The 121,896-nt window shown below is 41.8% G+C and overlaps 1 protein-coding gene across 2 annotated transcripts; it reads left to right on the top strand.

The window, feature by feature from the left end:
• Window positions 1-24,991: 24,991 nt before the first annotated feature.
• On the top strand, window positions 24,992-120,899 carry PIAS1 (protein inhibitor of activated STAT 1). Of its 2 annotated transcripts, none has more exons than XM_084641775.1 (14): window positions 24,992-25,078; window positions 63,625-64,069; window positions 96,796-96,880; window positions 97,595-97,642; window positions 99,047-99,137; window positions 100,084-100,218; window positions 105,539-105,644; window positions 107,655-107,728; window positions 114,957-115,117; window positions 116,534-116,664; window positions 117,059-117,236; window positions 118,706-118,848; window positions 119,180-119,217; window positions 120,441-120,899. In XM_084641775.1, exons 1-14 carry the CDS (start codon window positions 25,055-25,057, stop codon window positions 120,732-120,734), a joined length of 1,953 nt encoding a protein of 650 aa, XP_084497901.1. In that variant the 5' UTR covers window positions 24,992-25,054; the 3' UTR covers window positions 120,735-120,899. The 2 variants fall into 2 exon arrangements, with proteins under 2 accessions (XP_084497901.1, XP_084497902.1); XM_084641776.1 differs by having other exon boundaries at window positions 25,048-25,078; window positions 63,889-64,069; window positions 120,441-120,896.
• Window positions 120,900-121,896: the final 997 nt, after the last annotated feature.

Consider the following 121,896-nt stretch of genomic DNA (forward strand, 5'->3'; position numbering starts at 1 on the left):
GGATTGCCAGACTTCACCAGACCAGCAGTCCATCTAGTCAGTTATCCTGTCTCTGACAGTGTCCAGTACCTGCTTTGAAGGCGCAATAATATATGTGGAAGGCAGCTGTGGCATAGCCTGCCTACAAGGAAGGTTTCTTCCTGACCTCTATTAGTTAGTGGCTGACTGATGCCTGAAGCATGAGGATTTCTACTCCCAAAACTCTTGGTTACTTTTAATCCTTACTATTATAATTCTGGATATTTTTATTATCCATAGAAATGTCCAATCCTTTCCTCAAGTCTGTTAAGCTCTTGGCCTCAATTACATCATGTGGCAATGAGTTCCACATGTTAATTGTTCTCTGTGAAAAAGTTTCCTCTTATCAGTTTTCAGTTTGCCACCTCTCAATTTCATTTAATGTCCCTTTGTTTTTGCATTATAAAGGAGTGAAAATCTAACTTCATTATTTAGTGTATCTTTATCTTATCCATTCTTATTTGTATCCTCTCTAAGATAAATGACTCATTTTGCAGATAATTAAAAAGATATTAATCAACACTGGTTCTGGAATAGAACCTTGTGGCACTTTGCTGTTAAGTTTTTGCCAAGGAAAAACAGATTGCTTATTCCTACTTTTGTTCTCTGCCTCTTAGCCAGTTTCTGATCTGTGACAGTGCTTTCTCTCACCCCATGACTACTTAGTTTCCTGATTAACCTCTTGTTAAGGACTTTGTCAGAGGCTTTCTGACAATCCAAATCAACCAGTTTTTACCCACTATTTTGATGACCTGTTCAAAGAATGTGACTAGATTAGTGAGGCATGATTTCTTTTTTCACAGAAGCCATGATGTCGGTTAGATCATATCTCATATTATGGCTATCTAGATATTTTATAATTCTGTTTTGTGTGGTCTTTTCAATGAGTTTACTGGGTACAGAAGCAAAGCTCAATAGTCTTACATTCCCCAGATCACTCAAGTGCCCTTTTCAAAAATATAGGTATGACCTTTACTAACCTTCTCCCCTCTGGTAGCACAGCTGATTTTTAAAGAGCAATTGCAGTTAGCAGCTCAGCTGCTTGGTCCTGTGATGCAGGCAGACCAGGTGCCAGCTCATGCCAAGGCCCAGGCCCTCACTGAACACTGAAAAGCGCATAGCTGGAAACCAGTCTGGCCTTAACAACACTAACCCACAGGTAAGATAAATATTAGAGTTGTAAGAATGTGTTTGGTGTCTAGATCTTATGAATAGTGTAGGATGCTGCATATACTGATCTCACTTAAAACTTCTGTAACCATGGTATAAAGTTATATTCAGTGTTTGTATTGTAAACCTCTGTAATTGTGTAAGTCACCAAACAGGAGAAGAAGCATTAATTCAGACAAAGTGCTTGTCCTTCACACAAGATTCTTCATTGAAGGCAAACAAGACATTGTGTAGCATCAAAGGACAGAGACCTTGTTGATTCCTTTTCCCACTCCCTCCAGGAAGGAGCAACCTGCACATAATCTCATCCCATCATCTTGAATTCTGGGGTGGGGGGGTGGGTTAAAATCCATGGCACGGAGAAACTAGGATCTTTTTGCTGTCTGGACTCTGAGGGGCAAAGATTCCTAAACATAATAAAGAGATCCTCATGTTGCTTGGCCTGGGTCAGCCCTAAATGAGGTATAGAGCTGCTTATCATAGAAGCTTATATTATCTTTTTAAATCTAAGACTGTAACTCATTTGTGTGTGTTTCCTGTATTTAACCTTGAAAACAACTTTCATTTCTTTTCTTTAGTTAGCTGATTACAAGGTTGGCTATAACTTTCTTTGGTTTGAGATCTGAGTTCAATTGACCTGGTGTAAGTGACTATCCTTTGGGACTGGGAGTAACCTGAATATTGTTGTGATTTTTGATGTAATGTGACCGTCTATCACATAGTCCACCTTGCCTGGGTGGCAAGATAAACAGATTGCAGCATTCTGGTCTAATAGATTCCATCTAATCTAAAAGGTGAACTTTCATTGCCAAAGGCAACGTACAGTGCATCCCAAACCCTCCATTCTACAGCATGGGTGTACCCGTTGACTGGTCTCCTGTATCATTCTTTGCTTTTCTACACTCATGCTTTGCACTGGAAACTTCACTGAGGAGATCTCTCCATTGCTTCTGTTCTGAGCTCTCCATTCAGGTCCATGTTTTCTACAGACTCTTCCTGCACTCATGTCATTTGTTCCTACATTAGTACAATGAGTGAGAATGCCCAACTTACCCTTTCACCTGGGGCATTGGAGGCAGTGCGCCATCCTGTCTTCTTGATTTGGGCTTTCGATCTCTCAGTCCGTATTACCTAATGTAGTCACAGATTAGGCCCATTTATTGTCTTTGTTTTTGGCTTCCTTTCAGAGTTTGTCCCCTTGATCAGTGGTTGGATTATTGATCACCACCTTTGAGCTCCAAGTCTGGCCCTCTACTCTCTTGCAAAAGGCAGAATGCCTATTTTGGTCATGAAGGCTAAACGGACCACATGCAAATATAGCTCTCTTTGTCTTCATCGTAAACTAGAACATGCGGAACTCTCCACAATCATTCTACAGGGGATTCTTTATAGACGCTGCCACTGATTCTTCAGGATCCCTCCTTACTTGGTCCAGGGGCTCCACTACTCAGATCTAGCCTATTTACCATAGCCTCTTCACTGCTAGGCTTCTAGAAGGATCCATATTCATCAACTTCTTCTGCCAGTCGCTATGTCAGTTCATCAGATTTGGCACCAAACTCCCACTCAGATCAGACAGTCTTGCTCTCTGGACTGCCTCCGACTCATCAAAGCTTGTTTCCCAGATTGTGAATGTATTCTTCCATTTATAAGCAAAACTTTAGATATCTGCAGCTACCTCACAGGGTTGTGTGGATTGATTCGTTAATGTTTGCGCAGCGTTCTGAAGATGAAAAACACTTATTATGAGAATGACCATACAACATGCTGCTACTAGTGAATGCCAACAAGATTGTTACATTTCATTTCTGTAAAACAGGACTTGTTCATTATTTATACCATCCCTTAAATAGATTTTGAGTGCAAATATATTTTTTCTCACAAGATTAATATTTATAATGTTAAAATATTTCTGTAACATGAGCTCATTAGTGTACATAAAAGAGATGGTTCAATCCCATGGATAAATGTCTACTTGTGCCTGCATCGCAAAATGTTTCTTGTTCAACAGTGTGCATGATTCAAGCAATATATGGGTGTTTGTGTTTGTGGGGTTTTTTTAATACAAATGCAAAAGTGATCCATGAGGCACATATCACAGTTGCACTTGGCCATTAGTAAATGACAGTCTAGTTCCTGGGGGAAAACCACAGTCACAGCTCTTCTTTGTATCCCAGGCTGGCTGGGCTAAAAGATGTACAAACCTGGGGCAGGCTCATGCTTGAATGTACATGTGGGCTTCTAATTGTGGAAATATGTTGAATGATGTGACACAATGCGAAGTTACGTAACACCTCTTATAAATTTGTGTGGACTAAAACAATACATAAAAATAACAGATGTGGCAAATCAGAACCACATTCTGAGATGTTTTTGGAGCTCAGTTTTAGAAAAACCAGTGGAGTTGGCTAAAATAATGTCCATAGGCAAAGGCCGCTCTGAGAAACGAGACTGGCTAAAAGCCCAGAGCCTCATAAAGAACTCTGAGCAGCTATTAACTCAAGAGCAGCAGAACAAAGTTCATGAAAAGGAATGTCGGGCCAGACATGTCTCATGTTAATCATACTGATAGTCCCAAGGAAGTTAATGGGACTATTGGACAAGTAGACTGTGGCCCCAAAATTGTAATAAAATCTGAAGGGCCTGGTACAGAGAGAGCATGAAGGATTGTGATTGTGGATGGTGTGTGAAATCTTGTCTCCCTCCGCCCCCCCCCCCGAAGTCCATGAGACTTCACCCTGAATCTCTGAATGTGTCTGCGACGGTGTTGTGAACCCAAGTAATAGCATTTGTCATTTTCTTGTGGGACCATGTGGCCTGCCTGAGCTCAATGGATGCCTTTTGAATCAGTTACACCCAGTTATCATTGCTGCTGGAAGACCTCCTATAAGATAAGCAAAGAGTTACAGTTTCAATGGGATGAAATCGCACGTCATCAACTCGGCAAGATGGAAGAGGTTGCAGCAGAAGGTAAAGGAACTATAAAGATCAAATTTCAGTTTAGTGGCTGTATTTACATGATCCTGCAGTGGGACTGCTTGCTTGCGTGAGTAAAACGTACTCAGTGTGAGGAAGGGTTGTGGAATTATTGAAAATGTAGGTGGGGATATGGACTGGATAACTGCATTGGCCTTTTCTCTTTCTAATTTTATGGATGGTTCTACCTCACTGACCGGGAACCTCCATCATCTTACTAAAACACTAGAAGGAAAGGACTCATCCAAATGATGTGTGGCACAGTGGTGGCAAAAATTGAGAACTGAGTGTTGAAGAGAAGCATGGTCATGTGGCCATAATCTCCATCATTTCATCCTCCACAGATTCTTCTAGGGTACGTGATATGGAGGGAGATTTGTTAATATGCCCTGTACCATGCATGAGTCTCAGGCTTCGGGGTTTGTCTTTTACTGTGCCGTAGTACAGCTCCAGTGCTGGTTACAGACTTTCACTGTTGACTGGCTCTAATAAAAGCAGAATCTGTACATAAATGTAAGTTCTGTAACTGCACAGAACTGATAAAGAACAGACTCTGATTAACCGATAACTCACTTCCATTTGTTGTGGAACATAGTGTGCTGAACACTGTGAGGTTAGGCATAGGGTACTTAAATCAAGACCTAAAGCATTATATCGTGAGACACTATTATATTAGTGTTGAATGTGGCAGGAGTAACAAAGATTTCTTCTTTTTGTTTGTTTCCTGGTCCTTAGCTTTTCACGGTGTCAATTTTACCTAATTGCCTTCTTCCCACAGAGGGGTTCAGTAGGCAAAGGCCCAAATTCTGTCCTCAAATTCACATACCAGGCTCCCATTTATATTAACAGATATGTAATATCTATACTGGTGAGGGCAAAATTTGGTTGATCGTGTTCTCCATAGTGTCACCATTGCCACAAGAATATTTGTGTGTGTTAGAGGGAGCTCAGAGGGGAACACGGGACGGGATGTTCAGGAATCCCAGAGTGCAACCAGCCAAAAAGTGCCAATTGTTTATTGCAGGGATTTTTAATGGTGGCTTTTTTTCCTTTTCTAAACGTGCTGCAAATAGTTTCCTCTGAAAAACAGACATTTGGGGTTTTTGAAATCCATTTTTGATTGGAAAAAATGTTCACTTTTCATTTTAAAATGTTTCTGACTTTTTTCAAACCAGAACACTTCAAACAAAAGAAACCATTTTTCTTTTGATTGAAGAGACATTTTCTGGGAGGAGGGAGGAATTCACCCAACTCTGCTCTTGGGGGGACAAATCCTAATTCTTCCAGTGGCTCCCTTGCTTTGCCACAGGGATGTCGCTTCAGGGATCAGGATTTAGAAGATCCACTGTCATCACACATCTTTTTGAAAACTGTGTATCTACCACAGTTAGAAGCAACACACCAGGGTTATGGTAACAGCTGAAAGAAGGGGTGCATATATAATACTGGCTTCAAAACTGGCTCTACAAAAATTGGAGTCAAGCTGCTATTAGCCTGATCTACACTATAGCTCCAACCAGCCTCTGGGATAGAATTTTGGGGGGGAAATTTGCCCACTGCAAACAGGCTTGTTGATTCTGCAGCATTCATGGAGACTAAAAGACCCCTCTTCCAAAGCAGTGTGTTAGAACACGGACTAGGGGGATTTTAATCAACTTGCCATCCTATAGCCATTCCAGAACTCAAACCCTGTGGAGCTGGTTTGGCATTTGTTGAACTGCCTTCCTCAGGAGCTGAAGCTGCGCATTAAGGACTAAGTTGGTGGAATCGATAAGCTGGCAGACAGGATCCTTTCTGATGGACGCTGGTGACTCAGCAGGGGCAGAAGGGTCTTCCCCATACAATGGTGGATATACCTGTAGAGTGTGAGGGGCACGCCTATTTCTGCCTTTTCAAAGAAACCTGAACGTGGTCCTTCCTGTGTTGGTAGTCAAGCACACCAATGCTTGAGTGTGTTCCAGAGCTCTTTACACAGGTCTGGTCTCATATATTGCCTTCACCACTGAGGACAGGACAAGAAGCAATGGGCTTAAATTGCAGCAAGGGTGGTTTAGGTTGGACAGGAGGAAAAACTTCCTGTCAGGGTGGTTAAGTGCTGGAATAAATTGCCCAGGGAGGTTGTGGACAGTGTTCTCTCTCATGTTTTATGCCCATGTGTGGAATGAATTTTGTTATGTCCACCAATATGGAGGTGATGTGTGATGCATCGCCTTAATTTTGGTGCACATAACACAATTCATATAGTGGGGGTGGGGCCAAAGGGTTTGGAGTGTGGGAGGGGCTGGAGGAGAGGGTTGGGGTGGGCTCTGGAGCAGGGGCCAGGGATGTGGGGTTTAGGGTGCAGGCTGCCCCGAGGCTGCAGTCAGGAGAGAGGACTCTCTCACCACAGCAGCTCGGGGCCTGGGGAGAGGCACCTCACCACGGCAGCTCCGGTGGGACTGGGCCGGGCCAAGGCAGAGGCTTCTCTCCCCTGGCTGCAGCAAGTCGGGCAGGTCCGTGCTGGGCCGGCGGGGAGGGGCTCCTCTCCTCACCGCAGCCCTGAGCCCCTACGCAGGGCTTAATAGGCAGCTGCGCGGCCGTGCAGCTTAGAGGGAACTTAGGTTGTGGAATCCCTGTCACTGGAGATTTTTTAAGAGCTGGTTAGACAAAAACCTGTCAGGAATGGTCTAGAACTTAGTCCTGCCTTGAGTGTAGGGGACTGGACTAGATCTCTCGAGGTCCCTTCCAGTCCTACAATTCTATGAGCAATCCCATTGACTTTAATTGGAAGGCTTATGTGAGACTGCAGGATTGGGCTTGCTTTGACTGTGTCATTTAAAAATAAGGTGATAAATTGTTGGAGTGTCAGGAGTTGCTGGTGACTTTGGATGGAGTGACAATGCTCAGCTTAGACCCTCTTCCCCTCATGCCCATGATCAGTGCAGCTTGTAAACACAGATAACAGCAACATACTGTTTGGAAAGTCCCTTTTCTGCCCATTCTCCTCCTGGAATGCTGTGTCTTCACTTACACTAACATTGTCCATCCCCCAGTCCTCTCTCTGCCAGCACAGCTGGCTGACTTAGATAACATGCTGCCTGGCAGATAAGAAACTCTTTCCCCTCGCATCCCCCCCATCTGGAGCACCACTAAATGCTCAGGTTCAACTTGCAAACTCCCACAGCAACTCCGGGTTCAACAGTTTGGGCAACTGTTGATGGTGAAATGAAATCATTCACAAATGTCTGCAACGTTTTAAAACAAGCATACAAATATTTATGAAAAGAGCCTCCAATAGCAAAGTGAAAATTTAGCGAAGGCTACTGTTTGTATTTTTTTCTCCCTTCCTTCCACTTTGGTAGGTTGGAAGACACCAGCCGTAGATCTATACTGGTTAAACCAATCCCATGCTTTACTTTGAGCCAAGCTGCATTGTGCAGTATGGTGTGGTAAAATGGGGAAAGAAATAATCAAAGATAAGGAAGAATTTGGGCCTGGAGCCATCCCAGAATCCAGCGTCCATTTCTGCTGGAAAACGAAGGGCACTCTGACAAGAGTGAGGAACAAGCTTGACTTCAGTGGAGCACAAATTTTAAGAATTTAAGCTCTGTCCACCATGTTAGTAGGATGCTGAGTTCAAACACTTCAACTGCTAGTTTGATTCAAACAGGGCTTCCCTGACCATTGTGGATATCCCACTATAATCTACCCAGCTAGGTAGTTTGAGACATGATAGGCAATATTATCTGGTGGCTGGAGCACTGGACTCAGGAAGCCAGGGCTCAATTAACTGGCTCTTCCCCTGGCCTGCTGGGTGACCTTGGGCAAACAACTTCCCCTCTGCCTCAGTTTCCCTCTCTGTGAAATGGGGACAATGACACTGCGATCACCATTGTTCAAGTGCTTTGATCTCTAACAATGGGAAGTGCAATACACAAGAGTATTCTTATTTTTACTAGAACTATGTTGATCAAGGAAACCATGCTGGAGTTGTGAGTTAACCACTCTGCGTTTCCTGGGATGCTGCTCGCACGGTTTTAACTGTAGTGTGCACTATTGAGTCAGTTTGAGGAACGACTGTTTTTAAGATGGGTTTCAGAGTAGCAGCCGTGTTAGTCTGTATTCACAAAAAGAAAAGGAGTACTTGTGGCACCTTAGAGACTAACCAATTTATTTGAGCATGAGCTTTCGTGAGCTGCAGCTCACTTCATCGGATGCATACTGTGGAAATATAGCTTGGAATCCCATCAGGCCATCTGAAAGCATATGGCCAAGAACAGACACTACTTATGTGTTTGGGGCACAGTTACAGACAAAGACTCCTTTGTGTTAGGAGCTGAGGATTGCAAACAGAGGAACTGTGGAGCTAGAAGAGAGGCAGAAGATTATTCTAAGAGCACATGATGAGAGAGAGCTCTTGGCTGTTTGTCCTGAGATCCAAGTCTGGTTTGTGCTGTTAAAATGCATTCCGATCTGAAACATTCTGTAGCAATGGCATATTTATTAACAGAAGTTTTGTCTTCAGTCCACACAATGTCTGTCCTACAAGGAATTACCCAAGTTTAAATGTGCCAGCCTTTTGGGGCCATGACAATAATGATATACAATTAATTGGGTCCTTGCCTTCCATCTAGGGATGTTGAGGATTAATTAAAGTTTGTAAAATACTGTCAGTAATATGTAGCATTATATATAGTGACTGCAAGGTTAGTGCAACAGTGACACATGAGTATGTGATGTAAAAAACAAAAACAACCAAAAAACCTCATTCCTGCCTCCCAGTTCAACAAAAGGAGATCAAAAACTATGGGTAACAGAAGCAATAGGAGTATTTCCCAAAGGTAATATGTGATTTCTATCCGAAAACCAAACACACTTGAAGCTTTGCCTGCTTGCCATTGTGCAATTGATTAACTGGGACACTTTAATCCCTGAGTCTTTGTAGAGCCTTCAGCCCATTCTGGAGAAACAACCATATGAAATTAACAAGACTAGACTACAAAATGCATTTTCAGATGACTTTTCTTCACAGAAAGGCAGAAAAGGTTAGAGAGCAGCTTAGGTTTTGTGGGGGACACCTCTGGCAAGTTCATATTACCAATCATTGAGAATACGCTAAAAGGAAGTATTTCTATTGAACACTGATGTGCTGCCTAAAATGACTTGCACAGTATATGGAGTAAAACAGATTTTTATAAAATCTGTTATAGTCCATTACATTCTGGAATGTATGTTAGGGAGCACGGTCATACAGAATGTCATTGACATGTTGTAATCTCTGTAGTAAAGGAGATCTATAGAAATGTGTTAAATTCTGAGCAAAGAAAATAATGACAACAGTTTTTCTGTTTTTATTTAAAGGTGGTAATTGAAATCTATGAGTAAGGAGGCTCAGACAGAGATGAAGGGCACAGCAGGGAAAATATAAGGAAACACCTTCTTTAAGTATTGGTTTAAAATTGCTGAACATACATTTTGACGGTCTAGTTTCCTATGAACTCTTCAGTAAATTGACAGATTTTTGTTCTCCTGCAATGACAGCATATTTCATTTAGTGCCAGCTGGAATATGGAATTTCAGAAGAAAATCCCCCGCAATGTGCAGCTCTTTACAAGAACGGTTTTAATGTTAGTCTTGTGCGTTATGATTTCTTACCTCTTTTGTTCGACACTCAGACTGGGGAATTTTTAAGAATAGTGTCTGAATGTTGGCTCTAGAATGTCTCTCATGCAGTGTTTCCTCAGCTTTCTGATTCGTTATTCCATAGACACAACAAGCATATGTGTTTGTTTACAATTTTGCTCACTGTGTCAGGCTCCTGAGAATAGCTATCTCCTCTTTGGTAGGGTCCCTGATGGAGAGGGCTAGCAGGCAAGCAGCCTTATTCTGGCACACTTCAATATAATGAAACTCTATAGTGCAGGGCACCAACATACCAGACCACTGGGCCAGCCTGATGTTCTTTGACTTCAGGGAGAGCAAGATTAGGCTGTCAGTGAGGAAAACAATTATAAAAACTCCCACTGATCTAGGTGGTTGCAGGATTGGGCCCAGTGTCCAATTATCTTAATTAAAAGTATAAACTAATAATCCTTAGTTCAAAGTAGATTTTCCATGGATGGTGCCACTGAGGATTTACACTTTGATACTAGAGTTGGCATTTAGGTTTTCTTTAAATTATTTTTGCCTTGGAGGCAGATGTAGTTAGTTATGCTTTGGGAGAATAATTTTAATGAGTAAATATGATCTTTATTGATATTTTTCTCTTTGTTAATTCATTAACATTTGTAAAGAACTTTGAAGATGAAGGCACTAGATGCAATACATGTTGTTGCTAATTATTTGAATGTTGCAGGCATTCCAACTCGACCACTTTTCATCCAAGAACCTCAAAGCATTTTTCAGATGTTAATTATTGATCTCAACATCTCAATGAGATAAACATGATTATCCCCATTTTACAAAATAGTAATATGAGGCATGCCTTGTTCAAAGTTGGATAGCGAGTCAGTGGGACAATTAGGAAAGAGTCAAAGATTTGACTCCCACTTCGCTGTTCTTGCCACTGGACAACATTCCCCTCTTGGGAGCGTTGGGCTGACTGTGTTTGCAGTGCTTGCTTTCATTGGTTGGTTGCTTTTACTGGCTGCTACTGAAAAATCACAGACATCAATAACACATACCTAAAATGAGAATGAGCGAGAAAACAACTCTTATAAATCACAATTATTCCTGCTCTTCATGGAGGCAATTTTATCGGAGGTAGGATCAGGGTCATACCAAGCAAGTTTGATCAAGATTCTTATGACTAGATATTCTGCATTGTCTAATCTTGTTTAAAATTCTTTTCTCATTGAAATTACAAGAGGATGGTGAGACCTCTCTATTATCCAGAAAAATGCTGGCAGGAAAGGGGCAATTAACAGAAGAACATAATTGAAGGGTATACAAATGTATCTTCTGACAGACAGGAGTAAATCCCCATTGGGTGCTATTTCTAGAATCTTGTAGCAAAGTTACCATCTTATATAGTCCGGACTAAAATGTTTGTTAGAAATATTTTATTTGCACAAAACATTTTCCAAACGTGAGGTGCTGAGGATATGCTGAAGAGGGAAGTGAAATTAAGCACAAAAGATTTTGAATAAACCAGCAGAATCTGCAACTGAACTTCGTCAGGAATGGCTGTATTTGGGACGCTGCATATTAATGGTGAGATTGGAAGGACATTTGGCGATAGCATGACTCCAACAATCCAGGAGAACAAAGCAAAGTTCAAAAATAGTAGTACTGACTGGTGGAAAAACAACATACATATCCTTTTCAGGTAATTACTACAGTATAATTAGCTCTGCTTTTATATAAGCTGTTTGAAATCAACCCTTCTTGCTACTGTAACTCAGCTTCATTTGCAGTGCTCTTTAGGGTAAAGCAATTCTTTTAAAACAAGAATATCCTAACAATTGAGAATGTCAGTGCTTTTTAAAGATAATTCTGTAGCTGCATCAGATATCTTCCACTGGCTGGCTGCTGGCACTTAAACCAGAGTGTGTCATCTAACTCTATGAGCAGGTCTAGACAACATGGTGGTTAAAATATTGGTGGCTGACAGCGCTGTATCTACCCTCATGCTCCTAACATTGTTTTCAGTGGATCGGTATGGATAATAGCAACAGTGGGGAATTGTAGGGGAAAAGGCTAATATAGACTCTTAAAAGAAGAAAAGACTTGTTACAGGACCTGACTCTCCGTCATCTTGTACAGTTGTTTTTCCCTGTGCAAAGTGAATATAAAATGCTGTCCTGGCAGAATAGTACTGAGTTTGCATTGGTTTAAATGACAGCAAAAGGTGCTGAGCAATGATGAATCAGGACCACAGTATGACCCAGGGATCTCTGGTGCCAGAAGGTACAGAGGTTGTATAGGGATTTTACAGGGATCCCCTTGGTCAGATAGAGTAGTTCATAGTACCTAATACATATATGTGTGTATATAGCAGTTCACAAAAGGGTGGCATGTGAGGTCTCTAGGGAGAGCCAGTAGCCTGCTGGTCATCATAATCATTGCAAAATGGATAATATTTAAGAAGCTCTCTATCTATAATGAAAACTGTGTTAAGGCAGGTCACCAGGAAGTGACATGTCTGGGGCAGGTTTCTTTGAGGCAGGAGCCAACAGACACTTACACATTTAACCAGACACAGAAGTATGGTCTACCTCATCCTGGAGGGCTATTTGGAGATTGAGTCAAGTGCCAGTCAAAATGCTGATATAGCTACAAGAAATAAAAATCTACAGAAAGAAACAAAACAGAATGGGGGAGTGTCCTATTTATGAATAAAGACAATAGATGAGACTTTTGTATATCTTGGGAGGTAAAGGAATGCACTGTGTCCTTCACCTAGGAGATAAGCTGTCAGCATGTCTGTCTCAAGTCTAGCTGCAAAACGCTGCAAGGACTTTGGGTAAGCAATACCCTACAAGCCATGAGAATATCGAGGTAATTAAGTCTAGGCTATAGAATGTTATGATTTTGTTTTATGTGTAACCATTTTGTTTCCAATACTTCTACTTGCTGTTACTTGAATCTCTGCACTTTGATAAATAGCCTTATACTTGATTTCACTATAAACCTATCTAAGTGCTGTGTGTTTTGAAGTGGAACTGATAAGTTGGACTGTGCTGTTTCTTTGGAAGCAGTGAATCTGGGAATACTGTGAGTATCCAGTGGACCAGAGGTTGGATGCTACAGGGAAACTATTGGAATGGGCCTGTTGCTAACCTGTAGAGAAGAAACCGCCTGTGTAGACCTAATGGGGAGCGCTTACGTTTCTCTTGGCTAGTGGAGTTTGAGAGCAGATATCTAGCAGGTACAGACAACCTTCCTCACACTAAGGGCAGGTGGTAGCAAGGTGCCTCACAGACCTGGGTACCCCTGGGAAGCATTACATCATACTTCCCAAACTAAGACAATTCCCTCAATGTTTCAGCTAAAATCAGAGGAAACGTCCTACAGTTTTCCACGCTTTTCCTTGCAACTTCTTGCTTGTTCCAGGACAATTCCAGTCCTCTGAGCCATCCAGTCCCCTAGTTTTGTATTAAGCTTTGAAACTCATACTCCACTGTTCATCTTAAATTTCATTGTAAATTGGTTATGGCCCATTGCAATTGTTTCACATTTATCTTCCCCCTTTTTTTCTTGCATTACATCTGTGGTATGAGACTTGATAATAAAGTAATGAAAAAAATAACATTGAGACATTTGCAGCCCAGTGAAGCTGCATTTTTGTTGACAAAAGCTGGATTCCATCCAGGCAGAGCAGAAAATGCTCTTACATGTATAGCCAAATATCTCAAGAATCAGTGCTTGTCCTTCCTGAAGAAAACATTCCTAAAATTCTTCCTAAAAAGTGACTCTTTCCTTGTCAGGGCTAATAAAAGCCTGTAGCGTTATGAACCCTGTAGAGGGCTAAATCCTTATTATATCCACCCACCAACGGGAGTTTTCTGTAATAAAATCTGAGTAAAACCTATCAAGCCTGCAGGATACAGCCCATTATTTTCTCAGTTAGTGCTGGCAGGAAGTGATTTATTCATCTTCCTTGTCAATGGAGAAGGTAGTTTCCCTGTAGCCTGATGTCCATCTAGTACAAATAGTCTTTGATGAATTGCATGGATTATGGACCTTATACATTAAATAATTAGTCAAGACTTTTGTTTTCCTTTCCATGGAACTCCAGTTACTTGTCTACGAATAATCCTCCAATCTCTTTCCTCTTGTACCTGGGAACCTTCCTTTTATGTGAGCAGAAGTGTGTGTGAACTTTAAAGGAATCAATCATTCAGAAGCCAAACATGAAGATAATCGCTGGGGAAGTAGGTGGTGTAGTTGACAATTATATTGGCTTTTTTTGGGAAGACCTGTCTTCTCAACCTGCTTTTGGTCCTTACTGACCATTAATCTGGGGGCCTTATCCTGGTCTATTTTGTTCAAGACAGGCATAAAATAAAGCTATTCTGGCAGGTCAGGCCTGAGGGACACTGGCAGAGCAATGTGAGTGAGCTTGCAGGGCACAGACTAGGTCAAATCGGTGCTAATAGTCACTTTCATAAGCACTAAATTCACCCATGTGATATTAAGGGGAAAAAGAGGCTAAACAAATAATAGAAAATGGGCTAATTGTGTTTCATGTAACTGTTGTCCTGAAGGTGTAATAACCTTGTACTTGAAGAGCTGGTTGGTTGGAATTGGAATGCCTGTAATTCAGCCAGAGAAAATACAAACACACGCACAGCGTTCAAGTAACATCAAATGTGCAAAAGTTTAAATACAAAAATAGAGCTGAAAGCTTTCTCTTTTCCCATCGCAACTTGATGGAGCTCAGTTTGGAGTCTCTGGCATTACAAAAATATAGCTACTCAAAAAAACTATGTGAAAAGAACATTAAGTTGCAGGAGGAAGGCTCAAAATGAAGGTTGCCCATACGACCTTGTAATACATTCTCACAAGGGGCCTGAGTTACAATAGTCTTTAATTACATGATCAGACGCTACACCCTTCTCAAATAATGCAATATAAAACTTTTTCTACAACCTTAAATACATATATGCAGTGCCTTGTAATATTTTTCACTCTTGTATATTTACATAATTTTCACTGGCAACATGGTCCAATGTATCTTAGGTTTTCTATATAATAAATTCTCTGTCAGGCTTTAATAATTTAGCCAGCAGCCATGGATTGAATATTCATTATTTTTTTTTTGGTTTGTTTTTTTCAACTAGGAACATACCCTTCCTTAGCCCCAGTGCAAGGGATGAGACAATTAACTCATTTAGTAGTGAATTTAGATGGTTTGCATATGCCAGCGAAACTTCACTATTAGTCCTATGTGTTAAACCTAAGCTGTAGCCTATTGTGAAATTCCACATCTACTTTCTATAGAAAAACCAAGTCCATTCAAGTCTATCTGACACAGTGACTGGTTCACAGATCTGCTTGTGTATCAAAGCAATTTTCACCAGAATGCTCTTCTACATACTATTTCTCAATAACCCCTATTTCAATGCCAAATTTTAATGTTCTATATGCCCACACATTCCAGCTGTACCACTGTTAGAAAAAGAAGTTGCAATTGTTTGTTTCGAATGGGAATCAGAGTGAGTAAAACAAAAAATTCTCAGAAGTGGACTAACTGGTTTTTACTTCATCTTTGGGCAAAAATCAAGCCTGGAAAGTGAGAAAGGGGACAGTGTCAGGAACTCCTAAATTGATCCAAACAGAGTGTTAAAACAGACTGTGAGGCAACCTTACCTATAATGGTCATTCCCACTACAATATGCTGCAATTCCAAGGCTTAATATAGGGTAAGTAAAAGAGCAGGAGCTTTGCCTGTGACTTGCTGCTGTTAACGGGGCTAGAGGAGGATGAAACCTGGTATGTTAACTGTCTGCATAATACTCCCATCTCTCACTAGTGTGGGGGAGCAAGACTAGGGAGCTTGATTTTCCCCTCTTATAGGTTTTACCACAGTGGAAGTCTGTTAACTTCAGTGGAGTCACTACTGATTTACACTGGCATGGGTGGGAGGAGAATCAGGCCTCCAGCATAGAACAAACCTGGTGCTCACTGGGGAGAGCCCATTGGTCACCTATGCCAGCCACTGTGGATCTATTATATATACCTCTGCAGTGCTCCCACCTCCCTGAGCAGAGCACAGGGGTAAGTTACCTAGGTCACTCAGCTAGCCCTATTGACCTACTGTATATACCCACAGAGCTTATCTATATTACAAAATGTTGTCTGTATATGATTTTCAACAAATGAGTCCAATGATCCCATGCAGACAACACCTTAGCGGTCAGTGTAGACCAGCACACATTTTCAGCAGCGTGTCAGCTGATTAAACCCAGGATATACTTATGATTATGATGACACGCGCTGAAGTTGTATTGATACTAAAAAACAGCATAACTGGTTTTCAAGAATCAACTGTTTTACTCACAAAAATGTTTACAATTAGAGCTGCTGGGAGTTTTTGTTGTTGGAAACATTCTGATGAAAGTCTTTGTTGGGGTTTTTTTTTTTAATTTAAAAAAAAAACCTTAATTTTCATGAGAAGCTGTTGGACTTTTTTTAAATTTCCCAGTTCATTGAAACTAAACCTAACTTTTCAAAACTTCCTCAATGTTGGGGGGGAAAAGAGTAGAAAAGGAAAAATGAAACTAACGCTGCTACTCAACTTTTACAAAGTTGAGGAAGTTTGGAAAAGTTTCAGAGTAGCAAAATGAAAATGTTTGGGGGGGTGGTGGTAAGGGTGTATTCTGGATATTTTATTGCACTATGGCAATAAAAAAAGGAGGGGAATGAACATTCAAGATTTTTAGTATATGAAATTTCTAAAACCTGATTTTTTTTGGAAAAATTCATTTTTTAAGAAAAACAAGAGAAATTGTTTAATTTCTGAACCCTGAAAAATGGAAACCATTTAAAAATGTTTTTTACTAGCTTGGTTTATGAGCCACTTGCAATGTCAAATGCAGGTCTAAGTGACATGGAGGTAAAAACACCGATGGCTAGTCTACACTAGTGCTCCACCATTCATACTACCAGTGGAGCTGCAGCCATGTTAGAGTACCCATGCAGGACTCTCTGAAAATCCTCAGTGTGTAGACAAAGCCTTTTCTCGCCCACTAATCCCAACCCCTAAATCTGAGGGGGAAAGAGGAGCCCAAATTAGTTGCATATAAACAGCCCTTACCCATATGTTAAAGTTTTTCATTTATACTCAAGAATATATGGTATTTGTAAAACTAAAATGTAGTTCTATTAAGGCCAAACTGAGAAATAATGGATCTGTATCAGCTTTGTCTGCAGGAGGACGCAGAAGGTGTCAAGAAAGCTAAATACTTTGGTGTAAGTAGCAATTTATGTTAATGGTTCAGCTGCTTGTCATTTCAGAAAGGGTTGTGCTTTCATTTAACACTGGGTATAACACAATCTCCTTCCCCCCCACCAACCTCCATTGGTCAGGATGAAGTGATTGTTGCAAATTCTTTTACTGGGTATTACAAGAAGCTCTGGTTTATAAGGATTGTGTGTGGTGGTTTTTTTTTTTTTTTTTAAGGTCAATTGCCTTTTCTTTGACAAGAGATCAACACCTAGATCTAAAAAGGTACAAAGTACACATGAATACACTGTATTCAGAGATAATCCAGTGTCTGGCATTTGAACTTTCTTTACTCTTCCATTTATACTTGCTTCCTTTCTTTCCTACAATTGAGGAAGCTCCTCATAGAGGCTATAGTCAATACACTAATATTAAAAGCAAGGTTGCATGTCTTGAGAGGACAATAGGCAGGTTTTGGCTCCATCTCAAGCTTGATGGCATTACGCCCTGATTCAGCAAAGCACTTAAAGCACCTGCTTAAAATCCAGGGAGTTCAGTGGGAAGCTAAGTGTGCATGTGGGAAAGGGAGGGACAAGCCTCTAAGACACAAGCCTTGAAAGAGGGATTTGCATGTTGATGTTGGACTTGGCAAATGTCTTTTGAAAGAAATAAGTGACTGGATTATATATAATTCCTATGTTTAATGATTTAATTATATAATATCCCTTAAAATACGGTACTGCAAATGGGGCTGGTTTAGTCCACTGAAATAGCTAACTATGGAGAGGGGACAATGGTACATCTGGATGGACAGGACATCTCTTGAATTTGTTTTAGGGCCTTGTCTTCTGATTTTCTTCAGGGAACCACTGTTGAGTGATTTCTAATTGAGCAGGGCAGGCTGTATTTGGCTAGATAAGCTGCCTTAGGGTCTGGCTACACAGCAACTGACCCGTGTGTGGGGCTCACGCTGCTGAGCTAAAAATAGCAGGTTAGTTGCACAGGCTCAGGCGGGCTCTGAAACCTGGCAAGGGGGGATGGGCTTAGGGCATGGGCTGGAGCCTGGGCTCCAGCATCTACATGCTATTTTTAGTCCTGCTGCACCAGCCCCACCAGCCTGAGTCAGTTGACCTGTGCTCTGTGACTCACTGCTGCAGGGTGTGGGTGTGTGTTTTTTTTTTTTTTGTTTCTTTTCTGTGTAGATATACCCATGGAGCCTAAAGTGTAAGGCCAGAAGGGCCCTCCAGATCATGTAGTCTGACCTCCTGTATACCCCAGGCCACCGGTTAGCACCCACCCACTAAACCCAACAACGGAAATAAGACTAAAATATCATAGCCTACAGGAGACGCAACTGTTGTGTGCCTCATTTGCTCTAGAAGTCAGAAGGTGTGCAGAGAACAAGGCAGGAGCTGCAGCAGGAAGAGAACAGATGCTTTTGTGGCTGGCACACAGGATTCAGTTCTATCTCAGCCTCTACCACAATCTTCCAATGTGATGCTGAGCAAGTAATTTATCCCAAAATGTTGTCAAATGACCACTAATTGTTCCTTATTTTTCTGGGAGTCTGACTCAAGACACCTGGGGGCTTGATGTGGCAAAAAGCCAATGAGAGCTGTGGATGCTCAGAACCTCTGCAATAAGACAGTGAGGTCAGGAGAAATGCACATTGTTGAGAAAAACCTCTTTGAAGCGGTGAGTGTATAACTGCCTTCCATTCAGTCTAAATGAGGGAAAAATTAAAGGCCCCTTTTTAAGATGTCTGGAACAATAGGAGTCACCACCCCAAACACAGGCCATGTGTAAGGCCACTGTGAAATCTGCACTATTTGGGCAGAGGGACTTCACTGTGGGCTGAACTTAAACACAAGGGCTGGGAACTGATTTTGATTGCATGCCGTTGTGTGTCAGAAGGAAAAAAAGAGAAATAAGAGGAATACACAGAGAAGGCGTAAAGAAGCATGAGACATAGTCAGGTAGTGTGACCCTAAGAAAAACCTGAGCACGCTTTTGGGTAAAGTGCTGGCTGGAAAGAAGCTTGGGACTGTGAGCAAAGAAACCTGTCTTCTGCCATTTGACTTCTACTGCATTCAGGAAAACAAGGCTTTTTATGTACATTGTTGGTAAATTAACAGGATTGCATTAAAGATATACCTGACTCAGTCATCTAATTTCTCCTCCTAATGTAAACAAACTGCTAGACTTCAAATTTTGGCTAATGGCACAGATGAAAAGGGTTAATACAGGAGTGGAATCCAGGAGGTACTGAATAATAAACCTGGCTCTGCCCCTGATTCCTTGTATGACCTCAGACAAGTTTTCTCATGGTTTCCGCATATACAGAACAGGGATATTAATGGTCTGCTATCTTGCAGTGGAGATAGTCATGAACGTTTGTGAGGTTCTCATACTATGGAGACAAGTGTCCTGGAAAAGACCATGAAGAAATTAGTAAGTCTGTATTAATTGCAGGCTTTGAAGTAGGCAGGGGGCACTACCTGAATTTAAAAAATAAAATCTCAAACAGCTGCTTTATTCCCTTCCATGAGCATGTCCATCTTGTGCACTGAACGAGGGAGAGGTCATATATGGAAAAAAATAGAATGTGATCATGTAACCAAAGTTTATTATAATGCATAGGCATAAGGGAACCAAGCTGAGGTTGCACATGCAACCTACATTCAGCACTTAAGTTGCTTGATTTTGCAACCACCTATGTAACTTCCTTAAGTTTTCATAAGTAATAATTTACTTGCCCTCTAAAAGGCATTATGTTATCATGCCTCCTGTTAAAGGAACCCAGCTTATTCATAAGTGCTATGGAAAATTCTGGATCCTCCTGAGTCCCTGAGCCATCCTTTTGTCTCTGGAAGGGATCATCAGACGAAATGATGCAATGGTCCCTTCTGGCCTGAACATGTATGAAAAGGCATCTCCCATTGTTCTCCTTGCTCTTTGTAGAGACGAAATAAACAGCAGTCATTGATCTTGTATATGCTAGGAAAATGCAGGGCTTTCCCCACTCCCCCTTTTCTTGCACAGGTGCAAAAAAGTTACAAAATTTTTCCTAGTGCAAGTGCACATTGTATGTATCTCACTGCATGTACAACAATGCCTATAGGAGAGAACACTGTGGTGGCAGCCTGCTAGCTGATGCTGCAGTTGTGGTAATAGCCTGGCACGGGCAGCACTCAGAAGCAGTCTAGTCCACACAGACTCCAAGAGGCAAAAAGGAGGTTATGCTTTTCCCAAGAGCAGTATGTTACACTCTGACGGGGGAGGGAGCCATTCTCTAACACCAAGCTATAAACTGTACAATCAGTAGTATAGTATTGTACACTAATAGTCTAAAATGCTACAGCTTCCAATAATTTCAGAAGTATCAGGGATTATGGGTGCAGGATGTTTTGTTTTCATAAAGCCAAGCTTTTCAGGTCAAGTGGGGAGGGGGAATGGGTAATTTATACCCATATTTTCCATTTACAATGAAAATCCTTCTCTGGCAGTCCCTGCAGTGAAAGAGCACCTCCTGTTACCATGAGCTCCTCACTGTGACCTCCATGCATGAGAGGGGCCTCTACTTCCCAGGGACTCCTATGATATATACATGCCCTGGCAGGTAGATTACATCCATGTGTGATCATTTTCTCAATATCACATAGAAGGGGGCCATATGTGGTCTCTACTGAAAGCTAAGAACTAGCTCATTGTCATGGTTATTGCTATGTGTTTGTAAAGGAACCAATTTTAGGACGTTGTGTTCCAGCTCTGTTTTGGAGTGAAACATCACCTGAAGAGGGGGAGTCTGGAAGCCCAATCAACATGAGAACAATGGCCAGGGGCCAGTTTGTATTTACTGTCTGGGGAAGAGGCAGCCTTACCCTTAAGCATATTCAAAGACACAGGAGAGTTCTTGGAAGAGATGGTCCATAGGGCAATGAGCCATAGCCTGTTACTACCTAGAGAAAAAAGAAAAGGAGTACTTGTGGCACCTTAGAGACTAACCAATTTATTTGAGCATGAGCTTTCGTGAGCTACAGCTCACTTCATCGGATGCATACCGTGGAAACTGCAGAAGACATTATATACACACAGAGACCATGAAACAATACCTCCTCACACCTCACTGCCCTGATGGTAATAGCTTATCTAAAGTGATCATCAAGTTGCGCCATTTCCAGCACAAATCCAGGTTTTCTCACCCTCCACCCGCCCCCACACAAACTCACTCTCCTGCTGGTAATAGCCCATCCAAAGTGACCACTCTCTTCACAATGAGTATGATAATCAAGGTGGGCCATTTCCTGCACAAATCCAGGTTTTCTCACCCCCCCACCCCCATACACACACAAACTCACTCTCCTGCTGGTAATAGCTCATCCAAAGTGACCACTCTCCCTACTGTGTGCATGGTAATCAAGGTGGGCCATTTCCAGCACAAATCCAGGCTCTCTCACCCCCCCCCCCACCACTTTCCGGGGACACACACACACACACAAACTCACTCTCCTGCTGGCAATAGCTCATCCAAACTGACCACTCTCCAAGTTTAAATCCAAGTTTAACCAGAACGTCTGGGGGTGGGGACAGGCCAGTCCTTGCCTACAGACAGCCCCGCAACCTGAAGCAAATACTCACCAACAACGACATACCACACAACAGAACCACTAACCCAGGAACTTATCCTTGCAACAAAGCCCGTTGCCAACTGTGCCCACATATCTATTCAGGGGACACCATCACAGGGCCTAATAACATCAGCCACACTATCAGAGGCTTGTTCACCTGCACATCCACCAATGTGATATATGCCATCATGTGCCAGCAATGCCCCTCTGCCATTTACATTGGTCAAACTGGACAGTCTCTACGTCAAAGAATAAATGGACACAAATCAGATGTCAAGAATTATAACATTCATAAACCAGTCGGAGAACTCTTCAATCTCTCTGGTCACGCAATCACAGACATGAAGGTTGCTATCTTAAAACAAAAAAACTTCAAATCCAGACTCCAGCGAGAAACTGCTGAATTGGAATTCATTTGCAAATTGGATACTATTAATTTAGGCTTAAATAGAGACTGGGAGTGGCTAAGTCATTATGCAAGGTAGCCTATTTCCCCTTGTTTTTTCCTATCCCCCCCCCCAGACATTCTGGTTAAACTTGGATTTAAACTTGGAGAGTGGTCAGTTTGGATGCACTATTGCCAGCAGGAGAGTGAGTTTGTGTGTGTGTGTGTCCCCGGAAAGGGGTGGGGGTGAGAAAGCCTGGATTTGTGCTGGATATGGCCCACCTTGATTACCATGCACACTGTAGGGAGAGTAGTCACTTTGGATGAGCTATTACCAGCAGGAGAGTGAGTTTGTGTGTGTATGGGGGTGGGGGTGAGAAAACCTGGATTTGTGCTGGAAATGGCCCACCTTGATTACCATGCACATTGTAGGGAGAGTGGTAACTTTGGATGAGCTATTACCAGCAGGAGAGTGAGTTTGTGTGTGTGGTTTTTGGAGGGGGGTGAGAGAACCTGGATTTGTGCAGGAAATAGCCCACCTTGATTATCACACACATTGTGAAGAGAGTGGTCACTTTGGATGGGCTATTACCAGCAGGAGAGTGAGTTTGTGTGTGGTGGGGGTGGAGGGTGAGAAAACCTGGATTTGTGCTGGAAATGGCGCAACTTGATGATCACTTTAGATAAGCTATTACCATCAGGACAGTGGGGTGTGAGGAGGTATTGTTTCATGGTCTCTGTGTGTATATAATGTCTTCTGCAGTTTCCACGGTATGCATCCGATGAAGTGAGCTGTAGCTCACGAAAGCTCATGCTCAAATAAATTGGTTAGTCTCTAAGGTGCCACAAGTACTCCTTTTCTTTTTGCGAATACAGACTAACACGGCTGTTACTCTGAAACCTACCTAGAGAAAATAAATGACTGATTATCCATTATAGAGGAGTGGCATGGGACTGGCTCATGAAAATTGAATCCCAGTTTTTGGGACTGGACAAGTGCTGCAAGGAATGACCTTTGGGTGAGAGAGACACTCCTGTCTAATAAGGTAACTTAATAAGTAGATGCTATAGATTACATGTTTTGTTTTACTAGTAACTTTACGGTTCCAAATCATTTTACTTGGCTTAATTTTGAATCTTTATCTCAAGCTGTTAAAGAAACTTCTGTTTGATTTTAGCATAAGCCTATGAAAGCGCATTGTGCTGGGAAGGGTGTTGAACTGAGGTGAAACCAGTGAACTGGGGTGCACTGCTTTATTGGAAGCCGTGGATTGATGTGCATTGTGGGATGTAAATTGCTCGCCTGCATTGGAAAAGAGCGAGGCTTGCGGAGCCCGAGCGGAGTGCTCGTGTTGCCCAATAGCCGATAATTGTAATGTGGTTTCCCCTGGTGGGCACACACAGGGCTGGCTCCAGGCACCAGCTTTCCAAGCAGGAGCGTGAGGCGGCATTCCAAATGGGGCAGCAATCCATGTCCTGCGGTGGCAATTCGGCGGCAGCCCCACTACTCTCCCCGTGGCAGCGGGCTTTGGGTGGCAGCTCTGCCGCTCTTCTGGGCACTGTGGCAATTCGGCGACTGCTGGGGGTGGCAAAATTGGTGGAGTCGCCCCCTGGGCGCACACAAGATTCCCTCTTATTGTAAGCAGGCCACAGTGATTTACCACAGACACCTTAGGTAACCCTAAAAATCATCACGACTCAATAGTAGCAGAACTTAAAATGGGGTTAGCTTTCACTTTCACATAGAAACTCTGCGTACCCTGTTTGGGTGTATGCAAGAGTCTCCTAGGGGTGTCAGGGCTTCTGATTCAGCAGTCACAGGCAAAGTTTGTCGTATTGGTGACACCTTCCATGAGCCAGATGGCAGCTCATGCCAAAGGCCCAGGACAATTCACTTGTGTATTAGTATAGAGCAGGGTTGGACAAACTTTTTGGCCGGAGGGCCACATCTGGGAATGGAAATTGTACGACAGGCCATGAATGCTCATAAAATGGGGGTTGGGGTGCAGGCTCTGGTTGAGGGTGGGGCCAGAAATGAGGAGATCAGGGTGCGGGAGGGTGCTCCGGTGTGGGTAGGGGGGGCGAGGGCTCCGGCTGGGGGTGCAGGCGCTGGGCTGGGACTGAGGGTTTTGGAGGGCAGGAGGGGGAATCAGGACTGGGGCAGCAGGTTAGGGTTCAGGCTCTGGGCAGCACTTACCTCAGGTGGCTTCCAGAAGCAGTGGCATGTCCCTTCTCCGGCTCATACATGGTGGCGCAGCCAGGCGGCTCTGCGCACCGCCCTGTCTGCAGGCACCACCTCTGCAGCTCCCACTGGCTGTGGCTCCCGGCCCATGGGAGCTGCAGGGGCGGCACTGGGGGTGGGGGCAGCGTGCGGAGCGGAGACCCCTGGCTGCCCCTAGGTGTAGGGACCAGAGCGGCAGGCTATGCTGCGACAATGACAACACCCTGGAATTTCAGATTTAAATGGCTGAAATCATTAATTTTTTTTTTTTTAAATCCTCTGGCCATGCAATTGACCAAAATGGAGTGTGAATTTGGTAGGGCCCCAGTCCTACCATAGACTGACGGGAGAGGCAACCTGCGGCAGGCGGCCCCCCAGGGTAATGCGCTGATGGGCCCCGGGACCTTGACTGCCCCGCAGGCACGGCCCCCCGCCGCTCCCAGTGGGGCTTCCCTCCTGAGGGCTGTTCAGGATTGAGCCCTGTCCTCCTCCCCCAATATCCCTCCCCATCAACTACCCCCCCCGTGTCCTCTGCCCCCCAGGTCTGACATGCGTTGCCCCCCCCGGCTCGGGATGCGGGGCTGTTGCACTGCGGTGTAAGGGGCCGGAGCCAGGCCCCGACTCCAGGCCGGCCGCGGGGGTCCCCTACAGGGCAGACAGGCGGCGCCCCGCCGCGCCCGGGGGAGGCGGGGCGGGGACAAAATGGCGCCGTGCGATTCAAACGCAGCGCGCTGCGCGCGGGGCGGGGTCCCGGCGGGGTTCATTGCGCCTGCGCCCGGAGTTACAAGATGGCGGACAGTGCGGAACTAAAGGTACAGCGCAGCTTCAATTCCCTGCGCGATCCCCCCTCCCCGCGCCGCTCGGGTCGCCCGCGCCGCCGGGGTCGGTCCCCTCTGCAGCGCCGGGCTCGGCGGGGGGCGAGCGGCCCCCGGGCCCTGCCTGCTACTGGGGAGGCTGCTGCCACCGCACCCCCCCCCCACACTCAGCAGCAGGGGATTGAGGGGCCAAGTCTGCGGGGGGGACCGGTCCTTCGACCCCGCCTGGCTAGAGCTGCTCCCCGCCCCCCTCAGCAGCTAGGGGGGGGCTGCCCTTCCCCTCCCCCATCTGCACCCCGTCCCCCGCCTGTCCCCACAGCCCACTTCTCTCAGGGGGTGGGGGGTTGCCCCTCCTCAGCAGGGGCTGAGCCAGATTGGGAGGGGGGGGTGTGTTTGTCCTTCGCCCCTGGCCAGCTCAGAGCTTCTCCCCTCCCCTCCTCTCCCCCCGCAGCTGCACTCGGCCTCCCCATGCCCCTCTCTCCTCATCGCCCGGGAGGGGTGGCGGGAACCTGCCCTGCTCCTCCCCTCAGCGCAGTAGCAGGGGCTGAGGGGGCCAGGACAGATGGGGGGGACGGGACGGACACGGGACCTGTCTTTGACCCCTCCCCCCCAGCCCTCTCAGCAGCTGCCCTCCCCCGCAGCGGCCGGGGGTGGGGGGAGACCCGAGCCCCAGAGACCGTGCTCCCTGCTGTGCTGCACAGCCAGTTCTGCCCCCTAAGCCTTCCCGGGGTGGGGGTCTCGAAGGACTGGGATGAGCAGGAAGCTGAGGCTCCCCTCACCTAGGATTAGTATGTCCGTCCCCTCGGCCCCCAGGGTTCATGCTCACAGCGTGGGGGGCCGGGGGTGGATTGTGTTGTCGTAGGTTCGATGATCCTGCTGGGACTCCCCCCCAGATACATAGAGTGTTTGAAGGAGGTAGCTTATCCCTGCACCCCAAATATCCAGCTCCCAATGGGGAGGAGAGGGAGACCATTTAGTGTTGTACGAAGGGCTATTGACATGGGGCTCTGCCTCAGGAAGTAAACACAAGTGGTGGTGGCGGCGTGTAGTACCGTTGGTTGTATTTTCTTGGAGGGTTTGCTCAGCTAGAATGCAAATAAAAAGGCTAAAGAGAAGAAATGAGTGATTTAGTGGTGATTACAGGAGGAGGATGCCTCTCTCTTTTTCAAGTATCAGAGGGGTAGCTGTGTTAGTCTGTATCCACAAAAGCAATGAGGAGTCCGGTGGCACCTTAAAGATTAACAGATTTATTTGGGCATAAGCTTTTGTGGGTAAAAAAAAACCATTTCTTCAGATGTATGAAGTGAAAATTACAGATACAAGCATAAATACTCTTTCCGTGTCTCACTGGGGAGGGAGGAGGATTGCTAGTGCCACAGATCCTCCTCTCCGTGCTCACCCTTCCCCCCCTCTCTGAGCACTCAGCAAAGTTTTTAAATGGACCCCTATGGAGAGATGCTTTAGTTAGTACAAGAGGGGGAGGGAATCTGCTGGATCGGGTTGCTATGTATGTTACGAGTCTGGAAGAGGAACTGTCCTTTAATTTCCCTGAATTGACAGCCTCCCTTGCTTTATAATTAAAGCCCCCAATTACTCTCAGAAAAGGGGGGATAGAAGGAAATCAAGGTGGTGGGTGTTACCCCTCTTTGAGAGGAAAGAACTTGGAGAAAGTGAATGAGGTGGTGTTTACTCCTCATAACCCAAGAACTAGGGGTCACCAAATGAAATTAATAGGCAGCAGGTTTAAAACGCAGAAAAGGAAGTATTTCTTCATACAACATACAGTCAACCTGTGGAACTCTTTGCCAGAGAATGTTGTGAAGGCTAATACTCTAACAGAGTTTAAAAAAAAACCACCCTAGATAAATTCAAGGAGGGATAGGTCAATCAATGGCTATTAGCCAGGATGGACGGGGATCCAAAACCATGCTCTGAAACATCCCTAGCCTTGGTTTGCCAGAAGCTAGGAATGGGCAACAGGGGATGAATCACTTGATGATTACCTGTTCTGTTCATTCCTTCTGGGGCACTTGGCATTGGCCGCTGTTGGAACGCTCAGCTAGATGGACCATTGGTCTGATCCAGTGTGGCCATTCTTATGAGAGAACCTTTCCTCTGTCCCCTCACTTAATGTGTCTGTCTCTGGGTTTGATAAGTTGAATAAAGGAGATTATTTAAATGAGAGTTTTAAAGTCTCATTAGAATGCATATTTGCAACTAATCCTTCAAGAGAGATTTCTGAAAAATCTGCTTCAAAACAAATCCTAAAATGAGATACTTGATGTCTGAATGAACAAACTTGGTATGGGTGGATCCTCTCAGACAGAGATCATCATAGATTTGAGGAGACAGTATAACTTTATTTGTACAACACATCCAACCTGATATTTGTAGTAGTAACAAAAGAGAGAAACCAAACACATTGCTCACAACTTGATATAATACAAAAAATGAACTAAGTTTATCTCAAAAGCTGCTGTTCACGCTGACTCTTTAAAATAAAAGTAAAGTGCAATTAACTTTGAGGATCAAAATGGAAATCTTATATGTTACGGTATGTGTTTTCCCCTTTTCTTTCCTCCAACCCCTATATATTTCTGATCAGCATGAATCATCATGAGGTCCACAGTAAGAGGTTTTAGAGTATATAATGTGTAATGTTTATTATGTGTCTGAGGGAATTCCCTTTCCTTAAAATGTCTGTCTGTCTTTTCCCTCTTAGTGTCCATCTAAGGTTTATGTCACTTGTTTTTGGGTGCATGAGCCAAATACATATACTATATGTATAAAGTTATTGTGAAAAAAGAAAAGGAGTACTTGTGGCACCTTAGAGTCTAACAAATTTATTTGAGCATAAGCTTTCATGAGCTACAGCTCACTTCATCGGATGCATTCAGTGGAAAATACAGTGGGGAGGGAAGTTATTGTGGGTATTGTGTGCATAGTCAGGTTGTGAAGAGGTGTTTTTTTAACATTCCGTGCCTGTTCAGGAAGGTCATTAGCTCCTTTGGGGTCTGTGTATGCGATGATGGTGATTCTCTGTGCCAGCTGAAGATGAATGAATCCTGTTAATATCCTCCACTGCTTCTTGTTTTCAGGGAGATCTTGCTGGTGATATTGCATGAGACCTTAGGAAGCCCTTCCTCCTCCCCCAGCCTTCTAAAAATTTTGCTGTCTATATAATGTTAAAGATAAAATGTTGAAGTTTGTTTTCCCTGCTTAACTACTTAATTCATCTTAGTATAGAAAATACAGGAGAGCATGTTGCTGACTGACTCTAACCTAACAGCAATGGGCTTAGTTGATATGTTTAGTAGTGAATGTTTTTGAGATTGGTTGGTTTCGATGGATTGTAAAATTTGCCAGCCAGCCAGCTACCAGGCAGAAACTGATACGCAAGATTTTTTTTGGATGGGTGAGAGGTGGAATTAGTTTGGTGGAAGAAAGTGGGGGAGAGGACTGGGATTCCTACTAGAATAGTCACTTGTATCAGTACCTCAAAGGTCTGATAAATTTGACGCTCCCATCCTTTGCCATCTCAGAGCCTCCTGAGACTGTGTTTGTGGAGAGATGGGAGGGGTGTTTTAGCTGCTGAAAGAAAGGATAGGAGGACTTTCTTACTCTTTCTTCCCTAGCTTCCCCGTTGCTCTCAGCATAGGGCTGTATTTGTATCCATTATTCTTCTCCATCTCTTGTCTTCTGTGTCTATTTTTGCCTTTTTCTCTCTCCTGTTTGTTGGCCTTTTCCTATGCCAGCCTGTGCTGCTGCAGTTCATTGCTTTCCCAACCAGCAGCAGAAAGAAATTGAGATGATTCTTTTCAGTTTCACTGCTGCCTTCAGGGTTCTGAATGATAGCTCTGAAACTGACTAGTGGCTTGTTAATTTCACCCTGATGCTGCTTAGGAAGGCCAGACCTGAGGGGGCAACACTGCATAGATGTACATTTGGAAGATTATATTTGTAGCCATAAGGGTTAATGTTGTAATTTATAACCAACACAATCTTATAGTCTTTACAAATTGATGGACTAGGGGCTCCCTACTTTGCCATGGAAAGCTTTCCACTTGCCAAGGTCAAATACGTTTTTTTCAGACTCTATTCTTCCCTTTTCATCTTTTTCTTTGCATGTTGTGAAACAAGAAACATCAGGTGATATCAGATCTGTTTACTGAATTATGGGTGGCATTAGTTTGGTGGAGGGAAGTGGGGAGACACCTTGTGTTGTAAGCCTCCTGAGAAATCCTATTATTTAAAATGCTAGATGGAGCAAATCTTTACAGGAAGTGTGTTAACAGTAAGGTGTCATATGTTATGTTGGAAGTTGGGTGAAATAAATATATTAAGTAAGAATATACCCCAATAAATCAGTTTTCCTCATCCTAGGTTTGAAGTTAAAAGGGGATTTACTTGAATGAAAACTCTCAATCAGAATTTAAGACACAGTAAAATTTCTGTTTACAAAGTGAACAATTGAGCATTTTATTTTTCTCAGGCAAAATTGTTGTCCTCTTCTCTTATCCACAGACCAATTAAAGGACTATCATCAACTTGAAATCTAGTAAACTTAAACAAAACAAAACTCCAACCAAGTAGTTGCAAGGTATATGCCTCTGAGCGTCTAGTGCCAGTTTTTGTCTTTAGATAACATTTTCCTGTCTTGTTTGTGTGAAGGATCTACAGAATTATACAGAGAAAACAGTGACCTCGATTATACATATAGTGTTGTGAAATATTTAAAGTAAAATTGGAAAAAAAAATTAGAACTGTTTTTCTCAGTCACTGTTACTTGTAATAGTAACAATTAGGTACAATTTTTAGACAAAAGTGTAAAGCCTACATTCATGTCCTGTTTCCTAAGATGAAAAGGACTGAAATATTCTACATGACTTGATCATTTTTGTGCTGTTAGAAAACATTCATATAACATCAAATGTCTTTTGCAGATCTTGGGCATAAGATTACTATATTTCTTGGTGTATTAAAAGTTCTGAATAAATTGAACCAATATTTTGTTTTCATCCCTTTTCTATGAAACGTGGCGGCTTTTGAAAGTCTATTTTAGTCTGTTTTACTTCCCTAACTCTAAGAAGAGATGTGTGTTAATTTTCTTAAACACCCCCCACCCCCCCATATCCCATACAACTGCATGCAGATTCTAATTTATCTCAAGGTATGCTATTTAAAGCTCTTTCTAATTGGAGTTTGTATACTTGGGTGATTAAACCTTTCCTTCAGTATTAACCAATTTCAAGAATGGAAGAATTAGATTATTCTGATCTTTGCCTGGTACTAGAGTCTTTTGGTAACCATTACACAGTTTTGGATAATCAATTGTTATACAGGGATCAAAGAATAAAAAAGAAAAGCTTGTGCTTTAGTATTGTCTGTCTTGATGTGGTCCTAAGAAGCTGGTTTGGAAAGTGCATGCTGGGAGGTTTCCTCCTTTGTTCTCTCTCATTTTGAGAAAGTGGCTTTGGGTATTGAACAGATCCCTGGTGTGTTTCTTGTTGGATACAATTTCTGTTTTTTAAAAAAGTGAACCAAGAGGTGGAATGAAATACATAATAGCATTAACACACAAAATTGGGTACAAACTGATTTAAAAAAATTCAAATAGGAAATACTCTTTTGCTACATGTAGGGAAGCTGTTATAATGGGGACACATTAGTAGCATAGTTTTCAGGTCGTAATAATAATGATATATGGGTTTCCTAGTAGGGGACGTGCTGTATGGCCGTTAAGTTAAATTGTATTGCCAGTGCTAAAAAACAAAAGCTACCTATTTCAATGTTGGATGAGCATTTTATGTACAGAATTTTTTTAATGACAGGCATCTTTACGTAATCCTTTTATATTTTGCCTTGCACACTTCTGTGCTTTTAAGTTTCTTTCTCACTTGTGAGTCAGTAGAGCACGTTATTTTCATACTTACTTTTGCCAGCATTGGTCATGGTTTCCAATGTATTTTGAACTGGGTGTCTTTCTTTAAGCTTTTGCTCACGCTGGAACTGCAAAGATCAAATGAATAAAATGGGCTGCTGTGCATCGTCCTTCTGCTGTAAAAGTCCACCCACCGCATTTCATTCTGTTGCACGCACACATAGGGTGCACACACTTGTGAAGGGCTCATGCTTCAGTAGAGGCCATTCTAAAGTATTTGCAGAGAGGTGTATTATTAGATTCCAAGGGCAGAAGGGACTGTTGTGATCATATAGCTTCACTTCCTGTATAACAGAGACCAAAGAAGCTGCCCAAAATAGTTCCTAACGCATACCTTTCAAAAAAAATTCCCTGTGATGGAGAATCCGCCACAACCCTTGGTAAATTGTTCAAGGGGTTAGGAGTGGAATTTTTATTCATGGACCTCTGAGAGAAAGAGGAGGAAAGGTGTAGGAGCCAATAATTATTTATAGTAGTTTAATAAATGCTGATGAGTTATTTTTTCCATGAAACTTCTCGTTAATTTCCCTTTTGATTGTACAATCAAGATATCAGGTGCTATGGTAATACAAATCATATGATTATCAAAAGATTGGAAGTTTGTTTTTGTTTGCTTTGAAAAGTATAGGTAAAGGATATCTGTTAGCCTTACCCTATAGGTCGGGGTAATCAATTATTTTTTGTCAAGGTCCAAATTTCTTGGTCAAGATATTGTCAAGGTCCAGACTCTGGAGAAAATAATACAAAACCAATAACAAATAAAAAGATGTTGCAGTCTGTTCAAAAGCGTCTGGCAGTCTGGGTTTGGCCCATGGTCTGCCTATTGATGACCCCTGCTCTAGGTTGATTTCCCCCTTCCCTGGCATTTTTAGAGGCCAGAGAGAGGTTTCAGCTTATTTGGCCATTTGTGGGAAAAGGTTGTGGGCAGACACGTAAGGGAATCTCTTTAAAGGGTGTCCCATACAGCAGGATGTATACACAACAAATAGATACTGTGCCTCTTCATTCTTAGCAAAAATGGGTATTTGTGAGTCTCTTAATTTGATTTGTGTGACATGAACTCTGACCTACCTTTATGTGAAGCATAAAGATAGGTGAAAACTTGTCACAACTGTGTTTAGCATAGTTGTTTTAGTCCCTGTAACCTGTTCCTATAGAACCTGACATTTTGATAACTATTTTCCTTAGCACCAAACCCCCAAACTTTTCAACAATTGAGGTTTAATTATTTTGAAATACTCTCATCCCTTCCATTCCCTCTGAGTTGTTGGTCTCTCCATTTCCTTAAGTATCTCTTGTAATCTCTGTTGATTGCAATAATGCTTATGAGGCCATAGCAGAAACTACTTTTCATGCTGCGAACCAAGGACTTTAAAAGAGTTATTTTGTGGGGGAGGAGAAAGCACTCTGGACGTTGAGATCACCTAAGATCCCAGAGCGTTTGTGACTGAAGTAGGTTCAGCGCTCTTCTTTCCTTTCACCTCAAAATATTGGTGGTCAGCCCTTTTGGTTCTGTTTGTAGGCAGAATTTTTTTCTGCACTTAAGCTTGTATCAGAAATGCCTTTCTCTCTCTTCCGGCTGTTACTGCTGTGCTTCGGGTGCTGTGGCTCCAATGAAGACATTAAGGTGCCTTTCTGATTCAAGGCTCCTTTATATCTTGGTGTGTAGAAGGAAATCAAGACCTTAGGAGAACTACAAGGCTGATGCAGAGTGTAAATGTGGCTTTGTCTCATAAGGGTGCTACTGCGTACCTGCTACACCTTTTATACCTCAAATGCCTGAACTACTGCTGTTCGTTGTGAGTAGGAACCTTGATTCTGATTTTTGTAGATACATCTGAATTTTAACCAAAGAGAAACTTTGCTTTTGGGGAAGTGCGTTGTTTGGCTGGCTACTTTGACATGTGCTTGCACAGCTGAACTCTAAAGAATCCTCTTGATAAAACTCAGGATTTGCCTCTGTTGATTCTCTCATGGATTGTACTGTTTATTGCTCTGTCACTATTGCAACACTATATCATCTAAATAATACTGAGAACATTTTCAGAGGGAAAATGTTTACTTATGTACAAATTTCACATGGTAAAACTAATTCTTCTCAGTGTAAATGGTTCCTGAAAAGGAAAAATTTAAAAATCGTATCTTTAAAAAGTAGATTTTCTTTGTTAACTTCTTTGGTTGTTAAAAGTGAAAGAATTTTTTAAAAATACAACTCTCAACAATTGTCTACTTTTGGAATTTGTTGTCTTCATCAGGCAACAAAAATTAGTCTTTTTTGGCTCTCGTGCTTAAATATAATGACTGCCAAAAAACTTGATTAATGCAGAGTTAAGGTTGTCTAGTGCTTTCTCAGAACACACAGAATGTTAAACTTAAACCTTTGAAAACAAAAAATACAGTTTAAGGCAATATATTCCATGGCATGTCTCCACAGAACTTTCACTCTGTCCCCCTTGACCTGGCAATAAGAACTTGGACCAATCAAACCTGCCCTATTCCTAGCAAAATCAGCCATGTTCTATGTTGTGACTGACTCATTTCTAGGTCTGTGTTCCTCTTCATATGCTCTTGCTAATCCTCGTTGTGTTAGATGTAGCTCTGTTGATTCAAGAATTGTTGTGGCAGGGCAAGATACAGCAGCTTGCTAAGTGAGAAGAGCCGATAGAGGAAGCCGGGTTACCTGTTTTCTGGGCTGCTATGCAAGAGCTCTGATTAGATGATTGGCTCTAAAACCTAAGCCTCTTAGCATTAAAATCTAAGAATGCATGAAAGAGTCCTGTAAATGTCTGAAGAGTTTCAAGGCTGCTAGAATGGGTCCACTGTCTCCTCCAGAAGCTGACGTTCCTCTAGGTATGGGACTGTAAAGAGTTTCATTCTGTTCTAATACTTGCATATTCTGTGCCCACCCCAGCTCGACATTTGCACTAACATTCAGGTACAGCTGTGCATCTTCTGTTCTGCATTGTTTACTCCTGGGGGAATTTTGCACCATTACACGTATGCAGAATTCATATCACCCACAGATTTCTTTGCTTCCCCGCAGAAAAATGGCTTTCTTACAGGGAATCAAAGGGAAGCTGCAAGAGCAGTCATGCATCATTCTCTAGTGGTGCAGGTACATCATTTCAGGCACCTGGAACAGCCGGCGGAGAGGTATATCACCTCAGGGCTTGGGACACCCCAGCCACTGGCTCCTGCCCTGCACCGGGATCAGCTGCTAGTGCTGGATCGGCTTGTAGCAGGAGAGGATGGGACTGTGCGCAGAATTTTAAGTTTTTGGTGCAGAATTTTTAATACTTTGGCATAGAATGCCCTCAGGAGTAATTATTTATCTGGGGGGAGGTTCTACCAGTCTGCTTGAATACATCAGAGGGTACCACAAGGTTCAGTTAGGGAGCCAAAGGTGATGTCTCAGGGAACCCTTAGGCCACGGATGAACAGGTATTAACTTCTGGCAAGTCTTCGGGGGTTTGTTTGGAGTGAGTGAAGTGATTGAGTGGAGATTGGGCTTAGCTAGCTTGTGTTCACTTGGCCCATCCTAAATGTGACTTTCATCCTAGGCCTTTACGTGCTCTGAAAGGACACAGTTCTGTTATCTCTGACAGATGATTTGGGGCAGAGTAAAGATTGCGTCGGGGTGTGGTGTGGGAGACGTTACCTTAATTCTCCTTCCTGGTTTTCAGAGGTTTAAGTTTAGCCACCTTCCATGTTCTTAACACATATGAGACAAGGCTAAACAACCTTAACTCTGCATTAATGAAGCTTTTTTTTGCAGTAAATTTCCCTTGTTTTCTGAGGCAGTGGTGGTAGTGAAGGGAGCATGACTGAGGTACACAAGGGGAATTTCTGGACACATCACTTATCTGTCAGGTATGCCTTCCTCCTGGTCCCACCATGCTCCTACTAAGGTTGCAGGGGCCACTAATAGGAAGGAACATGATACACAATGGGATGTGAGGAGTTTATCCGCCAGGTGGAGACAGCGAGGGAGAGGGGAAATGACTCATAGCTAGGCTTGGCAGAACTTGGTTTTTATATTTTTAAAAATAATTTTGATAGTATCTGTTTATTTTTAAGCATTTTTCTATTTATTTAAATTTTCACAGTTGCAGAAACTTGGGGGGGCAGACAATTATTTGATGACAGTAGATGTTCAGATTCAAAAGGTTACTTTGTGTTTTAAGTTTTAAAGCTATCAACATAATGTTAAAATATACAAAGTAAATAACTAATAAGTTTGATTTAAGGATATCAAGTGATATCTTTCTTACTTTTCCTAGCTGTGAATTTCAGTTATCAATGGAAATATCCGTTTGGGGTGGGTGTGTGTGGTGACCTACTCCTATTACTTACTCCCAACTGTTCCCAGCTCCCAACACAGACCTGATCCCTCATGCCTAGCAGGAGAACTGATCCATGCATAGCAGGAGTTCAGTGAGCTTCTCCTGTCACTGAACTGATTTGTCCTTTCTGGGTCCTCTGTGTTGGCTTCTCTGGTGTCATTTTCAATGTGGTAGATAGTCATACTCAGGACACTGCCCCCACACCACCATGTCATGCATAAAGAGTTTTTGAAGAAACAATAGGTTGTAGAGGGCCAAACATGATAAGCAGGGATAGTAAGAGTTTTGTAATGTATTATAGAAATATTTCCAAACTGGTACCATTGAATAGCTGAACTCAGGGTCAGTCTACTGATATAAGAAGGTCAGCCATGCAAAAAAGTTGATAAATCTGAATTTTAGAAGCAGTTTGCTTTTTCTGGGTGGGGAGGGAGCCTGTATCTCAGGAACAATGAGGAGTCCGGTGGCACCTTAAAGACAAACCGATTTATTTGGGCATAGGATTTCATGGGTAAAAAACCACTTCTTTAGATGCATGGAGTGAAAATTACAGATACAGACATAGATATACTGGCAAATGAAGAGGAGGGAGTTACTTTACAAGTGGAGAACCAGTGATGATAAGGCCAATTCAGTCAGGGTGGATGTGCTCCACTCCCAATAATTGATGAGAAGGCGTCAATACCAAGAGAGGGAAAATTGCTTTTGTAGTGAGCCAGCCTCTCCCAGTCCCTATTCAGGCCCAAATTAATGGTGTTACGTTTTTACCCACGAAAGCTTATGCCTAAATAAATCTTAGTCTTTAAGGTGCCACCAGACTCCTGGTTGTTTTTGTGGATACAGACTTACACAGCTACCCCTCTGATACTTGTATCTCTTGAATTTCTTGGCCACGTGACTCTGAATTTTATACTACAGAGTCTATCCTTGTTGTGGCATACCAGTTTTCAAAACAGTCATCTTACTTGTGTAGATTATAGAGCACTTCGAGCAAACCTTTCTGTTTAAGAGAAGTTTTCAGTCTTAATTTGGGGAGTTACACCTGCTGCTCCATAACATAGCCTGCACTTCGGGCAATATTTCCTGAAGAAGCTCTTTTACCGTCCCAGCAGAAATGAGACTGAGTTGTACTCTGCATACCAGACATTCTCAGAAATCAGCTGAGGGCAGATTTGTATTCAGTCTTTGGATAGGGCTCAGGTTCAAGGGCTAGTGTTCGCTTCCTGGGGTGTGGGGGGGAGGAGGTGGGGAAGGTGGTGTCTGTCTTTTTCTTCTTCTTCTTTTTTTTTTTTTTAACCGTGAGTTCGCCAACACATTAAAATCCTAGTGTAGGTAGGGCAACTTGTAGTTTTACCTCACTGTAGCTAATCGAGGTGATACTTCAACTCAACCAATATTACCGCGGTAAAACTACAGCCTGTCCTGTCATGGCTAGGGCTTTAACTTGTTAGCTATCCCGTTGAAGAATGTGTGTATTCACCTAATATAGACCTGGCCCACATACGTGTGTTATGAATTGGGCTCCTTTACATGGTTGATACAGTGCACTGCACCTGGTTCAGGATGCTCCAGCCTCATAATGCATTTGTGATGGGCCATGGGTGAGTTGTCAGCAGTGGGGAGCAAAGCTAGAACCTCTGGGTCTAAAACCATGCGACTCTGCTGCTGGAGTTAAAGACCCATGTTTGTTAGGCCTCCAGTAGGCCCGGCCACCATTAGAGTGGGGCAGAGCGCTGTAGTCCTGAGCCGTGTCTCTTTCTTCATCCCAACCCCTTAATCTGATCTCTCCCCCTGAGAGTCTAAGGTCTGGTCAGCATTGCAGGTCCCTTCCTGCTCTCTTTTCTTTCAGCCCCATCTTCTGAGGTGGTGAATGGGCCCTCTTCTCAAAAAGCATACCCCTCCTTAAAAAAAAAACAGTCTCTTATCCCCTTTAGTCACGTACGTACAGTGGGTAATTCCAATCCCAGCCAAGAGAGTCCCGTGTCAAGAAATCCATTGTCCCCTGAGATGGGCCAATGTAGAATCAGTTGCTGGCTCTTGAGGATACTCTCATTGGTGATCCTCATTGGGGTGTCCAACATTCTTCTGTGGTAGGGCAGTGTCTGGAATAGACTGACCTTGACTTTTGAACACTGAATGCAAAATGGCAGTTAGCACACAAAATGGGAGATCGTACAAAAGTGGAAATCACAAAACAAAATGGAGTTCCCAGTTTGATGGAGACCTATCCCATTCTGTCACACAAGGTACTGAGATCAAATTCAGTTGGGTAATCTCAATTTTGTCCAGATCAGTACCATAGTCTGTGCCACAGAAATGTGCAAAAATGTTATATGGATGGGAAAAGTTTACTGACTGGTCCTCCCTATGCACTGTATTTCAGGAATCCTTTGGTGAAATGACCCCAAATTTGTACCAGCAGCTCTATCCCAGCCTCTAATGAGAAATAGCGGTTTTCAGGACTACTTGAGTATGCATGTAGATTCTTGAGCACTTTGAAAAATGGGCTGAACCTGAATCTCTGCTTGCCCTCTAACTGTGCTTTTGTAGCACTCCATGATTCTGTTATTTTTTTGGAAGTGCTGCAGAGGAAAGTTTAATTCTAGAACTTTGAATTGGAATAAAAACAAAACACTCTTTATCCTAGATTTTGTAAAACCTTGGAACCTAGGTTGGCCTGGCAGCATCTCTTCAATTAATCTGCTGGAGCATCTTGCTGATAGCTTTTTGTGAGCTATCAGAAGAGGCTACAATTTCAGTTTTTGTTGCAGGCATTTCGGATAGGGACCGCTATAGTTGACATTGCATAAGTGTTTTCATTCTAAGGGGTTATTTTCAATTGCTTGTAACATCATTCCTTTTTTTAAAGCATTTTCTGGATGAAATTTGAGAGACTTTTCTCAGTTTAGAGTCAATTGTTCAGCAGTTTTGGAGAAATGGGTGAAAGAAAAAAATACTTTTTATTTTAAACAGCTCAAGCACATTGGTAATGGTAGAAACTTTGAAATTTGGCAGTTAGGCACATCTGATTTGGGGACTTCTGGTGCTCTAGTTAAAACTAGTGATTTATCAAAACTATAAGAGTATGTACTTTATGCATGCACACTGGCTTTTGTAATCTTTTAGTGGCATGCTAACTTTCTATTTTTGTACATGCGTGTGTATCTTAGGAAAGTTTAATAGGCAGTGCTGTGTCTTACAGGTTAGTGAAGGTGTTTGGGAATGAGGCAGGACTCAAAAGGAACTAATTGAATATAAAAAAGTTCATGGTATTTATTTAATACAAAATGCATTATAAAAATGGTCAAGTCACGAAGTGAAGGACTCGAGCAGGAAATGACAATGTGAAGATTTCTTGTGCTATCTTTATTTGTCCCCGTGTGCCTATGATGGTATGCTTTTTATCTTCTTCAGGACTGTCACTTTGTGATTGCACCTGAGTAGTGTAGTGTGGTGAATTGGTTTAAGTCCAGAGCATCATTGTCTTAATCACAGTGTAAGGTGAATGTGACAGGAGCTTACTGTAAGAGGATGAATGGACTTGTGGCAACAGAAACCCAGGAGGTCTGAGTTCTGTTCCTCTCTCTGCCACAGTCTTCCTGTGTGATCTTGCGCTAGTCACTTCATTTCTCTGTGCCTCAGTTCTGTATATGTGTAATAGGGATGTTGTGAGGATAAATCATTAATGTGAGAGAGTCAAACAGCTAATACGTTGATGATCACTCTGGAAAGATTTATTAAATAAGAAATCCTTATTCAGTGCAGGATTTGGATGTGTACGATAAATGAAGTCGGGCCATACGCTTAACAATAAATATGAGAAGAAATACCAACCAGCTGTTTCATTCACTGAGCACCATCCATCTTGTGCTCTGAATGAGGCAGGGATCTGGGATGTTAAAAATAGCATGTGATGATAGAAAAAGGTTTACTTACAAGGGGCTGAGTTAAAGTTGCACAAGCCATCATAACTTTCTAATTTCCCGAGTGCCTTACTTTGCACCCTTCATGTTTTTGTAATGTACTTTCTCTTTTCTGTGGAAAGCTTGACCGAATAGCTTTGATGTTGAACTATGATCTTCTTAGACTGCTATTTTAGTAGCAGTTATTAGTGTGGCTAAAGCTGAGCTAAATGCAATATCTATTCCAGGGGTAGGAAAACTGTGGCCTACAGGCAGGATCCGTCCCACCAACCGTTTTAATCCAGCCATCGAGCTCACACTGGGGAGCGGGGTCTGGGGCTTTCCCCGCTTCGGTGCTCCAGCCGGGGAGCAGAGTCAGGAGCCACTCCATGCGGCTCCTGGGAGCAGGGTTGGGGGCCACACCACGGCCCACTGTGACGTTCCCCTCTGGTGTTATCTGGACTGGTGATCTGCTACGTCACTCCAATCCTCGACTCTGGGAGCTAGCCTTACCCTGATCTGCTGTGAGAACCCCCACTCCTGGGCTGTTCACGCACAGCCTCTGGCATGTAAGCTGCTCCTTGGATTGTGCAACTGAATGACACTAGCCAATATCTCCGGTTCCAGACACAACCCTGGGAACCTCCATCTTGCAGTGTCCAGTTATGCCCGCTGGACGCTGCAAGCTTATATGAGTTTGCCAATTTAACAAAGAAATTTAACAAAGCGAGTCTCTGCCACGCTTCAAACCAAATGCACTGCTTCAGGTAGAATAAACAAATACATTTATTAATGACGGAGATCGATTTTAAGTGATTATAAGTCAAAGCACAATAAGTCAGATTTGGTTAAATGAAATAAAAGCAAAACGCATTCTAAGCTGAGCTTAACGCTTTCAGTGCCCTTGCAAACTTAGGTGCTTCTCACCACAGGCTGGCTGGTTGCCCTTCAGCCAGGCTCTCCCCTTTGATCAGCACTTCAGTCGCTTGGTGGTAATGTCTGTAGATGGAGGTGGAAGAGAGAGGAAGAGCAAGGCAAACGTTTCTCCCTTTATCATGTTCTTTCTTCCCTCTTGGCTTCCCCCCCCTTCAGTGTCAGGTGAGCATTACCTCATCACAGTTCCAAACTGACCAAAGGAAGAAAGGGTCACTCACTTGAGAGTCCAACAGATCCATTGTTACTTAGGCCAGTGTCCTTTATTCCTGTGAGGCTGGGCTGGGTTTGTCCCATACATGCTCTCATGAGGTGTGAACTGCCCCTCTGTTCTTGGTGAGTTTTTGCCTGGGCTTGCTTTAAGCCATAAGGACACATTTTCAGCCTTATAACTATATACATGAAATTACAACCTAAACATTACTATAATGAAGATTACTATAACATTACCATAACAACAATGCTCAGTACATCATGAGCCTTCCAAAGACATCCGGCATGACAAACTTTGCATTAGATACCACAGAATCATATTATAAGGATGAACATGGGAGTGCAGGGTGTTTCCATGAGGTACAGAACAACCCCCCCACCCCCAGCTCCTATGTGTAGGGCAGCCAAGGGCCTCCACTCTGTATGCTGCCCCTGTTCCAAGCACTACCCGTGCAGCTCCCATTGGCTGGGAACCTTGCAGCCAGGGAGCTGCAGGGGTGGTGCCTGTGGACGGGGCAGTGTGCAGAGCCACCTGGGTGTGCCTCTGTGTAGGAGCCAGAGAAGGGACATGCTGCTGCTTCCAGGAGCCACTTGAGGTAAGTGCCGCCCGGAGCCTGCACCCCACATCTCCAGCCACACCCCACAGCCCACACCCCTGCCCCAGACCAGAGCCCCCTCCCACACCCATCGCTCCTCATTTCTGGCCCCACTCCGGAGCCCTCACCCCCAACCAGAGCCCTCACCACCTCCCACACCCCATCCCCAATTTTGTGAGCATTCATGGCCTGCCATACAGTTTCTATTCCCAGATGTGGCCCTTGGGGCAAAAAGTTTGCCCATCCCTGATTTATTCTGTAGTCTGTTTAGTGATTTTTTTAACTTGTGTATTTTTAATTTGGCATATACATTTTTAGCTAGAATGCAGGGTTTATTTCCATTGGGTGGAAAATAAGTTAAATTAAGGCAATCTTTTATTAAGAAATAAATGTAGTGTTTGAAGGAGGGAATGGGGGAGTGCCAGATTAATGGTGCTGAGAAGTGAAATACTCCCTCTTCCTGCAGAACAGCTTCCTATCTGCCTCATTCATGTGCTTCAACCCTAACTTAGAACAACTGTCTCTATGGGCATTGTCTATAGTCGGGGTGGGGTGGGGAATGCAGGAACATGTACACAACATTAATGTGATTTTTTGCCTTGGGATTAACCATGACCAGTTAATGTTTCTTTTTGTTTGTTTTTTTGTTTTTTTAAATATAACACAACTGTCTTTGTTCACTCTAAGGCAAAATCATATTTAAAGCTGTTACAGCCGTTAACATTTTTCTAATTATGGGTTAATACACTGCACTTTCCTCGTATAGACAAGGCCTAAGGATGAGAGGATGATTCAGTCCTTGCCCCTACTGAGGCAGCCAGTGAATGAGACAAGAGACAATGTAAAGATATGAATTAAATGTCTGGTATATTTTCAAGTCCTTGTAGGCACCAAGTACTTGAAAAATATTCTAGACACTTGCTACTCAGAGAGGCTGATATATAAGATGTCAAAGGCATCCACAAGGCCCAGGGGGGAAAAACGCTCTTTGGTCAGAAGCCCATCGCCCACAGCTGAAATTCTTACCAAGCTGCTATCTAGGGACCTTGCTCAGGGAAGGGAATACATCTTCTGTTCCATTCAATGGCTGATTGGAAGGGTGAAACCAAGACTTATGACTAGTGATTTTTGAGTGCCTGAATTTTAGAGGATTGGTGCTTTGTGAAAATCAAGGCCTTTTAAGGTATATCAAGTTGGTCATTCAAAGTCACCAGTCACTTTTTAAAATCTTGGCTTAAAATTGTCATTGAAGAAAGAGCATAAACTCTGAATCAATTGATGGCTCAGTCCTTTTTCTCTCTTTCACCAAGAACATTTTTTCCTCCCAACAGTTGTGGTAGTGTAACCGTGCCTCAGTGGGCCACAACTGAGGATGCCAAATTCAGGACAAACTGCTGAGAAATAGGGCAGATACGCCCCAAGACTCGTGGCTAATTCCCCATAGGATATACCAAACCAGCAACAAAAGTAAACTTCTGCTTCACCCCACTGGTTAAAAAGAAGTCATAAAAGCAGTTTCTTCAGGCATTCCAGTCCTTGTATTACCACCAAAAACACTAGACTTAGAGATGAGTGGTTCTTTAAAACCAATCTCTTCAAATAAAAGGTTCTTCTGATCCCAAAGGACCAGCCACACGCCCAAGTCAGTATATAACTTAGATCTTACCCAAAAATCACGCTGATGCCCATCCTTTAGTATCTAAAATATAAAGGTTTATTCATAAAAAGAAAGTAAGTTGAGAGTTAAAATTGGTTAAAGGAATCAAGTACATACAATAATTGCAAAGTTCTTGGTTCAGGCTTGTAGCAGTAATGGAATAAACTGCTGGGTTAAGTCAAGTCTCTGGCTGCTTCCAAATCATTGCAAGATCCTCAATTCCTTGGTTAGAATGCTTCCATTAATATAAGTTCATAGTCCAGAGGCTGGAGCAGAAAAGAGGCAAAATGAAGGGTTTTCCAGGGCCTTTTATCTCTTCTGCCATGTGGAGGGAACCCATTGTTTCAAACAAAGCCCTCAGCTCAGCTAGTGGAAAATTACATGCTCAAATAAATTGGTTAGTCTCTAAGGTGCCACAAGTACTCCTTTTCTTTTTGCGAATACAGACTAACACCGCTGTTACTCTGAAAGGTGACAAGATAGTGTTTGGAGTCACATGGGCAAGTCACATGTCCATGCATGAAGATTTGGACACAATAAAAGCCATTACCTGTACTTCAAACAGCATGTTTGCAGGACAGTCCATTCAGTGTAGATGAGCATCTCCCATTGTCCGTTAAGTGTTTCTTAATGAGCCACTTAATTTGAATAGTCCCTCGAAGATGTGCTGGCTAACTACCTTGTGGGCGTTACCCCAGGAGCAAGCATTTGAAATCCAGGCATAGAGCCAATATTCGTAACTTTGAATACAAAAAATGATATATGCATACAGATAGTGTAATCATAACCAGCCAATCATAACCTTTTCATAGACATCTTACATACTACATTTTGAACAAGATTTGTTGCAAATGTATAACAGTGGTTGCAATGATGATCTATAGATAGGTGGCACCCTCACCCCAAGCCCACTGGGAACTGTACTGATTACCAACAGATCTTATAAACACTGAAATAGCTGATAGTGCCCAGAAGTCTATCACTTTTTTAACTAGGTTTGAACAAGTGACCTAGAAGCGAAAGGGGCTTGCATGCACTTACCAAATCTATTTTATGCTAATGTTTAAAATACTGGAATATTTAAATACATTTCCTTATTTGGCTCAAAATCAGACATGAGGAGTTGTGATTTTTTTTTTTGAGAATTGTGTTACATGTTGACATAGTAAAAACAGTAGCATTTGGAAAACTGGATGGTTTGGCTATGGTATTTGGGACCTTAATATTATGGATATTGGGTAAAATGCAGTGTATTATGCTAACAACATGGAAATGTGTACATATGAATAATGTTAAACATTGAAAGGGCTGGGTGATGATGGCAGCGAGGTTGGAGGACATGGAATGACAGGGAGGTGTGAGTGGCTGTTATTTTCACTCTGAAAATGTAATAGATGACTGGGAAACAACTTGGTCTCAGTGCCTGGACACTGTTTTCAGCAGTTAGTGAGGGAGTGGTGTTGAGAGAGGGTAGAGACCACAACAGTATGTTACTGAATGAGGACCATGCTGGTGTCCTGTCCTCCCACTGTCCCCCATGATCTCTGGGCTAAAACCTGAAATCAGATTTGAGACAAACAGTGGAAATTGACATTTCTCAACAACCTTGGGGTTAGTCTGATTATATTCTTATATTCTGGCACTTTTTTGCTCTCTTTAGAACTGTGATCTTTCCAAATAATAATACATCTGACTGAGACACCTGCCTATGAGGGTCTGGATCCACGTACATAGAATCATAGGGTTGGAAGGGACCTCAGGAGGTCATCTAGTCCAACCCCCTGCTCAAAGCAGGACCAATCCCCAATTTCTGCCCCAGGTCCCTAAATGGCCCCGTCAAAGATTGAACTCACAACCCTGGGTTTAGCAGGCCAATGCTCAAACCACTGAGCTATCCCTCCTCCTTGGTAACAGTCATTACAAAGTCAGTAAGAGGGTTTTTGTTTTAGGTTTGTTTCCTGATAGTTACATTTTCAAAGGACCAATTCTAATATACCATATTTTATTTAAAACATTGGTAAGGGTACATAGTTCATTAGGGTTTCCCGCCCCTCCCCCCGGTTCTCTTTCCAATAGTAAGTCTAATTTAAACTTGCACTGTGCAAACTTTAATATGTACTTAGGAAAAAGAGAATAGCTAGACTGGATCAGACCCATAATCCATCTGTCCCAGTATCCTCTCTCTGATGGCAGTGGGCAGATATGGGATAATCTGCCAATCTAATAGTTCTTGTCTCCCTTCTCTGAACCCCTCTGTAAAGTGGGGGTAATAATACTTCTGCATCTCTCAGGGTTGCTCTGAAAACTATGAAGCATTGATACTGTACTGAAAACCATATGAGAAAATTAATTCAGTCTTCATAGAAGTAAATAAGGCATGGGTCCACATGTCGAAAAACAAAATATTGATTACCTGCTCACTTAGTAAGCACTGTCCAGCATGGGTTCTGTTTAAAAAAAAAAAGGGGGTGGGGGTGGGCGAGGGCGAGGTATGTCATCCTGTAATTAAAGACTGTATCATAATGCAAGGGCGAATAGATAACAAATACCTATTTAAGACTTCCAATAGGTCTTGCATTTATCTTTTTTGAAATGACTCTTTGTCTGGATAACCTTTGATTTAAAGGGATACTGACAACTTAAAATATAGTCAATTTTAATAAAGAAGTTTGAAAGTGGTTACTGGTACTACACCTGTTCTGCCCCCTGAGTCTCCTTGCTAATTTTTATACATTTTAAAGAAAATCTTAAACAGTTTTTTTCCCCTCTCCTTGTTGTGTGAAAAACCCAAGGGAAATTGACTATACAGATGAAACAGAAACTAACCCGACCCAGACAGTGCTGGCAAGTGACTAATTATAGTAAAGTTAGGGGTTCCTTGTGACAAAAGTAGTCAAACTTACTTATTTTTAAGCTTAGGGTGAGGTTGTACCTAGGGAGTATTTTGCCTACTGGAGGCTCCACAATCATGCAGTGGAAACACTGAGAATGGTATAAGCAGTAATGTACTAAAGGGCTGTAATATTAAAGTAAAATGCTTCTCTGTCTCATACCAAGATATACATGCATATTCAATGCACTGTCTCCCCTCCCCCCAAAAAGCTTAATTTACCCAAAGCTGTGTGGATACTGTAGTAATGTTCCTTTCTAAGTTGGCTTTGTCACTGCTGTGAACACACTGTCAAACTGTCTCCTACATCAGGCAGGGTGGGTGAAAGGTCTTGTAGTATCAAATGTGTATTTCTATCCTATAGTACTTGGTTCTGCCGTAACAAAGCACTTGGGTATGTCTATACTTGGCGCAATCCCAATTAACTCCAGGTGTGGGCACTCTTATTCTGTCTATACTTGGCGCAATCCCAATTAACTCCAGGTGTGGGCACTCTTATTCTGGAATAGTTAATCAGAAAGAACTCCATGTGTAGACAAGCCTTTGACAATTTAGAATCACTCCCTTTTGTATGCCCATTGGTGTAATTCACAGGGGGAGGGAATTCATATTTCAGAGGGAGATCTTGTGAACAGGGATGCCACAAAGCCAGAAAACAATTTTGCCACTTATTTTCTTCTTGGGCTGATAGCAAGGAAGGAAATGGAATATCTGAGCTGTAGCTCACGAAAGCTTATGCTCAAATAATTTTGTTAGTCTCTAAGGTGCCACAGGTACTCCTTTTCTTTTTGCGAATACAGACTAACACAGCTGCTACTCTGAAACCTTACTCTTGTTGGTCGCCCACCAGGGTATAGGCATGGTTACTTTGTTGGGGGGTGTACACTGGCTTCAGAATGCAGTTCAGTATCTAGCATTGACATGAACTTTAGATACTGAGCTGTAAACTGAAACTTGTATAGATATCTCAAGTAATGAATGACGGTGCAGTCTGCTGCTATCTCCTATGGTGCTGCCTGGGAATTTGTGACCATGGAGTGCAAAGTCTACTGTTGCAAACTTTAGGTGCCTTTTGGTGTGTCTTATCCTCTTTCTAGCTGTTTGAACAATTTACACTTTTATTAAAATTAATGTACTCTTTTGTTCCATTTCATGTTAAGTAAACAGTAAAAAAATTCAATATCATTCTCTGATTTGTAAAGGATAGAAAGGAGTATACTCTTTTTAGGGCATGAAGAACTGATCACTTTGCAGCTCTCTAAAGTAAAAGAAAATATTAAAAAAAGGAGGATGAATTTTTCTTTAACTTGAAGGGGTATAAACATCTGTGTTTTGAGTAAACAAGTTTGATATGAGAACAAACACTTACTTTAGCTGACAAGACTGAAGAGAGGGACATGTCTATTGGAGTTTGAAGAGGTTTAAATGACTGCTACCAAAACCAAGTAGCAACAAAACCAAGTGCAAAAATAGTCTTTACCGTGAGTTGCTTTAATTCTTGCACTTAAGATATTCCACAAACAACTTCCGGCCGTCATCTTTCCCTCTCCCAATACTGTATGAGTACATTTGTTAAATTCCACTTGCATTCTATTTCAGTATAAGAAATCTTAGTCCATCTTTTCTTTTAAAAATTGACTTCTAAAAGCTACTTGGGTATATATCTTCTGCGCTGGATGATATTCACGAAATAAAAACACAGTTTCCATCTCTACTCAATGCTGTAGTCAAGAGTTCTGGCTAAAGTGGCACCTCTGTTTCATATATGAGATTTCTTGTTCTGCAAATCACAATTTAATACTTATAGCTGTATATTTGGGCATTGATTTTTCAAGTGTGCAGAAGCTTAAATCTGGACATCAAAAGGTAGAAAAATGGATGCACTTTCATAATTTTTGTTGGTTTTACTAGAAGGGAAAATGGGATAGACAAAAGTATGAATTTTGAATGCTTCATAGATGACTGGACTACTAGTTGGCTTGATTTCACAGATACCATGGAATAGTTTCCCCATGTTATCCTTAGACATGCTGTAACTGGGCCAGGTCCAACCATTTTGTTTCTGGGGCCCTTAACACAGTTGTGTTTGTAGCTCTAGGCGGGCTCTAGTGAGGCTTGTTACACAGGAATTAAAACCGTTCAGTCAACCAGCTGGATGGCTTAGTCAAGGGTAAGAGCATTTTTAATAAAAAGCAAATTTGTCTGACAATAACCCTATCCCAAATCCTTGAAAGCATGTCTTATTTATGACCTTCCTCATTTGTCTTTACCCATAAAAGCTATATTATTCTTTACACAGACACACCATTGCATATAAAAAACCTGTTAAATTAGTTTTTGTAATTACTTGTCTTTAACATTATATTAATGAATAGCACTGTAAAACAAGTCCCATCTGCAAGACTAAATATACGGGGAAAATGAAGCTTGAATGTCCTGGGAAGAAAATTTGAGTTTCCTAGAAATAAAATAAAGGTTACTACCATATTGTACAACCTCTTAATGCCAGTAGTAATAACTTAGTATACTAGTGAATAAAATCTCTTGAAGATAAAGCTTCTGGAGTGGATTAAAATCAAATGTGACTTGTATTAAATGAAGGGCAGCTTAAATATGGCTAAGTGGTGATTTTATGGTTGTATGGCATAGCAAATTCCACAGCTATCTCTGAAAATCATGGAACACCTTTAAAGATGTTGGGAGAATGGCATTCAGAGTCCTAAACTTTTGGCAGATAGTAATGGCAGTCATTCACTGGAAAGAAAATGTATTTTATCATATCACCATCGTGTCTGTCTTGCTATCATGTGAATGTTGATATTTGTTCTCAGAGTGGGCTTTCCTGGACAGGGCTTTCCACTAGTTTTGTCTCCAGCAGGTGGTAGGTGTCCCTAAAGATCTCTAAGTCAAGTTATTGATATAGGATTAGATATGGTCTCCTGGGCCTGGGAAAACAGCCCTGTGTGATCTCAAGTGCCGCTCTTCTCTTCAAAATTCTCCCTTTTGTGAACTTGGGAAAAACTGGAATTGCTTTAGGCTGAGACTTGTAGTACTACATGTGAGTATTCCTTACTGTAAGCTTGATCTTAATTATTTTTCTCTGTCTCCAATGCAATATATAGACTTGTGCCTGCTTCCAAGCACAGCATGTTTATTCCTTGTATGCTGTTGGCTCTAGTTGTTCCACAGATGTCAGTTGAGAGCTGATGGAACTTGCTACTTCCTGGTTATGGTGTGTTCTGTGAAGCCATGAAACAAATTGGATACCAAAGCATGATAGTATTAATGGCAAGGTTTAGGGCCTCCTGTGCATACTCACTTTTGGAGTAAAATGCTGCTGCTCAGAGGTTCTGTTTCAGTGTCCAAGGCCTTCTGTTAAGTGTGGTTAGAAACCATTCATCAACTTATTTCCTCACTTTTGGATAGGTTGATTCAAGGATCATAACATCTTAGAAATAGTTTTCTTCAGTAAAGGAAGCTTTTAAAAAGGTTCTGGCTTCAAACAACTGACCACAACAGAGATGATCTTTGAATAGCATCGAGCATATCTATCAGTGAGAAGACACTCCAGACATGATGTCAGAGCACCTTTTGCTTACAGCACAGTTCAGATGGAAATAGAAACAGTCATTCCCACATATATCCATATAGGTAGCTATTTGCCCCTATACTGAAGATCGTTTAGGTACAGGTGAGTGTGTCCCACCTTAGTCCAAACAGATTTGAGGCCAAGATTTTCAAAAGTGACTAGTGATTTTTGTGTGACCTACTTGAGGCACTGTAAAGGGGCCTGGTTTTCAAAATATGGATGCTTGGTGCTTTCTGAAAACCAAGCCCTTTTGTGGTGTTCCGACTGGGTGTACCAGGCCTTTGGGGCCACCTTCTGGAGGCCCTGTGGTGCTACTAAACCCTGCCCCAGTGGAGGAAAGAGGCCTTGAGGAAGCAGTCAACTAGAGCCCAGCAGGCTTAGCTAAAAGGAGCTGCAGGGCCTTGCAGATTTGTTCCTGGCTGGAACAAGAGAGGTAAGGAAGGGGGCTCCGCTCGGACCAAAGGAGCTTGACTGGTTACATTTGCTAAACCTGGGAGTGAGAGGACCTGAGAGCCCTAACCCAAAGGTAAAGGGACCAAGTGGGAAGAGGCCAAGGGACTACAGCAGCAACTAATTAAAGGGAGCAGCATGTAGCTGCTGTTTATGGGGTTCCTGGCTTAGAATCTAGAGTAGTGGGTGGGCCTAGGTTCCCCCACTGGCGAGGTGGCCTAAGCCCTGAGAAGGGGACAAAGCTGCTTTAGAAGCCCAAGCACAGAGCTGGATGTAAAGGACCCAGAGGTGAGGCTAAAGACCCTTGTGAGGGCTGATACACGGTTGAACTATTTGCTACCCCAGAAGTGGTCCATTGTTCACTGTGTGATTTGACTGGAGGGCTGAGCCACTGAAGATCCACCTAACAAGGCTGGCAACTTGCAGAGAGTGCCAGGAGCAGGAAAACGATTGCAGTACCACACCCAGCCACTGGCAGGCACTCAGGAGGTGAGTGCCTCTGTTTCATGTTTCTTAAGCTGGGCATTTGGATAACTAGAAATTGTTAGTGACGCTTGAACAATCTTGGCTTTAAACCACCTACACAGATAAACTGGGTATTTTCATTTGTTTATTTTGGTTTATTTTGTTGTTTTTAAGTTTGTGGGCCAAACTGCCCAAAAAAAAAAAAAAAAAAGGAGGTTTAGAGGCTATTCTGTTGTTATCCACACTCCAGTAATATATTGACACTGATGTACTTCCATGACATCTTGGAATTTTCATTAGCTGCTGGGTCCGTTATAAACCAGACCACAGGTTCTAGACATCAAATACAGCTAATTTCTGAGACCTTAAAACAAAATGAGGGGAGTTAATCTATAATAAATCAGTAAGCCTCTGTGCAAGAAAGATGTTTTTTCTATTCTTAGATGTCCAAACAGAATTTTTAATAACTCTGAAGTGCTAAAACTGTTTTTTGAACTGATATATATTAAAAGGCTTTCAATGGTTTTATTAGTAAGAAAACTGACAGATGTTGTGTGAGATCATTATGCAGTAAATGGTATCTGACTTTTGAAGCTGTATATCATACTTTTGCCACTGGAGTGAGAAGCCTAGTGTTAGCAAATCAGAACCATGAACTAGGTGGTGTTACATGTGAGCTGCTTAAGGTGACTGACTTAGAAGAGAGGGAACTAGCACATTGGATCAATTCTAGTTTATTTTTTTCCTTGCAGTTGCAGTATGTTGAAATCACTTGGATAGCAAATTATTCTTAACAATAAAATAAGGTTACCTGAAACTTTTTATTTGTAAATTGGACCAGTGAATGAAAGCATTTGTTCAAAACGAACAATTATGAACTGTTCTTCTCAGGGAATAAATACATAAAATAAGGTTTTCCTCAGGTAAGGACACTACATCATCACCTGTGTATTATAGGGACACGTAATTGGCACCTATTATTTTTAGGGCTGTCAATCGATTTAAAAAAATTAATCACGATTAATTGTGTGTTTAAAAAAAGGTAATCGTACGATTAATTGTGCTGTTAAACAATAATAGAATATTTATGTGCCAGATGTGCTAAAGGTTCATATGTCCCATAATGCTTCAACCACCATTCCAGAGGACATGCGTCCATGCCAATGATGGGTTCTGCTCAATAACGATCCAAAGCAGTGCGGACCAATGCATGTTCATTTTCATCATCTGAGTCAGATGCCAACAGCAGAAGGTTGATTTTCTTTTTTGGTGGTTTGGGTTCTGTAGTTTCCACATCAGAGTGTTGCTCTTTTAAGACTTCTGAAAGCATGCGCCACACCTTGTCCCTCTCAGATTTTGGAAGGCACTTTAGATTCTTAAATCTTGGGTCGAGTGCTGTAGCTCTCTTTAGAAATTTCACATTGGTATCTTTGCATTTTGTCAAATTTGCAGCGAAAGTGTTCTTAAAATGAACAACGTGCTGGGTCATCAAGACTGGTATAACATGAAATATATGGCAGAATCCTGGTAAAACAGAGCAGGAGCCATATAATTCTCCCCCAAGGAGTTCAGTCACAAATTTAATTAATGCATTATTTTTTTAACAAGCATTATCAGCATGGACACATGTCCTCTGGAGCGATGGCCGAAGCATGAAGAGGCACATGGATTTTTAGCACATCTGGCATGTAAATATCTTGCAACGCCAGCTACAAGAGTGCCATGTGAACGCCTGTTCTCACTTTCAGGTGACGTTGTAATTAAGAAGAGGGCAGCATCCCCTGTAAATGTAAACAAACTTGTTTCTCTTAGCAGTTGGCTGGACAAGAAGTGGGACTGAGTGGACTTGTAGGCTCTAAAGTTTTGCATTACTTTGTTTTTGAGTATAATTATGTAACAAACTACATTTGTACGTTGCACTTTGATGCTAAAGAGATTGCATTACAGTACTTGTATGAGGTGAGGATTTTTACAGTGCTGATATTTGTAATAAAAAATAATCATAAAGTGAGCACCGTACACTTTGTATTCTATATTGCAATTGAAATTGATATAATTGAAAATGTAGAACATCCAAAAATATTTAATAACTTTCAATTGGTATTCAACGTTTAATGGTGCGATTAATCGTGATTAATTTTTTTGAGTTAATTGTGTGAGTTAACTGTGATTGATCGACAGCCCTAATTATTTTGTACATTTTTTTTTTTTTTACACCACCTTGGGAAAACATTGCTTGGGTAACACCAGAAAGGAGCTGAGTTTTTCATTATGAAAAGCAATATCCTCCATAAAGGTCATAGTGTGTTGTATATTTATTACTGTACTTTTCTGCTTTTGCCTCCCTTCCATATTGAATTACTGTAACTTCATCCTTTTAGTGTTCTGTATGCATTAGATAGATGCAGAAAGTTACAACCTGTCATGGAGGGGCTTGAGGTTTCCATGAATTTTTTTTGGTCTTACTCTCTTGCAATTTTTCAATTGGCTGTTTACAATTTTTATAGTTCTATCTTAACAGAATGCTAGTCTTACAAATGGGATTTAAGATTAGGGAATGTGACTTCATACAGAGAAGGAATATGTTATTCTTCCTGACATCCTTGCTAATATTTTCATAAATCTTACTGTGATCCTGGAATTCCAGTTGTTTAGTTTGTAAAATCCCTGAAGGGATGAACAAATCTTAGCCATACGTGATGTAAAGTCTCATCACCAGCAATTGTAAGATTTTACCACAACATCCAGAGAGACTCTTGTTCCTAGTGTCAAAGAGCTATCTGGCAGGAAAACAATGTATTAATACTGCTGGATGCTGTAGGTATAGTGCAGGGGTTGCCAACCTGAGCCCGAGAAGGAGCCAGAATTTACCAATGTACATTGCCGAAGAGCCACAGTAATATGTCAGCAGCCCCCCATCAGCTCCCCACCCTGCTCCCAGCTCCTCCCACCTACCGACAGCCCTTGCCAGTCAGTGCTTCTCCCTCCCAGCACCTCCCAATCAGCTGTTTTGTGGCATGCAGGAGGCTCTGGGGAGGAGGAGCGAGGGCATGGCAGGCTTGGGAAGGGGTGGAGTGAGGGCAGGGCCTGTGGCAGAGCCAGGGGTTGAGCAGTGAGCATCCCCTGGCACAATGGAAAGTTGGTGCCTGTAGCTCCAGCCCCAGAGTCAGTCGGTGCCTCTACAAGGAGCCGCATATTAACTCTGAAGAGCTGCATGTGGCTCTGGAGCGACTGGTTGGCCACCCCGGTATATTGAGAGTAATGGAGACCCTTTCTGTAGCATCATTTAATCCTTTAGTATGGTTTTCACTGTGAACAAGAATTAATTTTTGAGGACCTCATTTAGAACCATATTTTAGAACCATGCTATAAACTTCTTAGAATAGTTCTATACCTTGGTGGAGCGTGCCTCCTTCCTCATTTTCATATAATAGTGATCTTACATATAAAGCGTGTCTTGTAAGGTATCGGGGGAAAGGTTATGATCTGCTGAAAGTCATTTCTCTATCCATATATGTATATCATTAATGCATATGAAGTTCTGAGAATTGTATTGTATTGTGGTCACTAAAATATGCTGTAATTTGGGGGAATCGGCCAGATATTAGCTCACCAGAGGCAACAGCAAGGAAAGTAACCAATGCCTGGGCGGGATGTCAAACAATCCATCAACAGCCATTGTCTATCAAGGGAGCTACAATGCAATGACTCACCTGCATGGGGCCACACCAGGGGAATTGCTCAATCTTGCTTGGAGAGACTCAGTAATGCTAACTTGATTATGAAGGGGCGGGGACAAAGCCAAGAGGCAATAAAGGCTATGATAAAAGGAAGAGACATTTGCCATACTCTTCCTCTCTCTTCCACCTCCATCTACAGACATCACCACCAAATGACTGAAGCCCTGATCAAAGGGGAGAGCCTGGCTGAAGGGCAACCAGCCAGCCTATGGTGAGAGCATCTAAGTTTGTAAGGGCATTGAAAGTGTTAAGATCAGCTTAGAATGCGTTTTGCTTTTATTTCATTTGACCAAATCTGACCTGTTATGCTTAGATTTTAAGTGATTATAAGTCAATCTTTATAGTTAATACATTTGTTTGTTTATTCCTCCTGAAGCAGTGTGTTTGGTTTGAAGTGTGTTAGAGTCTCCCCCTGGGGTAACAAGCTTGATACATATCAATTTCTTTGTTAAACTGACACATTCATATAAGCTTGCAGCGTCCAGCGGGCATAACTGGACACTGCAAGACGGAGGTTCCCAGGATTGTGTTTGGGACCGGAGATATTGGTTAGTGTCATTCGGTTGCAAGTAGCTGGGAGCAGCTTATGTGCCAGAGGCTGTGCATGAACAGCCCAGGAGTGGGGTTCTCACAGAAGAGCAGGGTAAGGCTAGCTCCCAGAGTCAAGGATTGGAGAGGCCTAGCAGATCACCAGTCTGGGTGACCCCAGAGGGGAACGTCACAAAGCTGCGTCATCAGCAATCGTAAGATTTTACCAGAACATCCAGAGAGACTCTTGTTTCTAGTGTCAAAGAGCTATCTGGCAGTGAAACAATGTGTTAGTGCTGCTGGATGCTGTAGGTACATGAGATTAATGGAGACCCTTTCTGTACTATGATTTAATCCTTTGGTATGGTTTTCATTGTGAACAAGGATTAATTTTTTGAGGACCTCATTTAGAACCATATTTTAGAACCATGCTATAAACTTCTTAGAGTAGTAGTTTATAGCTTGAATCACAGAAGAAGAAAAAATGTCTGTCTGTATTTGTCTGGGAAACAATTGTAGAACTCTGCTAACACTAAATGTGTCTGAATCCTTAAGGCTCACCTAAACAATAACTGCTGCCAGTTCTCCTTATCTATTCAGGCCTCATCTATATCTAAAACTTAAAGATTGATCTAGCTACAGGAGTGTGAAAAATGTACACCGCTGTGAGACATAGTTAAGCCGACCTGAGCCCTGGTGTAGATGTTGGAGGGCAATGGAAGAATTCTTCCTATAATCTATCTACTGCCTCTCGAGGAGGTCAATTTACTGTAGACAGAAAAACCCCTTCCATTGCTGAAGCAAGTGCTTATACCACAGCAACAGTAAGGATTGTAGTGTAGACATACCCTCAATACCTCTGTGATAGAAGCCCTTACAAAATCTTAGTGTAGACTGGCCCGTGCCTTACACTGTGCGCAGAGTAGAGCAAAGTGTGGTCATTAATCAGCTTTCCTTTTTTATTTTTGTTTTTGTAACTCATTAATTATTTAAATAAATATACTGATAATGTCCGAGGTTCCTGCTTACAGCTAGCATAACTTGGACTTTTATAAATCAGGCTCAGGTTCTCCAAACATTTAAGCACATGAGTAGTCCCAGGTAAGTCAGTGGAGCTACCCAAGTGAGTAAAATTATATATGTGCATAAGTGTTTGCAGGATCAGGTAGTAATACAATGAAAGTCTTTAACTTTGTCTATACAGGTGTCCCACATTTCTGAAGTCTTGTTTCTCAGCTTCTAGTTCTTATTAGTGGCATATTCTGAGACTTGTAAAATCCATTTATGTGCCGTTGGGACTTTGTCTGACTTCCATCAGTTATATATTTTAAAAGAAAAACTTTGCATTTCCTTGGAATCAGCACCAGGGCTGTTAGCTCTGATAATTTTCTGTTATTAACTGTGTATTTCCTGTTGGAAACTCAATAGAAATTCTACAGCGACTATGATTTATAGTTTTTGGAGAGGCTTTTGTTGGCGGCGGGGAGGGGGTGAGACAGAATAAGTTAACATTTTAAAAAAAAATAACTCTGGGAAAGAAGATTCCCCAGGACTCAAATGTGTATTCTCACTCTTCTTCTCTCTCTATTCCCCCCCCCCCCCCCGTCCTTGGTTTGGAGATATTTTATAACTATTGCCACTTGTTACTGGCAATTTAAAAAATTCTTTGGTATTTTAATCTTTGATTTTAGGTGAGAAAGTTCTTTTAGTGATGGTAACTTTTCCCTCTTCCATTTTTTTTTCATTCTGTTGTTTTTTCCGCTACTTCCCTGTCACTTCTAGCTCATCTTTAAGGTTCTAGTCCCCCCCCTGTCCCCGCTTCCACTCTACCCTTAGTCTTTATCTACCTTCCCCCTCCTTTCTGTTTTTTAAAAAAATATTTACTTCCTTTAAAAGATGAAGAAGGTATTCAGCTTCCTCGGTACTGAGTAAGACCTTTTAGAATAATGGGTGGAATGTCATAAAGGTTGTTGTGTGGCTTTAGGCAAAATGTGCCCATCCAAATACATATTTAAAAGTGTCTGCCAATGCAGTAACATTCCTGAGTAGGGTCACAACTTTTTAGTCAGCATCCTAGACTAATGTGTCCTTCCTGACTTTTGTAAGTATGCCACTTGACCAACTACTGTGGATGTAGAAATACTCGTTTCCTGGGTTGTCTTTCCCATACTGAAATGAGAAAGTGTGGGCCAATGTGGGAGCTTTAGGCAAAAATCACCTTCCTTTGGTCCTGCCCTTAAATGCACCTAGGTGTTATCTTTTTGCCTTTGGTGCTTGTACAACCTTTACTTCCAGTGTTTGCTAAAACTCTGGCTTAATTTAAAAGGAGTTACTTGTTTGGAAAGGATTGGGGAAGACAGAGAGCTGGAGGCAGCACAAATGGAAGTAAATCTTTCCTGTTAGGAGGGAAATAAATGTGTGCAGCCATGTCAGAGATGGGGTGGAACAAGTCCATGAGCGTCATAAAACCAAGAGGGCAATTTTGAATAATACTTGTGGGGTGTTCTTTTGGAAGTGTTTTAGTCTGCACATCGCTCACATTGAGATACAGAAATTAAATGACTCGCCCAAGGCCATCAGTGCATCTGTATCTTAAAGTGAAAAAATGAACCATGAGATACAGCACCAGAAGACCAGGGTGAGATTTTTATATGTAAGATAATTCTTCTTCATGACTAATGCTCCACGCTATTACACAGGAGCATAATTTGTTTGTTATGTAGCCAAACAAGAAATGTCAGATTTATATTTTCAGGTTAGCTCTAATCTCTAGTGTTACAAGGTCATGACTAATGAGTCAAAATAAACAGACACTTTCCTTACAATGCTTGTTTATCATCTTACCTTGATATTCACTTTGAACAGCCCTTAAGCTGTCCCAGACCCTTTGTGTTTCTGCTTTATGACATGTACGATATTAAAATTTGTCTATGCTAAAGGCGTTTTGCCTGTATAGCCATATTAGCAAAACATTTAAGTGTAGATGAGGCTGGAAAAATCAGAGAATTATTTTTTCTGATTTTGTTTACTTTGTATGATTGACAGCACTTGGTGTATAATCAGTGTATCCTCACTATAGTTTTCAGAGTAACAGCCGTGTTAGTCTGTATTCGCAAAAAGAAAAGGAGTACTTGTGGCACCTTAGAGACTAACCAATTTATTTGAGCATGAGCTTTCGTGAGCTACAGCTCACTTCATCGGATGCATACCGTGGACTTTATCGACACTAGGAATGCTTTTCTGGCAAAGGGATCCTAGTGTGGATGCAGCTTATACTGGCAAAGCTGGGGTTTTCTGGCATAGCTTATTCCACCTCCTCACCTCCCAAGCGAAACAACCTATACCAGTAAAAGCACAGTTTTGGAGGTGTAACTCCATCTATACTAGGAGATTCTGCCAGTACAGTTGTCGGTCAGGGCTCAAACTTCTCCACACCCCTAACTGAGAGCTATGTTGATGAAATGCTAGTGTAGATGTGGCCTTAGTGAGTTCCCATATTTTTCCTGTAGCTCTTATGCTACAACAGGGAAGGAGGACACTTTTTTTTTTAATTAAAAAAAAAAATAATAAAAAATCAATAAAATAGGAAAACATCATAAAACCACAAAAATCAGCAAGAAAATACCTTAAATCTAGTCTGTTTCAAAAATCAACTTTAAAATAGTTCCAGGTTGGTGGGGTTCCCTTAAACAGGTGTACTCAATGTCACTTTTAGCTTCTTAATGTTGCCAGTGTAATCCAGTTACTGTACCTTTTTAAAAATAAGGTTCAGGTACAGGGGTTTCAGGATAGGAAATCAGTGAAGAATGTTATTTATTTTGGCTAATGAAGTTTGTTTATGCTATGGATCATGCTTTCATCATATCAGTACTTACTACACATTTTGTGTGTTTATCCTTTAAGGGGAAAACTCCTATTAATGGGGTGTCTCTCTAGTTGGAAAACTTCCTTATCCAGTCTGGGTTTCCCCAATGTTTCCAAGAACTGAATCTGGAGATTCTTACCAAAGCAAGAAAACTGCAGAATTATGAGAGATTCTAGCCACTGAAGAAATGGTTATAATAGTTGTTTAAACTCTTCAGCTTAACAAATGAGTCTCTTTAAACACAAGGAAGATTTAAATGTTGTATTTCAGTGTCTCAGATGTACTTAAATGTCACTTTCCCTCTCAGTTGTCAACAGTATATTGTGAGTGAATGAAATGTTCTAAGACACCCTCTCTTTTTATGAAAGCTCATCTGCTCTAGTTGAGTAAATCAATATAAAGAAATACCGTAATACCCTTTAGCTAGGAGTATGGAGTAGCTGCACATGTAAAAGATACTAATAGATCTCTCAACTGTGCCCAAAGCATGTGTACTCTGCACCAAACTGGCCCAAATTTCTGCAGCATGGTCCTTGGATCATATTTGTCTGTTGCAACCCCATGGTCTGGGGGTCCCTAAACCTCTGACTGCCAGAAGCTGGGACTGAATGAAAGGAGGTGGATCACTTGATAATTGCCCGGTTCTGTTCATTCTGTCTGAAGCATCTGGCTCTGGCCACTGTCGGAAGACAGGATACTCGGCTAGATGGACGATTGGTCTGACCCACTATGGCCGTTCTTACATTAACAGAAATACAGAAATTCTGTGACAACTTTATTTAAATTACATAATTCATTTTCATATTTAAATACCTTCATTTTAATCAGTATAGTAGCTATTTTTAAAAATATTACGTTCCTTCAGTTTTTAGTACACCACAGACTAGTATATTGACAATACCTACCCACACTGTAGAAGATTTCATGCAGGAAGCTGGAGGTTTTAGCAACTGGGTAGGGAACATTTCAGACTCTTGACATCTAGGGAGATGGGGAAGATTGGTTGGGTTTGTGGGATAAGCATGTTTCTGCTCAAACAACAAGTAGTGAGAGCTCTCTAATCTTGCCATATTTTAGGTTTCAGAGTTAATTCATTAAGTTAGTGAGGCAGTATACATATCAGAACTATTGTTTTGGTGGTTTGAAGAGTTCCGGAATACATCAGAGCATCATTTTATACTCCTTTTGCATCTCAAGTTACCTTCTTAGCCACAAGTGACAACATCTCTTTTTAAATGGAACCTTAGATTTCTCATTACACTAAGGCAGCAAATGGTGGTAAGGAGTGGACTCCACAGCAGTTTCCATGGTTGTGGAAACTCAGAAGGCTGATACTACCTGGCTACAAAATATTGCCGTTATTTTAGGCCCCAACTTATCCTAATTACTCCTCAAACCCAATGAATATTATCTTGAAATTTATTGTTGTAAATTGACATTAGAAATACCAAATAATAAAGGTAGGGTTTTAGAAAATTCCATACAAGAAAAAACAGGTGGTCATTTTGGGACTGTGGGCTTTTAATTTCCCATGACCCCTTGCATTTCCAAAATTCCCCTGCAGGAAAATCCTTCAGAATGGTGTCTCATTGGTCTGTTGCTATTCTGAATAGAACTCTTCCCCAGTCATTGGCAGAGCTTCCAAAGAGAAACTGACCAGAGCCTTGTTTAGGACTTTGTTTCTGTTGGGGTTGTAGGGAAGTACTGTATGCACAGAGGATTCTCAGTTTCTTTACACAAAAGTCCTCTCACTTCCCTAAGAGAAGTGAAGCAATCTACACTTGTCATTGGTTTCATTCAGCCGGCCATCTTGGGAAACAGGAGAGACTATGCAAGAGTAAAGGGACCAGAGGATACAATCATATATGGAAAGGATAAAGCCTATATATAATGTTTTGAGTGTATGAAAAGGAAAATAGAAGTGAATTGCTAATTTTAGACTGGAAATGGCATCTGAAAATTTCATAGTAATTCAGCTAACAGTGATGGTCAATGCCTGGGGCCCTACCAAATTCATGGTTCATTTTGGTCTATTTCATGGTCATAGGGTTTTAAAAATAGTCAATTTCACAGCTTCAAATGTTTACATATGAAATTTCATGGTGTTGTAACCATTGTTCCCTCTAATTTTTTACATCCATGTGTGGAATGAATTTTGTAACAAAATTCATATAGTGGTGGGTGGGGCCGAGGGGTTCGGAGTGTGGGAGGGAGCTCCAGGCTGGGACAGAGGGTTAGGGTGCGGGACATGGGGTGGGCTCTGGGGTGGGAATGAGGGGTTTGGGGTGCAGGCTACCCCAGGGCTGCGGTCAGGAGAGAGGATTCCTCCCAGCCCTCTCTTGCCGTAGCAGCTTGGGGCCTGGGGAGAGGTGCCTCTCCCCAGTCAGGGCAGCTCTGGTGGGGCTGGGCTGGGCCAAGGGAGGAGCTTCTCTCTCTGGCAGCTCCGGCTGGGCTGGGGGAAGGACTCCTCTCCACCTGCCACGGCAAGTCTGGGGCACGTCTGCGCTGGGTCCAGCGGGTAGGGGCGCCTCTCCCCCGGCCACAGCCCTGGACCCGTGCCTGGGGCTTAATAGGCAACCCCGCAGTTTAGAGGGAACTTAGGTTGTAACCTCACCCAAAAGGGAGTTGTGGGGGTAGGGGTTTGTAAGGCTATTGTAGAGGAGTTGTGGGATTGCCACCCTTACTTCTGCCTGCTGCTGGCAAGGGTGCTGCCTTCAGAGGTGGGCAGCCAGAGAGCAGTGGCTGCTGGCCAGATGCCAAGCTCTAAAGTCAATGCCAGTGCCAGCAGCAGAGCAGAAATGAGGATTGCAGGGTATGGGGGGATGGGTTTTCCCCGCAGCCTCTCTGCCCAGGTCAGGGGCTGACAGTTTTGGCCTTGGAGCTTCCTGCAGATGTGGGAGGTTCCCGGAGGTGGGTCTGACCAGAATTGAGAGCAGCCCCTGCAAGGGAAAAGGAAGTCCTGTCCCTCCTCACCCTGGGTTCGGACTAGCAGCTGGAGCCAGGCCCATGGTAGGAGCTCCCAGCTGGGGCCCCCTGAGCCCTGCCCCTCCCCTACAATAGCCAGATGTCACAGGGGAGGTCAGATTTCACGGTCCATGACTTGTTTTTCACAGCTGTGAATTTGGTAGGGTCCTATCGATGCCAAATGAAATAAAACCCCCTCTAAGTATTTTTGAAACCTGTGGCTATTTCCCTCCCCCCTCCCTTTGCCTCAAATGCACACTCTAGTTCCTCTTTGCCACTTGATCTAAGTTCTGTCGTGCCTTTTTAAAATGACAGTATCATCAAACTTAAACATTGTCAAATGATTTGGCTCTCGTCGCTGTCTTTTTATCCACCTCACGGGAGGTTTCCTTTGCATGTAAAAACTCCCACCTCAAAAACTAAGTCAGCACTAGATACATTTTCTCTTACCCATTTATATCAAAAGAATTATCTTGAGGCAAACCAAGGTGATATGTCCTTCAGAACACTTAAATGGTCTAGACCATAAACACATGTACTTGTATATTATTTTTTAAAGTTAACAACATTTTATTATTCATTCCTGTTTAGAGGAGCCACTTAAGGTAAACAGCTTAAACAGAATGCATTTTAAAAAACATAGTATTTAAAGTTACCTTGATGAAATGTTGTGAGATTTTTCAAGTTTGGAGTATACTAGTCCTTGATTGCAGCTACCTTAGCCACCGTAGCTAGCAGCTTCTTATTTTGCCTTCACTCAAGTTCTCTGTCTTTTTAGTAGGGATGTGGGGGAGAGGTAAGACTGATATGCGGGGTTGAAAATTGACTAGCAGAAGTGGAGAAAGGGGGTGAAAAACAGTGATGACAAAAGAAACTCATGGTTAAAAGAAATACACTGACTACTTTACAAAAAGAAAAGGAGTACTTGTGGCACCTTAGAGACTAACAAATTTATTTGAGCATAAGCTGTAGCTCACGAAAGCTTATGCTTAAATAAATTTGTTAGTCTCCAAGGTGCCACAAGTACTCCTTTTCTTTTTGTGAATACAGACTAACACGGCTGGTACTCTGAAAACTGACTACTTTAGTAATTTCTTCTTCTGACTTTAACATATTTTGACTGTGCTCAAATATTATGGTGATAGGCAGCAGTGTACATCCCTAAAACTAGGAGTCAAGTAAGATGGTAGATAACAAAATATCCTTCCAAATACCTGTATTGAATACACTGCAAACTTTATGCTGAAGTTATTTTATTTGTATAGAACAGGGGTCTCAAACATGCGGCCTGTGGGGCTATTTCCTGTGGCCCACCAGCTCCCCGCGGGGCCCAGCATTTACCTAGAGTGGCTCCGGCCTGGCGTGCACTGGGAGCCTGCCTTGCCCCCGGTGTGTGCCAGGCCAGCCCCGGACCCTGAACCCCTCCTGCAGCCGAACCCCCTGCCCTGAGCCCCCACCTGCACCCCACATCCTTCCTCCACCCCAACCCCCTACCCTGAGCCGCATGCTGCACCCTGACCCCCTGACCCACCCTGCACCCCGACCCCCTGCCCTGAGCCCCCTGCCGCACCCTGCACCCCTCCTGCACCCCCTGGGGGCAGGAAAGGGGCAGAGTTGGGGTGGGGATTTCAGGGAAGGGGTAGGAAGAGGCAGGGCAGGGGCGGGCCCTCACGGAAGGGGTAGAGTGAGGGCGGGGCAGCGTAGGGGGGCAGAGTCAGTGGTGCTGCCCTCGGGCCAATGTACTAGTCCTCATGTGGCCCTCGTGCTCATTTGAGTTTGAGACCCCTGGTGTAGACCGCTGTGATAGTTGGTACTTGTCAGTTAATGGGCTCTGAATTTTAGAGATGGTTTCTCTCTCTTTTTTTTTTTTTACGAATGGATTTATGCTCTGTCGTTTCTTTTTGTTGGAAACACTACTCTACATTTCCATGTAGCATAAGCTAATTCAAAATGGTGTTTTAAAACTAGTGTCCTGCCCTTCAAGTACTCCCTAATATTTTGGTCATATTAGTGGAACCAAACTTATTAGACCATAACTGTATTTACTGAAATGTACAATTGAAAGAAAACCATATTAAACTTACGAATAATGTACTGGTATCTCCCATTACAAATCTTCTTCCCTCTCTCCCCGCCCCCCCCCCCCCCCTCCACTGGTCTTTTTTTGAAGCTGGTCCGCTTTCTACTAAAATTTTCACTCCTGCCGTGATGGTCTTGGATCACACTTAGCAAATCAAAGTTCAGTACCTTTTAAAGTAAAAAGGCTGTTCCAGACTGTCTACATCTAGATTGATACTAGTACTCAATAAACACAATCCCATTTTAAGTTGTGTTCTAGATAGTCAAGGATGGGATAGAAATGTCAGGTTCTAAATAAGCTGTGATAAAAAAGATTAACAGAAAAGTATTAACACTGCAGAGGTGGTAACTGTAATACTAATATTTATGAATTTTGTTTGTCTTCAAGCAAATGGTTATGAGCCTTAGAGTTTCTGAGCTGCAAGTACTTCTGGGATACGCGGGGAGGAACAAGCACGGACGCAAACACGAACTTCTCACAAAAGCACTGCATTTGTTAAAAGCCGGCTGCAGCCCTGCTGTCCAAATGAAAATTAAAGAACTCTATAGGCGGAGGTTCCCTCAGAAAATCATGACACCTGCAGACTTGTCTCTCCCCAGCGTACACTCAACTTCCATGCCAGCAACTTTGTCTCCATCTACCATTCCACAGCTCACTTATGATGGCCACCCTGCAACGTCACCATTGCTTCCTGTTTCTCTTCTGGGACCTAAACATGAACTGGAACTTCCCCACCTAACAGCCGCGCTCCACCCTGTCCATCCAGACATAAAGCTTCAGAAATTACCTTTTTATGACTTGCTGGATGAACTGATAAAACCAACTAGTCTAGGTAAGGCTATAATGTTGTTAATTCTGTATTTAGAATATCTCTTCAGTAATAAAGGGGCGGCGGGGGGTGGGGGCTTCAGCTTCTAGCATATAAACTGGCTTAAATGTTAAATAAAAACATGATTTAGAGAACCAATATTTCTAGATACAAGAAATTGTTGCCTCTTGGAACAACTTGTTCTATAGTGCACAAGAGGAGACACGTCATCTTAAGTAATACCCATAGATTGGTTCAAATAGTAACTATAGTTAAGACACTAAGTACTGTTGCCTCCAGTATAAATAAGTTCAACATCCTCATTGGAAGTAATGGGCAAAAAACAAGCTCACTGTGGCTCGAAGCTTTAGAAAAGGGAACTTAAAAAATAAGGAAGTCTGAACAACTAAAAGCAGGTGGTTAAACCGGAAAGTTCAACAAAAACTTGGGCTCAGCAGATACATAAATAATTCTATGGTCTGTGTTATGTAGGAAATCAGATTAAATAATCATAATGGTCCATTCTGGACTTAAATTTACTAACTATGAAAGATCTGCAAACTTTTGTATTTAAAATGTCTTGTGGTTATAATCTATAACATATTTGTGTAGCTGACTAGGGTAATTTGGAGTCTTACAGAGCAGCACATAGCAATTTGTGTTCCTGTTCTGGATCCCTGGTTCAGCAAAGCACTTTTTTAACTTTAAGTGCTTACGTGGTCCCATTGATTTCAGTAGGACTCCTGGCATGCATGTCAGAACCAGTTCTTTTGGTTTCTTCTTATAGTGCAGGGTAAATAGTAATTGTCTAGTCTTTAGCAGAACTGGCTACAGGCGGTATGGGGGCATTTTGAAAAAAAGCCACAAATATAAGAAGAACGCACACTAATGCTTTTTTATGTCAGTGAGGAAAAACCCACTGGTTTAGCAATTGGCAGATGTAAACACTTGATTCAGCTTAAAAAAAAATAACACTTTAAAAAGACTTTAAGTAATTGGTTTACAAATAGGTATTTCTAAATGTAAATACAATTGAGGACCTGCCTTCCTTGACAATCACTGTGCCACTAACTACCATATAGAAAAAGGCTGTGTATTAATTTCTCTACTTTAATAAAATAAAATGTTTGTTTTATGTTATTGGGTACATGGTAGTTTTAGTTTGTCTTCAGTTATTTTGATGGATGTTTGCCCCAAATATTCAGGTATCTCCTTCATTGTTGCAAGGAAGTCCTTCCCCACCCTCAAAGTGTGTTAGTCTTCCAGACCACTTGCTTTGTCTTCAAATGGCTGATGCACCTTCCTTGTGATTTCTCCTGTTTGAAATACAGCCTGCACTGTTATCTTTTGGTTTCTTTTATTCCTTGGACCTTTTATAGGTGAATAGGAATTTTTTGATTTCATCCCTGCACTTCCCACGATGAGACCAGCCTGGAGACTTTAATTGGGATTCAAATAGCTCCCCGATTCTCACAAATGGAACTTGTTGTCAGTCTCTGGTACTGGTCAAAGACTTTCCTTGAGTTCTGTGCACCCTAATTTATTTAGGTTTCACTTATTCCTTTTCAGAGTAATTACTCGGTTACATAAATTCTCGAAAAGGCACAGATCTTTTGTTTGTCATACCCAAAATAGAGTTACACCCTTTGTACTCAAATATTGTAGGTAGCCAATTCACTAATTAATGTGATTACCAGGTAGGCAAATGGAATTTACCAGCCATTTTTTCTGTCGTCAAGAACAAAAGAAGGCAATAGATGTAAGTCTCTTGTCACTTGTTTCCTCAGAGTGTAGCTCCAGACTGTTAAAATATCTTCTAATATAGAGCAAACAAGACTGCCGGTCACAGAAATAACCCACTTCCTTCCCTGAAGCATCAAGGGACGCACCCCACCCATGTACCTATTTGTGATGCCAATACTGACTTGGACTCTAAATACGTTCTGTGGGTGGCATACCTGAGATCACTTATTCACTAACGCTTTAAAAACTCCCGCACCCCAGTTTAGGTCTATTCTGGTTATGTGCTATGAATGTATCTTGTGAACCTTGTAACCGATACTTGGAATCTCTCATAACTCAAGCCTAACCCCAGATGTACAGTACCTTCCTTCTTAACTTGTGTAAACTTGATTTTAAACATTAGTGTTAATAAAAGTTTTTATGCCTGTAAGATGGGTATCATTGATTGGAAACTGGAATGCTGATTACTTCACCCACAATTGAAGACATTCCATTTAGACAGGTTTCAGAGTAACAGCTGTGTTAGTCTGTATTTGTAAAAAGAAAAGGAGTACTTGTGGCACCTTAGAGACTAACCAATTTATTTGAGCATGAGCTTTCATGACACAGTATGCATCCGATGAAGTGAGCTGTAGCTCACGAAAGCTTATGCTCAAATAAATTGGTTAGTCTCTAAGGTGCCACAAGTCCTCCTTTTCTTTTTGCGGATACAGACTAACATGGCTGCTACTCTGAATCCTGGTGCTATGTTCTCTGTGACAGACAGCCAATGTTAGAGGGCTATACAGTAGCTATTCAATCAACTGTTTATCTTCTCTGGACTTGTAATATACCACATACTTTGCAGTAGTGAGCTGTACCAGTGCAGGGACAGTATATTCACAAAGCGACATTGGACTTGTAAACCTCAAATCTACAGGGCTAGTGCTTTACATTAGCTGTGCTCTTTTTGAGAACTCAAAATAGCAGACTCCACAGTACAGAGTAGTGGAATTATTATTCCCTGCCATTGCTCTATTCAATTGCAGATTCTCTCATTTTTCCTTCAGAGCATTTCCAGTGCACAACTCTTGTTTAGCTTTTCCACAGCCCTGCAGTTAATAAAAAAGATTATGCTTATATTGTCTGTAGCATTGAGACTTGAAGGGATTTACAACATCCCTTCTGGCCCCAAGGGGGCTGCCTCTAGGCTTGTGGTTTTTTTGTTTTTTGGTTTTTTTATGAGAACAGGAGATGTCTGGTCCCAGCTCAGCAGTGTATGGGACACGGTTGATTTTTAGCAATGTTAGATGTTGCAAAGTCAAGAAAGCATCTGCATTAGACGATGCACCTGATTTAAGATGATTAGTATAATCTCTAATTAAATGTGTTCTAGCAATGAATATTGATCATGAGTAGGCTTGGAAGGACTAGATTTTTATTGGTGAATGTCAGTAAACATCAATTTCACTGCACATACACAAAGCAACAAAAATATATTTCTATCAATGATCATCAAAGTCACAGATAGGCAAAGAAAGAAAAATGCTGCTTGATAACTTGAGTCAAAATCCAGTCATTTAAAATTTTTTGAATTAGGCTTGTTACAAATGGACTAGTGAATGAATAGCAAAAAGGGGATAATTTGATGATTTAAGGATATTTACTTTCTGTATTTTGACATGTGATGAGGGCAATTTGTATGTAAAGCTTTGACTTTTAATGTCAGGAGACATTGAGATTCAATAATTGTCTGACCTCCCATTAATAATTTTTCATAACTGAAAATTTAAATCAATAAAAAAAATTAAAAGCTTAAAAATATTACCTGTTGAAACTATTTAAAAAAATTGAAACTTAATTCTGCCAAGCCTAATGATGAGGCTTTACAGCAAACCCTCAAAAGCATAGTTCTGTAATAAATCCCAATTCTTATACAGTAGAGTCGCATCTTACGCGGGGGTTAGGTTCTAAAGTCAGCGCGTAAGGCGAAAATCGCATATAGTAAAAATTACCCTAGAAAATCCCTTAAATTGCCCATAAAGTACAGTATACTGTACATGGTTTTGTGTATACAACCCTGTACAGTAATATGTATACAGTAATGTACAGTATATAATAGAGTATATATGCAAAATATAATTTTACAGTACTGTCTTTTTAATTACGGGGGGGTAGTTACAGGGGGTCATCAGGGCTTGATGTCGATCCAGGAGACGGAGGTGATGGAGAGCTTGGGTGACGGAGAGCGAGTCGTAGACAAAGTGGTTGGCTCTGGTTCAGCTCGAGGAGTTGATTGCGTAGGCTCATCTGCTGCTGGTTGTTTTTCCTTGAAAAACATGGTGATTGGCAACTGTCGCTGTTGTCTCTTGAGCTACTCAAACATTTCTTGATATGGTCTCAAATCGTCCGTAATACTCCGTGTGATTTTGAGGCTTCGTTCCATAGAGGGATCGTATTCAGAAATTAAATCATTCAAGTGTTTTGCTGCTTGGAACACTTCAGCAAATTTATGAAGATTCCAACTTGCTGGCTCTTCCTGTTCGTCGTCGTCATCTTCGTCTTCTGTAGATGATTTTGTCAGTTCCTCTGATTCTTCATTAGGCCGTTTCTCTATGGCCCTCAATTAATTCTTCAATTTCTTCCTCAAGGGTGTCGACGAAGCGATCACCACCCACTTGCCTGGCCACCTGAACAATGTGTTTCACTTCTTTGTGAATGGTCTGGAAACCCGTAAAATCATTCACACATTCTTTCCATAGGTTTTGCCAACATGCATTGACTGTTACAGGCTTGATTGCATCCATTGCCTGTTTAATATAAATGATGCAGTCGGCAGTGTTGAAGGACTACCAACACTCCATCACATTAAGATTGGGATCAGCATCCATAGCGCTACGTATCCGTGAGAATGTAAGCCTTGTGTATGTGGCCTTGAAACAGCGAATCATGCCTTGGTCAAGAGGTTGGAGGATGAAGGTGGTATTGTGGGGGGAGAGAGAGACTACTTCAACGTCATTATGTGCAAACTGGAGTGCCGCAGGGTGGCCAGGAGCATTGTCTACAATCAGCAACACTTTAAAGTCAAGTCCTTTCTCTTCGAGGTACCACTTGACCTCCGGAATGAAACACTGTGGAACCAATCCAGAAACAATGCTGCTGTCACCCAAGCCTTTTTATTTGATTGCCAGAACACAGGCAGGAGATTTGTGTTTGTGCCTTTTAGTGCACGGGGATTTGCAGCCCTGTGGAGCAAGCCCGGCTTTATTAAATGCCTAGATGCATTGCCACAAAACAACACAGTCACACGGTCTTTAGCTGTTTTGAAGTCAGGGACTTGTCTTTCTGATTTTGAAGTATAAGTGCGGTTGGGCATTTTTTCCCAGAAGAGCCCAGTCTCATCAGCATTAAAAACTTGTTCGGGAAGATAGCCCTTTTCTTCTATGATTTTCTTTAATTGTTCGGGGTAGGTTTTTGCTGCCTCTTCGTTGTCAGATGCAGCTTCACCAGTAGTCTGCACGTTTTTGAGGTCGAAGCGGTCCCTAAAACTGTTAAGCCAACCTTGGCTAGCTTTGAATTCCTTCTCGTCAGAAGGCTGTCTGTCTCTCTTTGGCGGGAGGTTTGAACAGCGCGTAGAGGCTAAGAGCCTTTTCTCGCAATGCGTTGCCATCGATCGGCACACGTTTACAGTTCATGTCTTCCAGTCATAAGTTTAATGCCTTTTCAGTCTTCACTAAAGTTTTATCACACACTGGCTCGTCACCTTAGCAGTTATTGGAGCACTTGATGCCACGGCTTGACGAATTTTCTCTCTCGCAAATCTTGATGGCACAGATGCTAGATTCGTTGCGGCCATATTTACGCTCCGTGTTGGAGACCGACATACCGTCTCTCAATAAGTCTAACACAGCCAGTTTTTCTTCCAGCGTTGGAACAGATGGCTGTTTCTTCGGTTGAGCACCAGATGAAGTAGTTGGCTTGTGTTTAGGGGCCATGTTGTAGAAAAAATAGGTACAGTATCTTTAAACACTAGAATCACACTCAGCACAGCGAGATGCTCACACTATGAGAGGCACGCCAGAACTGAGACCAACTGAGGGAACAGCAGGTTCATGTCTCCCATCTCACGCTCACTCCGGGCCATACGCTCATTGAGTGGAAAGATGGGTGGAATCACCCGCGTTATTTACAGGTATCTTGTTTTTTTTGCCGAGCGCGTATAGATGAATTTCGTAAGTTAAATGCGCGTATGATGCGACTCACCTGTATGTCCTTGTGACATACCGTGGCATAATCTAGACTAGTGGGGGCTATGTCACACCTGTCCTGTAACATGGGGTGACCTTTACAATGCCTTGCTGCTGTAGCCACCAACCTGGACTGCTGACAGCCTCCAGCATGTAAGTCTCTACCTACTATGTCTGTTCTGTATGTGCTGCAGCCAGCCAGCCACATCTCTGCTCTTACCAGCCAGAAAGATTAGCACAGGGTGACTCCAACGCTCCCAATCCCAGATTTTCCCCTAGAAATGTATGTCCTGTACTGCCAGCCCTCTCCTGGACAGTACAAATATATTAAATCTGTTATTCTTTAGGGGAATAATCTACACGCTGCTTATTACCCCAAATGGAGTTACTTGAACACTTACGGTTGTGCACTGGATTAGTGAAAACAATTAATTAAGTTTATTAACAGTAACAAAGAGAGATTTTAAGTAATGAGGCATACAAGAAAAATATAAATTCCTTACTAGTGTCCAACTTAAATTATATTAGATTCAAGCAATTCTCACCACATAATTCCAGTAAGATTACTGACAAAACTCTTCAGGTCAGGACCGCTACCCCAAAGCCCAGTGGCTGTTTCCTTTTGTCCTCTCTGGTGCAGAGAATGTGATGAGTGGGGAGTGTTTTGGAGTGTCTGCCCCTTCTTTTTATAGTCCTGTCCCTCTTTGAGAAGCATTTACAGCTGGGAGCAAGGTCACAGGCAGCCTGGTGAAGAAAGGGAACTTCATGCTGTTTCTTTGCTCAGATGCAGATTTTTGTCCCTACCCCCTTCCTTGCCAAAGAATGGCCACTTAGCAGGTAATGGTCCATCAGCTTAGTTGCTTTCCCTTTGTCTCTAAGGAACTGGTTAACCACTCCCTAGACTTGGAAGCAGACTTGAGTCATCCTTTCAGCTTATATTTATAACTTTGCATACAATATTGCTATGTGTATTTTGTTATGGTAGTATTAATCAGCATGTTGAATTTTTAAATGATACCTTGCAAGGCATAACTTGTACAAACATTATTCAAAGTGTGTGTAGGGTGTGAACACGGGTATATTCTGTCACAGTCCCTTAGTGAAGAATCTTCTTTGCGTTGTTTTGGGTATCTCTAGGGTATCTTACTAAAACATTCTGGAGTGAACCTACAGTTGACTGATGATGCAAACAATCGTGACTTGACTTGACTTCTGGGTATAACATCTTTACCTTGCTGAAAATTATCTTGTCTAAGCGAATTGGCAATGATTCACCCAGCAGAATTAAACGAGTACATTATGTTCTTATTTAGTGAAAATATAGTCTGAACCACCTATAGAACTTTTCTAAAATTGTTCCGGGCTTGTGGGGGGTGGGTATTTTTTCCCTCTCAGAAAATACTGAAGGGGTATTGCTTTAGCTACAGAATGCTTTCACACTAGGAAAACATGTCCCTTTCTAGATTTTCTGTAAAAATATTAACGTTTAAAGAGTGAACACTTTGTGCTATATTGGCACACCTAACTATATGGGAAATGTTAGGCTCGTAGTCTGGTTTTGGTCTGTCAGAATAACTCTAAAATACCTGAATATATGTGAAAACTGTAACATAGGCTTTCTAGCTTCAAGAGGAATCCTATCTGGTCATGTGAAAGAAGCATACAAAGCCTGTACAGATTCTGTCACTAAATTGAGAACACAGTTAGGAAAGGTTAGTAACACGGAAAAGTGAATGTCTGTCAGACTAGTTTGTGTGTGTGTGTGCACACGCGCGCACAAATCTTGCAAAATTTTAGTTTGTTACTATAATGAATACCGTAGAAAGGCCTCGGAATAAAACACTTTTTATGCAGATAGGCAGGTAGTTGGTGGTCATCCCACTTTCACAATTGGTTTGGTAGATCTAAAAATCAGAAAATTGTGCTTGTGACCAACTGATTTTTGCTTAGCAGCTTAAAACTGACACACATGAAACTGAGAAAATGGAGAAGTTGATGTGATGTCAATTGCAAATGTCAAACCCTTATCAAACACATTAGGCAAATAGTGCATCAGCTATATGCTGTTAGTGTGCAAAATAGCTGTAGTTTGTGCTGTAAAAGCTAAACTTTAAGCGATTTACTTAATTTAAAAAAAAAAACCTAGGTTTTTATGGGAGTGATTTTAGTATATAACGAGCTGTCAAAATCGAATTGTAACATGAAGGGACGAATGCTGAAGCAGTATATTAATAGTAGTGGCTCAAATTTGCCTGCTGGAGATCTCCCTGCATATAGCACGGCTACGTGGTTGACCAAACTTTATTTAATTAGTTCTGAATTAAAGAAATTTATTCAAATTTGAACTGATGATCACAGGTCTTACTGTAGAATGTGATGGTTGCATTAAACGTGATTTTTCAGGGTTTTTATAATTGGATCTTGCATTTAAATGTAAGCTGATTTCTGGTACACTAGGATTGACATAATCCTCACCAATCTTTAAAATATATTCACTTTTCAAGTTTAGTAGTTTGGAGACTTCTTAAGGGCTCAAAACCTCAAAATGAGCTTGTTTAATAAAATCCACACCATTCAAGATCAGGATTAGAAGTGGAGAATAAAAATGCAAGAACAACTGAAGACTAAAAAAAAAATTATATCTCACTAGAATGTGGTTCTTGATAAATCAACAAATGCAGCCATATTTGTGCTGCATTTTAGTTCATGCAGTAGAGGCTCGTGCACTAAGCTCCAGAGGTTCCAGGTTTGATCCCACCTGCTGACAACTGGGATCTGTCGGTGTTGCAATAGTTCTGGTGCTCAGGGGTGTAGGCCTATACTCTGAAAAGTTTAAAGTAAGTGTGTGAGTGTGTGTGAGAGAGAGAGATAAACCATTGATAAAACTATGGGGGTAAAATCCTGACCCTATTGAAGTTCGTAGGAATTATTGACTTGAGTAGAAGCACGATTTTCCCCAGTATAACTACCCAAAAAGCTATCAAATGAGTAAATATACACCTTTTGTTTTACCCCAAGGTTAAAGAGTGTACATTTCAGTGTACATACTTTGGGCCTGATCATTCAAGTACTGAGTGCCCTCAAATCAGGATAACCAAATTTGAATTCACTCAGCAACAAGTTATAATGGAAACAATAGTTAGCCTTTTTGCAATTATGTTAGCAATTATGTTTGAGTATTTGAACTATGAGCGATCTAGATATTTCTTTTGTCTGGCAACTTCCACCTTCTCTGTGTGTGTGTGTGTGTATATATATATCTTCTTACTATATGTTCCATTCTATGCATCCAATAAAGTGGGCCGTAGCCCACAAAAGCTTATGCGCCAATAAATTTGTTAGTCTCTAAGGTGCCACAAGTACTCTTGTTCTTTTTGCTAGATATTTCTCTCTAGAGTGATTGTGTGTGTCTATACTATTTGAAAGGCGGTTTCTGGGATTCTAATTGCCTCTTTTTATGTTACATTTATAATATACTCCATATTCCCTATGCTAAGACTTATAAACTAGCTCTTTCTGGTGTTTAGCAGTGAGATAATTGATTTTCCATAACTTTGTTGGTGCTCAGATACCATGGTGAAGACCGCATTAGAAATACCTACATGAAGTTTTTGCAACAAGTAGATGGTATTTTTGTGTGTTTGTAACTGCAAATTTTTGAACTTGCTTTTTACATTAAAAGATAACAAGTACTGTGGGAGGTTTTACTCTTCTAGAACCTCGCTAAATAAAATGGGTTACCTATCATATAGCTAATGATTACGGTCCGCTATGAACTGGCATTTACTGTATCCTGATCTAAAAGATATATAGATATAAGCCATGTAAATTTTGATTTTGAATGTCTTCCCCTGCTGGAAGGCTATGATTTTGTCTACCTGTCATAGCCTTACAGCAGGGGAAGACAGAAGAACAGAGCTTTTAGTGATGTCCCTTTACCTGTGTAAACAGGGTTGCCAATCCTCCAGGTTTGGCCTGGAGTCTCCCAGAATTGGCATCAGTCTCCCGGTGACTATGGAAAGCAATCCAGGAGATTTTAATAGGATATTTTAAGAAAATGACATTCACATCGGAGGGGGCGCGGGAATCTCCTGGAATAACTTCTGTCAGAGTTGGCAGTCCTACACATGGTGTTTCTTGGCTGACAGGCTCCAATGATTCCTGTCTCCAGCAAGTGGAAACCACTTCTGCTGGATGCCCTGGGTCTCAGTCAGACCCAGTTCTTTTCTTGAAATCCTGCACCTCTCATATCTGCTTTCTGGAAGCAGTTAGGAGAGTGGCACATCTTTTATTTACATTTACCTAAAAAGTAGCCATTAAAGGGAGTGGTTAATCATGTGTTAAGAATTCAGCTGACCCTTGGGCATTCAATGAGAGTAGATCATACCACTGAACTACAGTCATAATGAACAGGTTTCAGAGTGGTAACAGTGTTAGTCTGTATCAGCAAAAAAAAGCGAGGAGTATTTGTGGCGCCTTAGCCCTGGTCTACACTAGGACGTTAGGTCGAATTTAACAGCGTTAAATCGATGTAAACCTGCACCCGTCCACACAATGAAGCCCTTTATTTCGGCTTAAAGGGCTCTTAAAATCGATTTCCTTACTCCACCCCTGACAAGTGGATTAGCGCTTAAATCGACGTTGCCGGCTCGAATTTGGGGTACTGTAGACACAATTCGATGGTATTGGCCTCCGGGAGCTATCCCGGAGTGCTCCATTCTGACCGCTCTGGACAGCACTCTCAACTCGGATGCACTGGCCAGGTAGACAGGAAAAGAACCGCGAACTTTTGAATCTCATTTCCTGTTTGGCCAGCGTGGCAAGCTGCAGGTGACCATGCAGAGCTCATCAGCACAGGTGACCATGATGGAGTCCCAGAATCGCAAAAGAGCTCCAGCATGGACCGAACGGGAGGTACGGGATCTGATCGCTGTTTGGGGAGAGGAATCCGTGCTATCAGAACTCCGTTCCAGTTTTCGAAATGCCAAAACCTTTGTGAAAATCTCCCAGGGCATGAAGGACAGAGGCCATAACAGGGACCCGAAGCAGTGCCGCGTGAAACTGAAGGAGCTGAGGCAAGCCTACCAGAAAACCAGAGAGGCGAACAGCCGCTCTGGGTCAGAGCCCCAAACATGCCGCTTCTATGATGAGCTGCATGCCATTTTAGGGGGTTCAGCCACCACTACCCTAGCCGTGTTGTTTGACTCCTTCAATGGAAATGGAGGAAATACGGAAGCAGGTTTTGGGGACGAAGAAGATAGCTCACAGCAAGCAAGCGGAGAAACCGGTTTTCCCGACAGCCAGGAACTGTTTCTCACCCTAGACCTGGAGCCAGTACCCCCCGAACCCACCCAAGGCTGCCTCCTGGACCCAGCAGGCGGAGAAGGGACCTCTGGTGAGTGTACCTTTTAAAATACTATACATGGTTTAAAAGCAAGCATGTGAAAGGATTACTTTGCCCTGGCATTTGCGGTTCTCCTAGATGTAGTCCTAAAGCCTTTGCAAAAGGTTTCTGGGGAGGGCAGCCTTATTGCGTCCTCCATGGTAGGACACTTTACCACTCCAGGCCAGTAACATGTGCTCGGGAATCATTGTAGAACAAAGCATTGCAGTGTATGTTTGCTGGCATTCAAACAACATCCGTTCTTTATCTCTCTGTGTTATCCTCAGGAGAGTGAGATATCATTCATGGTCACCTGGTTGAAATAGAGTGCTTTTCTTCAGGGGACATTCAGAGGAGCCCATTCCTGCTGGGCTGTTTGCCTGTGGCTAAACAGAAATGTTCCCCGCTGTTAGCCACAGGGAGGGGGGAAGGTTGAGGGGGTAGTCACGCGGTGGGAGGAGGCAAAATGCGACCTTGTAACGAAAGCACATGTGCTATGTATGTAATGTTAACAGCAAGGTTTACCCTGAAAGAGTGTAGCCACTGTTTTATAAAATGTGTCTTTTTAAATACCGCTGTCCCTTTTTTTTTCTCCACCAGCTGCATGTGTTTCAATGATCACAGGATCTTCTCCTTCCCAGAGGCTAGTGAAGCTTAGAAAGAAAAAAAAACGCACTCGCGATGAAATGTTCTCCGAGCTCATGCTGTCCTCCCACACTGACAGAGCACAGACGAATGCGTGGAGGCAAATAATGTCAGAGTGCAGGAAAGCACAAAATGACCGGGAGGAGAGGTGGCGGGCTGAAGAGAGTAAGTGGCGGGCTGAAGACAGGGCTGAAGCTCAAATGTGGCGGCAGCGTGATGAGAGGAGGCAGGATTCAATGCTGAGGCTGCTGCAGGACCAAACCAGTATGCTCCAGCATATGGTTGAGCTGCAGCAAAGGCAGCTGGAGCACAGACTGCCACTGCTGCCCCTCTGTAACCAACTGCCCTCCTCCCCAAGTTCCATAGCCTCCACACCCAGACACCCAAGAACGCGGTGCGGGGGCCTCCGGCCAACCAGCCACTCCACCACAGAGGATTGCCCAAAAAAAAGAAGGCTGTCATTCAATAAATTTTAAAGTTGTGAACTTTTAAAGTGCTGTGCTTAAAGTGCTGTGTGGCATTTTCCTTCCCTTCTCCACCACCCCTCCTGGGCTACCTTGATAGTCATCCCCCTATTTGTGTGATGAATGAATAAAGAATGCATGAATGTGAAGCAACAATGACTTTATTGCCTCTGCAAGCGGTGATTGAAGGGAGGAGGGGCGGGTGGTTAGCTTACAGGGAAGTAGAGTGAACCAAGGGGCGGAAGGGGTTTCATCAAGGAGAAACAGAACTTTCACACCGTAGCCTGGCCAGTCATGAAACTGGTTTTCAAAGCTTCTCTGATGCGTACCGCGCCCTCCTGTGCTCTTCTAACCGCCCTGGTGTCTGGCTGCACGTAACCAGCAGCCAGGCGATTTGCCTCAACCTCCCACCCCGCCATAAATGTCTCCCCCTTACTCTCACAGATATTGTGGAGCACACAGCAAGCAGTAATAACAGTGGGAATATTGGTTTCGCTGAGGTCTAAGCGAGTCAGTAAACTGCGCCAGCGCGCCTTTAAACGTCCAAATGCACATTCTACCACCATTCTGCACTTGCTCAGCCTGTAGTTGAACAGCTCCTGACCACTGTCCAGGCTGCCTGTGTACGGCTTCATGAGCCATGGCATTAAGGGGTAGGCTGGGTCCCCAAGGATAACTATAGGCATTTCAACATCCCCAACAGTTATTTTCTGGTCTGGGAATAAAGTCCCTTCCTGCAGCTTTTGAAACAGACCAGAGTTCCTGAAGATGCGAGCATCATGCACCTTTCCCGGCCATCCCACGTTGATGTTGGTGAAACGTCCCTTGTGATCCACCAGAGCTTGCAGCACTATCGAAAAGTACCCCTTGCGGTTTATGTACTCGGCGGCTTGGTGCTCCGGTGCCAAGATAGGGATATGGGTTCCGTCTATAGCCCCACCACAGTTAGCGAATCCCATTGCAGCAAAGCCATCCACTATGACCTGCACATTTCCCAGGGTCACTACCCTTGATATCAGCAGATCTTTGATTGCGTGGGCTACTTGCATCACAGCAGCCCCCACAGTAGATTTGCCCACTCCAAATTGATTCCCAGCTGACCGGTAGCTGTCTGGCGTTGCAAGCTTCCACAGGGCTATTGCCACTCGCTTCTCAACTGTGAGGGCTGCTCTCATCTTGGTATTCATGCGCCTCAGGGCAGGGGAAAGCAAGTCACAAAGTTCCACGAAAGTGCCCTTACGCATGCGAAAGTTTCGCAGCCACTGGGAATCGTCCCAGACCTGCAACACTATGCGGTCCCACCAGTCTGTGCTTGTTTCCCGAGCCCAGAATCGGCGTTCCACAGCATGAACCTGCCCCATTAGCACCATGATGCATACATTGGCAGGGCCCATGCTTTCAGAGAAATCTGTGTCCATGTCCTGATCACTCACGTGACCGCGCTGACGTCGCCTCCTCGCCCGGTATCGCTTTGCCAGGTTCTGGTGCTGCATATACTGCTGGATAATTCGTGTGGTGTTTAATGTGCTCCTAATTGCCAAAGTGAGCTGAGCGGCCTCCATGCTTGCCTTGGTATGGCGTCCGCACAGAAAAAAGGTGCGGAACGATTGTCTGCTGTTGCTCTGACGGAGGGGCGACTGATGACACGGCTTACAGGGTTGGCTTCAGGGAGCTAAAATCAACAAAGTGGGTGTCTTTACATCAAGGAGTATTTCAGGCAGGACTTCACGGAGGGTTCCAATAAGAAATGGTGCACCTAAGTTATCGTTCTTATTGGAACAAGGAGGTTAGGCTGGCCTCTGATTGATACATGGCTAGATTTACCTCGCTGCACCTTCTCTGTGAGTGACTGCAGTGTGACCTAGAGGAATGAGTCCCCTAGACAGGGGAGGAGGCAAATGAGTACAAAACAAATCTGGTCTATTTCTTGTTTTGACCCACTCCATCTATCTTTTACATCTTTGGCTGGCAGCAGACGGTGCAGAAGGACTGCATGCCATCCACATCGCATGGCTGCTCGGCAGAAGATGGTACAGTACGACTGCTAGCCATCCTCATCTCTTGCCTGCCTGGCAGAAGATGGTACAATACGACTACTAGCAATCCTCATCTCTTGCCTGCCTGGCAGAAGATGGTACAGTACGACTGCTAGCAGTCCGTATCGCCTGCCCGCTCACCATAAGACGGTTCAATAGGACTGACTGCAGGACTAAAGAGAATGACCTGGTCAAGTCACTCCAAATTTAGTCCCTGCGCCCATGTCTGCCCAGGCGCTCCCAGCCAACGTGGCCAGGAGCTCCTCGGACACGACGAGGACGACTACCAATCGTATTGCACCGTCTGCTGCCAGAAGGCAATGGGTTGCTGCTACTGTGCAGCAAAGCCGTACCGCATCTGCCAGCACCCAGGAGACATAGGGTGACGGTTACCTGAGCGGGCTCCATGCTTGCAGTGGTATGGCGTCTGCACAGGTAACTCAGGAAAAAAGGCGCGAAATGATTGTCTGCCCTTGCTTTCACGGAGGGAGGGAGGGAACAGGGGCCTGACGATATGTACCCAGAACCACCCGTGACAATGTTTTAGCCCCATCAGGCATTGGGATCTCAACCCAGAATTCCAATGGGCAGCGGAGACTGCGGGAACTGTGGGATAGCTACCCACAGTGCAACGCTCCGGAAGTTGACTCTAGCCTCGGTACTGTGGAAGCGCTCCGCCGAGTTAATGCACTTAATGCACTTAGAGCATTTTCTGTGGGGACACACACACTCGAATATATAAAACCGATTTCTAAAAAACCGACTTCTATAAATTCAACCTTATTCCATAGTGTAGACATACCCGTAGAGACTAACTCATGTATTTGGGCATAAGCTTTCGTGGGCTAAAACCCACTTCATCGAAGTTCTTTTGGTAAGACTGACTGCAGTCAAGGCTATTCACTAGACAATCTAATTTGTACACTTAGAAATCTAATTTTGAAGCTGCAAATACTTGACTTAGTAACAATTTTTGCCTTTCATATATTGGTAGGCAGACCCATTGCTATGCATAACCAGGGTGAGGCTTATTAGGGAAGTAAAGCTTTTACTATCTCTTTTAACAAGTGAGAAAGAAAAGGCACATATGTTGATGTGCTTTGTGGGAGGAAGTTCAACAAAACACCAAGTTGTTTCAGCTCTGCTGTGAGCTTTCTGATTTCCGGTTTTGCAACTCTTTTAGTAATGCAAGAGTGAACTGCTAATTTTTCTTTCTTGTGGTTTGACTGAACTAGAAACACAATACATTAATTTATTGTAATTTTTTGTTTCAGCTTCTTATTTGCACTTTGTATCCCTTAAATACAAGAAATCAATCATTCTGTAGTCTAGGGTCTCCATATTTTCAAGTCTAGTGTAGTTTCTAACCAACCTGTTAGCTTTTTAGCTGCAGGAGATGGAATTTAGTTTTTCAATTTACTGTGTAGCAGATAGCAAGGCAAAGAGATTGAGCAATCTTCAGAACTGAAGTCTTGCGTCTTACAAGATACTTCAGTATGGAGTATACATGTCTTCAAAGGCATATCTGCTGCTCCCTCTGAATGGGTCCTGCAATGGTTGATTGTTAGATGTTGCCTGTCCAAGATCAGAGTGGAATTTGTGCCAGAAGGAACTATGGCCCCAGTTTAACAAGCACTTAAGCACATGGTTAACTCAAAGCATATGAGTAGTCCCATTGTCAAAGTACAGCATGCGCAGAAGTGCTTTGCCAAATTGTGTGTGTGTGTGTATTCCGTTTAGGTTGTACACACATCTGTCTGTAAGAGAGGATGCTGAGCTGGCAAATGCTCTGGGACCTTGTTGACCTCCAAACCCAACAGAAAAACCGTAATTTTCTTTAGTAGGTACCAGAAGGGCTATTGGCATTAGAAGGAACCTTAATCTGGAATTTCTCAGTCAGTGCTTCTCTTACCTCACCATAGCTTAAAAAAAAACAAATCAAAATGCTCGAGAAAACAAACGTGACACAAAGATTTGGTGGTTGTCATTATAGGGTTTGGTATTACCCTGAATTACCTAATCTTAAGGCTTTGTTTGCATGTCTTAAGAGGCAGATTCCCAAGCAAAATGGAGCCTTTTGGCTGCCCCAAACTCTAATGCTTGTTATAGAATTTCAGCCACTTTCATCTCAGTATAGGCTGAAAATATACTTCACTTCATGAGGCTCCTTTAACCAGCATTGTAATATTCCTGTAAAGGGTCCTTGATAAAGGTAGTTATTTAATATCCCTAAGGATTACTCAGCTGCTATCAGTGCTGTAGGGGACAGAGACCAAAAATTTCAAGCCTAAATGGCTAAAGTTGGGCCCCCAAATCCAGATTTAAGTGCCTAAATAAATCAACTGGCTTGATTTTTTCCCCCCTCAAAGATGCTGAACATCTGCAGATCCCACTAATTTCAGTGGGATTTGTGAATGCTCATCACTTCTGGAAAAACCAAGCTGCTCATGTTTAGGTGCCTAAATATAGGTTTGGGAATCTAACTTTAGGCATCCAGGTTTGAAAACTTTGGATAAAGTTTAAGGGATCCCTGCCTTAGTTGGCCTCTTAGAAAGGGTGTTCAGTGAAGAGCCTAGGTTGTTTCATAGTTATTTAGTGGTAGTGCCAAGGGACGTCAGTCAAGTTGAGGCCCCTTTGCACTAGCATAGTACAAAAGTATAGTAACTTACAGCACCTGCTGCAAACAAGCGTACCGTGTAAAAGACCAGATCTAGCCGGTGGAAGAAACAAACAAATGGAGTGTTGGGGAGTGAGGAGAGGAGGATGGGGTAACAAGTATCAATGGTGACGTTCTTTCTTGACTGTGGGGAAGTCTGCAGAGGTTGTATTCATTACTCAGAAGTACTGTAATGCATGCTTTAAAAAGATAGTGTAAATAACTGTTTATCCAGTTGCATGGAATTTCCATTGCTTTCTTCTGTATATAAAATATGGTATGGAAAGTTCTAAAATGTATAATGTTTACACAAGTTAATTGTAGCTCTTAGTCTTTCCCGTCTGTCAGTATCATATGCATTTAGACATTTGTTCTAAAAGTTGTTTTCTTTGTTGTTAAATTTAGGGTTTTTTACTTTAAACTTTTAAAAATTGATTGCTAAAAGCTCTGGGTATAGAAATGAATTTGAGATTTCAACAAACTGACCAAAACTTGAAATATTGCACTTCAGTGACAAAGCATGTCTTGCCATTACAGTTAGTTAAGTGCTTTGTCACTACACAATGACAGATTATCTAGTTTCAGAGGGGTATCCGTGTTAGTCTGTATCAGCAAAAACAATAAGGAGTCCTTGTGACATCTTAGAGACTAACAAATTTATTTGGGCATAATCTTTTGTGGGCTATAACCCACTTCATCAGATGCACGGGAGTGGAAAATACAGTAGGCAGCTAGAACCCACTTCATCAGATGCATGGGAGTGGAAAATACTGTAGGCAGGTATACTGCCTACTGTATTTTCCTCTCTATCCATCTGATAAAATGGGTTCTAGCCCACAAAAGATTATCTAGTGCCGTTCCATAGCAACCCAGACAAATGGGATTACCTTTCTCCTCCAGAGAATCTAGGCAGGAACCAGAGGTCAGTTTACAGGAGAGAGAAGACTGATTTACATGTTTCTTTAGCAGCTTTCATCCAAAGATCTCAAAGGACTTCACAAACATAAGCTTCACAATATCCATGAGAGAAGTGTTACAAGACTCTCTTTACAGCTGGGTAAAATGAGGCACTCAGATTAAATGATTTGGCCATGGTGTTACAGCGAGTCAGTGGCAGAACAGAGAAAGGAATATAGGAGTTTTGATTGTCAGTTGCTTATTAAGTGCTAGACTGTTCTGTTCCAATTCTTAGCGCCAAGCTGGCATCTGTTCTTGCCATTCTTCTGTCTGTGCAATGTATATGGCTGCATAGAATGGAATGTCCCATTGTTTCTATTCCTAGAAGCCAAATCTTCATCTGTTCAGGTGTCCAATGTGCTCTCTGGACTTTTGTGACAGACACCGTAGTGATTAGTGGCATCCTTTCCCGATAAGTGGTAGCACTCTTCGATGACAGTGGTCAGATTCCAGGTGACTCTGTCCTACGTTCTGTATTCTATGTATGCATTTAAATGGCTGTGGAGCAAAGGACAGAACGTTCAAAAGGTGCCGCCTCGAATACTTGTTTCTCTGATTAGAGAGGAAGGGAGAAGTTTAGTGCTAAGAGACAGGTCTGGTGATAGTGGTGGGTTACCGGGGGTGGGAGGGGAGTGTTTATTGTATGCAGGATGTTGAGGATTGCGGTAGTGAAGCTGATTAGGGATATCCGGTTAGGCAGAGAAGCAATGCATATTAGCCTTCACTGTGAATTTCTGTTGATTTTATGTTGCAACTTTAATCCTGTACCAAATACTTTCTAAATAATATTAATTTCTTATAAGCGAGCTTTTTCTGTGCTTGCTTCTGGATCCAATGATGCATGAGTTAATTTGAAGCCACTGTGTCATTTTCTTCAATAGTACTCTTTGCATCTGCCTATCAAAAGGCTTTATAGTGTGAATGTATTCTCTTCCCCTCCCCCCAACAAAAACCCTACAAAATTACTTGGTAGCAAACTAGATATTTTCTAGTTTTTGGGAGGAACTGGCGAAGCAGAAACGACCCACCACTTGCCCTGTGAACTTCCACCTTTTGGATTGTCTAGAATTATTTTGAATAATCAGAATTGCTCATCACTATGGCTCAATGAGTGAACAATCAAAGGTCATTCACTGACCTTGGCAAAAGTTTCCTAAAATGTTGTACTGTCTTGATATGGTTGCTTTATGTAATACTATGTTTCTGTCTTCAGAAATAAACAGTTATTAGAAGTCACTGGTCATGAGCCAGTTCAGTAATGACTTTTATGTTCTAAATTTCTGTGCTTGTTCTAGTAGAACACTTGTAAGACTAATAATTTAATCAAAATACAGTAGTGTATAAATGTTAGCTCTTAATTATTTAGTAAGATGGAAATAATTTTTGACTAAATAAATTGACAATCTGGTGTCCAACTGGTTACATTAGGAAGCATCACACAATCTTAATGAATGTACCCTTTTTATGGATGTGATAGTATAGAGTTGGTTAAAGATTTTATGGGATACGTTCCTGAATCCCAAAGAAGACTACAGTATAGACCCATTGACGCGCGGATGTCGGAGTCAAGCCATCACGACCGTGTGTTAATGGACCGTGGGTTAAGAGGGCTGTGCTGAAAAAAGTGTCTGATTCACTTTAAAAAACAAAACAAAAAAAACACTGTTGTTTTCTGCTCTTTCTGGCTTGCATTTTTTTTCTTTCTTATGAAGTTTGTCATTCGCCGCAGACAAAACGCGTTTGTGGCTGATTCATCGGCTGATGGGCTTTCTCCAGTAATTGATACCTGTGCTATGCCATGACCCTTTTTAAAATGTCTTATAAACCCCTTGCTGGCTTGGAATGATTCATCCCCCGTTAAATTTCCACATTTTCTCGCTTGGGCTTGACAAATTGGCCCACTTAGTAGCATTCCTTTCAGCCTTTCCTGAGCAAACCACATGCACGTGGCTTTGTCCGTTGTGGGTTTTACTGAATAGCGCGCACGTTTTCGCTTAAGCCCTGTGGCAGAATCAATGTTTTGTGCAAAGCCGTTCAGTTTAGATTCGTTTTTTAGCCCTCCTCGGAGAGTAGATGCAGCAACCCCAATAGCTTTGGAAACGCCAGGCTGGGTTTCTCCACTAGTTACTCGATCTGTTGCAGCTAGCTTTTCTCCTACAGGGTAGGGACACTGCCGCTTGCCCTCTGCCAGTATAGTAGGCCTACGGTTAAAATTTTCTAATGGGGTGTGTGTGTGTGTGTGTGTATATGTGTGTGTATATATATATATATATATATATTACTATAATACTACTATATATATATATCTATCTTTCTAGCTTGACCATGACTAATCGTGTGTGATACGTCTTTACCAATATCAGTAAAGACGTACGACACGTTTCTCCTCTGCACTTCCTGTCGATTTCTGTGTCAGTGAGTTAGTGAGCAAATCTGTAGCGCTGCATAGCAAGTTCCCGTACCCCATGTTAACGAGTCTCGCGTGTTAAATAGGTAGCACTGGGAGGCATGGCGCTACTGCGCGTTAAGCGGATTCGCGTGTAAGCAGGTCTGTACTGTACTAGTAATACTTAGCATTTTTCAGAGTACGTACAAAAATTACAGAGGGATAACGTTTTCTGCCAATTTTTCTTGATCTATATACTTAACGATATGTCGCGCGTGTGTGTGTGTATGTATGTATGTATCATACACAGAATAGAAATTTGTCTTGCATACTTAACCCAGACCAGACGCAGTGAATGACCAAACTAGCAGGTTTATGACAATAGAGCAGTGGTTCTCAAACCGTGGGTCAGGACTCCAGAGTGAGTCACGACCCACTTTGAATGGGGTGGCCAGGGCCAGCATTCAACTTGCTGGGACCCAGGGCTGAAGCCCTAGCTCCAGCCCCTCCTGGGATGGCAGGGCTCAGGCTGTGGCCCCCATTCCACCCCACCCGGGGCAGCGGGGCTCAGGCTGCAGCCCCCTCTTCCCCACACCCAGGATGATGGGGCTCAGGCTCCGCCCCCTCCGGGGGTCATGCAGTAACTTTATCAGAAGGGGGTCACGGGGCAATGAAGTTTGAAAATCCCTGTAATAGAGAAACCCTGCAAGAGAAACAGATTTGCAATGAGAAATGTATTTTTATGCAGACTGTCTACAAATTTTTGTTGTTGACACCTATTTATTTAAGACCATAGGGGGGAAAAAAGCGCTCTGTTAAAGATTCAAACCTCTGACCTTTCTGATAAGGGCTAGGAGAGTTCCTAATCCATATCTAAATCATCCAATAAGTCGTTCAGCAACACAGTGAAGATGAGACTTGAGGTTCCTGATATTTCGAAGGACTAGTTGGCACTACAAAGGCATTGCTGTTATAGTTGCAACAGCAAAGCTCCCTTGCAGAGACAAAGCTTACTCTTTTTTTGCTGGTGTGAGCTGGTGTACATGGGGGTGGTTACTGGCATAGCTGTGTCAGTTAAGAGCGTGAACTCTCAGCCCCCTTCCCTCCTTCCAACATAGCTGTGCTTCAGAGCTGTCTGTCTGTATGTATACACATTATACTTACGTGCTTTATATAAATTTTTTTTTAGCTTCTGACATTTTAAACCATTTTTCCGCCTCTACAGGCCACTTTTAAAATAATCAAGTTGTACACCATTGAGCCAGCGCCCCAGCATAGGACACTATGCTAATGGTGAGATGTAACCACAAAGGTCTTAATCACTCATAGTTAAGTGAAAGTTGTCGTGTGGTCTTTGTTTGTGTCCTGACTTAAATTCTCCCTTTTAGTATTGATTTAAAAATATATATATGTATTTTTTTGTTTTCCCTTTGTTAAATAATAGCGCTGCTTGCATGGAATTGCTGCCACACGTCACTTCAAATGTGAAATATATTTTATGTCATAGTGAATGGTCTTTGTGATGGGGGGCTTGGAGGGCCAGGTAGCCTGGTGGTTAGTGCACCTGTTCTCCAGCCGCTTGTCTTATTGTCATGGGGGGCAGTAGCAGTGCCTGGTCCGTGCCTCTAGGCTGGCATTATTTGGGCCTCCCCACTGTGTCTGGAGTCTTTGTCCTTAAGCATGGTGTGGTAGGAGAACCTGGGCCCTCCCACTCCACCAGGTCAGGGCCCTGTGGAAAGTAACAATGGCAGGATCCTCCCCTTAGCGAGCCTAAATCTGCCACCCTGGGCTACTTTTGCCTATGTGCCCCTTCATTTTGGGGCATGATACTTATAGTCTGAACAGTCAATAACGTCACAAAGTCCCAAGTGAACAGGGCTTCTTTGCAAGACCTGCTGCTTCTTGAAGTGGGTGGCGGTTGCTGATGGCATTACCTGCTATGTGTAGTCCCCTCGCAGGCCCAACCTTCTGTCTGGCTTCCTGAAAGAAGGATTCAGCTCTCCTGCAGCCGGGCCATCATCCCTTGCCTGGGCTTCTGAGTTCTGTGGTGACTTAGAATCCTATTTTCAACGTCTCCAACTCAAGGAATGTTTCCAAAATACCTCTGAACAACATACTAATCCACAGAGGCCTCCCTACCAACGTTACAAAAAGAAGGATTCTAGGTGGACTCCTCCTGAAGGTCGAAACAGCAGACTGGACTTGTACATAGAGTGCTTCCGCTGACGTGCACGGGCTGAAATTGTGGAAAAGCAGCATCACTTGCCCCACAACCTCAGCTGTGCAGAACACAATGCCATCCACAGCCTCAGAAACAACTCTGACATCATAATCAAAAAGGCTGACAAAGGAGGTGCTGTTGTCATCATGAATAGGTCGGAATATGAGCAAGAGGTTGCTCGGCAGCTCTCCAACACCACTTTCTACAAGCCATTACCCTATGATCCCACTGAGAGTTACCAAAAGCAACTACAGCATTTGCTCAAGAAACTCCCTGAAAAAGCACAAGATCAAATCCGCACAGACACACCCGTGGAACCCCGACCTGGGATATTCTATCTACTACTCAAGATCCATAAACCTGGAAATCCTGGGCGCCCCATCATCTCAGGCATTGGCACCCTGACAGCAGGATTGTCTGGCTATGTAGACTCCCTCCTCAGGCCCTATGCTACCAGCACTCCCAGCTACCTTCGAGACACCACTGACTTCCTGAGGAAACTACAATCCGCTGGTGATCTTCCTGATAACACCATCCTGGCCACTATGGATGTAGAAGCCCTCTACACCAACATTCCACACAAAGATGGACTACAAGCCGTCAAGAACACTATCCCCGATAATGTCACGGCTAACCTGGTGGCTGAACTTTGAGACTTTGTCCTTACCCATAACTATTTTACATTTGGGGACTATGTATACCTTCAGATCAGCGGCACTGCTATGGGTACCCGCATAGCCCCACAGTATGCCAACATTTTTATGGCTGATTTAGAACAACGCTTCCTCAGCTCTTGTCCCCTAACGCCCCTACTCTACTTGCGCTATATTGATGACATCTTCATCATCTGGACCCATGGAAAAGAAGCCCTTGAGGAATTCCACCATGATTTCAACAATTTCCATCCCACCATCAACCTCAGCCCGGTCCAGTCCACACAAGAGATCCACTTCCTGGACACTACAGTGCTAATAAACAATAGTCACATAAACACCACCCTATACCGGAAACCTACTGACCGCTATTCCTACCTACATGCCTCCAGCTTTCACCCTGACCACACCACACGATCCATCGTCTACAGCCAAGCTCTGCGATACAACCGCATTTGCTCCAACCCCTCAGACAGAGACAAACACCTACAAGATTTCTATCAAGCATTCTTACAACTACAATATCCACCTGCGGAAGTGAAGAAACAGATTGATAGAGCCAGAAGAGTTCCCAGAAGTCACCTACTACAGGACAGGCCTAACAAAGAAAATAACAGAACGCCACTAGCCGTCACCTTCAGCCCCCAACTAAAACCCCTCCAACGCATTATTAAGGATCTACAACCTATCCTGAAGGATGACCCGACACTCTCACAAATCTTGGGAGACAGGCCAGTCCTTGCCTACAGACAGCCCCCCAACCTGAAGCAAATACTCACCAACAACCACATACCACACAACACAACCACTAACCCAGGAACCTATCCTTGCAACAAAGGCCGTTGCCAACTGTGCCCACATATCTATTCAGGGGACACCATCATAGGGCCTAATCACATCAGTCACACTATCAGAGGCTCATTCACCTGCACATCCACCAATGTGATATGTGCCAGCAATGCCCCTCTGCCATGTACATTGGTCAAACTGGACAGTCTCTACATAAAAGAATAAATGGACACAAATCAGATGTCAAGAATTATAACATTCATAAGCCAGTCGGAAACCACTTCAATCTCTCTGGTCACGCAATCACAGACATGAAGGTCGCTATCTTACAACAAAAAAACTTCAAATCCAGACTCTAGCGAGAAACTGCTGAATTGGAATTCATTTGCAAATTGGATACTGTTAATTTAGGGTTAAATAGAGACTGGGAGTGGCTAAGTCATTATGCAAGGTAGCCTATTTCCTCTTGTTTTTTCCTACCTCCCCCCTCCCCGACGTTCTGGTTAAACCTGTATTTATGCTGGAAATGGCCCACCTTGATTATCATACACATTGTAAGGAGAGTGATCACTTTAGATAAGCTATTACCAGCAGGAGAGTGGGGTGGGAGGAGGTATTGTTTCATGGTCTCTGTGTATATAATGTCTTCTGCAGTTTCCACAGTATGCATCCGATGAAGTGAGCTGTAGCTCACGAAAGCTTATGCTCAAATAAATTGGTTAGTCTCTAAGGTGCCACAAGTACTCCTTTTCTTTTTGTGAATACAGACTAACACGGCTGTTACTCTGAAACCTTTTAATCTGCTCTTCCTGCTGGAGTATGCTCAGCTGGCCTGTAGGGATGGGGTTACCTGGGCCCATTATTGCCTTTTAACCCCTTTGGGCCCTGTGCAGGGTCTGTATACCCCAGCACCGTAGTCTTGGACTGTAAAGGCGGATTATGATTTCAGTTGTATCAAGACCTGTTCATATCCTATAAATCCCGTAGAAGTATAGGAATTGTGTAAAAGGTTCAGTTCAGGAAGGTGGTAGGCTTTTTATCCATTTCTAATTTCCTTAAATCCAATAATTTCTCACTAAGGAATGAATGTTTTCTGTAATACTGATACTCTTATAGTGTAAATGACTTTGAAAGCTCAGTCCCTGAGCTAGAACTAGCAGTATTAGGTTGGGTCTTTATATTATTCTCAGTTAATATCTGGAAGTATTTGGAGTACTTATATTTTTCCTTTAGACTTACATAAAAATTAATACTTCAAATTTTCCATATCTGATGGTAATGATTGTCTGTGTGACATTATCTGAGTAAAATATGATCATGCAGATCATTGTTGCTACCACCGTTATATAATTGCAACAAATCTCATACAAAGTATGTCAAGTAAGGTGTCAATATAAAAGTTATGATTTGCTGAATATGATTATGCTATTTGTATACATGTTTCATTTTTGTATCTGACGTTATGAATATTAACTTTGTACCTGTATTTCAAATGTTTGCTCATGTGGTAACACCCACAAGGTATTTAGCCTGCACATCTTAAAGGGATTATTCAAGTTAAGTGGCTCATCAAGGAACGCTTAACTCACAGTGGACCATGGGAGACACCTATCTACACTTAATGGACTTCCTTTGAACGTGCTAACTAGGGTATGGATGATGGCTTCTACTATGACTAAGCGAAGCATGCATGGGCATGACATGTTACTTGCCCATGTGACTCCAAACACCATCTTGTTCCCTGTAATTTTCCACAGTGAGAACCATGGGTTTCCCTTCACTTGGCAGAAGCAATAAAAGGCCCTGCAAACATCTGCATTTTGTCTCTTTCCTGCTCAAACCTCTGGACTATGAACTTATACTAATGGGAGCATTCTAACCAAGGGACTGAGGACCTTCCAAGGATTTGGAAGCAACCAGAGACTTGACTTAAGACACACAGCTACAGGGCTAGCTCTCCTCTGTCCCATCTTCTGGTCTTATTGAGTGCTCCCTCTCAGTTGATTAGGCCACTTGCTTTTACCTGTCCGTGGAATCTTGCCATTCTTAGACTTGGCCCTAGCTTAGAGTACCTTGTGCACTAACAGTGATTACTCATAAGAACAGCCATAGTGGGTAAGACCAAAGGTCCGTCTAGCCCAGTATCCTGTCTTCCGATAGTAGCCAATGCCAGGTGCCCCAGAGGGAGTGAACAGGTAATCATCAAGTGATCCATTCCCTGTTGCTCATTCCCAGCTTCTGGAAAATAGAGGCTGGGGACACCCATCCCTGTCCATCCTGGCTAATAGCCATTGATGGACCTATCCTCCAGGAATTTATCTAGTTCTTTTTTGAACCCTGTTATAGTCTTTGGTCTTCACAACATCCTCTGGCAAAGAGTTCCACAGGTTGACTGTGCGTTGTGTGAAGAAATACTTCCTTTTGTTTGTTTAAAACCTTCTGCCTATTTAATTTCATTTGGTGACCCCTGAGATCTTGTGTTATGAGAAAGGGTAAATGACATCACTTTCTCCACACCAATCATGATTTTATAGAGCTCAATCATATCCCCATTCAGCAGGCCCAACTCAGTTTGGAACCTTTATTAATAAAAATACTTTGTTGCCGTAGCACCTAGGAGCCCCAGTCAAGGACCAGGACCCCATTGTTCTAGGCACTGTACAAACGCAAGACAAAAAGACTGTCCCCAAAGGGTTTATAATCTAAGTATAAGAGGCACCACACATACAGACAGATGGGAGAGTATAAGGAAACAGTGAGACCTTATTGGTCAGCCATTTTTTGTAGGCATCATGGCAAAGGAGAGTTTTAAGGAGGGATTTAAAGGAGGATATGGAGGTAATTTTGCAGATGTGTATAGTGAGCACCTCTCAGGTGTGAGGTGGGAGAAAGCAGGAAGGTTCTTGTTTGAAAACTTAACAAGTGGGTGTTGAAGGCTGGCCTCCTGGACCAATTGGAGCCAGGAATAGACCTCACTACTAAATGCGAGGGATGATCGGTATTATGGGGAAAGGTCATGATGCGCCTGAAAGTGCAGCCAGGCCACTTATGTTGGATGCAGTAGAGAAATGGGAACCATTAGAGCAGTGGTTCTCAACCTGCAGGCCGCTTGCAGCCCGTTCAGCACACAGCTGTGGCCCATGACACATCATACAGGGTGTGTGTGTGTGTGCCACATAACACAAAGAGAGCTGCATGTGCAGCCCACAATGATAAATAGGTTGAGAACCATTGCATTAGGATTCAGAGAGGGGTAACATGGTCGAAGCGATGGGCTAGGAAAATGATCTTTGCTGCACCATTCTGAATCTTTATGAGCGGCACAAGAATGCATTTCTCAATGCCTGGGAAAAAGATGTGGAAGTAATCAAGACCCACAGCGATGAGAATCCTGTGATCAGACTGTCAGGAACTGTGGCCAGTGGTTAATACAGTAACCAGGCAGCTTTCTTAAACCAAACTATTGTTGAATCTTAACAGTAGGAACACAACAAAGCATAAAAGAAAAAGAACTTTAAAACATTATAAGGTCTGTTTGCATGTCTGTTTACCTAGAAGCTTGCTATGCCTCGGCAGAGTGCCCAGGCAGGTCCCTAGTTACTCCAGAGCCCTAGCTGCTCATGAATCACACTGAGAAAGGCATCAACCGAATCCCCGCATCTCCCAGCTTCGTACCTCAGGAATATACCGTCTTGCACTGCTCAAGATGAGCAGTGCAAGTCTCAGTGGAAAGTGGATATACGCCAACCTTTGTAAACCTGAACAGATTTACGAAACATTTCAGGCAAACCCACTGGTAAAGATAAACAGTAAAACAAGTTTATTGACTACAAAAGATAATTTTTAACTGATTAAAAGTGATAGGCAGAAAGTCAGAGTAGTTAACAAAATAAAATATAAGCACGCAGTCTAAACTCTCAACCCTATTAGACTGGGCAACATCTAGATTAAGCAGTTTTTCTCACCCCCCTGAATATTGCAATTCTTAGTACACGGGTTTCACCCTTGAAACGTTGGCCAGTCTCCTCTGTTGGAGTCTTCTCAGTGTCCTTGTTGCTTGCAGCACAGGTGGGGGAGAAAAGGCCAAGCATGGGGCCATTGTGTTCAGTTTTATACCCTTAGTCCATGTGCTTGGAGAACACAAGTCCAGGCATATCTGATGGGCATTGCTGAGGCCCCAGGCAAGGCTGAGCAATTCCCTTGGTTTTGCCTTATGCCAGGTGAGTCATTGAATGGTAACTCCCTTGCTGGACAATGGGAGTTGATGGTGGTTTGACGCCTGCCCGGGCGTTGGTTACTTTCCTTGCTGTTGTCTCTGCGGAGCTAATACCTGGTCAATTCCCCAACTTACAGCATGTTTTACTGACAGCCGTACAACACAATCTCATAACTTCATATGTACTAATGATATACATGTTTAGATAGAACAGTGACTTCCAGCAGATCATTACATTTCCCCTGATACCTTACATGGCATGCTTTATATGCAAGATCACAATCATATTTAAATGATGAATAGGGGGGTTACAGGGTGCTCCCCCCGAAGTACAGAGTTTAAAGCTTTCTCTCATGCATGCATACACAAAACACCCAGTTGGACATTCTAAGTGTACATGTATTTGAACTTAAACACTTCCTAGGTTGTTAAGAGTTCAAGACAATCGCATGTCATTTAAAAAGTGACTATGACCTTGATATTACAATGTAATATAAATGCAAATATACAATTGTGGTCTTTGTTACCTATTGGAATATATTAATTTTAGAAGGTTAAATTCAATTAATAGAGAGCTCACTGAATTCCACACTTTGACATATTCACACTTAAATTTTTTTTTTTCAGATGGACAATCTCTTTACTAATAGTATCAGACACAGTTTTGGTAGGTCACATCCAAACTAATATTGGCTTTAACCAACATACTGAGCTACACAGTTTCCTGCAGGTGGTGATGTCAGTGATGATCATTTGCTTACTGCTTTGTCTGACTAGGATTCTGAAATCTTTTCTTAAGGTGGATATACTTATTTGAAATGGCTTCTGGACCAACTTTCCTTCAATTCATAAGGACTCTTCCTTTCTATTTGCAGTTGGGTAACATTCCTGTGATGACTACAGCAATTGCTTACATGGAAAAGCAATACATCGGACCCTCGCTAGAATGTGCGTCTATATGGTGCGAATTCGTATATAACGCGGTCGTGGCCATGGATCCCAAATTTAATTACTTTTTAATTAGAATTAATTTTAAAGCCGTCCCCGCATGGATCCCAAATCACACGTTCTAGCGAGGGTCCGGTATATTTGGACAATGTTGTTTTGCACCTGGGAATGGGGAGAAAAGCCTGCACCTTGTGATCAAGCACGTCTTTGTAGAATAGATCACTAATAGTCTGAAGCCCACATTTGGGGTACCACTGGTTTATCAAATGCTGATTTCTGCTCAGATATTGGGATGGAGTGGGTATTCAATTGATAACCAAGAATAGAAAAACTCACTACGTGTTTTCGTTGCTGTTATTTTGGAATATAAACTAACAATGATGGTTTAAAAAAGCAAAAACAAGCCTAATTTTTTTCTTATCCCTTTCAATGTATGTTTAAATCTAGGTAATGGTCTTGGATTAAATAAACTAATCCTAAATTTAAAAAGGATCATTTAAGATTTTTATGATTTCATCAGATATTTTAAAGGTTATATGAATTTGAGGGATGATAGTTTCCATAAAATAACCTATTTTTGGAACTAAATCAATTCAAGCAAAAGGCATCTATTCTTTTATAAATGTGCCAAGGCTATATAGCATATGAGATGTTTGACTTATGGAATCTCCCATGTCAGCACAGAAGAATGTACTTCTACATTATAAGATGGTAACAATTTGGCAGAACTGGGAAGCACCATGAAATTGTATACAGAGGATTTGAAGTTACTTTTCAAGGTCACGGGCCTGTGTATTTTTCCTTAGTAAAAATCAAAACAAGCTGATGGATTAAAAGAGACTTGCAAAGAAGGGGGTGGAAAATTGAGTTTATGGCCTTTTTTGTTGTCTTATTATGTAGAACTAAGTGGGAGGGCAAAAAGAGGAGAGTGTGTGTGAGAGAGAGAGTTTTTAAAAATGCTTTTTTCTGTTAGTTTATTTCACCCATATTCTTCACATAGACTGGTGGTGTTGCCAAAGCCAATAAAGTTGAAAGCTGAGCAACTGAGAGGAAGAGATTTCTAGCCAAACTGTTCTAGAATGTTGTTTTTGAACACCTATTTAACTTCACTGAATAATTAAATGTTGGCTAAAGGAAGCCTTTGTTAAACATTCAACACCTTTGTCCTTCAATTAAGGTGTTGCAGCTTACAACAAACATCCCTGAGACCTTCCAGAGCTTCTCTAGCAAAACCAGACTTGAAATTTCTAAGGTAAAAAACAAGCAAGAAATTTAAAAATCAAAACAAGAATTGTTCAGGCCACCTTTCGTATCTTCAAAAACAAAGACGAGAACAAATACTTCACCACCCTGCGCCCCGCCCCCCTTTTTAAAGCATCTTTTGCAGGGCAGCATATTAGAATGATTGGGTAGTTTATCTTGGGTTGAACACAATAGATCACTTATTAATCTGTTCTTTTATATCTGGCTATTTTATATCTGGGGTGTTTGTGTAATATATATGGAGTATAAAAATGTTTTGTTTATATTGTACATCGTGCGCATTGTATTCAGACTTTTCCAAAATTCATAAATTACCATAGTTGTGATTGATTTGGATCTTGGTCTTTGCACCAGAGTGTGCTATCTCGAGTTTGGCAAAGGAGGAAATGGTATTCTGTGTTTTTAAAAAGAATAAGTAGCGTGAGTGGGGGGGTTGGTAGGAATGGTTAGCAGGGACGGTTAGCTGTTAGTTTGATGGTATGTGCTAGAACCCTAATCCTGATTGGTCTCTGGGTGCTATCATAATATAAATGTTTATTAATAAACATTGTCCCACTTTAATATGTTCCATCTCTTTAACCAGCCAGGATATATCCTGGGTGATATCTGTTAATGAAATTGATTTTAGTATAAATGACAGGAGGCTAGATAAACACACACTTTTTTCTATTTAAATAGGTTCTCCTATCTCCCCCCCCCCCACACAAAAAAAAAAGAAAAAAAGCGGTTACTGGCATGTTGTCTGCTTATATCCATATGGCTTTATTGGTTGCTGCACACATTTTAATAGCGCAACAGTTATTATCCCTTAGAAGTACTGTTCATGGTATGTATTGACCAAAGTGATGGCTCAATAAAATATCTTATAAATGAGCTGTTCTGCATGTTGTCTGTGCACACTTATGACAATACCCAACACCTGTGTTGTTGACACAGAATAAAGATCTGAATGTAATTTAAAGGTGTCATTGTGGTGTTTAGAATCCATCAAATACCTGCATGGTATCCATTTTATAATTGGGTCCAAGCTGCAGATATATTGTTGCCTTGCTGTGGGTTGATCCTTCTGGTATCCTGTTAAGCATCCATGGTTCCTCAGGAATGAGTTGGAAGTGGATGGTAGTAAAGTAGAAAATCATCAGACTGGTAGGTGTTTAAAACACAAAGCAGGAGTTAGTCATCATAACATGATACAAACAGTTAGAAGTAATTAAGCGGAATGTTCTTCTTTGTTACAAATTGTCCTCTGATACCATGGTGATAAGCATGTTAAAATTTCCTAGATGGATTTTTTTTTTTTCTTTTTAAAGCAAGCAACTTTTAGTGCTCAGGAAAGGTACCATTTGTAATAGCTTTGCAGTTGAAAGTACTTTATCCACAGATTGTATGGTATGTGACAACACAGTGATCTTTGCAGTATCCGCATGCAAGGGAGAAGTTGCAGGCACAAGCCCGGGTAGCTTAGAATTTCATTTACTCCTTCTTCCCCAACAGGTGTGTAATGCATGCATAATGTTTATTTTATTATGGCTCCGATGTTGAAAGATTTGTATTTTAAGAAATTAAGCACAACTGTTATGTCTGAGTTGTACATCTCACGAAGCGTGAGTGTATAACATATATTGTTAAATATATATAGTGGTTTTGATGGGAACTGCTCGTCTCATTCAGCTGTAAATTCTGTATTTTTCTCATGTATATAATTACTGTACTTTTAGAGACTAATTCAGGAACATATAATGAAAATGAATCCAGAGAAAAAAATGTAATTTTAAAGGCTTCTTTGAAAAGCATTTTCACGCATTTTGTACTTTAAAGCCAAATAATAGTCTTGACAATGTTAACCTTTTTTTATTTCTCTTTGACTGGTAGATAGAAAATGCTATTTCTTCAGTTGATTTGTCACTGCCTTAATATGGTTCTCATTAAAATGTTCAGTTATTTTTTTTTTAGCTTTTATAAAAGCTTTAATAAAGGTGTATATCTAGGTGCCTTTGAAATAAGTTACTAAAACAAACAACAACAGATACTTTTAACACTATATCATGTGTGATATAAATATATATTAAGCTATTTTAGTTTTATTCTAAAGCAACGTACCATGCTACATATACTTTCTGTATTGCTGTATTTTATAGTGACTCTGTCTTTTTCTTTTTCCTAGCATCAGATAATAGCCAGCGATTTCGAGAAACCTGTTTTGCATTTGCATTGACACCGCAACAAGTGCAGCAAATCAGCAGTTCAATGTAAGTGCATTTCTAGAAATCCTTCAGGGTAGTATTTCTGAACTCTGAAACTGAACCAGCATACAGTATCTTCAAAAAAGACCAAAACAAACCCAAATCTGTCTTAATATCCAGTAGTATACTAGGCAATTCACAGAATACATACAAAAGACACAGGCCCAGCCCGAAAGAGCTCATAATCTAAATTTTAGTAATGTGATGAGAGTGACGAAGGGTGGCGAGAGGAGGCGATGAGCATGGTGATGTGATTCCTCCTTTTAAGCATGTGAACATACTCGTGGGAATTTTTCTTCCAATATATAAAACCAAGGAAGATACGGAGATTGAGAATATTGATTCAGTTATTATAGTCAACATGATGGAGATCAATAGTTCAGAAGTGGTTTAAAAGAACAGAGCCTGATAGTTTGATGGACCAGAGAAGGAAGGCGCTCCAGGAATAGTGGCGAATATGCAAAGTGTAGAGATAGTAGTGAAAGAATGGGCCATAACTGCTGACAAGAGGCTTAATCCAGTGTCCTTTATAGTCCAGTGAGCATTTGATGAGTCCTCAAGTGAGCAATCTGCTAAATCTCAGTTTTGGAGGAGCATGCCTACACAAGAGATTAAGTATCACAGATTGTGGTAGTGTACTCACTCATCAGAGCTTTGCTTTTCAGGTTTTGTTTTTATATGTGCCACATTTTTAATTTGTATTTGTCCTATCTTTGCTAGGGACATTTCTGGGACCAAATGTGACTTCACAGTACAGGTCCAGCTAAGGTACAGTATTCATACAGTATAATCTTGGGGCCAGTGGATTTTTAAATAGTTTGGGAATATAAATCTTATTATGACATCTCCTTCTAATGTGTATACACCCAACTAAATCATTATTGCTCTTTCAGGGGCTATGGGGGAAGAAATAAGTCTAATCCTGCTGTATTCTAACAGTGGGGGAAGGAGGCATAGGAAGGAGCTGACTCCTGCTAGAAATCCCAGTCTGGGGGTACTGCAAAAAGAGCAGACTACAGCTATTTGCCCTTGCTCTGTGCAGCTTTTCAGAAGCTCCTCATGACTGTCCATCCAGTCTGTCAGCAGCCCTAGATGCACTCAGCTGTGACCATAACTTCCCTCTGTTTGCAGTTGTAGGTTGTGCCTGTGCTTCCTGCCCCCACTTCAGATCTGTTGTTGGATATGGGTGCCTGGGCCTCCCTCAGCTAGATCTAGAGAGGAAGCAGAAGACAGGATGTTCCAGCATGATTTCTGTTGGGTGCTGGCCACTTTGTTCAACTGGTGCAACTGTCAAGCATAGCAGCCCCATTCCATGTCTTTAACCAGGGAGACAGGAGGTGGGGAAATCACAGTCAGTCTGTTTTGGATTTGCTGACAGACTCACTGTAATTTGGTTTGGTCCTATAATCTCTCTTTAATTTAGTGGTATTTCTGAATGGGTAGTTTGAGTCTCCTAGCAGACATCTAGAGGAGCTAAAAGGTTACTTTTGAATCTGGCGCATCAGTAAGGCTGGTACGTAGGAGGTCGGGGGATCTACAGTCACCTCAGAGGACAAAAGAGGGTCTGTCTACTACTGCTTCCAGCAGCAAACATGCCTTCATAATACTGAGATTAGCATTATCAGAAACTGTCTGAACTGAGGTAGAAGGTCTGACCTTGAGCATCAGACTAACACTGGAAGCCTTAGCTGCTGCAGCATGGCCTGCTTATCTTAGATAAAGGAGGAATAGTTGGAGAGGTAGCATGTATTCTCTCCTTTGCAAAAACCTTGGCTTTTAGTAAGGTGAGGTCAGGCAGCGAAGATCGAGGGAAGAGAAACTGGACAGACACTGAAGGATTCTGGTAGCAGGAACATGCTTTGTCTCATAATGAGTGAGTCATAGAAACAAGCCACGCATAGAGGAACCTAGAGCCCTCTTTATTCAAACAAGTACTTGTGCTTGGGGCTTTTCTGCCTGTTGGTCACATGGCAATACAGAACAACTCAATAATTCCAGACTTCTCTATCAAAGTTGAAGATTTAATTCTACCTGCTGCTCAGACCGTCATCTGAATCTTCTTAAACACACATAATTCAGTAGCAAAAATCCATACCTAGTAGCATGAAGTCCTTTAAGAACTTGTTTAACACATTTTAAATATGACAGGTGATCAAAACTCTTTGCATTTAGGTTTTGTTTATCAGAAACCAGTTGTCCACAAGAAGATCACTTCCCACCCAATCTCTGTGTGAAAGTAAATGGGAAACCATGTAGCCTTCCAGTAAGTAATAGAGGTTCTTTTGATTTGTATCATGTCAGTAGTACAGCTAAGGGTGTATGTTTGCCTGAAATATCATAAGAATAGCGGCTTCCATGTTTTTTAATGTTTGTTTTGACATCGGGTTGGGGGGGTCTGATTGTTGGGTGAATGAACTGGATAAAAAGTTAGGCAAGCTGTTATTGAAAAGTGTAACCCTACTGTGTAAGGGAAAGGGCTCAGACCTAGGTACCCCAGCTGTCGATGGGTATGTCTACACAGCAATTAAACTGGTGGGCCCATGTCAGCTGACTTGGGTTTGTGAGGTTTGTACAATTGTGGTGTAGATATTTAGGCTCAGGCTGGAGCCTGGGCTCTGGAACTCTCCCACTCATTGGGTCCTAGAGCTTGGGCTCCAGCCTGAACCCAAATGTCTACACCACAATTTTACAGCCCTGGAGCCCATCCATTGTGAGCCTGAGTCAGCTGACCCAGGCCTGCCATTGATTTTTAATTGCTGTGTTGACATACCCTTAGTGTCCCCATAAAGATAAATATTTTAAACTATATTTATAAGTGTGGTTCTGCAGTGTTGAGTTGGTTCCTAAATACCTGTCTGTGACTGTAACTTTTACCATGATTTCTAGGAGTTGTCATATTGTTACTATGACTGTTGCACAGTTTTCCAAGATTTACCATGGCAGACCTTCAACAGTAACTGATGTAGAATGGCTAGCATAAAATTCCCTAAATCTAAAAATCTGCATTGGGAAGATGAGTTTTCAAATTGGAAGGGTGTCAGCAGTTACAAGATTTAGATCTTGGCTGCTGGTTGTGTTTTTAAATACTTAGGGGGGAAAAAAGCAGGTTAATATCCCTCCACAAACAGTGCATGGAGTTTGTTAGGAAAAATGAGATTAAAATATCTCTTGTAAAGGGAAAAATTAAAAAAATAATTGTTTCATTTTAGGGCTATCTTCCACCAACCAAAAATGGTGTTGAACCAAAGCGACCTAGCCGACCAATCAATATTACCTCACTTGTCAGATTGTCTACAACGGTACCAAACACCATCGTCGTTTCATGGACTGCAGAAATTGGAAGAGTGAGTTACTATTTGGTCAGATCTATGTATTAGAGAAAAGTTTTAATCAGCTCTACAGTGGAGTCGCATCTTACGCGGGGGTTAGGTTCTAAAGTCAGCGTAAGGTGAAAATCGCGTATAGTCAAAATTACCTTTGAAAATCCCTTAAATCGCCCATAAAGTACAGCTCACGAAAGCTTATGCTCAAATAAATTTGTTAGTCTCTAAGGTGCTACAAGTCCTCCTTTTCTTTTTGAGTATACACTCCATCTCATTAAGATTGGGATCAACATCCATAGCACTACGTATCCGTGAGAACGTAAGCCTCGTGTATGTGGCCTTGAAACAGCGAATCACACCTTGGTTGAGAGGATGGAGGTGGTATGGGGGGGAGAAAGACGAAGTCAACGTCGTTACGTGCAAACCGGAGCAGGGTGGCCAGGAGCATTGTCTACGATCAGCAACACTTAAAAGTCAAGTCTTTTCTCTTCGAGGTACCGCTTGACCTCTGGAATGAAACACTTGTGGAACCAATCCAGAAACAATGCTGCTGTCACCCAAGCCTTTTTATTTGATTGCTAGAACACAGGCAGATTTTTGTTCTTGCCTTTTAGGGCACAGGGATTTGCAGCCCTGTAGAGCAGTGGTTCCCAAACTGAGGTTCACAATGTTACAGGGGGTTTGCCAGAAAAAAATTCACTAATGGTGGCCAGAGGACCCTGGGCATTGGAGGCAGCAGGTGGGACCCGGTTGCAGGGCTGGCAGCCCGAGCCCCAGGGAGAACAGGGCAGGGCAGTTGGGGCTGGCAGCCCAAGCCCCAGGGAGAACAGGGCAGGGCAGTTGGGGCTGGCAGCCCGAGCCCCAGGGAGAACAGGGCAGGGCAGTTGGGGCTGGCAGCCCGAGCCCCAGGGAGAACAGGGCAGGGCAGTTGGGGCTGGCAGCCCGAGCCCCAGGGAGAACAGGGCAGGGCAGTTGGGGCTGGCAGCCCGAGCCCCAGGGAGAACAGGGCAGGGCAGTTGACCGGGGCGGTCAAAGGGGTCCAGCAGCAGGAGCCTCACGGAGTGCGGAGGAAATTTAAACTTAAATCCCTGGAAATATTCATTTTTAGGAGGGGGTTCACGAGATTTCACAATTTAGTGAAAGGGGTTCCCGGGCTGCTAAAGTTTGGGAACCACTGCTGTAGAGCAAGCCCGGCTTTATTAAATGCCCAGCCGCATTGCCACAAAACAACACAGTCTTTAGCTGCTTTGAAGCCAGGGGCTTGTCTTTCCGATTTCGTAGTGTAAGTGCGGTTGGGCATTTTTTCCCAGAAGAGCCCAGTCTTGTCAGCATTAAAAACTTGTTCGGGAAGATAGCCCTTTTCTTCTATGATTTTCTTTAATTGTTTGGGGTAGGCTTTTGCTGCCTCTTCGTTGTCAGATGCAGCTTCACCAGTAGTCTGCACGTTTTTGAGGTCGAAGCGGTCCCTAAAACTGTTAAGCCAACCTTGGCTAGCTTTGAATTCCTTCTCATCAGAAGGCTGTCTGTCTCTCTTTGGTGGGAGGTTTGAACAGCGCGTAGAGGCTAAGAGCCTTTTCTCGCAATGCGTTGCCATCGATCGGCACACGTTTACGGTTCATGTCTTCCAGTCATAAGTTAAATGCCTTTTCAGTCTTCACTAAAGTTTTATCACACACCTGGCTCGTCACCTTAGCAGTTATTGGAGCACTTGATGCCACGGCTTGACGAATTTTCTCTCTCGCAAATCTTGATGGCACGGATGCTAGATTTGTTGTGGCCATACTTATGCTCCATGTTGCGGACCGACATACCGTCTCTCAATAAGTCCAACACAGCCAGTTTTTCCTCCAGCGTTGGAACAGATTGCTGTTTCTTCGGTTGAGCACCAGATGAAGTAGTTGGCTTGCGTTTAGGGGCCATGTTGTAGAAAAAATACGTACAGTATCTTTAAACACTAGAATCACACTCAGCACAGCGAGATGTTCACGCTATGAGAGGCACGCCGGAACTGAGACTGACTGAGGGAACAACAGATTCACGTCTCCCATCTCACGCTCACTCCGGGCCATAAGCTCGTGGAGTGGAATGGTGGGCGGAATCGCCCGTGCTATTTACAGATTTTTTTTTTTTATTTTTTTTTTTTGCTGAGGAAGCATAGATGAATTTGCGTAAGTTAAATGTGCGTATGATGCGACTCACCTGTCCTTCAGCATACGTTAGAAAGCTAACAAGCAAGCTTAATTGGTGAGAAAAACACTTATGGAGTATAGTAATGGGTAACTAAGGATTTTTTGTTTCCTCTTTTCCCCTGCCCTCTACCGCTTTATGTCTGTGTGCTATCGCATGTTACCTGAGATCAAAGAGATTTGTAATGCTGGCCTACCAGTGTGTAACACGTTGCATGGGGGAGTGTTTCTTAACTCTGAAAATGCAGAGGTAAATCTTCGAAAGTATGAAAGCTCAGTAGTGCATGTGGGGATTTAAACTTGCCATTTAACGCTTCAATTCTCACAGCTGTATTTTATCCACATACTTTATTAACTGCACTGTTTTGTTTTATAGCATGTTTTGGGGGAAGGGAGGATGTAATTAATGTTTTTAAATGATTGATATTCCACTGAAATTCTATCCATCTGGAATAGCCTGTGGAAAGTATTTTTTATTTAGTTGGTTAGTCAGTCAGTCCATGAGACCCAATCCTCTATCAGTGATCAATGCATTGAGAATCTGTGTGTATATGTTCATGATGAAAGCCAGATATGCTTAACAAAATCAATGAGGACTTGAGAAAAGCTGATCAGATGTGGCTTTGCTACCAGCAGCCATCCTATTTCTCTAGAGCCTGAGAATTAGCCTGAGATGTAGTATCATCTATTCCAAGTGTGGACTAAAACCCATGATTCATTGAAACAGTGTAGAAAAATAATTATTGCCCATCTGTGCACAACAGTCAGGTATACAATATCACTCTTGTATTTTCCCCCTATCAAAATGGATTGAAGTTGAAGCATGACCAGATCTCCAGTTAGATTATGGAACAGATGCCTGCTGAATGCTGTTTTTAAAACTACTGGCCTTTTAGGCAAAAGAAAAAAAAAAAGTGAGCTTCAAAATGTCAAACAAGTTTCCAAAAAAATTCACCTGCTTTAGTTTACTGCAGATTATTTCTTGTCTATTGGAAATGCATTGAAAAAAACAACACCGTGCTGCTTTTTATAGTGAAGTAGCTGTTTTCACAAAGCTTTCTGGGTGAAAATGGACATTTGCTATAACTGAAATTGCATAGCTGTATCTTGGAAAAGCTTTTGAATTTATAGTCATCAAAACTAGAAGAATAATGGCAAATAAACTCAGTATATCTAACAAAAATGATTAGTCAGATCTTTTCCACACAAGAAATAATGCTTCCTAATTCTATTATTTGGATCCTGCCAATAAATCAGTAGAAATTAGTTTTATTTTATGGATATGCATGATAGATAAAAATTGGGCATTTGTTCTTTTTAAATATTGGGTTACATGTCTCAGCTGGTAGAGTATACCTTTAGTGAAGTCCTAATTGTGGTGTCTGCACAATCTGCTTTCCAAAGACTTCTGTGAAAGTTGCCTTGGGCAAGTACCTAGCTTTGTAGATTCAAGCTGTCAGTAAATAATTTCACAATGTTAATTAGCATTTCCCTAACTTCTATCCTAATTGAGGCATTAAACAAACATGTTAAAGCAGTAGAGGTTTTTAATGATGGAAGCATCTCTAGCAAGAGCAAAATATTTAAAATAATGTGTTTCTGGTATTTAAATTGTGAAATTTTATGGTATATATTATTATTGAAGACATAAGTGGCTGGTAAAATATCCTTTTAGGGGGGCGCTTAGGTCACCCCATGCTTACCATGCAGGCAGCTGTGGGGCTGGGTCCAGTCATCTCAGGATTGTCCCCCAGGGACTCTCATCCCATCCCAGTGAAACTTCCTGGGAAGTGCCATTTGGGAGCCAGTGCTCTCAGCTGGGGCTGAGGAATCTAGCTCCACCTGCCAGGAATCCAGCACTGAGGCAGGGCCATCGCTACACCATTCCCCAGCCTGTTTCTGGCCCTGGCTCAGTCAGATGTGGGTTTTTTCCTGCTGAGCTGGGTGTGTGCGTGGACTTGGGGTGGCTCAGAAAATACATTTTTGGGGGAGCCCTCTAGCCCTCGCCACCTACCAACTATTGTTGAAGTTCTTCCTCATATTTATCATTATCCCAAACAAATAATGTGAATGGCTTATGGATCCAGAAGTGGGGGATTGCCCACAAAGAACATTCTTAGCATAGGTTCTTTTAAATAGTTTATCACAGAAAACACGATTATTCTATATTTTAAAAAAATAATTGTGAATCGTGCTCAAGTTTAGAGAGAGAGAGAGAGAGAGAGTAAATTTTGTACCAGATGGTTTTGAATGTGCTCCTGCCATGCAACATGAGGACACAATTTTTTTTGTCCTTGGGGTTTCTGCTTGTACTGTGTGGTTTCATATCCTATTTTTTAAAAAGACAGTGTACTTACTTATGATATGATATTGTTCATATGAAAACCCCCAGATAACTTTAAAAATCAAAAATCTTCACAACTGTACAGTTTTAGTTTGTTCTCTCGGCTCCAACAATAAAACTAGGTGTGGGGTTCAGTAATCAACTTCCCTTTCAGATTCTCACGTGTCAGGGCACTGCTTGTAGAGACTGGGTTGTAAACACTGCACAGAATGCAAAGCTTGGATTGTTTTGGTTTTTTTGGTTTTTAAAAGACCACTTGTTTCAAATGCAGTTAAATGAAATATGTTCATGGAAGCATGTCTACTGGTCTTAAGTTTTATAAAAGCTTATTTTTCAAAACTTGAACTTTAGACCAAATTTAACATGACTTTTTCCCTTAAATATGTGTGCAGTACTGCACTTTGGCTTAATGCTATTGATATGAAATTATCCTTTATAAATTGCTTGTTGACGAAATGCCCCAAGTTGCAGGTTTGAAATTTTGAGAAAAGTGATAACTGTGGTGTTGGAATTATTGAATATATAACTTCCCTTGCACCTGGCTCTAATCTCAGTGGAGCTTGTGATTCGCCTTGCTGCTTCTATCCTAAGGACTAAAATCCTGGTCCTGAGAACTTCCTAGTACCTACTAAGAACATAGACACAATGGATTTTCTTTAGTCTGAAAAAGTTATGCCACCATTTTGTAGCGATGGTTGAAGTCTAGGTCCACATAATCGCAGAGATTATAAATTTTACATGGTGTTTATGCAGATTCTTTGTTGATTTGATTATATCAGCTGAGTTGTTTCATTATATGTTTGTTTTCCAGAATTATTCTATGGCAGTTTATCTTGTAAAACAGCTGTCTTCTACAGTGTTACTACAGAGGTTACGAGCAAAAGGAATAAGGAATCCTGATCATTCTAAAGCACTAAGTATGTCTAATGCATTCAAATTCTTGATCTAAATATAAAGAAACAGCTTTTATAAGATTTTTAGCCCTGACCTCTGGTACGATACTCAAGGCTACTTTTTGTAAATCTAAATTTTTGAGCCACAGGAATAAGGAAAAAAAGGAAGAACCTGCTGATCCCTTCAGAAACTAAATCTTCACTAGCAGACTTGTTGGTTGTTTTGTATCACCATACTACTGTGATAGTTACTGCTCTTTGAGGCTTCCACGCAACCCATGGTGTAACTTTGCAACTCTAGCCTTTTCTTTTCCCCCCAAATACTTATCATTGCTTAATTCACCCTTTCGCAGGAAAAAAATATAGTGAACTCTCAAACCTTTCTTTTAAAAAGAGAGAATCCTAGAATCCATTCATTCCATTGATGGCTATCACTGAAGTCTGGTCTAAATCTGAGTAATCAAAGGCCTTTGCCTGAATTATGAGCCAGCCCGGTAAGACCATTGCCACAGTAGAGTAAAAATGCAAGAGAATTTTTGGCCACTCAACTAATCCGGTTTTAATTTGTTAAAAATCAGTAAACTAATTTCACCTGGCATTTTGCTCAGAGTTCCTAATGTGAACTCAGTGGCTGATGATGTTCCCTGATATCAACATACTGATACGTTGACCGTAGTTGACAACTTAGCTCCCCTGGCACAATGGAAGTTTCCACAATAAGGGTAAAGCTCATCTGTGCAGGAAACAGTGATTGACTGGGGGATGGTCCAAGACTGTGGTATGACCTCCCCCCCACTGGACCATCCCAAACCTCATCACCTTCTGGGCTAAGTGCAAGGTGTGTTTCTTTGATCTTGCCTTCTCTAATGCAAAGATACAGCGCTGTGTGTGTGTGTGTAATTAACTTAAAAAACAAAAAACAGAGCACGCTGCTGTGCACATTTCTTCCCAAGGAGAGGATGCGGGAACAAACATGTGACAGAACTTAGTCACGTTGCTTCATTTACTTCTGGAAGGTACACAGGTACTACAGTGATGAACACCGTAGCAGAACCTACATAGACTAGGACACCACTAAATGCCAAGTACAAAAATAATATTGAACAGTTATGTGTATGAAACTCTGTTAATGTAACATTATGATTTGAAATTTAAGGGCACAAAAATCAGGCAATCCAACAAAGTTTCCTGAGCCATTTGTCTCCTCCTCTCAAGGACTTTGTGTTAAGCTTGGCCGCACTGCACTTACAAGGTATACACATTAATGAAACACCCACTAAGAAGGAGCAGCTAAGGCTCATGTAGCAACTGTGACTTGGAATTGCCTGATTTCTCTGCATTTAAATCTCAGCTATGTTACTTTTTATAACTCTTTTTATAGACAAAAATAGAGGGTGCAAGGGAGGAGCCAGGGCCTATATTTGACTGCAGTCCTTACAATACTAATTCTATACGAGTTGCCTGCCTGGTCATGCTCCTCCTTTTGCCTATCAATTCTGCAACCAGCATTCTGCAAGGGTGCATTTCCCTTGAATCATTGGAGCCCCTAATATCTATTTCAAAGAGGCAGGACGTTGCAAGCCTACATGCAGGATTTAACAAATTATTTTTTTTAATGTGCCTAAATCCGGCAGTTGACCAAAGAACTTGATATTGCTTTATTAGAGAGCTTATCACTTTAAAATTGCCTACGCATAAAAATCTAGTATTTTTATGCAGAAACTCTTTTTTAGAAATGAAATATTGTGTTTAAGAAGTTTCTCCTTTCATGGTGCTCCACTGAAGTTTTAGGAGAGTAGAAACTGCATGGGAACTACACTCTACACATGCAGACATGAATATTTTTCTTCAGGTTTACAGAACTGCAGGAGTTTGGGACAATATAATCAATGTTGCTCATTCCAAATAGACATGGCAAACTGCAGGTTTAAAGCAGATTGTTTTAGGCATGTGTATTACTATCATCATCCTGGTGAAGTGTGCATAACAAACCTTTCTCTGTTTTTTCTTTTTTCTTCTTCCTTCAAATGGCAGTAAAAGAGAAACTGACTGCAGACCCAGACAGTGAAATAGCTACAACCAGTTTAAGAGTTTCTCTTCTGTGTCCAGTAAGTATAAAAGTAACTCCTGCAAAGCTGGTTCTGATGAAACTGAACTGGCTGTTACGGGTCAATTTTTAATGCAAGTTAAAAGCTGTGTTCACTTATATATTAACTCTTTGAGTTTGGGATCCAGCAAAGCACATAAGCACGTGATTAACCTTGAGCGTGTGAATAGTTCCATTCACTTCACTGGGGCTATGCAAATACTTTAAGTTAATCACCTTTAAGTGTTGATGGGTTGGGTCCTAAAAGGGGATAGTTTATCTAGATATTGAACATAGCTTAACTTCTTGGTGCTTGGCCATGGTACAACCACTATTAGCAATAGGATGAATGTATCCGTGTACACATGCACACCAACAACTGGCTCCTGGAGCCAAAGAGATAAATCCCTGTAACTGAAGGTGATAGGTATATAGGTACACTTCAATTACAGGGCTTTATTGTTTTCAATTTAAAAAAAGAATCAATAGTCCGAAGGACATTTTAAGCAAATAAAGGTTGCTGCAAAATTTGAAATAGACAGGGTTGCTTGCTTCCCATACCAATCTGTGTAACTCACAAATGACTTCAGTTATTAGTCCCTTGGAATTTGGAAATGAGATCAGACACATTAATCAAAACAGATTTATTAAACTGTTACCAGAGGTGAAAGGAGCTGGAAAAGAAGAGGAATTAAACAATAGTTTGTACATATTACAGTTTCTTATCACCAGCTGAATTACACAGTATGAATTATAATTGTTATGAACTTTATTTTGCATCCTGTATACCCTTAGTTTTCCCATGAAATGTAACATACTTCTTCATTACTGTGTGCTCTGTCTTTGGTCAACAGTGTCTTAATTGCAGCTAAAACTTAAACTGTGTCAAGAATAAGGATGCATCTGTTTCCTGATTTGTCTAGATCCACTCAAGCGTGATGCTGAAAGTTTTCAGTTTTGAAATGTGACTCTCAAGAATAAAGCTGACTTTGCTACTTACTCTGTTGCCTGGCAAAATTGGGGCTTATTTGTAAGGTTATTAAATGGCTTCTTGGATTCTGACAATGGAAAGATATTTTTGGATAAAAAAGCTCCACCTTGCAAAGAACACAATTCACTTTGCTGACTCTTTTATAAAAGTATTTGTTAGGCAGATTATTATATGTTTATAGCTGTGCTGGATATTTTAATATTTAATCTTCATTCTTAAGGCTTTTTGGTATGGCACATATTAGTTATAATAGTATTTAACACTTATGTCACCAGATAAAAGTACTCTTTTTTTATTAAGCAAAAGAGAGTGCAAGAGTATTGCTTTTATAAAAAGTGAAATCCTGTTCTTAAGAGTTTGAGAGATGTAATACAAATAATGTATTAATGTAAAGGTCAAGAACACTCTTGTATACATAATATTATTAACTTTAGAGTAACTTGATTTTGTTGAATCTTTGCATAGTTAAATTTTTGTTATGTACTGTTGGAACCTCATTACCTTAGGAAGTACTAGTACTGTGCTGCCATGGTTTAATTCTTTAAGTACAATGCTTTTATTTCCTAAAGTTAAAGACTACTTAGGCTCCAATGAAAAGCAGTAATAGGGATTAATTTACTAAATCTAGGAACTGTCTAATTTTTAGGCGTTAACAGTGCTAATACAGTAGCTCAGTCACTTAAATCCTGGTGCATCTTTTGGAGTTACAGATGTTTACTTCAGTAGTAGCTGATTGCCTTTCATTGGCACTTTTGGCAATTTAATCGTTTTTGCAACCTTTTGGTTTTGGTTTCCTGCTGACCAGTTTTCTAAAACAATACATCGGTTTGTTGTCCTATTTACCCCTATTTATAGAGGGAAAGAACAGTCCATCAGTTTTATTCTTAAACATACCTAGAAATTGATCTAGGAAAAACAAGCTTACAGGTATTTTCTTTTATGTATAGGAATAGTAAGAGGGTTTTTTTGCAACTTGGGGTCTCGTAATCTGTCCTTTTAGCTAGAGCTTTTTAAATGTTTGCTCTTTGTCTGAGTTTTGGTTCAGATGAATTTATATTAGAGCAGGAAGGACGTAGAGCAAGGCAGTCTCCATGGCTGCAAGCTTAAAGATAGCTGAATTAAAATTAATGCAGAAATGAAAAATTAAGTTTTTAGTGTTGTGAAATATAAATGAAATACCTAACCGAGCTTTGAGAAGTGGCTCTTGTGGAATGGTTTTTATCTCAGTCTATGCTACCTTTTTCTCTTTAAGCCTAGTCTCTTCTAATAAACGTAAGGTTTAAAACAGAATATGTTAGGCATATTTTTCTGTATCATCCTGGTGATGTGTATGTAACATGCACACACTTTGGGAGTCATCCTTCAGTGTGCTTCACTGTTCCTCTTTCTTTGTTGTGTCATTGCAGAAGTTCTTAAGGACAGATACCATATCTTCCTGTGTGTCCTGTAAAGTGGCGCTTGCAATATAAATGAACTAGGATGGTGACTAATAACATAGTATTCATGGTCCTGAACACAATTCTATGACAAAACCCTTGTTCTCATTTGCTAATACATAACTTTCAGTTCCCTGTAGAAATTTTTCCCAGAAACTGTCAATGCTTGGTCTCAGACCCACGGTAAATTTTCCTTTGGAAAGTTTGAAGAAAAAATCTTCGCTTTTGGAGAGTAAAGTCTCATCTTTTTTTTTTATCATAGAATCATAGAATATCAGGGTTGGAAGGGACCCCTGAAGGTCATCTAGTCCAACCCCCTGCTCGAAGCAGGACCAATTCCCAGTTAAATCATCCCAGCCAGGGCTTTGTCAAGCCTGACCTTAAAAACCTCTAAGGAAGGAGATTCTACCACCTCCCTAGGTAACACATTCCAGTGTTTCACCACCCTCTTAGTGAAAAAGTTTTTCCTAATATCCAATCTAAACCTCCCCCACTGCAACTTGAGACCATTACTCCTCGTTCTGTCATCTGCTACCATTGAGAACAGTCTAGAGCCATCCTCTTTGGAACTCCCTTTCAGGTAGTTGAAAGCAGCTATCAAATCCCCCCTCATTCTTCTCTTCTGCAGGCTAAACAATCCCAGCTCCCTCAGCCTCTCCTCATAAGTCATGTGTTCCAGACCCCTAATCATTTTTGTTGCCCTTCGCTGGACTCTCTCCAATTTATCCACATCCTTCTTGTAGTGTGGGGCCCAAAACTGGACACAGTACTCCAGATGAGGCCTCACCAATGTCGAATAGAGGGGAACGATCACGTCCCTCGATCTGCTCGCTATGCCCCTACTTATACATCCCAAAATGCCATTGGCCTTCTTGGCAACAAGGGCACACTGCTGACTCATATTCAGCTTCTCGTCCACTGTCACCCCTAGGTCCTTTTCCGCAGAACTGCTGCCTAGCCATTCGGTCCCTAGTCTGTAGCGGTGCATTGGATTCTTCCATCCTAAGTGCAGGACCCTGCACTTATCCTTATTGAACCTCATCAGATTTCTTTTGGCCCAATCCTCCAATTGGTCTAGGTCCTTCTGTATCCTATCCCTTCCCTCCAGCGTATCTACCACTCCTCCCAGTTTAGTATCATCCGCAAATTTGCTGAGAGTGCAATCCACACCATCCTCCAGATCATTTATGAAGATATTGAACAAAACCGGCCCCAAGACCGAGCCTTGGGGCACTCCACTTGATACCGGCTGCCAACTAGACTTGGAGCCATTGATCACTACCCGTTGAGCCCGACAATCTAGCCAGCTTTCTACCCACCTTATAATGCATTCATCCAGCCCATACTTCCTTAACTTGCTGACAAGAATACTGTGGGAGACCGTGTCAAAAGCTTTGCTAAAGTCAAGAAACAATACATCCACTGCTTTCCCTTCATCCACAGAACCAGTAATCTCATCATAAAAGGCGATTAGATTAGTCAGGCATGACCTTCCCTTGGTGAATCACAGTCCAGTCAGGCATGACCTTCCCTTGGTGAATCCATGCTGGCTGTTCCTGATCACTTTCCTCTTATGCAAGTGCTTCAGGATTGATTCTTTGAGGACCTGCTCCATGATTTTTCCAGGGACTGAGGTGAGGCTGACTGGCCTGTAGTTCCCAGGATCCTCCTTCTTCCCTTTTTTAAAGATTGGCACTACATTAGCCTTTTTCCAGTCATCCGGGACTTCCCCGGTTCGCCACGAGTTTTCAAAGATAATGGCCAATGGCTCTGCAATCACAGCCGCCAATTCCTTCAGCACTCTCGGATGCAACTCGTCCGGCCCCATGGACTTGTGCACGTCCAGCTTTTCTAAATAGTCCCTAACCACCTCTATCTCCACAGAGGGCTGGCCATCTCTTCCCCATTTTGTGATGCCCAGCGCAGCAGTCTGGGAGCTGACCTTGTTAGTGAAGACAGAGGCAAAAAAAGCATTGAGTACATTAGCTTTTTCCACATCCTCTGTCACTAGGTTGCCTCCCTCATTCAGTAAGGGGCCCACACTTTCCTTGGCTTTCTTCTTGTTGCCAACACACCTGAAGAAACCCTTCTTGTTACTCGTGACATCTCTTGCTACCTGCAACTCCAAATGCGATTTGGCCCTCCTGATATCATTCCTTTTAAAGTGTTCTTAATCTCCAGTAATTCAGGTACCAGAACCAAAGAATGTAAAGCATGGCATGGTGAAAAATGGCTGCTAAAAGACCCATGCTGCAGCCCTCACTTGCAGGAGTAATTCATAGAATAGAATATCAGGGTTGGAAGGGACCTCAGGAGGTCATCTAGTCCAACCGCCTGCTCAAAGCAGGACCAAGCCCCAATTTTTGCCCCAGATCCCTAAATGGCCCCTTAAGGATTGAACTCTCAACCCTGAGTTTAGCAGGCCAATACTCAAACCACTGAGCTATCCCAATTCTTGCTTATGAAAGTAGTTCTAAGGGAATAAATGGGACTACATGCATGAATAAAGGTTGCAAGGCTGCGCCCTAAATTTGAGAGGAGAAAAATATAAAGGTTCTAAGAGGCTGAAAAATCACCTCTGAATATGTTCTGAATTTCCTTGTAAGCTGCTTTTGCAAATAAGCCCTACCCCAACTTTGTGAAATTCAAGCAAGGACCTGGAAGGAGCTGACCCAGGATTCAGCAACAAAGAGGCTGCTGATAGGACAGTTTGCATGAGGAAGTTTGAAAGACCATATGTGTGTTTCCAGAAATAACCCCAGCCTTGAGGAAAGGAGTAAATAATTGACATGAATTTCACACACCCCTCCCCCCCCAATCTGGCAACTATTGTGGTTCTACAATTTTCTGCAAATTCTAAACTTCCTCTTTTTTTTTTTTAGTTTTTCTCTTTTTATTGTGAAGATAACTCTATTATATGCATTTACAATGTATTAGGCTAAATGATGTGAGAGTGCAGCCAGAAATATTGGACTTGAACCCTGTATTGTTCCTTTATGTGGTGTGTAAAGATGATCTAAGTTTCCCTCCCTTCTGCATCTTTTACCTTAGTAACATGAACACAGCTTGGCCAAACTGAAGGATCTAACCCAATAAGTTTTCATGCAAAGCTGGGAAATGAGACCACCATTTCTTGTCCACATTGCACACACTGTATTTAGGTATCCTATTAAGTCTTAACTAGTACTCAGAAATTATGTGTGTAATGTGGTAATGGTATTATGAGAAGAAAACTTCTATTTCTTGATGTGTGTGGCAATGCATTATTTGGCGTCATGTATTTAAGAATGAGTTCAACATCCTACACTGCAAAGCTTGTTACAATACTCGTTAACCTGTTTTTTCCTAGGGAGTTTTGTGTCACTGCTCTGCTGCTGCTATTGTTTTTAGTTTGCATCATATTTAAGCATCCAGGTTCTGGAAAACAAAAGGTCTTCTGTTTCCAACATGCTTAATCATGATACTGATTGTAGTTGGTGAATTGTACTGTGTCCAAAAGACAAATGAGCCATTGACCTACCATCTGGGAGATATGAATTTAGAACAGACATGGATCAGGGGGACTAGTACTGTGTGAAAGAAATAATATGCTTGGTCATGGGTATTGGGGGAAGGGTTGCCAAATGCATGGCATGCATAGCACCTCCTGCTGACTGATCTCTATACTACCATTACTGCATATTCCCCTGGGAGATGTATGACTCCCCTCCCATCTGTAGGTGACTTGTGTTAGTGATTGAAAGCCAGAGGGAAGAAAAATAAACAAGATAAAGATATGGGTTAGAAACTACTGTATGGATGAATGTTGCTGAGAATGGAAGCAGGTATTTCACGCTGCTTAAAGGTTGCTGTGGAGAAGCTTTGGGAAGGAAGTAGTTCACTGCAAGCAGAGCCTTTGTTCTCTTTTGTTGGTTTTTTTAGCTTCGCTGATGTTTTGAGAGCGAGTGCCACCCTGTGGCTCTAGTCCTGTATTGCCTCTTAGGAGTGTACATGACCATGTAGCTTCTGAAACATCCTGCAAACTGTTCCATTAGGTATTTTACTTAAATGGGAGAGCCTGGAATATTTTTAGGCTCTGGATTGGTTTTGGACTGCATTTTCTTTGTCAAGATTTTTCTTGTCTAAATCTTAGGTTGAGCGCTCTCTCTTCCTGTAGTATGCTGTGTGAGTGTGATCATCTACATTGCTTAGACACTGTTCTTTTGGAGTAGATTTTTCCATTTTGGACATACTTCAGGTCGGCAGTTGTTGATTTGGAGGATGGTGTTGGTTGGGATCCCCAGTGATGGAGCAGAGCCACATTGTGCTGGGTGCTGAACAAACACAGAATAAAAAGACACTTCCTGTCTCAAGGCTGGGAATGAACCTCGTCATCTCTTATATAGTCTTCCACACTATGTAGATACTCTGTAGTGCTGAAAGAGACTAGGTGTGGTGGTAGTGGATGGCAAATTAGCTGTAGCTTCCAGTACACCAGTGAGGGAGAATAATTATTTTTCATATTTATTAGTCTAAAACACTAAAGGTAAATTGACTTTGCATTTTGGGCCAGGAGTATAAAAATGAAATGGTCTTCCATTTCCGATGTCTGAACTTTGTTGACAAAAAATCTATCTGTAGTAGCACTTGTTATTGATGCTATCGGTACACAGAAAAGACACAGCAAAGGTGTGTGACTTGAATATAATAATCAGAACTTGTATTTCCTGAAATACTTAATGTTTAGAAACTGAACTCTAGCACAGTTGCATCTTCGTGGTTAAAACAGATGAACGTTTGTTTTTCAAAAGAGGCAACCATTTTTTTTTTTTCTCCTCCTAAAGCTTGGGAAAATGCGGCTAACTATCCCATGCAGGGCCCTGACTTGTTCACATCTGCAGTGTTTTGATGCCACTCTGTACATTCAGATGAATGAGAAGAAACCTACTTGGGTTTGTCCTGTTTGTGACAAGAAGGCTCCCTATGAACACCTCATTATTGATGGGTAAGTAACATTTGGAGCAAAATACAGTGCATAATTTGTAATTGTGATGTACCGTGTCTGGGAATAGTTTATAAGAAGACATTCCTATCTAAATTTTTTGCACATTCTACATTTGGAGTTGTTACATGTGTTTATTTCCCTGATGCTACTTACTAAAAAACGCCCCAAAGAACCTAAAAACCTCACTGAAAGCAAGCACCAGCTTCTGTGCACACCTGCAACATATGGATTCAGTGCTCAGCATTAGTTCTTCAGATCCCAATCTACCTGGGCAGGAATTTGCTTCTCCAAAAGCAGTGTGTGTGTCCTGGGGGGAATGAGGAAATTATCATGTGGTTCTGTTCGGGAGAAAAAGCTTAATTTTAATTACTGGGAAGGATCACTCTTTCCCAGGTTGAAACGTATTTCCCAAAGTGAATCTCTATGGATTGATACACTTGAGTCATCAAAAAGCTAATATCCATAGCTCTGTTGGTAAAGAAGATATATCAAGGTGATTATGCTATTTTAACTAGCCTCTCTCCTAATCCTTCCTCCAGATTTTATCCCTCGGCAGTAGGGATCAACATAGAATATTATTTTACAGAAATAAGAGCTAATTGCACAGTCAGTAGGAAATTCATTCCTTAGAGTAGTATTGTCTGCCCTCTGGCCTCCTCTTTTGAGGGATTTTGTTCATTTTACGTAGTGGCCCTGTCCACTTTACAGATGGAATAATTTCTGAGAGCCTGCTTCAGAAATGGCTGCCCCTCAGACATCTTCGTACATGGTTAGGCCAGCTGTGTTCACAGTCAGTTTAAGGAAGCTTTGTGTTCAATTTTTTTGTTAACATTACTCCATCCATAGTAGAAGGAATCTTAAGGGAAACAAGCAACTGATGGTTACGGTGGCAAATTGGGGTATGCAGTTATGAGCAGTGATTGTTCCTCACTGTTTTGCCTTGAGATAAATGTACTTACTTACCGATTTGTGCATCATTTCTTGATGCAATGTACTAGAGTCCATTTGAGTTACCCAAATGTTTGGATTCCTAGAAAATACATTATATCCTTGATTATCTAAATGTCAGGGAAGTCATTGACTAAATTTGGATAAATAGGGGAATTTTCATCGTAATATACATAGTGGGGCACGAACCTGTTTTGGACAACAAGGAGCTCAACACATTGAGGTTTGGACAGTCGAGATTCTACTGTATCATTAAGTGAATGTGCAGGTTATTTTAAGTAATATTTTAACATTTCAGTTTCCTTGTTAAGAACTTGTACCGAGGAGAGAGAAATGCCTGAAATTCTCAAATAGGACTAATCCTTTCAAAAGAATGGTTCTAATTTACCTTAATTTAATCTAATTTAAAGTTTTTCTCCATTTCCTTTTTATTTTTTGAAGATGGATATTAAGGTTTTTGCTTCACAGGTTGTTTATGGAAATCTTGAAGTACTGCACAGACTGTGATGAAATTCAGTTTAAGGAGGACGGGTCATGGGCTCCCATGAGATCCAAAAAGGAGGTTCAAGAAGTAACTGCGTCTTACAATGGAGTTGATGGTAAGTCTTAAATTTTTGAAGGTACAAACTAAATCTCGTATTGTTAACCCACATTGTTTAAAATATTAAAATGTGGGTTTGTTTCTAAAAGAGTACTACAATTCTATGAGCAACGGAACATGCCCGTTCCCTTTGTGTAGCTGTAGCTTTTTATTGATGAAACTGAAGTAAGATGTTTGAGTAACATTAACATCCATGTGAGCCTGTCTGTATTTCTGAAGCTTTGTTAATGCTTTTTAATCTGGTTTTCTTTCCACTTTTGTTGGCTTCTAAGCTTTATTTATGGCAAGCATGTATAATTTTAATTTAACCAAGTGACGCTTGTCTTCGTTGTAATGCATGTACAATATAAATTATGGCTTAAATAATTAGCGTGTTTCTTAAATCTTTGTAGGATGCATAAGTTCTTCCTTGGATCATCAAGTGTCTTCTCACCAGCAATCAAATAAAAATAAGAAAGTAGAAGTGATTGATCTAACCATAGACAGCTCCTCAGATGAGGAGGAGGAGGTACCGTCTGCCAAGAGGAGCTGTCCTTCCATTTCTCCTGCATCACCACTAAATAATAAGGGGTAAGAATAAAGTGGGCACTATTTTTAGTTAAGATGAAAATATGTTCACGACACGCAATGGTGAAAACAAATATCAAGTGAAATTTAATTGCACCTTGGAAGTTCACTATTCAAAGTCTGTCCTGAGTTTATTACAACAGAACTTGATACCTCAAACTATGGCTTGATCTCAGTAACTCATAACTCACAGACTGGGAGTTAAAAAGATGGTGGTCTGCTAGCAGAAGTGAAGATTTGTCTTGCTGCAACTTCACAGGCTGAACTTTATGGGTTTTACTACAAAACACAGTACAATGATGAAGCCATTTTTGTAACTGACCTATGACAAAAAAGGAAACCATTGAAAAAGGTCTTGAGCTAGTATAGTTGAAGAAACAAATATTTTGAGAGGTTTGGAAATTAATCTGTGCTAGTAGAGAATTGTGGAAACAAAGTACACAACTGAGAACAACAGCAGTATGAGAAACTGACATAGTGTGGTGTGGGTGTATTGTCTGTTTTTGCCAAAGACTACCACCAGCAAAGCAGCAGTATAGAATACCAGAATAACCAGCTATAAATAAATAGCGATGCTGTTAATAGAGCAGAACTGGTAAAACATTCATGGATGAAAACTCTGGGCCTATACAAAGGGATTGTGCCATTGTTCTGATTATTATCCCAGTACTAAAGCCGCTCAGTGATCATGTGAGTCTAGTTAAGATCTCCTTGGCTGTTGCTCCATAGGAAATGCCCTGTGTAGCATATAGAAATAATTGTTGGGATGTTATGCAGGCTTTTAACTGTGTGTGTGTACACATATAAATTTAAGAGGGGTGTGTGTGTGTGTGTATAAATATATATATACACACACACACACACACAAACAACTCTTAAATCCTCAGGTCCTTTTGTCCTGACTAGTGATGGCTATTCATTCTCTTATTAATATAGGCAGTGCTACCTCTGACTAAAGTTAAAGTTGCCTAACACTTTCCGTTATAAGACCTGTTTTCATATCTTTATAACTTTGACAAAATGTAACCATGTGGGCTGAAATTTTCCATGCAGATGTCTGTTGGTTTATGTTTCTGTGCAAATGATTCAGCCATTTCTGAGAGCAAGATTAGAGGAAAAATGTGTTGTCTCCCCCCGCCCCCAGTTGTAAAAAAATTCCTTACAACTGTTATTTGTTAAAGTTCTAGACCGTTATGCTTTGGAACAAGACTTTGAAATTTGGCGGGGGCTGTCCCCTCTAGTGTCAGGGATATGTCTTTTGCCAGAGCGACATGTGCTTTTACTGTAATGCACGCCACATTTTGAATGATTTCTTCAGGACTAACTTTGGTTTTTAAAGCTCTGTATGATGCATGTGTTGGTATTTTGGGTTTTGTTTTTTCCGCAAGCAGGAATTTGCACTCTTCAAACTGTTGGTTAATATTTAAATCAAACATGTTTACAAAGTGTGAAAAATGTTCTTTCCTTTGCAGCATTTTAAACCTACCCCATCAAGCATCTCCCGTTTCAAGAACCCCAAGTCTTCCTGCTGTTGACACAAGTTACATGAATACATCACTTATTCAGGACTACAGGCATCCATTCCACATGACACCTATGCCTTATGATTTACAAGGTTAGGCTTCTTACTGCTTTGAATTGAACTTAAAAAGTTCACGCTATTGTGAAGCAGTGTAAATGTACAATTGATTAGTGGTCCAGTCATACAAAATACTATTTTGGGGCTCAGAGAAGATAATTCTATGCTTAACTCAGGTTAACTCTTATCTGAAGGGATAAAAACACTTAATCTCTCCTACACACGGTACTTCACTGTCTAGGTATAACTAAAAGTTAAATTTCATGATCATCCACATCACACTTCGGTTAAATTATTTGATTTTGGGGGCGGGAAGGGCAACTTTCTCTTGAGAAACTGAAACCCTTTTTATTTTGACTTTCCACAGGATTAGATTTCTTCCCTTTCCTATCAGGAGACAATCAGGTAAGTTGTAGAAAAATGAGTAATGCAGCATAAGTTAGTTTTAAGTAAATCCCTTCTAAAGGGATTCAAGAGAGTCAGAAATTGAGCCAGTGTATAGGTTTTTGTAAAAAAAGGCTTTACAAAACTTGAATGCTAAGAGAAATTTTTCTGAAATAATAAAATAGGAATGGAAATTCTTCTGAAATAATCATTGCCCTTTAGTTTGCCTGGCAAATATTGCATCATTGCACTAGTATATGTATAGCAGGAATTGAACCTGAGCAGTCTGCTTTCATTGTGAGGAGAAATGCAAACTAGAAACCACTGGCAGAAAGAGCAAAATGCAAATTACTTTTAAATTATTTTAAATTTAAAAAGGATCATCGGCAACTAGTATTTCTCGTTAATGTCATTTTAAAGCTGAAAGCTCACTTCTTTTGGGGCTCGCCTGTAGGCTAAAAAAAATAATGGTCCTACTGGAATCCGTGATCACTACCTACTGATTTTAAGCAGACTATTCCTGAATCTGTTTCTTGAGTGCAGTAAGAGAGGTCTTCCGACTGTAAAAATAAGTATCTGTCTCTAATGTCACAGTAGTGGGTGGCTTGTGTCTCTCAATTTTGGCCAAAAGATTCCATTCAAGTATGAGTAGTTTCTTGCCAATAGGTGGGGGGTTTTGTGGGGGAGGGGTAAGAAAGGGAAAGTACACTGCTTCTCACCATCCCAATAGTATCTCATTATGGTTTGGAATTGAGAGAGATTGCTTACTATCCAGTAGGAGCAAACTAATTTTAAAAAAAGGAGGACTTGTGGCACTTAAGAGACTAACACATTTATTTGAGCATAAGCTTTCGTGAGCTACAGCTCACTTCATTGAATGCATCCAATGAAGTGAGCTGTAGCTCACGAAAGCTTATGCTCAGATGAATTTGTTAGTCTCTAAGGTGCCACAAGTACTCCTGTTCTTTTTGTGGATACAGACTAACATGGCTGCTACTTTGAAACCAGTACTAATTTTGTTTCCAGTTTTCTTCTGGCTTTAGAAACCAAGGTCTTCAGTTCACTTGCTTTTACAAATTGTCTTACAAAGTAACACTTGGACAACACAGAGTAGACAAATGGTTGTCAGTTTCTAGAATTCCGGAAGCTTAGAATACACAGATACTTTCTACCTCGTTTGTGCCGCTGTGAAGAAAACCTGTGGAATCAGAAGTGTAACTTTACAACGTTGTCTTTTTTCACAGCATTACAACACTTCCCTTCTCGCTGCTGCAGCGGCGGCAGTTTCTGCGTCAGATGATCCAGAACTCTTGCACCCTCGTTTTTTCCCATACGCTTCATCCCAGATGTTTCTTGATCAGTTGAATGCAGGAGGAAGCAGTACTCTCCCAGCCACTAATGGTAGCAATAGTGGCAGTAACAGCAGTCTTGTGTCCTCCAACAGCTTGCGAGAGAATCATGGCCATCCAGTTGCAAATAGAAGCAGCACAGACACGGCATCTATCTTTGGCATACCGGACATTATTTCATTGGACTAATTCTTGGACTAAATGGACTTGTCAGAAAAAGAGATCTTTGTGCTTGGTTTTATCTTACTCTATTTAGAAACGTAGACAAGGTGTTTTTTTTCCTTTTTTAGGAAAGAAAAGCTTAAGATGTGTACAGAGAACAAAACTATATTTTCAGTTTTACTTTTGTATATAAACCTAAGATGGCCTGACTGGTAAAACAAAACAAAAAAAGAAAAGTACAAAAAAAAAAAAAAGAAAAAAGAAAAAAAGAAAAACTTCAGTTCATTTTTCTGGATGCTGAAGATTTTACACGTATGCATTTGTCCAGTGATTTACTTACTTTAGTTTGGACACACATGGCATTATTTTCTTCACAGTAATGTTAATGAAAAAGGAAAGGAATTTCTACGTTGCAGGAGGTTTTTTCTTTTGGAAACGCCATTTACAATTGATGGTAGAACTGAATTCCTCTTAACCCCTTTTCAGCACAGATTTATTACGCTTAAAGTGATATATACCCTACTTGTACTATTCCACCGCATACCCTCTGTAGTGCAGGATATGGGAGTGTGTTTTAAATGTCATTTCTGATTCTATATGACTGTATATTCAGTTGGCATGTGGAGTTCCAGCTCTTTCATCAAACATGTTGCAAGCTCATTAGTGTGTCAGTTACTCTTATGGGCCAGACTCCATACACTCTCAAGCTGAGGTATTGTTTTGAGACAGGACAGTTTCATAGAATCTAGCCCCATATAAAAGCACTGACACACCGTCACTCTAGATTTTTATTTCTAACCTCCAGTATTAATCCTTTAAATAATTGCGGTCCCAATCAACAAGGTACTTAAACGTGTGTTAAATTTTAAGGTGTGGAATGACTCATGTGCTTTAAAGTGAGCAGTGTGCTTAAGTAGCTTACTGAATTGGGGCCAAAATGGCTCTGTCAGTGAATACCTACTTTTGGCCACAATAGATTAAATTTCTGCTAAAAACAAGCCTGTCAAACAAAGAGAAGGAAGTATGGTTTAGAATGCACTGTTGCATGGTTTGTGCTGCTGTCAGTGGTAGTGATACATCGTCTTTTGACTTCAGATGCATCAAAATTAACTTAACATTGAATGTTAGACATTAAGCTTAAAAAAACAACTAAACAAAAACAGCACCCAAACCATAGCCCACTCACTTA

Source organism: Lepidochelys olivacea, assembly GCF_965140295.1.
Source record: "Lepidochelys olivacea isolate rLepOli2 genome assembly, chromosome: 10".
In the NCBI taxonomy this organism is placed as follows: domain Eukaryota; kingdom Metazoa; phylum Chordata; order Testudines; family Cheloniidae; genus Lepidochelys; species Lepidochelys olivacea.

Coding starts and splice junctions, on each gene's coding strand:
- PIAS1 (XM_084641775.1), top strand. CDS start 25,055: ATGGCGGACAGTGCGGAACTAAAG. Junction 107,729..114,956: donor GAGTTTCTCTTCTGTGTCCA/GTAAGTATAAAA, acceptor CTCCTCCTAAAG/CTTGGGAAAATGCGGCTAAC. Junction 116,665..117,058: donor GTCTTACAATGGAGTTGATG/GTAAGTCTTAAA, acceptor AAATCTTTGTAG/GATGCATAAGTTCTTCCTTG.